At 53.8% G+C, this 138,524-nt stretch overlaps 6 protein-coding genes across 8 annotated transcripts; 1 reads left to right on the top strand and 5 right to left on the bottom strand.

Annotated features, from left to right (window-relative positions):
• Positions 1–24,879: 24,879 nt before the first annotated feature.
• LOC130018892 (gamma-interferon-inducible protein 16-like) lies at positions 24,880–55,590 on the bottom strand. The gene is made up of 23 exons (XM_056109571.1): positions 55,423–55,590; positions 51,176–51,457; positions 49,353–49,492; positions 49,074–49,235; positions 48,584–48,700; positions 48,019–48,327; positions 47,560–47,749; positions 47,407–47,508; positions 47,050–47,304; positions 46,897–46,947; positions 45,439–45,812; positions 43,939–44,121; positions 40,860–40,925; positions 38,689–38,738; positions 36,641–36,921; positions 33,498–33,622; positions 31,867–32,283; positions 31,601–31,789; positions 30,557–30,673; positions 30,129–30,308; positions 28,372–28,776; positions 26,428–26,610; positions 24,880–25,201 (listed from the first exon to the last, which is right to left on the bottom strand). Exons 2-23 carry the CDS (start codon positions 51,438–51,440, stop codon positions 25,193–25,195), a joined length of 4,170 nt encoding a protein of 1,389 aa, XP_055965546.1. The 5' UTR covers positions 51,441–51,457; positions 55,423–55,590; the 3' UTR covers positions 24,880–25,192.
• Positions 41,771–48,096, bottom strand: LOC130018905 (interferon-activable protein 203-like). Of its 2 annotated transcripts, XM_056109586.1 has the most exons (4): positions 46,897–48,096; positions 45,439–45,843; positions 43,939–44,121; positions 41,794–42,522 (listed from the first exon to the last, which is right to left on the bottom strand). In XM_056109586.1, exons 1-4 carry the CDS (start codon positions 47,980–47,982, stop codon positions 42,514–42,516), a joined length of 1,683 nt encoding a protein of 560 aa, XP_055965561.1. In that variant the 5' UTR covers positions 47,983–48,096; the 3' UTR covers positions 41,794–42,513. The 2 variants fall into 2 exon arrangements, with proteins under 2 accessions (XP_055965562.1, XP_055965561.1); XM_056109587.1 differs by lacking the exon at positions 46,897–48,096 and having other exon boundaries at positions 41,771–42,522; positions 45,439–46,226.
• Positions 55,591–56,763: 1,173 nt separating the features above from the next.
• Positions 56,764–66,377, bottom strand: MNDA (myeloid cell nuclear differentiation antigen). 2 transcript variants are annotated; one of them, XM_056109568.1, is made up of 7 exons: positions 66,210–66,377; positions 63,713–63,991; positions 63,205–63,338; positions 61,770–62,012; positions 60,863–61,267; positions 58,924–59,112; positions 56,764–57,157 (listed from the first exon to the last, which is right to left on the bottom strand). In XM_056109568.1, exons 2-7 carry the CDS (start codon positions 63,975–63,977, stop codon positions 57,140–57,142), a joined length of 1,254 nt encoding a protein of 417 aa, XP_055965543.1. In that variant the 5' UTR covers positions 63,978–63,991; positions 66,210–66,377; the 3' UTR covers positions 56,764–57,139. The 2 variants fall into 2 exon arrangements, with proteins under 2 accessions (XP_055965543.1, XP_055965544.1); XM_056109569.1 differs by lacking the exon at positions 66,210–66,377 and adding an exon at positions 64,855–64,946.
• Positions 66,378–76,312: 9,935 nt separating this feature from the next.
• LOC130018891 (uncharacterized) lies at positions 76,313–100,248 on the bottom strand. The gene is made up of 22 exons (XM_056109570.1): positions 100,078–100,248; positions 97,396–97,674; positions 96,888–97,021; positions 95,442–95,684; positions 94,530–94,940; positions 92,591–92,779; positions 90,828–90,837; positions 85,664–85,945; positions 82,487–82,588; positions 82,334–82,435; positions 82,130–82,231; positions 81,926–82,027; positions 81,773–81,874; positions 81,569–81,670; positions 81,365–81,466; positions 81,161–81,262; positions 81,008–81,109; positions 80,855–80,905; positions 79,396–80,000; positions 78,320–78,481; positions 77,890–78,072; positions 76,313–76,469 (listed from the first exon to the last, which is right to left on the bottom strand). Exons 2-22 carry the CDS (start codon positions 97,658–97,660, stop codon positions 76,461–76,463), a joined length of 3,462 nt encoding a protein of 1,153 aa, XP_055965545.1. The 5' UTR covers positions 97,661–97,674; positions 100,078–100,248; the 3' UTR covers positions 76,313–76,460.
• Positions 100,249–110,444: 10,196 nt separating this feature from the next.
• Positions 110,445–111,374, bottom strand: LOC130018884 (olfactory receptor 6K6). The gene has a single exon (XM_056109561.1). The coding sequence runs from the start codon at positions 111,372–111,374 to the stop codon at positions 110,445–110,447; it is 930 nt and encodes a 309-aa protein (XP_055965536.1).
• Positions 111,375–121,599: 10,225 nt separating this feature from the next.
• Positions 121,600–122,355, top strand: LOC130018882 (olfactory receptor 6K3). The gene is given in 5 exon segments (XM_056109558.1): positions 121,600–121,619; positions 121,763–121,973; positions 121,975–122,027; positions 122,029–122,111; positions 122,114–122,355. Coding segments are annotated over 5 exon segments (609 nt in total).
• The last annotated feature ends 16,169 nt before the right edge of the window (positions 122,356–138,524 follow it).

Raw genomic sequence — 138,524 nt, 5'->3', positions numbered from 1 at the left:
GCGCTCAGCCCTTCCTTGGCGCCATGCCCCCTGGCCCATGCATTTGTCCAGCTCACCTGGATGAAACTGTCCTCCTCCGAGAGCAGTACTTTCTTCTTGTTGATGATTCTCAGTCGAACGCCGAAGAGCCTGAGCTTATCTCCCCTGTGGCAGGGCAAGTCGAAGTACCGCCCACTGCACACCAAGTCCATGGTCCCCGTGTTGTCCTCGATTTCATATACTGTCCTGGTCCTCTTGCTTAATTTCTGCAAATGCAGCATGCCCTCAGGACCCGAGCGAGATGTGAGCATGTGGGGTGGGAGAGGCGGAGCGCCGGACTCACCTGGCTTAGCGTGAAGAGGCCACTCAGCACCGTCCCCGACGCCAGCGTGTACAGGGTGCGAATCTCGGGGCATTTCTTGGCTTTTCTCAGAATAGTCCCTGGGATCCTGACTTCTTGCGTAACTTCAGTGACTGAAGACTCTCTTGTCACCTCCAGGAAGCCCATGGCCTTGATGTAGTGGGATATGAGCAGGATCTTATTGCAGACAAATTTGTCCTTCAGCTGGGGGCTGAAGACCTTCACGGGGAAGAACTCGTCTGTTGTGGCCACGGTGCTGTGGAACAGGCGCCTCTCCTCGCCGCTCGGGGCCTTGATCTCAAACAGTTCGGAGACTTGCAGGACCTTCGCCAGTATGGGGGTCTCCTCAAGGATGTGGCTCGAGGCTCTTGCCTGGGGAGGTTCCTGGGGTCTTGCATCCTGGGTGGGTCACAAGAAAGAAGAAGCCTTTGCATTAAGGAGCAAAGACTCAAAGCAATCTGTGAGCAACCGTAGGGGCTTCCTGGGACCCTGGCCAGCAGATGCAGGAGAGGGACAGCAGGCAGGATGTGGACAGGACCAGCAGGAAGACCTGGAGCAGGAGGAATCAGCCTAAAGGGCATCGCCAGATGCGGCCCCAGAAGTCAAAACCAAGAAAAAGAAAAAAGGACAAGGAATGAGAAGCAAGAGCGAGGAAGAGGAACGTGAGACGAGGAGGGGGAGCAAGAAGGAGGGGTGAGGACAAGGAGCTCGAGGGACTGTGCAGGGCCACAAGAAAGTGCAGAGAGCGGGGTCCCCAGAGATACTTAAGGGACAGAGGACAGCGGGGGACACACATGGAGTGGGGACAGAGGGAAGACACACGTGAAGCTGGGCCCAAACCCCTTTCCAAGAGACCCTCAGTTGAAGAGCAGCAGCCCTCCAATCATCTGGAAGGGACGGCCAGGGCAACCAGCACCGTGAGTGTGTCATGCACTGGATGGCTGCCTGTTCCTGCACAGAACCCCAATGCTGGAGGTCCCATGACTGGAGTTGGGGCTGCTAGCTGTGCAGAACGAGGTGAGGTCCTGTCCCCAGGCGCCCTCCCCCAATCTCCTGACATGCCAGAATAAGGGTCTGCATCCCCAGAAGCCCAGAGCACTGGACAAGGAGGTGGGAGCAGGCACTGTGTGTGTGGCAGGGAGAGGGAAGCTCTGGGTCGAAGCTGGGCGTTGGGCTCTGGAGTGATGCCCAGGACGGGGCAGGGGTGCCAAGAGGGCCAGGCTGTGGGCAGACAGGATGGGTGTGCAGACCCTTAGTGGCAGAAGCAGCCTCCGTGGTCCCGGTGCCAATGGTAATGGGGCCCAAGGGCTAGTGTGGAACCCCCTTTGTCCCTCCTAGAACACAGAACAATGACCCTGGGACGGAGAAGCAACCACAGCTGCCGGGTTTCAGGGCAGACCTGAAAGAGGAGCAAGTGACTTCATCGGGGAGAAGAAATGGAGAAGGGATGGGGTATGAGCTCTTGACTGATGAGAGGGACCAGGACGTGGTACCTGGGCTGAGGTCGTGCTCCCAGCCAACGAGGAGGGACCAGGACGTGGTACCTGGGCCGAGGTCGTGCTCCCAGCCGACGAGGAGGGACCAGGACGTGGTACCTGGGCCGAGGTCGTGCTCCCAGCCGACGAGGAGGGACCAGGACGTGGTACCTGGGCCGAGGTCGTGCTCCCGGCTGACGAGGAGGGACCAGGACGTGGTACCTGGGTAGAGGTCGTACTGCCATCGGATGAGGGTTGACAAGTACATGGTACCTGAGCAGAAGTTGCGCTCCTGGCGGACGATTGGGGACCACGACATAATACCTTGGCAGAGGTCGTGTTCCTGGCTGACGAGGAGGAACCAGGACGTGGTACCTTGGCAGGGGTCATGCTCCTGGCTGACGAGGAGGGACTGGGACGTGGTACCTTGGCAGAGGTCGTGCTCCCAGCTGAAGAGGAGGGTCCAGGACTTGGCACCTGGGCTGAGGTCGTGCTCCCAGCCGACGAGGAGGGACCAGGACGTGGTACCTGGGCAGAGGTTGTGCTCCCGGCCGACGAGGAGGGACCAGGACGTGGTACCTGGGCAGAGGTCATTCTTTCGGCTGAAATGATTTTTGCGAGAGGGTTTTGGCCTTTGAATTTAATATTTTATTTGTTTCTCTAACCCAATAACCAGAGGTTTCAAAAAGGATTTCCTCCTACCTGAGAGGAAACAATGTATCATCCAACTGTCTCCTCAATATCTTGGGAGGAAGAGATGATGGACAACAGGTCTTTATTGGGGGGGGCACACCTGGTGATACTCAGGGGTCCTCCTGGCTCTACACTCAGGAATCACTCTTGGTGCTTCTTAGGGAGTCGTATGGGATACCGGGACAAAATCCAGATTGGCCACGTGCAGGGTAAGTGCCTCTCCCACTGTCCCCTCTCTGTGACCCCAGGACAGGCCTTATTAGAGGAGTGAGTCAGCACGTGGGGACACTTCTGGGTGCTGCAGTGGGGGCTCACAAGCAGTGCACCCAGTATCTGCCCTAAACCACGTCAGCACACAAGCAGGTTTTGGGAACTGCCTGATGTGGCCCAGAAAACCAAAAAGGAATTGAAAATAGAAGTATGTAAAGAAAAGAATCAAAATGTGGTTATTTTGTTTTGTTTTCCATTTTTTTAAATGTCCTGGCTCCTGGGCCATTCCTTGACTCTCTTTTTTTTGCTTCCAGGCATCCCCCCGAACCCCTCATTGTGTTTGCAGTGATGGTGGCATCACAGTAGCCCAAGGCCAGGAGCAGGGCTCAGAGGCCACGGGGACGAGGGGGAGAGTTGGGTGGGATTGCGCTTACCTTCCCCCAACTGCCGCCTCAAGGACTCGACAAGACCCTCCAGTTCTCTGTCACCTTCAATAGCCTCGATGAGCTGGTTCACACATTCAGCACCCGGAAACTTGTCAAACATCAGGTATGTAATCTGGATTCGGTCATAATTCTCCTGCATTTCCGGTGTCAGTCTTAGAAGTGTGGCCCAAATGCACTTGACTGTTCGGAACTGGTAGTCATTGAGATTTTCCAGCCCATACTGCAGGAAGATTTTCTTGTACTGCATCTCCATGTGTCTCAGAGAGGAGCCTGGGAGAGGAACGGGTGTCACAGGGACTGGGCCGGCCTGACCCATCCTGCCACCACCTGTTATGGACTCAAGGCCCAGCGTAGCCCTCATGGGAATGAGGGAGCGAGAGCAGTAAGGCTTGTACCCAGGAGACAGGCCTGGCAGAGCACCTATGGGCGTTAGACCCTGCAGCCCACCGCAATGTAGTCAACCTCCACATCCCGGAGTGCCCCGATGGGTGGGAGTGGGGGGTTCATTCTCTGCTCAGTGCCTAGGATGTCCCCAGGTCTTGCCATGCAAAGGTCATCTTGGCTGGCTCTAAAATCCTCCTCTCAAGTGATTCTCCTGCTGGAGAGGCTGGAGACTCCTGGCTAGAAGCCTCGAGGACACCCCAGCTTGGAGTTGCACCAGTGGGAGTCTGGAGGGGCTCTGAGACCCAAAGAGATAGAGTGGGGTGGTGGCCCAGAAACCCGGGGGACTCAGAGATGTGCTGGTGCTTCTGCACAGGCCTAACTGGCAGACCTCGATGTGTGGGTGGACGCCTTCCCCTGCTGTCTGCTGAGGAGTTGGCCCTCATGGGCGGCAAACGAGATTCTGTTTTCTGGTCTCTTGTGCAGAGTCAGTGCAGGGTGGGTGCTCTCATACCCATGTCCCTCTCTCTAGGGACTGAGCCGTGGGGCTCAAAGCTGCTGAGCCTGCATCTCAGGGACTGTGAGAGGTTCCGTTCCCTCCAGGAAACGCCCTGTGAGTCATTCACTCTGCTGCCAGCACTGCCCAGTTCAGGGCCCTCCTCCCAGACTGAGCCCGCCCCACGGGGACCAGATATGACACTTCCTAGGGAGGAGAAGGAGGAGGCTCCCTGGAACTGACTCCTGGCTAACAGGAGAGAGCGGAGCGTGGACAGGCCTCCTTGCCAGGTGGGAGAGGCCCACTGGCCACCATGGGCCAGTGTGGCAGGAATGATCTCTCCTTAGCAGAGGGACCAGGGAAACAAGGGACCAGCCCCAGATTCCTGCAAGTCATTCCCTGATCCCTAAAGAAGTTGGGTCCATATTCAAGTACACCCACGAGAATCTGCAGAAAGTTCGAGAGTTCACATGCTGTAAGTATTGCACCCACGAGAATTTCCAGCAGTGGGGCTGAAGTGACAGCACATTGGGGATGGCATTTGCCTTGCATAGGGCCGACCCGGGTTCGATTCCCAGCATCCCATTTGGTCCCCCCAGCACCGCAAAGAGTAATTCCTGAGTGCCTGAGCCAGGAGAAACCCCTGTGCATCGCCGGGTGTGACCCAAAAAGAAAAATAAAATCTGCAGCAGGTACAAGAGTTAACACAAGTGTAAGATTTGCTTCCCGAACTCCTTGTGACACGCCTGTGCTGAAGGGTATGCTCTAGGGCCTCGGGCTCCGAAAAGTGTCCCCTGGTCTCCTGGAGGATTGATAAGCGGCCCTGTGGGAAGGAGCTTCTGCCAGGTCGAGTCCACTCTGGAACTGCCCTCTGGGCACCCCCCTTCTCTAGTCCTCTGCACTTCGGCCCAGGTGTCCATCCCCTACCTGGGCTATAACAGGACTCCTGGGCTGTCCCGTAACCCCTGAGCAATGGCCCAGGGTCTCCTGTGCCCGCGGAAGGCCCAGCGAAGGCTGCTCTTAGCAGAGTCTCCCTGGGACAGGAGATACTCACTGGGTCTCTCTGGCTCTGCTGTGTTGGGAGAGGGGGGGTTTAGGTGGGGCCCTGGGTGAGGTTGGAGCAGAGACAGCCTTTCTGCCCCTCCCTGAGTGATGCAACCCTTGCCCCTCGCTTCCTGATCCCCCCCCCCCCAGGAGGACAAGTTTAGTTCTTCCCCAGTCCTGGGGTCCGGGAGTTCTGGAGGACTCACCCTCTCGCGTGTTCTGGTGCCTGGTCTGGGGTCTCGCAGCCGAGCGGAACTGAGGTGGCTGTGGCTGAGGATGGCCAAGGAGGCAGGAGCAGAGTGGACCAAGCAGGCCTGGCGCTTCGCTTCAGGGCAGAGGAGAAGGAGAGGGAGCAGCACCAGGCTGGGCTGGGCTGTGAGATCAAGTGTTAGGCTGAGGCTAACTCCTCCGAGCTGGGGCAGGAGTTTCGGTTTCCTGTGGGCTGAGAAACTGAAATGTTTCCCAGAAGCCTGCCTGCCTAGGCCCCTGCCCTTCCTGTCAGCGCTGGCTGGGCTGAGCGCGCCTCTTGGGGCTGCTGCCCGGGTCTCCGTAGGGGACCCTCCCTCCAGGGCCTGTGTGTCCCCCGCCTTTGCTCCGTGCCTCATTCCGGTCTGTTGGGAGAGCGTCCCTGTCTGCGTGGGCCAGAGGATGGGCCTGCGGGACAGTTCTGCTCTCTGCGCACGGGGTAATTCTCCCTCCTCGAGGGCCCCCCCGGGTGTGGTGTGGGCGTCCCCCGAAGCCCCTTCAGGGCTGCAGCCTGCGGGGATCTTTCCTAGTCAGAGAACCCCAGTGCTTATGATTTATGTTCTGAGCCTGAGGTGGCCGCTGGACAGACCTGAACACTCTTATTTGTGCTGCTAGGGTCCCTCACCCTTTGCCTCACCCCTGTGCCCCTTATCCTGTGGTCTCGGCTTGTGCCCCTCACATACCCCTTGCTCTACCCCACTCTCTGGGCACCCTCCCTTGCGTCCGCCCCATCACCTTGTCCCCTCTGCCCTGTGAAACACCCAGAATGTCCCCCTAATTCCCTCTGGGACCACTGCCCCCTCCAGCCACTCTTGTCCAGGAGACCAAACACTTGCCGTTTTATTTATTTATTTATTTATTTAATTTATTTATTTATTGTGCCCCCGCGCCTGGCTGTCCTCATTGGGACCCCTTGGTGGGGGGAGGGTTGAGTTTCTCTCCCCCCCCCCCCCATGCCGAGCAGAGCCCCAGCAGCTGAGGACCTCCAGAGCCAGCCAAGGCCATGCTGGGACCACTCTCTACACGTCCGGATGGGCCTCATGCATGAAAGAACTGGCAGAGGAACCCAGACATGCGGGGCCTGGGGCTGAGGTCTCCAAGACTACTCAGATTGGGACTGGGCTTTCTCCACCTAGACCCTCCATCTTTCAGTAGGTAGGCGTCACACCCACCAGCTGCCGCCAGCACCAGGTTGGTCCCATCAACGGCCAAGACGCAGAGACTATAAAACCCAGCTCCTGGAAGCATGCGGCCGCATTTGCGGCCATGCAACATCTTATTATCTTATTTTTCCTTTGGAGAACCTGGCAGGCTACCAAAAGTATCCTGCCCGTTTGGCAGAGTCTGGTAAACTTCCCGTGTAGTATTCAATATGCCAAATTCTAGTAACAATAATGGGTCTCATTTTCCTAATCCTGAAAGAGCATTGAGATGGCTCGTTTAAAATGTCAGGGCTAGGAAGGCACCAGACGTTACTGGTGCCTCCTTGAAGAAATTGATGAGAAACAGGATGATCGTGATTTACTTATTACTTTTTTTCTTTTTGGACCACACCCGGCGGTGCTCAGGGTTTCCTCCAGGCTCCAGCACTCAGGAATTACTCCTGGCAGTGCTTGAGGGACCCTATGTGAATCGGGGAATCAAACTCGGGTCAGCCCTGTGAACTGCAAACACCTTCTCCACTGTGCTATGGCTCCAGCCCCGAATACTCGCCTTTAGCACAGGAATTTCAGTCCAAGTTACTTCCAGAGGCAGGAGCACGAGCAGGCAGGCAGCAGGCAAGGCCCTTGCCTTGCGGGCAGCTGACCCGAGTTCAATCCCCGGCTCCCCTAATAATCTCCCGAGCTAGGCCAGAAGTGATTCATCATACAGGGTTGGAGCCCCGAGCATCACCCCCAAATTCAACTCACTTCCTGAGCTTGATGGAGGCAAACACAGGAAGCATGGAAAAATACAGACACAAAAGCTTTTATTTGTTAAAACAAACAAACAAACAAAAAATAATGTGATTGAGTACTAGACTGGACTGAGAGGTGCTGAGCTCCAAGCTGTTGGTCGACTCTGTGCTGTGGTCCCTCTGCCCGACATCACGGCCAGTTTCACTACCAGTATCTCGGCTAGTGCCGTGCTTGGCGTTATTGCCAGCATCAAGGTCAGGACCATGGTCAGCATCATGTCAGCGTTGTGTTCAGCATGAGGGTTTGCTGTGGTCAGTGTCCACGTGGTGGTCAGCATCGGGGTCAGCAGAGCGCGTGGGCTCACCATGTCTGTGCTGCTCCTGTCCTAGACCACCTTGGGGAGAAATAGGACACCTAAGTGTCTCCTCCACCGGCCCTGTCCAGGTGTGTCCTTCCCTCTGCGTGTGGCCCCCACGTGGTGCTGTCCTTCCCCGTGTATAGCTGAGGTTCCTGAGCAGGGTAGGGGCAGGGTCCGACTGGGACGAATTTTGGGAGAGGGTCAGGCCTCAGGGGAGCTGGATGGTGCTTGAGGAGAGGGTGGAGTCAGGGCAGGGGTGGTGCCTGGGTCCTCGTGCTCTGTGGTGGAGCACCCGCTGTGTGTTAGGGTACCCCAGGCCCCCACTCGGTGAGTGTGTGGTGGGGACCCCCATCTGCTGTGGGGTCCCGCCCGATGTGGCGCTTAGTGTTCTGGGTGCCCAGGGGACCCGGGGCCATCCTGGAGAGCTATTGGCAGCATCCCGAGAGGGAAGTTTCTCCCCATTTCAGAGGATGGAGACTGAGACCTGGCATCTGCGTTCCTCCGTGAAACTGCAACACGGGTGCCTTGAGACCCCAAGCCTCTGGCCACTGCTGCTGTGATAAATGCCCAAATAGTTGGCATCTATCCGCTGACGGGACCTCAGAGGTTCCTCTCCTCACCAAGATTAAGATTTTCTCAAGTGCCTGCCAAAGAGGCATGCAGTGGGTGGGGGTGGGGGCTGAGAAATGCGCACAGGTGGAGGAAAGGGTGTTAGAACACTGTATGGCTGAAATTCAATCATGAATGGCTTTGGATTGCTCTAAAATAATTAAAAATTTAAAAAATATTAGGAGTGGAGCGATAATACGACAGGCAGTTTGTTTGCCTTGCACACGGCTGACGTGAGCTCCATCCCCAGGATCCCATATGGTCCCAAGCATCCCAAGCACCGCCAGGCTTAATTCCTAAGTGCAGAGCTAGGAAGAACCCCTGAGCATCGCTGGGTGTGACCCAAAAAGAAAAAAAAATTTTTTAAAAATTTGTTTCTCAGGATCCAGGTGGTGGCTCAGCAGGCTGGGTACAGACTTTTGCCTGCAGGAGGCCTGGATTCTGTCGCCCGGATTTCCAGGTCCCCAAGCCCCATCAGAAAGACTCAAGCCCTGAGCCAGGAGTAGCCCCTGACCACGGCCAAGTGTGACCCTTAATGCTAGAAGAAAACCGTTGTGTCCGGAACAGGGAAAGAGCAAGGATGGAGCGGGGCTCTCTGCCCTGACCGAGTGCTACGGTAGCTGCCTCACAATTTAGGAACTGCCAGCAGTACTTGGGGGAACGTGATTCTCCTCATTGGCTCGAGCCTGGCATCGCTGGGCCTGCTGGTGCTTGGGTGTTGCCAGGGACGAAACAAGAGGCCCTGTGCCCAAGGCTGGTGATCAAGCCCTCCGTCCTACTCCCTGGCCCCATCTCAAGGTTTAAAGTCCTTTGGAAGGAACAAGTTCCCCAGCTTCCCACCTTGAGAAAGCTGTGGATCAAAGACCTTATCTCGTTCTGGTCTTCTCCTCGCTCAAAGCAGATGAGTCGGATACTGTTGCCTCTCTCACAGGGGATGCCAGTCAGATGTCCATGCACTACCACCTGCATGGTGCCTGTCTCATCCTGGACCTCGTAATAGACACATGGGTGCTGCACAACTTTCTGCAAGAGAGAATGGACATCCGCCCGCTGAGAAGAAACCCTGGGAGGAACTGATGTCGCCACAGCTGAGGAGGGGCTGCCCAGAGCTTCAATTCTTGAAGCCCCAGTCGTTTCCCTTCTTTCTTGGGTCATGTGGGTGATGCACAGGGGTGAATCCTGGCTCATGCACTCAGGGTTACTCCTGGCGGTGTTCCGGGTACCATATGGGATTTTGGGAATTGACCCAGGTCGACCGCATGCAAGGGCAACACCCTCCCCGCTGTGCTATCACTCCAACCCCCCCCCCCCCAGTTTCCCTTCTTCTAGGTGTGTGTCTGCAAGTTTCTCAAGGACTAGGAAGGAGGCGCTGACATTTGCTAAGGGCAGGAAATGAAGGGCAGTGGGGAGCCCAGAAGAAAGGCAGTTCATGACATCCTGTCTCGGGGAGGGGAGGCTGTGGTGACTTCCTCTGTGTCTCTGCCATCTTCTCTGCTTTACTCCTCATTCTCCAAAACCCCCCCCCCCCCAAAGCCGAGCCTCTCACCTGGGTCCCTTTGGGCTGATCCCAGCTCTCTCCTCACTAATTATGCAGAAGCATTTGTGTTCCTACCCCTCACAGAGGCCATAAAGGAGCGAGCTCACACGGCGAGGGAAGGCCCTCATGGGATAAGGGGGGACAAGGCAGGGGGGCCTGAGGGACTGGCCTGACACGGACTCAGAGGAGAACATGCAAGATGCTTCTCCTGCTCTGAAGCGGGCTCCCACATCTTATTGGACCCATGAGTCCTGTGACTAGGAACTTAGCTGACTGACTACAGGTGCTCCCTTCTCTATATGAGCTGCCTTTGCCCCTACAGTGTGCGGCTGGCTTCTAAGCCATGCAGAGAACAACCTGGTATTTATCGCAGCTGCTCTTGGGTGTTAGTCTCTTATTTTGTTACTTTATGTTATCCAGATGAATGCAATCTTTTTTATGTCTGTCCCTCTCTTTCTGACTCATTTCGCTTAGCATGATAATTTCTATGTAGTACCACTTGTATGTAAATTTCATGACTTCATTTTTTCTAACTGCTACATAGTACTCCATTGTGTAGATGTACCAAGGTTTCTTTAACCAATCATCTGTTCTTGGGCACTCAGGTTTTTTCCATGTTCTAGCTATTGTAAACAGTGCTGCAATGAACAAACAAGTGCAGATGTCACTTCGACTAGTGGGGCAATGAAATGAAAAGAGACTTTCTCAAAGAAGAAATCCGAATGGCTAAAAGGCACATGAGAAAATGCTCTAGATCATTAATCATCAGGGAGATGCAGATCAAAACAACAATGAGACACCATTTTACACCTCAGAGACTGGCCCACATCCACAAGAACAAAAGCAACCGGTTCTGGCGCGGATGTGGCGAGAAAGGGACCCTCCTTCACTACTGGTGGGAATGCCGACTGGTTCAACCCTTTTGGAAAACAGTATGGACGGTTCTCAAAAAATTAGAAATTGACCCAGCAATACCACTCCTGGGAATATACCCCGGAGAGGCAAAAAAGAATAGTCGAAGTGACATCTGCCAAGCCCTTTTTTTAGTACCATGCATGCTCCCACAAAGTTAGCTAATAGGTCATCCCAAAGGCTCTTCAATTCTGGGGCTGCTGAGGAAATATCACAAAACCGTGACGTGCGTTTACCTTTGCCACCCAGAACACCCCATTCACAATGGTGTGTGGGGCTTCCTGGCGCAGGTGACTGATTTTTTGGGTCTCTGTGGCCATCTTGTACAGAGAGTCGGGGACCTCTTCAAACCACAACTTCTCCACCGAGGTGAATTCGTACACTTCTAGGAACCCATCGCTATCAACGTAGTTTGAGAGGACCAAGTTGTTCCCAAGGACAAACATTGTCTTGAAGTCCTCGTGGAAGACCTTCACATGGATGATCTGATCATGTGCCTGGTCCTTTATAGACACAGTGGCATAGAACATAGTGCAGTCCTCGTGGTACCTGAAGGGCTCGGTCACGTCCAGCACCACTATCTCCGTCAACTGATCCTGTTGGCTCTCCTCTTGGAAAGTGCCCACCAACCTGGATGCAGACTGCCAAGGAAGACGTGACAGTGAGGCAGACTCTGACTCCAGGAGCAGAGACGGTCACCCAGGGGAAGTCTGACTTAGGGGATGGAGGCTGAGTTTCTGACACGCGGAAAAGAGCACAGGAAAGCAGAGGAGGTGGTGACAACCCCCTGGACTTTCTTTCCTTGTTTCCAGTGTTCAGGGTTTGTAAAGTGGGATGTTTTGCTTTCACAAGGGTTAAGCCCAGAGGGAGGCTTTTCTCACAGGCTTGGCCTGGCAGGTGTTGGGAAGTGTTGTTTTGGAGATGAGGAGCAAGGATTGCATTTTCAGATCCTCTGAGAAGTGAGCAAAGAGGGGCAGAAGGTGGGAATCAAACCAGATGCTCCGAGGCCCTGGATAGGAGGCATCACATCACCGCCCCAGCACTACAGAGCCGGAGCCCCCAGACCTCTGGCAAACCCCTCCTTCCAAGAGACCCCTGGTTGAACAGCAGCTGTGTGTGTGGCAGGGAGGGGGAAGGCAGCTCTGGGTCGGAGCTGGACATTGGATTCCGGAGCGATGCCCAGGATGGGGCAGGGGTGCCAAGAGAGCCAGGCTGTGGGCAGACAGGATGGGTGTGCAGACCCTGAGTGGCAGAGGCAGCCCTCAGTGGGCCCAGTGCCAATGGATTGGGGGCCCAAGGGCTGGTGTGGGAACCCCCATTTGTCGTTCCCAGGGCACGGGACCATGACCCTGGACAGGAGAAGCATCAGCAGCTGGCGGGGTTTCAGGGAACATGGCAGAGGAGCAAGCGACTTCTTCTAGGAGAAGAAATGGAGAAGGGACGGGGATGAGCTCTGGGCTGATGCGGGGACCAGGATGTGGTACTTGGGCAGAGGTCGTGCTTCCGGCTGACGAGGAGGGACCAGGAGGTGGTACCCAACATAGATCATGCTGCCGGCTGATGAACATGGACAAGGACGTGGTACCTGGGCAGAGGATGAGTTCTGGTCTGATGAGTGGGGACCAGGACATGGTCTCCGGGTGGAGGCTGAGTTCTGGGCTGGTGAGTGGTGAGTAGTGGGTGATAGCTGAGTGGAGGGGCTTCTGATCGCAGGTGATGAGGAAAGGATATGGACCAAGGCTGCTTCCAGGGGAGCTCTGGCTGCCTGAGGAGCTGGACACAGACCCTGCAGAGAACAGAGGAAATTGTTCCCCAAGGGTTCAGGATTCCCACAGGGCCTTGCTGTGCCTAGGACCCACTCATCTCCACCGCCCTGCCCCCACCGTGATGATCCCGTGACCCCGTAGAAATCCAGGTCGCAGATCAGCCCGGAGCTCACCTGCACAGGTGAGTATTTGCTCCCAGAGGGAGGCTGCGTGCAGTGGGGGCTGTCGGGGGTCTTGGCCACAAGTAACCCATCATTCATTCATGGGAGGTAGTACCTCAGTCTGGCCGCTGCTGGTCTGAGCAGGCGTGGGGATCAGATTGGCTGCAGATGTTCCTGGAAGAGTTGGGCTCTGGGAACGCCTCCTTTTTATGACCTGAAAGTGTTATTTTCTTCTTAACATTGGATGAGGCTCGCCATTTCATTTCTGAGAACATCGTGCTTGGAGGCCCTTAGCCCAGGCACGCACACCCTTTGCTGCCTCTGTCCAGTGCCTTCGAGGTCATCTGCCCACCGGCTTAGTTGGATGGGGGCAGGTTCTCTGTTCCCACGGAGGATCCTCTGCTCTCTGGCACCACCGTCCACGAGGAGAGGTGTTTCAGCTCCTTGTCCTGGCCAGCTACAGTGTTTCTCTCTCTACAGATGGTTTTGGAGTCTTCCCCTAGCCCAGAACAGGGCCTACAGCATGGACTTGCCTCAAGGATGGGACCACTGGGGCTGGAGCAATAGTACAGTGGGTAGGGCGTTTGCCTTGCAAGTGGCCGACCCGGATTCGATTCCCAGCAATCCATAGGGTCCATTGAATACTGCCGGGAGGAATTCCTGAGTGCAGAGTCAGGAGTAACCCCTGTGTATCACTGTGTGTTTCCCAGAAAGCAAAAACAAACAAACAAACAAACAAACAAAATCCCAAAAAGCAGTCAAGATGTGACCACATGGAAACTTTGGTTTTTCTTTGTGTGTTTTTTTTTTCTTTTTAGGTCATACCAGCAATGCTCAGGGGTTTCTACTGGCTCTGCACTAAGGAATAAGTCCAGGCAGTGTTCAGAGATCCTATGGGATGCTGGGGATCGAACCCGGGTCTGCTGCATGCAAGGCAAACTCCCTACCTTCTCTGCTACCACTCCAGTGACTTTTCTCAGCTTCTCACTTTTATTTTTGGGGCCACACCTGGTGGTGCTTGGGGACACAGTGGTGTCGGGGACAGGACCTGGACCCCTGCACAGGGGAGCATGCGCTCAGCCCTTCCTTGGCGCCGTGCCCCCTGGCCCATGCATTTGTCCAGCTCACCTGGATGAAACTGTCCTCCTCCGAGAGCAGTACTTTCTTCTTGTTGATGATTCTCAGTCGAACGCCGAAGAGCCTGAGCTTATCTCCCCTGTGGCAGGGCAAGTCGAAGTACCGCCCACTGCACACCAAGTCCATGGTCCCCGTGTTGTCCTCGATTTCATATACTGTCCTGGTCCTCTTGCTTAATTTCTGCAAATGCAGCATGCCCTCAGGACCCGGGCGAGATGTGAGCATGTGGGGTGGGAGAGGCGGAGAACAGGACTCACCTGGCTTAGCGTGAAGAGGCCACTCAGCACCGTCCCCGACGCCAGCATGTATAGGGTGCGAATCTCGGGGCATTTCTTGGCTTTTTCCAGAATAGTCCCTGGGACCCTGACTTCTTGCATAACTTCAGTGACTGAAGACTCTCTTGTCACCTCCAGGAAGCCCATGGCCTTGATGTAGTGGGATATGAGCAGGATCTTATTGCAGACAAATTTGTCCTTCAGCTGGGGGCTGAAGACCTTCACGGGGAAGAACTCGTCTGTTGTGGCCACGGTGCTGTGGAACAGGCGCCTCTCCTCGCCGCTTGGGGCCCTGATCTCAAACAGTTTGGAGACTTGCAGGACCTTCGCCAGTATGGGGGTCTCCTCAAGGATGTGGCTCGAGGCTCTTGCCTGGGGAGGTTCCTGGGGTCTTGCATCCTGGGTGGGTCACAAGAAAGAAGAAGCCTTTGCATTAAGGAGCAAAGACTCAAAGCAATCTGTGAGCAACCGTAGGGGCTTCCTGGGACCCTGGCCAGCAGATGCAGGAGAGGGACAGCAGGCAGGATGTGGACAGGACCAGCAGGAAGACCTGGAGCAGGAGGAATCAGCCTAAAGGGCATCGCCAGATGCGGCCCCAGAAGTCAAAACCAGGAAAAAGAAAAAAGGACAAGGAATGAGAAGCAAGAGCGAGGAACAGGAACGTGAGACGAGGAGGGGGAGCAAGAAGGAGGGGTGAGGACAAGGAGCTCGAGGGACTGTGCAGGGCCACAAGAAAGTGCAGAGAGCGGGGTCCCCAGAGATACTTAAGGGACAGAGGACAGCGGGGGACACACATGGAGTGGGGACAGAGGGGAGACACACGTGTAGCATGGCCCAACCCACTTTCCAAGAGACCCTCAGTTGAAGAGCAGCAGCCCTCCAATCATCTGGAAGGGATGGCCAGGGCAACCAGCACCATGAGTGTGTCACGCACTGGACAGCGGCCCGTTCCTCACAGAACCCCAATGCTGGAGGTCCCACGACAAGAATCGGGCTGCCAGCCATGCAAGAGGGGGTGAGGTCCTGTCTCCAAGCCCCCTCCCCCAAGTCTCCTGACATGCCAGGATAAGGGTCTACATCCCTGGGGCACAGGACAAGGAGGCTGGAGCAGGCGCTGTTACACGACCGTGTGTGCGGCAGGGAGGGGGAAGGCGGCTCTGGGTTGAAGCTGGGCGTTGGATTCCAGAGCGATGTCCCACCCCAGGACGGGGCTGGGGTGCCAAGAGAGCCAGGATGTGGGCAGACAGGATGTCTGTGCAGACCCTGAGTGGCAGAAGCAGCCCGCAGTGGGCCTAGTGCCAATGGCATGGGGGCCCAAGAGTTGGTGAGGGAACCCTCAGTTTTTGCTCCCAAGAGCAGAGGATGATGACCCCGAGACAGGAGAAGCATCCACAGCAGTTGAGGTTTCAGGGCACACATGGCAGAGGTGCAAGCGACTTCATCGGGGAGAAGAAATGGAGAAGGGACGGGCATGAGCTCTGGGCTGATGAAGGGGACCAGGACGTGGTACCTGGGCAGAGGTTGCGTTCCTGGCTGATGAGGAAGGACCAGGATGTTGTAGCTGGGCCAAGATTGTACTCCCAGCTGATGAGGAGGGATCTGGATGTGGTACCTGGGCAGAGATCGCCCTCCTGACTGACGAGAGTCCAGGTTGTGGTACCTGGGCAGGGCTCGTGCTCCCAGCTGACGAGAGGGGACAAGGACATGGTACCCTGGCATAGGTCATGCTGCCGGTTGATGAACATGGACAAGGATGTGTACCTGGGCCGAGGTCGTGCTCCCAGCTGAAGAGGAGGGTCCAGGACTTGGCACCTGGGCAGAGGTCCTTCTTTGGGCTGAAATGATGAGCTCTTGACTGATGAGGGGACGTGGTACCTGGGCCGAGGTCGTGCTCCCAGCTGACGAGGAGGGACCAGGACGTGGTACCTGGGCTAAGGTCGTGCTCCCAGTCGACGAGGAGGGACCAGGACGTGGTACCTGGGCTGAGGTCCTTCTTCGGACTGAAATGATTTTTGAGAGAAGGTTTTGGCCTTTGAATTTAATATTTTATTTGTTTCTCTAACTCAACACCAGAAGTTTCAAAAACAATTTCCTCCTACCTCAAAGGAAACAATGTATCATCCAACTATCTCCTCAGTATCTTGGGAGGAAAAGATGATGGAGAACAGGTTTTTATTGGGAGCCACACCCGGTGATACTCAGGGGTGCTCCTGGCTCTGCACTCAGGACCACTCTTGTTGCTTCTTGGGGAGCCACATGGGATACCAGGACAGAATCCATACTGGCCATGTGCAGGGCAAGTGCCTCCCCCACTGTCCCCTCCCTGTGGCCCAAGACCGATGTTACTAGAGGAGTTAGCCAGGACCTGGGACCGTTCTGGGTGCTGAGTGGGGGCTTATATGCAGGTGCCCAGGATCTTCCCTAGACCACGTCAGCACACACCCACAACAATGTCCAGAAGCAGGTTTTGCGAACTACCTGATGTGGCTCCCACACCAAAAAAAAAAAATTGATAAAGTACAAGTATGTAAAGAATATCAAAATGTGGTTATTTTGTTTTGTTGTTTTCATTTTTTTTAATGCCCTGGCACCTGGGCCACTCCCTTGACCCTCTTCCTTTTGCTTCCAGGCAGCCCTCCCGGATCCCTCATTGTGTTTGCAGTGATGGTGGCATCACAGTAGCCCAAGGCCAGGAGCAGGGTTCAGAGGCCACGGGGACGAAGAGGAGAGTTGGGTGGGATTGCGCTTACCTTCCCCCAATTGCCACTTCAAGGACTTGACAAGACCCTCCAGTTCTCTGTCGCCTTTTATAGCCTCGATGAGCTGGTTCACACATTCAGCACCCGAGAACTTGTCAAACATCAGGTATGTAATCTGGATTCGGTCATAATTCTCCTGCATTTCCGGTGTCAGTCTTAGAGGTATGGCCAAAAAGTACTTGACTGTTTGGAACTGGTTATCACTGAGCATCGCCAGCCCATTCTGCAGGAAGATTCTCTTGTACTGCTTCTCCATGTGTCTCAGAGAGGAGCCTGGGAGAGGAACGGGTGTCACAGGGACTGGGCTGGCCTGACCCGTCCTGCCACCACCTGTTATGGGCTCAAGGCCCAGCGTAGCCCTCATGGGAATGAGGGAGCGAGAGCAGTAAGGCTTGTACCCAGGAAACAGGCCTGGCAGAGCACCCATGGGCGTTAGACCCTGCTGCTCACCACAATGTAGTCAACCTCCACCTCCAAGGGTGTCCTGAGGGTGGGAGTGGGGGCTTCATACTCTGCTCAGTGCCCAGCATGTCCCTAGGTCTTGCCATGCAAAGGTCATCTTGGCTGGCTCTAAAATCCTCCTCTCAAGTGATTCTCCTGCTGGAGAGACTGGAGGCTCCTGGCTGGAAGCCTCGGGGACACCCCAGCTTGGAGTTGCACCAGTGGGAGGCTGGAGGGGCTCTGAGACCCAAAGAGATAGAGTGGGGTGGGGGCCCAGAAACCCGGGGGACTCAGAGATGTGCTGGTGCTTCTGCACAGGCCTAACTGGCAGACCTCGAGGTGTGGGTGGACGCCTGCCCCTGCTGTCTGCTGAGGAGTTGGCCCTCACGGGCGGCAAACGAGATTCTGTTTTCTGGTCTCTTGTGCAGGGTCAGTGCAGGGTGGGCGCTGTCATGGGTGCCCCCTCTCTCAGGACAGGGCCGTGGGGCTCAGTGCTGTTGCGCCTGCATTTCAGGGACTGTCAGAGGTTCTGGTTCCCTCCAGGAAACGCCCTGTGGGTCCTTCACTCTGCTGCCAGCACTGCCAGCGGGGAGCTCAAGGCCCTCCACCGAGACTGAGCCCGTCCCCACGGGGACCAGATATGACACTTCCTAGAGAGGAGGTGGAGGAGGCTCCCTTGAACTGGCTCCTGGCTAAGAGAAGAGAGCGGAGAGTGGACAGGCCTCCTGGCCAGGTGGGAGAGGCCCACTGGCCACCATGGGGCAATGTAGCAGGAACAATCTCTCCTTAGCAGAGGGACCAGGGAAACAAGGGACCAGCCCCAGATTCCTGCAAGTCATTCCCTGATCCCTAAAGAAGTCGGGTCCATATTCAAGTGCACCCACGAGAATCTGCAGAAAGTTCGAGAGTTCACATGATTGTAAGTATTGCACCCACGAGAATTTCCAGAAGTGGGGCTGGAGTGACAGCACAATGGGGACAGCATTTGCCTTGCACAGGGCCGACCCAGTTCTCTTCCCACCATCCCATTTGTTCCCCCCAGCACCACCAGGAGTAATTCCTGAGTGCAAGAGCCATTGGTAACCTCTGTGCATCGCCGGGTGTGACCCAGAAAGAAAAGAAAAAATCTGCAGCAGGTACAAGAGTTAACACAAGTGTAAGATTTGCTTCCCGAACTCCCTGTGACATGCCGTGCCGAGGGGCATGACCCAGCATTTCTGGCTCAGGAAAGTGTCCTCTGGTCTTCTGGAGAATTGACAAGTGGCCCTGTGGGAAGGAGCTTCTGCCAGGTCGAGTCCACTCTGGAACTGCCCTCGGCACTCTGGGCCAGCTGTCCAGCACCTACCTGGGCTATAACAGACTCCTGGGCTGTCCCCTAGCCCCTCAGCAATGTCCAAGGGTCTCCTGTGCCGCCGGAAGGCCCAGCACAGGCTGCTCTGAACAGAGTCTCCCTGCACAGGAGATACTCACTGGGTCTCTCTGACTCTGCTGTGTTGGGAGAGGGGTGGTCTATGGGGGACCTTGGCTGAGGTGGGGGTAGTGACAGCCCCTCCGCCCCTCCCTGAGTGATGCAGCCCTTGCCCCTCACTTCCTGGTAAGCCCCTCTCCCCCCAGGAGGACAAGGTTAGTTCTTCCCCAGTCCTGGGGTCCAGGAGTTCTGGAGGACTCACCCTCTCGTGTGTTCTGGTGCCTGGGTCTGGAGTCTCCCGGCCAAGGGGAACTGAGGCGGAGGTGGCTGAGTATGGCCAGGGAAGCAGGAGCAGAGTGGACCTAGCAGGCCTGGGGCTTCACTTCAGGAGAGGAGAGGGAGAGAGAGAGCAGGACCAGGCTGTGCCGTGCTGTGAGACCAAGTGCTGGCCTCCCCCTCTGAGGCTGACTCCTCCCTGCCGGGGCAGGAGTTTCGATTTCCTGGGGGCTGAGAAACTGAAGTGTTTCCCAGAAGCCTACCTGGCCCAGGCCCCCGCCCTTCCTGTCAGCGCTGGGTGGGTTGAGGGCGTCTCTTGGTGCTGGTGCCCAGGTCCTTGTGGGGGACCCTCCCTCCCAGGGCCTGTGTCCCCCCCGCCTCTGCTCTGTGCCTCATTCTGGTTGGTTTGGGAAGTGCCTGTGTCTGCGTGGGTCAGAGGACGGGCCTGCGGGACGGTTCTGCTCTCTGCACACAGGGTAGTTCTCCCTCTGCGAGGGACCCGGGCGTGGCATGGGCGTCCCCGAAGCCCCTTCAGGGCTGCAGCCCGCAGGGGGTATTTTCTAGTCAGGGAACTCCAGGGCTTATGATTTATGCTCTGACCCTGAGGTGGCCGCTGGACAGACCTGAATACTCTTATTTGTGCTATAGGGTCCCTCACCCTTTGCCTCATCCCTGTGCCGCTTATCCCGTGGTCTCAGCTTGTGTCCCTCACATACCCCTTGCTCTGTCCCACTCTCTGGGTACCCTACCTGTGTCCCACCCCATCACCTTGTCCCCTCTGCCCTGCGAAACACCCAGAAGGCCCCCTTAATTCCCCCTGTGACTACTGGGGTCATCAGCTGCCTCCTCCAGCCAGTCTTGTCCAGGAGACCAAACACTTGCTCATGTATTTATTTATTTATTCATTTATTTATTATTTTTTGCTTTTTGGACCACACCTGGCGATGCTCAGGGGTTCCTTCAGGCTCAAGCACTCAGTAATTACTCCTGGCGGTGCTCAAGGGACCCTATGTGAATTGGGGAATCGAACCCTGGTCGGCCCTGTGAATTGCAAACACCTTCTCCACTGTGGTATGACTCCAGCCTCAAACACTCGCCTTTAGCACAGGAATTTCAGTCCAAGTTACTTCCTGAAGCAGGAGCGCGAGCAGGCAGGCAGCACGCAAGACCCTTGCCTTGCAGGCAGCTGACCCGAGTTCAATCCCCGGCTTCCCTAATAGTCTCCCAAGCTGGGCCAGAAGTGACTCATCACACAGCGTCGGAACCCCGAGCATCGCCCCCAAATTCAACTCACTTCCTGAGCTTGATGGAAGCAAACCCAGGAAGCATGGAAAAATACAGACACAAAGGCTTTTATTTGTTAAAACAAACAAACAAACAAACAAAAACAATGTGATTAAGTACTAGGCTGGACTGAGAGGTGCTGAGCTCCAAGCTGTTGGTCGACTCTGCTGTGGTCCCTCTGCCCGGCATCGCGGCCAGCGCCACTGTCAGCATCTCGGCCAGTGCCGTGGTTGGCATTACTGTCAGCATCAAGGTCAGGACCATGGTCAGCGTCACGTCAGCGTTGTGTTCAACATGAGGGTCTGCTGTGGTCAGTGTCCACATGGTGGTCAGCATCGAGGTCAGCAGAGCGCATGGACTCGCTGTGTCTGTGCTGCTCCTGTCCTAGACCACCTTGGGGAGGGGAAGGACACCTGAGCGTCTCTTCCCCAGCCCTGTCCAGGTGTGTCCTTCCCTCTGAGCGTGGCCCCTCTGCTGTGTTAGGGCCCCCACGCGGAGTGTGGTGTGTGGTGGGGACCCCCATCTGCTGTGGGGTGGTGCTTAGTGTTCTGGGTGCCCAGGGAACCTGGGGCCATCCTGGGGAGCTCTTGTCAGCATCCTGAGAGGGAAGTTTCTCCCCATTTCAGACGATGGAGACTGAGGCCTCGCATCTGCGTTCCTCCGTGAGACTGCATCACGGGTGCCTTGAGACCCCAAGCCTCTGGCCACTGCTGCTGTGATAAATGCCCAAATAGTTGGCATCTATCCGCTGAAGGGACCTCAGAGGTTCCTCTCCTCACCAAGATTAAGATTTTCTCAAGTGTCTTCCAAAGAGGCAGGCAGGGTGTGGGGGTGGGGGCTGGGAAATGCGCACAGGTGGAGGAAAGGGTGTTAGAACACTGTATGGCTGAAATTTAATCACGAATGGCTTTGGGATGCTCCAAAAAAATAAGTCAAAAGTTTTAAAAAATTAGAATTGGGTAGGACTGCACTTACCTTCCCCCAACTGCCTGATGTGGCCCAAAAAAACAAAAAGGAATTGACAATCAAGTATGTAAAGAAAAGGATCAAAGTGTGGTTATTTTGTTTTCCTGTTTTCAATTTTTTTTAATGTCCTGGCATCTGGGCCTCTCTTTGACACTCCTCCTTTTGCTGCCATGCAGCCCCGGACCCATAATTGGGGTTTTCAATGAGGGTGGCATCACAGTGGCCAAGGCCAGGAGCAGGGTTCAGAGGCCACGGGGACGAGGGAGAAGGTTGGGTGGGATTGCACTTACCTTCCTGCAACTGCTGCAGCAAGGACTTTAGAAGACCATCCAGTTCTCTGTTGCCTTTAATAGCCTCAATGAGCCTGATGACACATTCATAACCTGAGAACTGGTCAAACATCTGGTTTGTAATCTGGATTGTAAAGTCCCTAAGGACCCTGAGAAAAAAATCCAGAGCTAAACTCTGCTAATTAGTAACTCTCCCTTTCCTGCCCCCTCCCTAGTAGAACTTTAGAGTGAAACCATTAGGCCCTTCCTTATTGGGATGTAAATTCGGAAACCATTTGTTGGCCCTTCCTTATCTGTTACCTCTGTTAGGAACTTCTCCCTTATCTGCCTCCACAGGAATGCAGGAGCCATGAGCTGAGAATCAAAGGGAACAAAGAAGATAACCAAATGTCTGAGTTACCAGATACCCACTAGCCACAATGCCTATGTTCGTAAATGCTGATCTTTGAATCTATAGGCTAAGGAGTGATGTACTTTTAAATCAATTGGTTAAGAAAGTATGGAGCGATAGCACAGCGGTAGGGCATTTGCCTTGCACGCAGCCAACATGGCCGACCCGAGTTCGATTCCTCCGCCTCTCTCGGAGAGCCCGGCAAGCTACCAAGAGTATCTCGCCTGCACAGCAGAGCCTGGCAAGTTACCCGTGACGTATTCGATATGCCAAACACAGTAACAACAAGTCTCATGATGGAGATGTTACTGGGCCCGCTTGAGCAAATCGATGAACAACGGGAGGACCGTGATGATGATGGATGATGTTGTTACAAATCTATTGGCTATGAAATGCGCGTGCTTTGCTGTGATGGCCAGTGAAGGCCTATATAAGATCCCCTTTGAAGAAGTTCGGGGCCTTGCCTGATGGCTTGACCCTGGCTAGCCAGCTCAATAAACTACCTGCTTGCTAATTTCATTCCTGCGTGATCCTTGCTTGTGGTCAGAGATCCAGAGCGGTGCCCTAACAGGATTTGGGTGTCAGACTTAGAGGTGTGGCCAAAAAGCACTTGACTGTTTAGGACTGGTAGTCACTGAGATTTTCCAGCCCTTTCTGCAGGAAGATTCTCTTGTACTGCATCTCCCTGTGTCTCAGAGAGAAGCCTGGGAGAGGGACGGGTGTCACAGGGACAGGGCCGGCCTGACCCGTCCTGCCACCACCTTTTATGGACTCAAGGCCCAGGATAGCTCTCAAGGGAATGAGGGAGCCACAGCAGTTGGGCTTGTTCCCAGGAGACAGGCCTGGCAGAGCACCCGTGGTGCCAGACCCTGCCGCCCACATCAGTGTAGTCAACCTCCACCTCCCAGGGTGCCCTGTGGGGTGGGAGTGGGGGGTTCATTCTCTGCTCAGTGCCCAGGATGTCCCCAGGTCTTGCCATGCAAATGTCATCTTGTCTGGCTCTAAAATCCCCCTCTCAAGTGATTCTCCTGCTAGAGAGGCTGAAGGGTCCTGGCTGGAGGCCTCGGGGACACCTCAGTTCTGGAGTTGCAACTGTTGGGGGCTGGAGGGGCTTCGGGACCCAGAGAGAGAGGCCGGGGGGTGGGAGCTCAGAAGCCTGGGGGAGTCAGAGAAGTGCTAGTGCTTCTGCGCAGGCCTCATAGACACACCTGGAGGTGTGGGTGGACGCCTGCCCCTGCTGTCTGCTGAGGAGTTGGCCCTCCCGGGAAGCAAACTAGATCCTTTTTTCCGGTGTCTTGTGCATTGTCAGTGCAGGGTGGGCACTGTCATGGGTGCCCCCTCTCTCGGGACTGGGCCGTGGGGCTCAGTGCTGCTGCATCTGCATCTCAGGGACTGTCAGAGGTTCTGGTTCCTTTGGGAGAGGGGGGCCTAGGTGGGGCCCTGGGTGAGGTGGGGGCAGAGACAGCCCTTCTGCCCCTCCCTGAGTGATGCAACCCTTGCCCCTCGCTTCCTGGTAAAGCCCTCCCCCACTCCACCCCACCAGGAGGACAAGGTTAGTTCTTCCCCAGTCCTGGGGTCCGGGAGTTCTGGAGGACTCAGCCTCTCACGTGTTCTGGTGCCTGGTCTGGGGTCTCGCAGCCGAGTGGAACTAAGGTGGCTGTGGCTGAGGATGGCCAAGGAGGCAGGATCAGAGTGGACCAAGCAGGCCTGGCACTTCACTTCAGGGCAGAGGAGAAGGAGAGAGAGCAGGACAGGCTGGGCCGAGCTGTGAGACCAAGTGCTGGCCTCCCTCTCTGAGGCTGACTCCTCCTATCCAGAGCAGGAGTTTCAGTTTCCGGGAAGCTGAGGAACAGAAGCGTTTCCCACAAACCTGCCTGACCCAGACCCCTGCCCTTCCTGTCAGCGCTGGCTGCTGAGTGCGCCTCCTTGGTTCTGGTGCCTGGGTCCTCGTGGGGGACCCTCTTCCTAGGGCCTGTGTATCCCCCGCCTCTGTTCTGCGCCTCCTTCCCATCTGTGGGGAAAGGGTCTTTGTCTGCGTGGTGCATGGGTGACCAGCCTGCAGGATGGTTCTGCTATCCGCACACAGGGTGTTCTCCCTCTGTGAGGGACCCCGGGAGGGAGGACATCCCCCGAAGCCCCTTCATCGCTGCAGCCAGCAGGGGGCCTTTCCTGGTCAGAGAACCCCAGGGCTTATGATTTATGCTCTGAGCCTGAGGTGTCCGCTGGACAGATCTGAACACTCTTATTTGTGCTACTAGGGTCCCTCATCCTTTGCCTCACCCCTGTGCCCCTTATCCCGTGGTCTCAGCTTGTGCCCCTCACATACCCCTTACTCTGTCCTGCTCCCTGGGTACCCCACCTTGTGTCCCACCCCCTCACCGTGTCCCCTCTGCCCTGTGCAACACCCAGTATGCCACCACTTTTTTCCCCAGTAACCAGTGGGGGCAAGAGCTGCCTCCCCCAGCCAGTGACTCTAGTCCAGGAGAGCAAACACCGGTCTTTTTATTTATTTATTTACTTACTTACTTGTTTATTTTTTGCCTTTTGGGTCACACCCAGCGATGCTCAGGTTACTCCTGGCTCATGCACTCAGGAATTACTCTTTGCGGTGCTCGAGGGACCATGTGGAATGCTCAGGATTGAACCCAGTTCAGCCGCGTGCAGGGCAAACACCCTCGCCGCTGTGGTATGGCTCCATCCCCAAACACTCACCTTTAGCACTGGAATTTCAGTCCAAGTTACTTCCTGAGGCTGGAGCGGGAGCAGGAAGGCAGTGGGTCAGGACCCTTGCCTTCCAGGCCGCCGACCCTAGTTCAATCCCAGGTTCTCTGTATGGTCTCCAGAACCCTACCAGAAGTGATTCCTTGCACAGAGTCGGGGTCCTGAGCATCGCTGGGATGACCCCCCCGCCCCCAAATTCAACTCACTTCCCGAGCTTGATGAAAGCAAACGCAGAATGCATAGTAAAATACAGACACAAAGAAAAAAGGCTTTCTTTTTAAAAAAAGAATGTTTTTTAAATTTTTTAAAACTATGTTTTTTAAATGGTTTAAAAAACAATTATTGAAAAACAACTAGACTGAGAAGTGCTGAGCTCCAAGCTGATGGTTGACTCCTGTGCTGTGGTCCCTGGGCCTGGAATCACGACCAGTGTTGTGGTCAGTGCCACAGTCAGCACTTGTGCTGTGGTCCCTCTGCATCGCGGCCAGTGTCACTCTCAGAATCTCAGCCAGTGCTGTGGTCGGTGTTACTGTAGCATCAGGTCAGGACCATGGTCAGCTTCATGTCAGCATTGTGTTCAGCATGAGGATCTGCTGTGGTCAGTGTCCACGGGGTGGTCAGCATCACGGTCAGCAGAGCGCGTGGGCTTGCGGTGTCTGTGCTGCTCCTGTCCTAGACCACCTTGGGGAGGGGAAGGACACATGAGTGTCTCTTCACGCTGTTCAGGGCCTGCCTCCTCCAGCCCCTGTCTAGGAGTGTCCTTCCCTCTGAGTGAGGCCCCCAATGTGTGTGCGCTCAGGTCTATGAGCAGGGTGGTGGCAGGGGTCCTATTGGAAGGAAGGTGGGGAAGGGTCAGGCCTCAGGGTCAGGCGGGGCAGGGAAGGGTCACTCCTGGGTCATCTGTGCTCTGTGGTGGGCACCCTTGCACTGAGCACTCTCTGCTGTGTTAGGGCACCCCTGGCCCCCACCTGCTGAATCTGTGGCGGTGACTCCCACCAGAGGAGGTGCTGGGTGTTCTGGGTGCCCAGGGACCTCGGGGACCATCCTGGGGGAGCTCTTGGCAGCATCCTGAGAGAGAAGTTTCTCCCCACTTCAGAGGAAGGAGACTTAGGCCTGGCATCTGCATTCCTCAGTGAGACTGGAACATGGGTGCCTTGAGACCCCAAGCCTCTGGCCACTGCTGCTGTGATAAATGCCCAAATAGTTGGCGTCTATTTGCCGAAGGGCCCTCAGAGGTCCCTCTCCTCACCAAGACTAAGATTTTCTCAAGTACCTTCCAAAGAGGCAGGCAGGGGGTGGGGATGGGGGTGATGGGAGGGAGCTGGGAATTGCGTACAGGTGGAGAAACGGGTGTTGGAACACCGTATGACTGAAATTCAATCACGAATGGCTTTGGAATGCTCTGAAAATAATTTAAAAATTTTAAAAAAGTCCTTTTGTCAAGGCCAGGGTGGCAGCTTGGCAGGCTGGGCATAAACTTTGCCTGCAGGAGGCCTGATTCTGTTCCCAGGACTTCCAGGTCCCCACGCCCCATCAGCAAGTCTCAAGCTCTGAGCCAAGAGGGGCACCCGAGCACGGCCAGGTTTGACCCTCAATGCTAGAAAGAAAACCGTCCTTTCCGGAACAGGGAAATTGCAAGGGTGGGGGGGCGGTTCTCTCCTCCCTGACCTAGTGCTGTTGTAGGTGCCTCACAGTTTGGGGACGGCCAAACAGTACTTCGGGGAACGTGATTCTCGGCACTGGCTTGAGCCTGGCATTGCTGGGCCTGCTGGTGCTTGGGTGTTGCCAGGGATCAAAGTCAAGACCCTGTGCCCAAGGGTTGTGATCAAGCCCTCAGTCCTGCTCCCTGGCCCCATCTAGAATTTTAAAGTTCTACTTTGGAAAGGTAAAGTTCCCCAACTTACCACCTTGAGAAAACTGTGCATCAGAGATCTTATCTCGTCCTGGTCTTCTCCTCGCTCAAAGCAGATGAGTTGGATTCTATTGCCTCTCTCACAGGGGATGGCGGTCAGATGTCCGTATACCACCACCTGCATGGTGCCTGTCTCATCCTGGACCTCGTAATAGACACATGGGTACCGCACAACTTTCTGCAAGACAGAATGGGCATCCGCCTGCTGGGAGGGGCCTCTGAGAGGAACCGAAGTCTCCTCAGTTGAGGAGGGGCCGCCCAGAGGTTCAACTCTTTTATGGAGCAGAAACCCCCCTTTTTGAACCCCCAATAGTTTCTCTTCTTTTTTATTTTGGGTAGGGTGGGATGTCACGCCGCCCATGCACAGGGGTTACTCCTGGCTCTGCACTCAGGAATTACTCCTGGCAGTGCTTGGGGGACCATATGGGATGCTGGCAATCGAACCCGGGTTGGCCGCGTGCAAGGCCAACGCCCTCCCTGCTGTGCTATTGCTCCAAGCCCCAGTTTCTCCTCTTCTAGGTGTCTGTCAGCAATTTCCTGGAAGACTAGGGAGGAGGGGCTGATATTTGCTGAGGGGCTGGGCGGGAAGGGCTGAGGGGAGCTCAGTAGAAAGGCAGTTCACACCCATCCTGTCTTTGGAGGGGAGGCTGTGGATACCTCCCCTGTGCCTCTGCCATCTTCTCTGCTTTACTCCTTGTTCTCCAAGCCCCCCCCAAAGCCAAGCCTCTCTCCTTGGTTTCTTTTACTGATCCCAACTCTCTCCTCACTAGTTATGCAAAAGCTTGTGTGTTCCTGCCCTTCACAGAGGCTAGAAAGGAGCAAACTCACACAAGGGGACAGGCCCTCTTGGGATATGGGAAGACAAGGCAGGGGGTTGAGGGACTGGCCTGACATATTCTCAGAGGAGAACACACAACATGCTCTGAAGTAGGCTCCCCAAACCTCAGAGGACCCCATGAGTCCTGTAACTAGGAAGTTAGTTGACTGACTACAGGTTAAAACTTGTGATTCTGGAGAATGCTCCAGGTCCCAAACAGAGCCGAGATCACCGGGAAGTCCCAGATGGGGTAAGTACAGCATCCTGCCTTCTCCAGATGGAACCCCGGTGACCAAGCATAGCTCAGGCATGCGGGAACAAGGAGTTTTATTCCAAACTGCGCGGCTGCATGACATCTCCTTATATACAAAGTGATCAATGGAAAGTAAATCATCCAACGTTTCTCCCTGAAAATCAGGCTTAACTCTTTTACAAACCACAACAACCAAGAGGAGAGAGAGAACAAAAGGTAATGCCCTGCCACAGAGGCAGGGTGGTATGGGGGAGGGGGTAAGCGGGGTGGGAGGGATACTGGGATCCGTGGTGGTGGGAAATGGTCACTGGTGGAGTGATGGGTATTCAAAGTAAATAAATAAATAAAAAAAACAACTTGTGATTCTGGGGCTGGAACAATATAACAGTGGAGTGGGCATTTACCTTACACGTGGCCAACCTGGGCTCAATCCCCAGAATCCCAAGTGGTTTCCTGAGAACCACCAGGAAAAAATTCTGGAGTGCAGAACCAGGAGTAACTGCTGATCATTGCTGGGTGTGACCCAAAAAGGAAAAACCACAACAACTAGTGATTCTGGCATTGGGGGCGATATAGTGGTTTTGCAAAACTCTTGGTTTGCTGTGTGGGAGTCCGACTCTGGTCTTGGTAGTACCCAGATTTCTGAGTAGAATCCAGGGTCCTGTGGTTAGGACTTGGACCTAACTAGCCCACTGTGGCCAAGCGAGTGTGTGACCCTTAGTCATCAAAATGACCAAGAGGGATGAGGATTCAAAGTCCTTGGGTTAGCACCATGCATGCTGCCATGAAGTGAGCTAACAGACCATCCCAAAGGCTCTTCAATTCTGGGACTGCATTGGAAATATTACAAAACTGTGACATGGGTTTACCTTTGACACCAGGAACACCCCGTTCACAACGGTGTTTGGGGCTTCCTGGCGCAGGTGACTGATTTTTGGAGTCTCAGTGACCATGTTGATCAGCCACTCAGGGACCTCTTCGTACCCCACCTTCTCCACCGAGGTGTATTTGTACACTTCCACGAACCCCCAGCGTCCGAAGTAGTGTGAGAGGACCAGAATGTTCCCAAGGACAAACTTTGTCTTGAAGCCCTCGTGGAAGATCTTCACACGGACGATCAGATTCTGTGCCTGGTTCTTTATGGCCACGATGGCATGGAACATAGTGCGGTCCTCACGGTACCTGAAGGACTCGGTCACGTCCAGCACCACCATCTCCTTACACTGATACTGTTGACCCTCCTCGGGGAAAGTGTCCACCAACCTGGATGCAGACTGCAAAGGAAGGCCAGACAGTGAGGCTGACTCTGACTCCAGGAGCAGAGACAGGCATCCTGGGGATGGAGGCTGAGATGGTGACGCACGGGAAAGAGCCGAGGAAAGCAGAGGAGATGGTGAGAACCCTGAGGCCTGTGGGCTTTCTTTCCTTGTTTCCCATGTTCTGGGTTTGGAAGGTGGGATGGGATGTTTTGCTTTCTCAAGGGTTAGGCCCAGAGGGAGGCAATTTTCACAGAGTCTGTATGGCCTGGCAAGTGTTGGAAAGTGGTTGTTATGGAGATGAGGAGCAAGAATTGCATTTTCAGATCCTTTGAGAAGTGAGCAAAGAGGGGCAAGACGATGGGGGAATCCAACCAGATGCTCCGAGGCCCTGGATAGGAGGCATCACATCACCGCCCCAGCACTGCAGAGCTGGAGCCCCCAGACCTCTGGCAAACCCCTTTTTCCAAGAGACCCTCGATTGAAGAGCAGCGGCAGCCCCCCAATCATCTTGAGGGGACGACCAGGGCAACCAGCACCATGAGTGTGTCATGCACTGGACGGCTGCCCATTCTTCCACAGAACCCCAATGCTGGAGGTCCCCATGACAGGAATTGGTGCTGCCAGCTGTGCAGGAGGGGGTGAGGTCCTGTCCTCAAGCCCCCTCCCGCAGACTTCTGACATGTCAGGATAAGGGTCTACATTTCTGGGGCACAGAACAAGGAGGCCGGAGCAGGCCCTGTGGACCCGGCTGTGTGTGCAGCAGGGAGGAGGAAGGTGGCTCTGGGTCGCAGCTGGGCAATGGATTCTGGAGCGATGTTCAGGACAGGGCAGAGAGCCAGGCTGTGGGCAGACAGGATGGGTGTGCAGAACCTGAGTGGCAGAGGCAGCCCGCAGTGGGCCCAGTGCCAATGGCATGGGGCTCAAGGGCTGGTGTGGGAACCCCCATTTGTCGCTCCCAGGGCACAGGACCATGACCCTGGGACAGGAGAAGCATCCACAGCTGGCGGGGTTTCAGGCAGACATGGCAGAGGCGCAAGCGACTTCATTGGGGTGAAGAAATGGAGAAGGGACGGGGATGAGCTCTGGGCTGATATAGGGTCCAGGACATGGTACCTGGGCAGAGGTCATAGTTCCGACTGATTAGGCGGGACTAGGACATAGTACTTGGGCCGAGGTTGTGGTCCCCACTGAAAAAGGGGAACCAGAACGCGGTACCTGGGTGGAGCTCGACCTCTGCGATGATAAAGGGGGAGTAGGATGTGATTTCTGGGAGGAGGACGAGCTCTGAACTGAGGATGGGGGGCCTGTACGTGTACCTGGGCAGAGGATGACCTCTGGGATGATGATGGGTGAGTAGGATGTGGTACCTGGGTGGAGGATGAGCTCTGGTCTGATGAGTGGGGACCTGGACATGGTCTCCGGGCGGAGGCTGAGCTCTGGGCTGGTGAATGGTGAGTAGTGGGTGATAGTTGGGTGGAGGGGCTGCTGATGGCAGGAGATGAAGAAAGGGGATGGAGCGAGGCTGCCTGAGGAGCTGGACACGGACCCTGCAGAGAACAGAGGAAATTCTTCCCCAAGGGCTCAGGATTCCCACAGGGCCTTGCTGTGACTAGGACCCACTCATTTCCACCCCTCACCCCTGCCATGATGATCTCGTGACCCCGTAGAAGTGCAGATCAGCCCGGAGCTCACCTGCACAGGTGAGTATTTGCTCCCAGAGGGAGGCTGCATGCAGTGGGGGCTGTCGGGGGTCTTGGCCACAAGTAACCCATCATTCATTCATGGGAGGTGGTACCTCAGTCTGGCCGCTGCTGGACAGGGACTCCTGAGGAGTCTGAACAGGCGTGGGGGTCAGGTTGGCTGCAGATGTTTCTGGAAAAGCTGAGCTCCGGGAACGACGCCTTTTCATGACCTGAAAGCATTATTTTCTTCTTAACATTGGATGAGACTCACCGTTCATTTCTGAGAACATCATGCTTGGAGGCCCTTAGCCCAGGCACGCACTCCCCTTTCTGCCTCTGTCCGGTGCCTTCAAGGGCAGGTTCTCTGTTCGCATGGAGGATCCTCCTGCTCTCTGGCACCACCGTCCACGAGGACAGGTGTTTTAGTTCCTTGTCCTTGCCCAGATACAGTGTTTTTCTCTCTACAGATGGGTTTGAGTCTTCCCCTATCCCACAACAGGGCCTACAGCATGGGCTTGATCAAGAAATGGACCACTGGGGCTGGAGCTATAGTACAGTGGGTAGGACATTTGCCTTGCAAGTGGCCGACCTGCGTTAGATTCCCAGCAACCCATAGGATCCCCTGAACACCGACAGGAGTAATTCCTGAGTGCAGAGTCAGGAGTAACCCCTGTGCATCGCTGTTTGTTTCCCAGAAAACAAAATAAATAAATAAATAAAAACCAAAAAACAAACAAAAACCCCAAAAAACTGTCAAGGGTGTGGCCACATGGAAACTTTGGTTTTTCTTTGTGTGTGTGTGTATGTGTGTGTGTGTGTGTGTGTGTGTGTGTGTGTGTTTGCTTTTTAGGTCACACTAACAATTCTCAGTGGTTCGTCCTTGCTCTGCACTCAGGGATTCAGGAACAACTCCTGGCAGTGCTCAATGATCCTATGGGATCTGGGGATTGAACCCGGGTTGGCTACGTGTAAGGCAAACTCCCTTCCTGCTGTGCTACCGCTCCAGCGACTTGTCTCAGCTTCTTACTTTTGGGACCAGACCTGGCAGTGCTTGGGGACACAGTGGTGTCAGGGACAGGCCCTGGGCCCCTGCACAAGGGAGCATGCACTCAGCCCTTGGTGCCGTGCCCCCTGGCCCATGCATTTGTCCAGCTCACCTGGATAAAACTGTCCTCCTCCGAGTACAGCGCTCTCTTCTGGTTGTGGATTTTCAGTCGAACGCCGAAGAGCCTGAGCTTATCTCCCTCGTGGCAGGGCAGGTTGCGGTACCGCCCTCTGCACATCACGTCCATGGTCCCTGTCTTGTCTTCGATTTCATACACTGTCTTGGTCTTCTCATTTGATATCTGCAAATCCAGCATGCCCTCAGCACCTGGGCGGAGATGTGAGCAGGTGGGTGGGAGAGGCGGAGCGCAGGACTCACCTTGCTTAGCGTGAAGAGGCCACTCAGCACTGTCCCCGACGCCAGCGTGTGCAGGGTGCGGATCTGGGGGCTTTTCTTGGCTTTTTCCAGAACAGTCCCTGGGACCCTGACTTCTTGCTTTACTTCAGTGACTGAAGACTCTCCTGTCACCTCCAGGAAGCCCTTGGCCCTGATGTAGTGGGATATGCACAGGACCTTCTTGCAGGCAAATCTGTCCTTTAGCTGGGGGTTGTAGACCTTCACAGGGAAGAACTTGGTTGTTGTGGCCACGGTGCTGTGGAACAGGCGCCTCTCCTCGCCACTCCGGGCTTTGATCACAAACAGCTTGGATACTTGCAGGACCTTCGCCAGTATTGGGGTCTCCTGGAGGATGTGGTTGCAGGGTTTTGCCTTGGGGGGTGCCTGGGGTCTTGCATCCTGGAGGGGGGTCATAAAAAAGAGGAAGCCTTTGCATTAAGGAGCAAAGATGCATAAATCTGTGAGCAACAGCAGGGGCCACCCCGGGACCCTGGCCAGCAGATGCAGGAGAGGGATAGCAGACAGGACATGGACAGGACCAGCAGGAGGACCTGGAGCATGAGGAATCAGCCTAAAGGGCTCGCCAGATGCGGCCCCAGAAGTCAAAACCAAGAAAAAGAAAAAAGGACAAGGAATGAGAAGCAAGAGCGAGGAAGAGGAACGTGAGACGAGGAGGGGGAGCAAGAAGGAGGGGTGAGGACAAGGAGCTCGAGGGACTGTGCAGGGCCACAAGAAAGTGCAGAAAGCAGGGTCCCCAGAGGTACTTAAGGGACAGAGGACAGCGGGGAACACATATGTAGTGGGGACAGAGGAGAGACGTGTAGCAGGGCCAGCGGGGAGACACAAGTGTAGCTGGGCCCAAACCCCTCTTCCAAGAGACCCTCAGTTGAAAAGAAGCAGGCCTCCAATCCTCTGGAGGGGACAGCTAGGGCAAACAGCACCGTAAGTGTGTCATGCACTGGACGGCTGCCCGTTCCTCACAGAACCCCAATGCTGGAGGTCCCATGACAAGAGTCGGGGCTGCCACCGATGCAGGAGGGGGTGAGGTCCTATCCCCAAACCCCTCCCCCATCTTCTGACATGCCAGGATAAGGGTCTACATTTCTGGGGCACAGGACAAGGCGGCGGGAGCAGGCACTCTGGACCTGGCTGTGTGTGCGGCAGGGAGGGGGAAGGCAGCTCTGGGTCGAAGCTGGGCGTTGGACTCTGGCGCGATGCCCAAGATGGGGCAGGGGTGCCAAGAGAGCCAGGCTGTGGGCAGACAGGATGGGTGTGCAGACCCTGAGTGGCAGAGGCACCCCCCAGTGGGCCCAGTGCCAATGTTATGGGGGCTCAAGGGCTGGTGTGGAAGCCCCATTTGTCACTCCCAGAGCACAGGACAGGAGAAGCATCCAAAGCTGCCGAGTTTCGAAGCAGACGTGGCAGAGAGCAAGCGACTTCATCAGGGAGAAGAAATGGAGAAGGGATGGGGGATGAGCTCTTGACTGATGAGGGGGACCAGGACGTGGTACCTGGGCAGAGGTTGTGCTCCCGTCCGACGAAGATGGACAAGGACTTTGTACCTGGGCAGGGGTCGTACTGCCATCTGATGAGGGTTGACAAGTACGTGGTACCTGAGCAGAAGTTGCGCTCCTGGCTGACGAGGGGGAACCAGGACGTGGTACCTGGGCCGAGGTCGTGCTCCCAGCCGATGAGGAGGGACCAGGACGTGGTACCTGGGCAGAGGTCCTTCTTCGGACTGAAATGATTTTTGAGAGAAGGTTTTGGCCTTTGAATTTAATATTTTATTTGTTTCTCTAATGCAACACCAGAAGTTTTAAAAAGAATTTCTTGGGGGTATGGTGCTGCCACCAGGTCAATCTGGACCTGTGAGGCGAGTGCATCAGCAGCCTGATGGCACTGTCAGGCTTCAGATACCCCAAAATTGCTGCTGTGCCTTTGGACAGACCCCAAAAACTTGGGGAAAAGTTTACCAAGAAAGTAAAAGGCCAAAAGTTAGGTATGTGGGAGACACACCCACAAACCACCTCCGGCTCAGCTATATAATTGGAGGCCTGGCCTCTCTGGTTCCTGATTGAACTGCTTAACGGCCATGATCCCAGAGACTCATAAATCAATCTTGTAACCCAAAAGCTTTTGGCAGAAATGCGTCCCGTTCCTGCAGTAGGTTACTGAGGCTGGGCCACTCCAGGTGGGAATAGGTTTCGTACCTTGACCTGTTCCCCTTGGTGGCCTGGAGACTGTCATCCTCCAGAGGCCACAAGATAGTCAGGTTTGGGCCTTCAGTGATGAGACACGCAGGGCCTCACCAGATGGGGGTGGAACCGGCCCTTTCCTCCCCATCCCAGCCAGACCTTGAGTCGCCGCCTACAAACGGCCTCTCTGGCTCCTGATCAAGCTGATTAATGGCCACGATCCCAGAGACTCAGAAACAAATCTCGAAACCCAGCAGCTTTTGGCAGAAATGCATCTGGACCACGTATACAGCCATGGCCCCAGAGGCAAAAGGACTTAATCCAGAGCCCAACAGCTTGTGGCAGAAAAGAAAATGGAGTATGCTTTAAACTACGGCACCATGCCTCCCCGGGAGGGAAAGGGTGTTGCTCTCTTCTGCCTTTCTCCCCCCTGGCAGCAAGGTGGCCGCCTCCTCAGAGCTTATTGGAAAGCCAGGTATGAGCTGGCAGTGACGGGGCAACTGCAGTCTCATGGGAAGAGGGGCGGTACTGGCTCGTCCTCCATGCCCTACCGAAGTCCTGAGTTGCCCCCCATGAGTGGCTCTCTGGCACAGCCATAACACCAGATGCACAGAAACCAATCTCTAAATTATCTGGCTCTTTGCAGAAATCCAAAATTGCGTGGCCACAATAGCGGTTGCACAGCATTATATGATTCTCATAACCATGCATGAAAGAACTGGCAGAGGAACCCAGGCATGCGGGTCCTGGGGATGAGGTCTCCAAGCCTACTCAGACTGGGACTGGGCCTTCTCCAACCAGACCCCCCATCTTGCAGTAGGTAGGCATCACACCCACCAGATACCGCCAGCTCCAAGCTGGTCCCATCAACGGCCAAGACGCAGAGACTATAAAACCCAGCTCCCGGAGGAGAACAGCGCAGAGTCTCCTGCCCCCCGCGCCCGCTGTCCTCACCGGGTCCCCTTGGAGGGGGGAGGGTTGAGTTTCTCTCCCCCCACCCCGCCCCGAGCAGAGCCCCAGCAGCTGAGGACCTCTGGAGCCAGCCACGGCCATGCTGGGACCACTCTCCACATGTCCGGACGGGCCTCATGCATTAAAGAACTGGCAGAGGAACCCAGGCATGCGGGTCCCCTGGCTGAGGTCTCCAAGCCTACTCAGATTGGGACTGGGCCCTCTCCACCCAGATCCCCCCCCATCTGCCAGTAGGTAGGCATCACACCCACCAGCTGCCACCAGCGCCAGGTTGGTCCCATCAATGGCCAAGACGTAGAGACTATAAAACCCAGCTCCTGGAAGCATGCAGCCGCATTTGCGGCTGCACGACATCTTATTATCTTATTTTTCCTTTGGAGAACCTGGCAGGCTACCAAAAGTATCCTGCCCACACGGTAGAGTCTGGTAAACTTCCCGTGTTGTACTCAATATGCCAAATACCAGTAACAATGATGGGTCTCATTCTCCTAATCCTGAAAGAGCATTGAAATGGCTCTTTTAAAATCTCAGGGCTAGCAAGAAGTAGACGTTACTGGTGCCTCCTCGAGGAAATTGACGAACAACAGGATGATTGTGATCGTGATCATAACCAACTATAGAAAATAAAGTATCTCACAATGCCTTTTCAGAAATTCCGATTGTTGGGGGGGGGGGAATTCTAAACAATAATGGTGCATCTTTTGTCGAAATGATGAATGTAATCAATGTAGAGAAGAGTTAAGTAGAAATCATCTGCCTCACAGGCATTGGGTGGGGTGGGAGGGGGGATATATTGGGGTTAATAAATAAAACTATGAAAAAAAAGTAAGGTGGAGTTCATGCCCAATTCAATCAGCTAATCAGTGGCTGAATAAATAGCAGTACTCCTACATTAAAAAAAAAAAAGAATTTCCTCCTACCTCAGAGGAAACAATGTATCATCCAACTATCTCCTGCAAACAATCATCCAACTATCTCCTCAATATCTTGGGAGGAAGAGATTATGGACAACAAGTCTTTATGGGGGTGCACACCTGGTGATACTCAGGGGTCCTCCTGGCTCTACACTCAGGAATCGCCCTTGGTGCTTCTTAGAGAGCCATAAGGGATACCGGGACAGAATCCAGATTGGTAAGTGCCTCTCCCACTGTCCCCTCTCTGTGGCCCAAGACTGGCCTTACTAGAGGAGTGAGTCAGGATTTGGGGAGAGTTCCGGGTGCTGCAGTGGGGGCTCACATGCAGGATGCCCAGGATATTTTCTAGATCACGTCAGCACACACCCACAACCATGTCCAGAAGGAGGTTTTGCGAACTACCAGATGTTTCTCCCACACCAAAAAAAAAAAAAAGATAAAATACAAGTATGTAAAGAAAAGAATCAAAATGTGGTTATTTAGTTTTGTTGTTTTCATTTCTTTTAATGTCCTGGCACCTGGGCCACCCCTTGACTCTCTTCCTTTTGTTTCCAGGCACCCCCCCGGACTCCTCATTGTGTTTACAGCGATGGTGGCATCACAGTAGCCCAAGGCCAGGAGCAGGGTTCAGAGGCCACGGGGACGAGGGGAAGAGTTGGGTGGGATTGCGCTTACCTTTCCGCAACTGCTGCTTCAAGGACTTGGCAAGATCTTCCAGTTCTCTGTCACCTTTAATAGCCTTGATGAGCTGGTTCACACATTCAGCTCCCGAGAACTGGTCAAAGATCCGGTTTGTAATCTGGATTCGGTCATAATCCTCCTGCATTTCCGGTGTCAGTCTTAGAGGTATGGCCAGTAAGCACTTGACTGCTTGGAACTGGTAATCACTGAGCTTCTCCAGCCCTTTCTTCAGGAAAATTTTCTTGTACTGCATCTCCATGTGTCTCAGAGAGAGCCTGGGAGAGGGACAGGTGTCACAGGGACTGGGCTGGCCTGACCCTTTCTGCCACCACCTGTTATGGACTCAGGGCCCAGCGCAGCCCTCACGTGAATGTGGGAGCGACAGGAGTGAGGTTTGTACCTAAGAGACAGGCCTTGCAGAGCACCCATGGGCGTTAGACCCTGCAGCCCACCGCCATGTAGTCAGCCTCACATCCTGGGGTGCCCTGTTGGGTGGGAGTAGGGGGTCATACTCTGCTCCATGCCCAGCATGTCCCCAGGTCTTGCCATTCAAAGGTTATCTTGGCTGGCTCTAAATTGTTTCTCTCAAGTGATTTTCCTGCTAGAAAGGCTGGTGGCTCCTGGCTGGAAGCCTCATGGACACCCCAACTTGGAGTTGCACCAGTGGGAGGCAACTGAGACCCAAAGAGATAGAGTGGGGCAGAGGCCCAGAGACCCGGGGGACTTAGAGATGTGTTGGAGCTTTTGCACAGGCCTCACTGGCAGACCTCAAGGTGTGGGTGGACGCCTGCCCCTGCTGTTTGCTGAGGAGTTGGCCCTCGCAGGTGGCAAACTAGATCCTGTTTTCTGGTTTCTTATGCAGGGTTATGATGGGCCGGGCGCTGTCATGGGTGCCCCCTCTCTCGGGACGGAACCATGGGGCTCAGTGCTGCAGTGTCTGCATATCAAGGACTGTCAGAGGTTTCAGTTCCCTCTGGGAAATGCCCTGTGGGTCCTTCACTGTGCTGCCAGCAGTGCCCAGCGGGGAGCTCATGGCCATCCTCCCAGACTGAGTCCATCCCCATGAGGCCAGAAAAGACACTTCCTGAGGAGGTGGAGGAGGCTCCCTGGAACTGGCTCCTGGTTAACAGGAGAGAGCGGAGAGTGGACAGGCCTCCTGGCTAGGTGGGAGATGCCCACTGGCCACCATGGAGGAATGTGGCGGGAGTGATCTCTCCTTAGCAGAGGGACCAGGGAAACAAGTGTCCCACCCCAGATTCCTGCCAGTCAGCCTTATGAAGGCAGGTCCCTGCTCAAATATACCCACGAATATCTGCAGAACAGGGGCTAGAGTGATAGCACAGCAGGGAGGGCTTTTGCCTTGCACACGGCCGACCCAGGTTTGATTCCCAGCATCCCCTTTGTTCCCCCCAGCACTGCCAGGAGTAATTCCTGTGTGCATGCGTCATCAGTGAACCCTGTGCATCCACGGGTGTTACAAAGGAAAAATAAATAAAGAAATAAATGACTGCATAAGTTTCAAGAGTTAACACAATTGTAAGATTTGCATCCTGAACTCCCTGTGACATGCCCATGCTGAAAGGCATGCCCAGCCCCTCAGACTCAGAAAAGTGTCCCCTGATTTCCTGGAGGATTAAGTGACCCTGTGGGAAGTAGCTTCTGCCAGGCCGAGTCCACTCTGGAACTGTGTTCTGGGTACGCAGCACCTTTTTTCCGGCCCTCTGCAATCCGCACCAGCTGTCCAGCCCTGCCTGTGCTATGACAGGACTCCTGGATCCTCCCCAATCCCAGAGCAATGCCCCAGTGTCTCCTGTGCCCCCGGAAGACCTAGCCCAGGCTGTTCTGAGCAGAGTCGCTCTTGGGAACAAGAGATGCTCACTGGGTTTCTCTGGCCTTGCTGTGTTGGGAGAGGGGGTGTCTGTGTGGGGCCCTGGGTGAGGCATGGACAGAGACAGCCCCTCTGCCCCTCCCTCACTGATGCAGCCCTTGCCCCTCCCTTCCTGCTCCCTCCCCCTGGTTTTGGGAGTTCTGGCAGGACTCACACTCTGTTGCTTGGTTCTTGGGTCTCCCAGCCCGAGGGGAACTGATGCATCTGAAGATGGCCAGAGAGGCAGGAGCAGAGTGGGTCAAGCAGGCCTGGGGCTTTGCTTCTGGGAGAGGAGACCAACCCCACCATGGTTTAGAATAAGCTCTGGGGTGGAGTGGGGGGGTGGCTCGTGTCTGCTCATGCCCAGAGTGTCCCCAGGGACCTCCGCAGCCCTCAGGGGCTGACTGGGCACTAGCTCCCCTGGGCCCTCTCCTTAGGACAGACTGCTCCTTGACATTCCCCCTTGGTGGCACGGAGGCCTGTCCACTCTCTGCCTCTCTCCTGTTTGCATGGAGCTAGTTCGAGTGAGCCTCCTTGTCTTCGTCAAAAGTGTCATCTCTGCCGCCAACCTGAGTCCATTCATCAGGACCATGGACTCAGGCTCGATGGCCCAGCCCTGGCCGCTTTGGGCACCTCGCCACGTCCCCACTGTATAGAACATTTTTGTGCCATGGGACTTCTTTCCAGAACCCTCCCTTCCCCCCATGATGCAGGATATGGCCTTCAGAGCGAAGAACTTAGCATTTGGACTAAGGGCCAGACCCAGACTAACATTTGAGTAAGCAGAATGTCTGGAAATCAAACGGAAAACCAGGTTCACTGACCGGGAACCAGGAGGGATTAGGAAAGAGAAAATGCTACCCAAACAGAGGGGCTTTACCTGGAAGGAACCAGAACCTCTGACAGTCCCTGAGATGCAGATGCAGCAGCACTGAACCCCACAGCCCAGTCCCGGGAGAGGGGCAACCTTGACAGTGCCCGCCCTGCACTGACCCTGAACAAGACACCAGGAAACAGGATCTTGTTTGCCGCCTTCGAGGGCCAACTCCTCAGCAGACAGCGGGGGCCACACCTCGAGGTCTTCCTGCCCACACCTTGAGGTCTTCCTGTGAGACCTGTGCAGAAGCACCAGCACTTTTCTGAGTCCTCCCGGGCCTCTGGGCCCCTGCCCCACTCTCTCTTTCTCTGGGCTTCAGAGCCCCTCCAGCCTCTTACAGGCGCAACGCTGGAACTGGGGTGTCCCTGAGACTTCCAGCCAGGAGCCTGCAACCTCTCCAGCAGGAGAATCACTTGAGAGGAGGATTTTAGAGCCAGCCAAGAGGACCTTTGCATGGCAAGAGCAGAAATAATTGGTGAAAAGGCAGAAGATTTGCAAAGCCTGCAATGGGAGACTCTTTGCTACGGCGTTATTATTATGCATTTTTTTTCCTTTTTAGGTCACATCTAGCGATGCACAGGGGTTCCTCCTGGCTCATGCACTCAAGAATTACTCCTGGCGGTGCTTGGGGGATGCTGGAATGCTGGAAATTGAATCAGGGCAAGGCAAATGCCCTACCCGCTGGCTATTGCTCCACTAATATGTATTTTTTAAAGGCAAACAAGGTCAAAGTCATTTTTAAAGGCAAACCGGGTCAAGGTCATCAGGAAGAGAGGGGCTGAGTTCATATGGCTAGTGTGCCAGTCCTGCTCGGAGAGAAAGAACGGGATGTGAGCCTCTGTGAAAGAGAAAGTTTTGAGACACCTTTGCAGAGAAAGAAAGTTGAAGTCCAGATGAAGTTTTGCAAATGGCGACAGAGAGACAGAGAGTGGAGAATCTGGATGGACCCAGGGGAGAATCCTACTTAGCTGAGTCCCTGTTCAAATGCACCCACAAGAATCTGCAGGAGGTTTAAGGGTTGACACGACCGTAAGATTTGCTTCCTGCAAGCAGAAATGAAACTGAACTATCTGAATGTGTGGCTCAAAGTGGATCCTGGGCAGGACCCAGAAATCTGCCCATTACTGAGGTGACCCTCACCCCGTGCTCAGGAAAGGGTCCCCTGGTCTCCCGGAGGATCGACAAGCGGCCCTGTGGGAAGGAGCTTCTGGTCTTCCGAAAGGCCCAGCTCAGGCTGCTCCAAGCAGAGTCTCCCCCTGGGGACAGGAGATGCTCACTTGGTCTCTCTGGCTCTGCTCTGGGTGGAGAGCAAGGGTCTAGTGAGACCCTAGGCGGGGTGGGGCAGAGACAGCCCCTCTGCCCCTCCCTTGGTGATGCAACCCCTGCCCCTCCCTCTGCCCGCCTCCTCCAGGAGGACAAGGGTCAGTTCCCCCCAAGTTCTATCTTCCGTGACTTCTGGCAGGACTCACCCTCTCCTGTGTTCTGGTGCCTGGGGCCCGGGTCTCCCAGCCTGAGGGGAACTGAGGTGGCGGTGGCTGAGGATGGCCAAAGTGGCAGGAGCAGAGTGGGCTCAGCAGGCCTGGGTGTTTGCTTCAGGGCGGAGGAGAGGGAGAGGGAGCTGGACCAGGCTGGGCCTAGCTGTGAGACCAAGTGCTGGCCTCCCCCTCTGAGGCTGACTCCTCCCAGTTGGGGCAGGAGTTTCGGTTTCCTGGGGCAGAGGAACTGAAGCGTTTCCCAAAATCCTGCCTGGCCCCATCCCCCGCCCTTCCTGTCAGCGCTTGCTGGGCTGAGGACACCTCCTTGGTTCTGGTGCCCGGGTCCTCGTGAGGGACCCTCCCTCCAGGGCCTGTGTGTCCCCCACCTCTGCTCATTCCTGTCTATTGGGGGAGACTCTGTGTCTGCGTGGGGCGGGAGGACAGGTCTGCTCGATGGTTCTGCTCCCTGCACATGGGGTTGTTCTCCCTCCCGAGGGTCCCTGGGAACAAGGGCGTCCCCCAAAACCTCTTCAGGGCTGCAACCTGCAGGAGGACTTTCCTAGTCAGAGAACCCCAGGACTTATGATTTATGCGCTGACCCTGAGGTGGCTGCTGGACTGACCTGAACACTCTTATTGGTGCTATAGTGTTCCTCACCCTTTGCCTCAACACTGTGCCGCTTATGCTGTGGTCTCAGCTTGTGCCCCTCACAAACCCCTTACTCTGCCCCCTTCCCTGGGTACCGCACCCTGTGCACCACCCCCTCACCATGTCCCCCTCTGCCCTGTACAACACCGAGTATGCCCCCGTCTATTCCCCCCTGTAACCACTGGGGGCATCAGCTACCTCCTCCAGACTCTCTTGTCCAGGAGACCAAACACTTGTTTATTTACTTATTTATTTACTTATTATTTTTTGCTTTTTGGACCACACCTGGTGATGATCAGGGGTTCTTCCAGGCTCATGCACGCAGGAATTACTCCTGGCAGTGCTCAAGGGACCCTATGTAATTCTTGAAATCAAACCCGGGTCTGCTGCGTGCAGGGCAAAGGTCGTTCCCGCTATGCTATTGCTCCAGCCCAAAATACTCGCCTTTAGCACAGGAATTTCAGTCCAAGTTACTTCCTGAGGCAGGAGCGCGAGCAGGCAGGTAGCAGGCAAGGCCCTTCCCTTGCGGACAGATGACCCAAGTTCAATCCCCGGCTCCCCTAATAGTCTCCCAAGCTGAGCCAGAAGTGATTCATCACACAGAGTCGGAGACCTGAGCATCGCCCCCAAATTCAACTCACTTCCTGAGCTTGATGGAAGCAAACGCAGGATGGAGAGAAAAATACAGGCACAAAGGGAAAAGGCTTTCATTTGTAAAAAAACAATGGCATTCAGTACTAGACTGAGGGGTGCTGAGCTCCAAGCTTATGGTCGACTCTGTGCTGTGGTCCCTCTGCCCGGGCGTCGCGGCCAGTGTCACTGTCAGCAACTCGGTCAGTGCCGAGGCCGGTGTTACTGTCAGCATCAAGGTCAAGACCATGGTCAGCGTCATGTCAGCGTTGTGTTCAGCATGAGGGGCTGCTGTGGTCAGTGTCCACGTGGTGGTCAGCATCGCGGTCAGCAGAGTACGTGGGCTCGCCATGTCTGTGCTGCTCCTGTCCTAGATCACCTTGGGGAGGGGAAGGACACCTGAGCGTCTCCTCCTCCGCCCCTGTCCACGTGTGTCCTTCCCTCAGAGCCTGGCCCCCACGTGGTGCTGTCCCTCCCTGTGTATTGTTGAGGTCCCTGAGCAGGGTGGAGGCGGGGTCCGACTGGGAGGAAAGGTGGGAGAGGGTCAGGCCTCAGGGGAGCTGGATGGTGCTTGAGGAGAGGGCGGGGGCGGGGCAAGGGTGGTGCCTGCGTCCTAGTGCTCTGTGGTGGGTCTCCTTGCGCTGAATATACTCTGCTGTGTTAGGTCATCCCCGGCCCTCACCCGGTGAGTGTGTGCTGGGGACCCCCATCTGCTGTGGGTCCCACCAGAGGTGGCGCTTGGTGATCTGGGTGCCCAGGGACCCTGGAGCTCTTGTCAGCATCCTGAGAGGGAAGTTTCTCCTCATTTCAGAGACAGGAGACTGAGGCCTGGCATCTGCTTTCCTCAGTGACACTGGAATACGGGTGCCTTGAGACCCCAAACTTCTGCCACTGTTGCTGTGATAAATGCCCAAATAGTTGGCATCTCGCTGCCAAAGGGCCCTCAGAGGTCCCTCTCCTCACCAAGATTAAGATTTTCTCAAGTGCCTTCACAAGAGGCAGGCAGAGAGTGGGGGTGGGGGTGATGGGAGGGGGCTGGGGAAAGCACACAGGTGGAGGAATGGGTGTTAGAACTCTGTGTGGCTGAAATTCAATCACGAATGTCTTTCGAATGCTCTAAAAATAATTTAAAAATTTAAAAAATTTAGGAGTTATCGTACAACAGGCAGGGTGTTTGCCTGTGTACAGCCGATGCGAGCTCCATCCCCAGCATCCCATATGGTCCCAAGACCTCAGGCATCCCAAGCACTGCCAGAAGTAATTCCTGACGGTAGAGCTAGGAAGAACCCCTGATCCAAAGAGTCAAAAAATATTTTTTAAAATCCTTTACTCCGGGCCCGGGTGGTGGCCCAGCAGGCTGGGCACAAACTTTGCCTGCGGGAGGCTTGGATTCTGTCCCCTGGATTTCCAGGTCCCAAAGCCCCATCAGCAAGTCTCAAGCTCTGAGACAGGAGGGGCTCCCGAGCACTGCCAGGTGTGACACTTAGGGCTAGAAGGAAAACCGTTCTGTCTGGAATAGGAAAAGAGCAAGGATGGAGCGGGGCTCTCCGCCCTGATGGAGTGCTGTAGTAGCTGCCTCACAGTTTAGGGACGGCCAAGCAGTACTCAGGGGAATGTGATTCTCGGCACTGGCTCGAGCCGGGCATTGCTGGGCCTGCTGGTGCTTGGGTGTTTCCAGGGATCAAACTTGAGATCTGTGCCCAAGGCTTGTGATCCAGCCCTTGGCCCTTCTCCCTGTCCCCATATCAAGATTCAAAGTTCTACTTTGGAAGGATAAAGTTCCCCAACTTCCCACCTTGAGAAAGCTGTGGATCGAAGATCTTAACTGGTGCTGCTCTTCTCCTCGCTCAAAGCAGATGAGTTGGATTCTGTTGCCTCTCTCACAGGGGATGCCGGTCAGATGTCCGTACACCACCACCTGCATGGTGCCTGTCTCATCCTGGACCTCGTAATAGACACATGGGTGCCGCACAACTTTCTGAAAGACAGAGTGGGCATCCGCCCGATGACAGGGAACCCTGGGAAGAACCGATGTCTCCACAACTGAGGAGGGGCCACCCCGAGCTTCAACTATTTTATGGAGGAGAACCCCCCCATTTTTAACCCCTAGTGGTTTCCCTTCTTTTTGGGTCATGCGGGTGATGCACAGGAGTTAATCCTGGCTCATGCACTCAGGGATTACTCCTGGCGGTGCTCGAGGGACCATATGGAATTTTGAGTATTGACCTGGGTCGGCCGCATGCAAGGCCAATGCCCTCCCTGCTGTGCTACTGCTCCAACTCCCAGTTTATCTTCTTCAGGTGTGTGTCTGCAAGTTCCTGAAGGACTATGGGTGAGGGGCTGACATTTGCTGAGGGGCTGGGCACAAATGGCTGTGGGGAGCCCAGAAGAAAGTCAATTCACGCCATCCTGTCCTGGGGAAAGGAGGCTGTGGTGACTTCCTGTTTCTCTGTCATCTTCTCTGCTTTACTCCTTGTTCTCCAAGGACCCCCAAAGCCAAGCCTTTCACCTCGGTCCCTTTGTGCTGATCTCAGTTCTCTCCTCACTAATTATGCAAAAGCATGTGTGTTCGTTCCCTTCCAGAGGCCAGAAAGAAGCGATCTCACACGGCAAGGGACAGGTCCTCATGGGATATGGGAAGACAAGGCTGGGGGTTGAGGACTGGCCTGACACGTCCTCAGAGGAGAACATGCAAGACGCTTCTCCTGCTCTGAAGAAGGCTCCCCCATTTTATTGGACCCATGAGTCCTATGACTAGGAACTTAGTTGACTGACTACAAGTTAAACTTGTGATTCTGGGGCTGGAGTGATAGAACAGTGGAGTGGCAACATTTACCTTGCATTTGGCCAACTTGTGCTCAATCTCCAAAATCCCATTTGGCTTCCTGAGCACCACCAGGAAAAAATTCTTGAGTGCAGAACCAGGAGTAATTGCTGATCATTGCTGGGTGTGACCCAAAAAGGAAAAACCACAACAACTTGTGGTTCTGGCAGTGGGGGTGATGGAGTGGTTTTGCAAAACTCTTGCTTTGCTGCATAGGAGTCTGACTCTGGTCTTGGTGATGCCCAGATTTCTGATTAAAGTCCAGGGTCCTGTGGACTTGGGCCCAATTAGCCCTGTGTGGCCAAGCGAGTGCATGACCCTTAATCATCAAAACAACAATGAGGGATGAGGATTCAAAGTCCTTGGGTTAGCACCATGCATGCTCCCATGAAGTGAGCTAACAGACCATCCCAAGGCTCTTCAATTCTGGGACTGCATTGGAAATATTACAAAACTGTGACATGGGTTTACCTTTGACACCAGGAACACCCCGTTCACAATGGTGTTTGGGGCTTCCTGGCGCAGGTGACTGATTTTTGGATTCTCTGTGACCATGTTGATCAGCCACACAGGGACATCTTCGTACCCCACTTTCTCCACCGAGGTGCATTTGTACACTTCCACAAAACCCCCGTGGCCGATGTAGTTTGAGAGGACCAGAATGTTCAAGGGGAGAAAGTTTGTCTTGAAGCTCTCATGGAAGACCTTCACACGGACGATCTGATTCTGTGTCTGGTTCTTTATGGCTACGATGGCATGGAACATAGTGCGGTCCTCGTGGTACCTGAAGGGCTCGGTCACGTCCAGCACCTGCATCTCCTTGCGCTGATCCTGTTGGCCCTCCTCTTGGAAAGTGCCCACCAACCTGGATGCAGACTGTGAAGGAAGGCCAGACAGTGAGACCGACTCTGACTCCAGGAGTAGAGATGGGCATCCCGGGGCCTGAGGCTGAGATGGTGACGCGCGGAAAAAGCCAAGGAAAGCAGAGGAAATGGTGAGAACCCCGAGGCCCATGGGATTTCTTTCCTTGTTTCCCATGTTCTGAGTTTGGAAAGTGGAGTGTTTTGCTTTCACAAGGGTTCAGCCTAGAGGGAGGCATTTCTCACAGACCCTGGTTGGCCTGGCATGTGTTGTGAAGTGATTGTTGCGTGATGAGGAGCAAGAATTGCATTTTCAGATCCTTTGAGAAGTGAGTAAAGAGGGTCAGAAGGTGGGAGTCAAACCAGATGTTCCAAGGCCCTGCATATCAGCACATCACCTCCCTCCGCACTGCAGAGCTGGAGTCCCCAGACCTCAGGCAAACCCCTGTATCCAGGAGACCCTGGGTTGAAGAGCAGCGGCAGCCCCCCAATCCTCTGGAGGGGACGGCCAGGGAAAGCAACACCGTGAGTGTCATGCACGGAACGGCTGCCCGTTCCTCCACAGAACCCCAATGCTGACATGCCAGGACATGCCACAGAACCCCAAGACTCCTGACATGCCAGGATAAGGTCTTCCTCCCCAGTAGCCCGGGCACGGGACAAGGAGGTGGGAGCAGGCACTGTGGACACGGCTGTGTGTGTGGCAGGGCGGGGAAGGCAGGTCTGGGTCAGAGCTGGACATTGGATTCCAGAGCGATGCCTAGGTCGGGGCAGGGATGCCAAGATATCTAGGCTGTGGGCAGACAGAATTTGTGTTCAGACCCTGAGTGGCAGAGGCAGCCCCTGTGGTCCCAGTGCCAATGGTATGGAGGCCCAAGGGCTGTAGTTGGAACCCCAATTTTTTGCTCCCAGAGCACAGAACAATGACCCTGGGACAGGAGAAGCATCCCCCGCTGGCGGGGTTTCAGGGCTGACATGGTAGAGGAGCAAGCGACGTCATCGGGGAGAAGAAATGGAGAAGGGATGGGGTATGAGCCCTGGACTGATGAGGGGGACCAGGACTTGGTACCTGGGCAGAGGTCGATCTCCCAGTTGACGAGGACGGACCAGGACGTGGTACCTGGGAAGAGGTCGTGCTCCCGGCTGATGAGAGGGGGCCAGGATATAGTATTTTGGCTGAGGTCTTGCTCATGGCTGTTGAGGGGAGACCAGGACCTGGTACCTGAGCCGAGGTCTTGCTTCCGGCTGATGAGGTGGGACCAGGACATGGTACTTGGGCAGCGGTCATTTTTCTGGGTGATGATGGGGGACCCGGATGCAGTACCTGGGCTGGAGTCATGCTTATGGCTGTCAAGGTGGGACCAGGACATGGTACCTGGGCAGAGGTCAATATCCCAGTTGACGAGAATGAACCAGGACGTGGTACCTGGGCAGAGGTCGTGCTTCCGGTGGATGAGGAGGGACCAGGACGTGGTACCTGGGAAGAGGTCATGCTCCCGGCTGATGAGAGGGGGCCGGGATATAGTATTTTGGCCGAGGTCTTGCTCCTGGCTGATGAGGGGAGACCAGGACCTGGTACCTGAGCCGAGGTCTTGCTTCTGGCTGATGAGGCGGGACCAGGACATGGTACTTGGGCAGAGGTCATTCTCCTGGCTGATGATGGGGACCCCGGACGCAGTAACTGGGCCAAGGTCGTGTTTATGGTTGTCAAGGTGGGACCAGGACATGGTACCTGGGCCGAAGTTGCACTTCCGGCTGATGATGGGGGACCTGGACGTGGTACTTTGGCCGAGGTCGTGCTCCCGACTGATGAAGGAGTACCAGGATGTGGTAGCTGGATTAAGTTTGTGCTCCCAGTTGATGAGGGGGGACCAGGATTTGGTAGTGGGATAAAGATTGTGCTCCCAGCTGATGAGGGGGGACTAGGATTTGGTAGTGGGATAAAGATCGTGCTCCCAGTTGATGAGAGGGGACCAGGATTTGGTAGTGGGATAAGGATGGTACTCCCAGCTGATGAGGGGGGACCTGGACATGGTACTTTGGCCGAGGTCGTGCTCCCGACTGATGAAGGGGTACCAGGATGTGGTAGCTGGATTAAGTTCGTGCTCCCAGTTGATGAGGGGGGACCAGGACACAGTAGCTGGTTGGAGGTCATACATCTGGCTGATGAGGGGTCACCAAGACGCGGTACCTGGGTGGAGCTCGACCTCTTGGATGATGAGGGGGGAACAGAATGTGGTTTCTGGGGAGTGGATGAGCTCTGGACTGACGAGTGGGGGCCTGTACGTGGTACCTGGGCAGAAGATGACCTCTGGGATGATGATGGGGCACCAGAACCTGTTTGCCGGGTGGAGGCTGAGCTCTGGGCTGGTGAGTGGTGGGTCACAGGTGGTGACTGGGTGGAGGGGCTGCTAGTGGCAGCTGCAGGAGCTGGAGGAGGGAGATGGAGCAAGGCTGCCTCCAGGGGAGTCCTGGCTGCCTGAGGAGCTGAACGCGGACCCTGCAGAGAACAGAGGAGATTATTCCCCAGGGGTGCAGGATTCGCACAGGGCCTTGCTGAGACTAGGATCCACAGATCTCCGCCCCCCACCCCCACCGTATGGATGCCATGACCCCGAAGAAGCCAGGGTTGCAGATCAGCCCGGAGCTCACCTGCATAGGTGAGTGTTTCCTCCCAGAGGGAAGCTGTGTGCAGTGGGGACTGCCGGGGTTCTTGGCCTTGGGTAACCCCATATATCAGACATGGGAGACGGTACCTCAGTCTGGCCGCAGATGGACAGGGGCTTCTGAGGGTTCTGAACAGGCGTGGGAGGCAGGTTGGCTGCAGATGTTTCTGGAAGAGCTGAGCTCTGGGAACGCCGCCTTCTCTTGGCCTGAAAGTGTCATTTTCTTCTTAACATTGGATAAGACTCATCATTTCATTTCTGAGAACATCGTGCTCGGAGGCCCGTAGCCCAAGCACGGACTCCCCTTGCTGCCTCTGTCCAGTGCCTTCCAACAGAGGAGAGACACACGTGTAACAGGGGACAGAGAGGAGACATACATGTAGGGAAGACACACATGTAGCAGGAGAGAGGGGAGACACACGTGTAGCGAGGCAGAGGGGGAAATTCTGGCATGCTGGGCCCTGCTGGAGGAACTCTCATGGCCGAGAATCTCATTTGGAGAACGGCTTCACTTCAGTTCAAGGCCATGGGCCAGACTTTCCCGCCATGACTCCAGGATCTGGGCAGGGGCCTAACGCACCTGGGCTGAGGCTACCGAGGATGGATCCGGGGCAGAGGTTGGTGACGGGGGGTTCCTGGGGGCGCACGGCTGTGCTCCAGCTGCAGCAGGGGGGTCCTTGGGGGCACCATATGCTGTGCTTCTGTGGGGCTCGCTTTGTTCTTGAGCCCATGTATTCTCTTCCTGGAAGGAGAGAGATGTGAGTGGCTTTTGTACCAGAAGGAGTTGGCTTCCTCTGGATCGAGCTTTCTCTGGACCCAGGTCGCGGCTCTGCAGGTACCCACAGTCCTCACTGCTGACCTGGGCCCTCGGAGGCTCTGCTGCTCTTTGGGCTTCTCCTGGGCCACTTGAGCTGCACTCAGATGCTGAGGGGCCCACCCTGGGCACCTGCTTCTTTCTCTTTGGTGCTGCTGCTGCTCTCTCTGCGAATCTCTTTCTCACTGAGAAATAGGAGAACGTGTAAGTATGCGTGGTCAGGCCTCGATGGCCTCAGTATCAGGTCAGCCCAGGGAGACCACCTTGCTCCACACAAACCCTGGCCCGTAGGACTTTCTGCGAGTGAACACCACACCCGTCCATGTGTTCATCTGCCACCCGTCTGTCCATCCCTCCCTTCTTTCATCTGTCCATGCATCTGTCATCTATCCTTCTGCTCATCCATCCATCCATCCATCCATTTGTCCATGTGTCCATCTGCCCATCCACCCTTCCACCTGTCCATCTGTCAAGTGTCCATCTGTCTCTGCAGCCCTAGTCCAGCAACACCCACTCCTGCCCGCTGGCATGCCCTACAGACTCAGGCCCTTGGGTGTCACTCTGGGTATAGTGTTAAAAATGTATAAGTAGAAGTGATTTCTGAGAGAAGTTTTGGCCTTTGAATTGAATATTTTGTTTGTTTCTCTAACCCTGTGGGCTGGAGCGATAGCACAGCAGTAGGGCATTTGCCTTGCACGCAGCCAACATGGCCCACCCGAGTTCGATTCCTCCGCCCCTCTCGGAGAGCCTGGCAAGCTACCGAGAGTATCTCGCCCGCATGGCAGAGCCTGGCAAGCTACCCGTGATGTGCTTGATATGCCAAACACAGTAACAACAAAGTCTCCAATGGAGATGTTACTGGGCCCGCTCGAGCAAAACGATGAACAACGGGAGGACCGTGACCGTGACCATTTCTCTAACCCAAACCCAAGGTTTCAAAGACAATTTCCTCACCTCGGAGGAAACAATCTATCACCCAACTATCTCCTCCAAATGATCATCCAACGATCTCCTCAACATTTTGGGAGGAGGAGATGGTGGGGAATAGGTCTTTATTGCAGGCCACGCTGGGTGATGCTCAGGGGTTTCTCTTGGCTCTGCACTCAGGAATCACTCTTGGTGGTTCTTAGGGAGCCATATGGGATAGCAGGACAGAATCCAGACTGGCCACGTGCAGACCATGCGCTTCTCCCACTGTCCACTCTCTGTGACCCCAGAACAGGCCTTACTAGAGGAGTGAGTCAGGACCTGGGGACAATTCTGGGTGCTGCAGTGGGGGCTCGAATGCAGGCTGCCCAGGATCTGCCCTAGACCACGTCAGCACACACCCACAACCATGTCCAGAAGCAGGTTTTGCGAACTACCTGATGTGGCCCCGGAAAACAAAGAGGAATTGACAAAATGCAAGTATGTAAAGAAAGAATCAAAGTGTGGCTATTTTTTTCTGTTTTGAGTGTTTCTTCTTCTTCTTTTTTTTTAATGTCCTGGTTTTGGCATATTGAATACACAACGGATATGCCAAAACCAGGACATTAAAAAAAATGGTCAGACTTCTTTATCAAGATCGTGAACAATTGGTTTAAGGCTCTTCGTGTTCCTAGAATGAACAGACGCCATTGGGCTACACGACAGGGACAAGTGGAGACGTTACTGGCGTCTGCTCGAGCAAATCGACGATTAACGGGAAGTCAAGTGATCAATGTCCTGGTGTCTGGGCCATTCCTTGACACTCTTCCTTTTGTTGCCACGCAACCCCCTGGACCCATAGTTGTGTTTGCAATGACGGTGGCATCACAGTGGCCAAAGCCAGGAGCAGGGCTCATGGGGCCATGGGGACGAGGGGGAGAGTTGGGTGGACCTGCGCTTACCTTCCCCCAACTGCCGCTTCAAGGACTTGACAAGACCCTCCAGTTCTCTGTCGCCTTTAATAGCCTCGATGAGCTGCATCACACATGTAGCACCCAGGAACCGGGCAAACATCTGGGTTGTAATCTGAATTCTGTCATAATCCTCCTGCATGTGGGGTGTCAGTCTTAGAGGACTGGCCAGTAAGCACTTGACTGCTCGGAACTGGTAATCACTGAGCATCGCCAGCCCATTCTGGAGGAAGATTGTCTTGTACTGCGTCTCCATGTGTCTCAGAGAGGAGCCTGGGAGAGGGACAGGTGTCACAGGGACTGTGGGCCGGCCTGACCCTTTCTGCCACCACCTGTTATGGACTCAGGGCCTAGTGTAGCCGTCACTGGAATGAGGGGGTGACAGCAGTGAGGTTTGGCCCAGGAGACATGCCTGGTAGAACACCCGTGGGTGCCAGACCCTGCCGCCCACATCAGTGTAGTTAGCCTCCACCTCCCAGGGTGCCCTGTTGGGTGGGAGTGGGGGGTTCATTCTCTGCTCAGTGCCCAAGATGTCCCCACGTCTTGCCATGCAAAGGTCATCTTAGCTGGCTCTAAAATCCTCCTCTCAAGTGATTCTCCTGCTGGAGAGGTTGCAGGCTCCTGGCTAGAAGCCTTGGGGACACCCCAAATCTGGAACTGAGCCTGTGGGAACTGGAGGGGCCCTGGGGACTCAGAGAGAGAGAGAGAGAGAATGAAGTGGGGGGCCCAGAGGCCCAGGGGACTCAGAGAAGTGCTGGTGCTTCTGCTCAGGCCTCACAGGCAGACCTCGAGGTGTGGGTGGACGCTTGCCCCTGCTGTTTGCTGAGGAGTTGGCCCTCGCAGGTGGCAAACTAGATCCTGTTTTCTGGTTTCTTATGCAGGGTTATGATGGGCCGGGCGCTGTCATGGGTGCCCCCTCTCTCGGGACGGAACCATGGGGCTCAGTGCTGCAGTGTCTGCATATCAAGGACTGTCAGAGGTTTCAGTTCCCTCTGGGAAATGCCCTGTGGGTCCTTCACTGTGCTACCAGCAGTGCCCAGCGGGGAGCTCATGGCCATCATCCCAGACTGAGCCCATCCCCATGAGGCCAGAGATGACACTTCCTGAGGAGGAGGAGGAGGCTCCCTGGAACTGGCTCCTGGCTAACAGGAGAGAGCGGAGAGTGGACAGGCCTCCTGGCTAGGTGGGAGAGGCCCACTGGCCACCATGGGGGAATGTGGTGGGAGCGATCTCTCCTTAGCAGAGGGACAAGGGAAACAAGTGTCCCACCCCAGATTCCTGCCAGTCAGCCCTATGAAGACAGGTCCCTGCTCAAATATACCCACGAATATCTGCAGAACGGGGGCTAGAGTGATAGCACAGCAGGGAGGGCTTTTGCCTTGCACACGGCCGACCCAGGTTTGATTCCCAGCATCCCCTTTGTTCCCCCCAGCACTGCCAGGAGTAATTCCTGTGTGCATGTACCATCAGTAAATCCTGTGCATCGATGGGTGTTACAAAGGAAAAATAAATAAATAAATAAATAAATAAATAACTGCAAAAGGTTCAAGACTTAACACAATTGTAAGATTTGCATCCTGAACTCCCTGTGACATGCCCATGCCGAAAGGCATGCCCAGCCCCTCAGACTCAGAAAAGTGTCCCCTGATTTCCTGGAGGATTGAGAAGTGACTCTGTGGGAAGTAGCTTCTGCCAGGCCGAGTCCACTCTGGAACTGTGTTCTGGGTACGCAGCACCCTTTCTCAGCCCTCTGCACTCTGCACCAGCTGTCCAGCCCTGCCTGTGCTATGACAGGACTCCTGGACCCTCCCCAATCCCAGAGCAATGCCCCAGGGTCTCCTGTGCCCCCGGAAGACCTAGCCCAGGCTGTTCTGAGCAGAGTTGCTCTTGGGAACAAGAGATGGTCACTGGGTTTCTCTGGCCTTGCTGTGTTGGGAGAGGGGGTGTCTGTGTGGGGCCCTGGGTGAGGCATGGACAGAGACAGCCCCTCTGCCCTTCCCTCACTGATGCAGCCCTTGCCCCTCCCTTCCTGCTCCCTCCCCCTGATTTTGGGAGTTCTGGCAGGACTCACACTCTGTTGCTTGGTTCTTGGGTCTCCCAGCCAGAAGGGAACTGAGGCGTCTGAAGATGGCCAGAGAGGCAGGAGCAGAGTGGGTCAAGCAGGCCTGGGGCTTTGCTTCTGGGAGAGGAGACCAACCCCACCATGGTTCAGAATGAGCTCTGTGGTGGAGTGGGGGGCTCGTCTCAGCTCATGCCCAGAGTGTCCCCAGGGACCTGCGCAGCCCTCAGGAGCTGACTAGGCACTAGCTCCCCTGGGCCCTCTCCAAGGAGAGATTGCTCATTCCCCCTTGGTGGCACGGAGGCCTGTCCACTCTCTGCCTCTCTCCTGTTTGCATGGAGCTAGTTCGAGTGAGCCTCCTTGTCTTCGCCAAAAGTGTCATCTCTGCTGCCAACCTGAGTCCATTCATCAGGACCATCAACTCGGGTTCGACGACCCAGCCCTGGCCGCTTTGGGCACCTCGCCACGTCCCCACTGTATAGAACATTTTTGTGCCATCGGGCTTCTTCCCAGAACCCTCCCTTCCCGCCATGATGCAGGATATGGCCTTCAGACCGAAGAACTTAGCATTTGGACTAAGGGCTGGACCCAGACTAACATTTGAGTAAGCAGAATGTCTGGAAATCAAACGGAAAACCAGGTTCACTGACCGGGAACCAGGAGGGATTAGGAAAGAGAAAATGCTACCCACACAGAGGGACTTTACCTGGAAGGAACCAGAACCTCTGACAGTCCCTGAGATGCAGATGCAGCAGCACTGAGCCCCACAGCCCAGTCCCGGGAGAGGGGGCACCCATGACAGCGCCCGCCCTGCACTGACCCTGAAGAGGACACCAGGAAACAGGATCTTGTTTGTTGCCTGTGAGGGCCAATTCCTCAGCAGACAGCAGGGGCCACACCTCAAGGTCTTCCTGCCCACACCTCGAGGTCTTCCTGTGAGGCCTGTGCAGAAGCACCAGCACTTTTCTGAGTCCTCCCGGGCCTCTGGGCCCCCACCCCACTCTCTTGTTCTCTGGGCTTCAGAGCCCCTCCAGCCTCTAACAGGCGCAACGCTGGAACTGGGGTGTCCCTGAGACTTCCAGCCAGGAGCCTGCAACCTCTCCAGCAGGAGAATCACTTGAGAGGAGGATTTTAGAGCCAGCCAAGAGGACCTTTGCATGGCAAGAGCAGAAATAATTGGTGAAAAGGCAGAAGATTTGCAAAGCCTGCAATGGGAGACTCTTTGCTACGGCGTTATTATTATGCATTTTTTTTCCCTTTTAGGTCACATCCAGCGATGCACAGGGGTTCCTCCTGGCTCATGCACTCAAGAATTACTCCTGGTGGTGCTTGGGGGATGCTGGAATGCTGGAAATTGAATCGGGCAAGGCAAATGCCCTACCCGCTGGCTATTGCTCCACTAATATGTATTTTTTAAAGGCAAACAAGGTCAAAGTCATTTTTAAAGGCAAACAGGGTCAAGGTCATCAGGAAGAGAGGGGCTGAGTTCATATGGCTAGTGTGCAAGTCCTGCTCGGAGAGAAAGAACGGGTGTGAGCCTCTGTGAAAGAGAAAGTTTTGAGACACCTTTGCAGAGAAAGAAAGTTGAAGTCCAGATGAAGTTTTGCAAATGGCGACAGAGAGACAGAGAGTGGAGAATCTGGATGGACCCAGGGGAGAATCCTACTTAGCTGAGTCCCTGTTCAAATGCACCCACAAGAATCTGCAGGAGGTTTAAGGGTTGACACGACCGTAAGATTTGCTTCCTGCAAGCAGAAATGAAACTGAACTATCCGAATGTGTGGCTCAAAGTGGATTCTGGAAAGAGCCCAGAAATCTGCCCATTTGCCCATTACTGGGGTGACGCTCATCCCGTGCTCAGGAAAAGATCCCCTGGTCTCCTGGAGGATCAACAAGCAGCCCTGTGGGAATGAGCTTCTGGTCTCCTGAAAGGCCCAGCTCAGGCTGCTCCAAGCAGAGTCTCCCCCTGGGGACGGGAGATGCTCACTGGGTCTCTCTGGCTCTGCTCTGGTTGGAGAGGGAGGGTCTAGTGAGACCCTAGGCGGGGTGGGGCAGAGATAGCCCCTCTGCCCCTCCCTGAGTGATGCACCCCTGCCCCTCCCTTCTGCCCTCCTCCTCCAGAAGGACAAGGGTAAGTTCCCCCCAAGTTATGGCTTCCGTGACTTCTGGCAGGACTCACCGTCTCATGTGTTCTGGTGCCTGGGTCCTGGGTCTCCCAGCCTGAGGGGAACTGAGGTGGTGGTGGCTGAGGATGGCCAAAGTGGCAGGAGCAGAGTGGGCTCAGCAGGCCTGGGTCTTTGCTTCAGGGCGGAGGAGAGGGAGAGGGAGCTGGACCAGGCTGGGCCTAGCTGTGAGACCAAGTGCAGGCCTCCCCCTCTGAGGCTGACTCCTCCCAGCTGGGGCAGGAGTTTCGGTTTCCTGGGGCAGAGGAACTGAAGCGTTTCCCAAAATCCTGCCTGGCCCCGTCCCCCACCCTTCGTGTCAGCACTGGCTGGGCTGAGGACACCTCCTTGGTTCTGGTGCCCGGGACCTCGTGAGGGACCCTCCCTCCAGGGACTGTGTGTCCCCCACCTCTGCTCATTCCTGTCTATTGGGGGAGAGTCTGTGTCTGCGTGGGGCGGGAGGACAGGCCTGCTCATTGGTTCTGCTCCCTGCACATGGGGTTGTTCTCCCTCCCCAGGGTCCTTGGGAATGAAGGCGTCCCCCAAAGCCTCTTCAGGGCTGCAACCTGTAGGAGGTCTTTCCTAGTCAGAGAACCCCAGGACTTATGATTTATGCTCTGACCCTGAGGTGGCCGCTGGACAGACCTGAACACTCTTATTGGAGCTATAGGGTCCCTCACTCTTTGCCTCAACCCTGTGCTGCTTATCCCGTGGTCTCAGCTTGTGCCCCTCACAAAGCCCTTACTCTGCCACCTTCCCTGGGCACCCCACCCTGTGCACCACCCCCTCACCATGTCCCCCTCTGCCCTGTGCAACACCCAGTATGCCCCCGTCTATTTCCCCCTGTGACCACTGGGGGCATCAGCTCCCTCCTCCAGTCACTCTAGTCCAGGAGACCAAACATTTGTTTTTCCTTTATTTATTTATTATTTTTGCTTTTTGGAACACACCTGGTGATGATCAGGGGTTCTTCCAGGCTCATGCACACAGGAATTACTCCTGGAAGTGCTCAGGGGACCCTATGTGATTCTGGGAATCAAACCCGGTCTGCTGCGTGCACGGCAAACGCCCTCCCCGCTGTGCTATGGGTCCAGCCCCAAACACTCGCTTTAAGCACAGGAATTTCAGTCCAAGTTACTTCCTGAGGCTGGAGCGCGAGCAGGCAGGCAGCGGGTCAGGACCCTTGCCTTCCGCGCAGCTGATGCGAATTCTGTCTCCTGAGCCCTGCCAGAAGTGATTCCTCACACAGAGTCGGGGACCTGAACACCGCTGGGGTGACCCCCGGCCCCAAATTCAACTCACTTCCCGGGCTCAATGGAAGCAAACACAGAAAGCATAGAAAAATACAGACACACAGAGAAAGGCTTTTATTTTTAAAAAAAAGTGTGATCAGGAGGCAGACTGCCCAGAGCATTGGCTGTCTCCTGGGACACACAGGGAGGCTCTGGTCTTTCAGGGACCATGGTGGCCCTAGTGGGGTGACATCATCAGCTGGACCTGCATGTTGACTTTATCGTGGAACCCTGGGTTCTTTTTTTTCTTGTTTTTTTTTTTTTTTTTGCTTTTTAGTCATATTTGGCGATGATCAGGGTTTCCTCCTGGCTTTGCACAGAGTAATCACTCCTGGCGGTGCTCAGGGGATCATATGAGAATAGAACCCGGGTGAGCCCCTTGCAAGACAAACGCCCTCTCCGCTGGAGTATTGCGCTTGGTCCCGCACCCTGGGCTCTTGGTTTACAAACTCTGGACCACCTGAGGAGAAATGAGAAGACCAATGAGACTTTGTTGCTGCCTGGGCTCTGGTGACCCCCGTCCCCCTACCAAAGTCTCCTTCCCCAGCTGATCCCCTTCTCCTCTCTCCCCATGCCCTTGGAAGCCTCTGCCCCTCTCTCTCCATTCCTTCTAGTTGGAATCCTTCACTCCATCGTCTGGAACCTGGTGTGCGTGTCCCGGGTCCAGCTCAGGAAGGTGGTGGCTGCCTCCAGGGCTGACCACTGGGAAGACTCTAAGGCTGACCTCAGCAGCTCCCTCCTGGTGGGTCTCCTGGGGGAGGGTCACAAAGTCTGCGTGTTGAGCCCACGGCCCCTGTCGCTGTGCCATGCGTGCCCGTGGCAGGTTCTAGTGGAGGGACTGTTGGACTCTTTTCTTGGATTCACGGCTTGAGCCCTTGCCGGGCACCTGGCTGGGTCTGCACGTCCTCCCTGCCCACGTGCCTCCCTCTCTATGGCAGCAGGTGGGCAAGCAGAGGAGCTGCTCGGTGTGTCACTACCGGTCTGCAACCGGACCCGAGCTGCGTGTTGGCCTCAGTGCTCAGACCCTTTCCCACAGATGACTTTTTTCCTGAGCTCGTCATATCCTTCTCCTTTACCTTGGTCTCTCTGCATTTTCTGAAATACCCAGAGACTCACCGCTCACTGTGTGTGTGTGTGTCTGTGTGTCTGTGTGTCTGTGTGTGTGTGTGTGTGTGTGCGCATGTGTGTGATTAAGGCATGACAGGCAAGGATGTGTACAGATTGAAGCATCCCTGGAAGAGCCTTACCTGGTCATATACTATTTTCCTGATTTGTTGCTGCATTTGATTTGCCCAATTTTGGGGAGATTTTGCATTGATGTTTATAAGAACCATTGATTTGTTTTTCTTATGTGTGTTTGGTTAGCAGACCGTGTCTGGCTAACAGTGTGAGGAAGTGTTCTTCAGTGTGTGTAATCTCCCACGGAGTACTCTTCACACACGCTTACGTGTGACAAAGCCAGGGTACATGGTCCCACCTCCCCTCCTGGCCCCTGACCCCTGCAGGCAGAGCACCACATACTGCTGGACACCCTTTGCCTCCCAAAGGTCTCGCGAGAGCCTTCACCTGCTGGGAAAACAGTCCTTACAGCAGGTGATGCCGCCTCTCTAAGGGGGTGTGCTGGGGGTAAAGATGAGTGCGCGGCCCCCCAGTAGCGCTGACATGCTCCTGGACTGTGAAGGCCCCAGGAAGCCAGTTCCTGACTCGGGGCGGCGGGAGGGAGCTGACCCTGCTCTGATCAGCCGTCCAAGCTGAGCTTCACTCCTCAATGATGAGGTGAGTGGACGGCACATGTTTGATGTCTTCTTATGTTTTCTTTTCTCATGTCTCTATCTCTATCTCTCTCTCTCTTTTGAAAGATCTTAAAATGGAATCACTGTGAGATAGATCCTTAGGAAGCTGTTCATGATCGGTTTCATTCGTACAGCGTTCCAACACCCATCCCCCTAGCACTGTACATTTCCCTGCACCAGTGTCCCAAGTTCCCTCCCTTCACCCCCATCCCCCAGAGCCTGCCTCAATGGCAGGCACTTTTTCTCTCTTTCTCTTTCTCTCTTCCTTCCCCTCTCCCTCTCCCTCCTTTTGGGCACTGTGGTTCTGCAGAAGCTCTTTAAAGCTCTCTGCAAGATGGGCACCAGGGCACTACTCTGGCGGTGTGTGGACAGAATTCCCGATACCTCAATACTGCCATTGACCCCCATGGAGAGCCCCCCAAAGCATCCCCACCTGGATGAGGCTGTGTTTCTCGCACATCAGGCTCGTCTTCTTTTTGACAGTGCTCACTCGGAGGCAGAAGAGCTGCAGCTGGTCCCCAGGCTCACAGGGAAGCCCGCACCACTGTCCACTCCCTACCACTTCAATGCTCCCTGTCTTATCCTTAATCTCGTAGATGGTGTTCTTCATGTCCTGTGTTTTCTGCAACAGAAGCGGGACATTTAGTTTCTAGAGGGTAGTGACCTCCCTGTGTGTGAGGAAGAGGTCATGTGAGCAGCAGGAAGAGGAACTGTGTGATGCGGGGACTCAGGCAGTCCCCATGACACCTGCACACCTTGATTTTCTCTGCTGCCATTCTAGTGCTTCTATGTGCTTTTTGAGTCACACCTGGGAATGCACAGGGGTTCCTCCTGGCTCAGGCACTCAGGAATTACTCCTGGCAGGACCGTATGGGATGCTGGGAATCGAACCCGGGTCGGCCACATCCAAGGCGAATGCCCTACCCACTGTGCTATTGCTCCAGTCCCGATCTGCTAATTCTTAATTTTCCTCCTTCCTGACTTCTACCCTAGGGGAGATTGGTTCCTTAAAACCAATCAGGGGAATTGGAAAGTCATGGAGGTATCTTTGGTGCCTGCCTGTTTGCAGAGATTATTGGGCTACCACTGTTCACTCCACAGACTGATTGCGAGAGTTTCTAGAACAAAGAAGGCCCACGGAGGTTTTTCCCTCTCCTCCCTCTTTCCTCTCTTCTCTGCCCTTTTTTCTCTGATATCTTATCCCCTTGGCCTCGGACCGGTGGGTCACATTTATACCTTTCTGAGGCTATCCCTGATCAAGTCCATGAGAGAGTGTGGGTGGGAGTGAATGGCAGCTAAGGGCAGTGTCGGAAAGCAGTGGAGAGCGACAGCCTCTTGGGACACAGAATGAGGCTCGATGCAGCAGGTCCTCTGGGAATGAGTCGTGATGTGTCTGCTAGGGAGGATTAAATAGATCCCAGCATCCTGTACCTTGAGTTGGCAAGTGAGCAAGTCAGTAACACTCTTGGCCTCTTTTTCTTTTTTGTGGGGGCTAGGGTGGGGTTTGGCCACTCCTGATGGTGCCCAGGGCTTACTCTGTACACGGGGATCACTTTTGGTGGTGCTCGGGCGTCAAACCGGGTGGGCTGCATGCAGTGCAAGTGCTTTACCCACTGTGCTGTCTCGCCAGCCTCCATCCCTTTGCCTTTTTATTTTGTTAGCACTATAGCACTGTCCACCCGTTCTTCGATTTGCTCGAGCGGGCACCAATAACGTCTCCACTGTGAGACTTGTTACTGTTTTTGGCATATCGAATGCGCCATGGGGAGCTTGCCAGGCTCTGCCATTTGGGCGGGATACTCTCGGTAGCTTACCGGGCTCTTCGAGAGGAGAGGAATTGAACCCGGTTCGGCCGCATGCAACGCAAATGCCCCAACCTCTGTGCTATGGCTCCAGCGCATATTTTGGTAAACAAGAGAATTTGCCAACCAGAGATCTTAACTCTCATGAATTTCTCTACTTTTCAGTACTCAAGAACCTGTTCGTGAAGAATCGGTGAATGAGTGTGTAAAGGAGGCAGCATCAAAAAGCTGCACGCTGTGCGTCCCTGTGAGAGCACAGCCCAGTCTGGCCAGAGTCCCACCCTAGTGGTGACTGGGACTGGTCATTTAAACACTGCACCCCCAGCCTGGCACGTGCTCTCAGGAGCAAGCTCTGTCCTGGCTGTGCAAGTAGAGACGGATCACAAGAGCAGGACATGACCCAGTCGACCTTTTGCAATAAATTCTCAGGGAGGCAGTCCCTGTGCCCCATGAGAAGTCTTCCTCTAGTCAGGAGGGAATGGAGGGTCTCTGTGAGTAGCACGTGGCCTGGGAGACAGGCAAGCAAGCACAGGTGCTGCTGGAGGTGGGGCAGAACCGTCACGCACATACCTTGACCACCTTGTACCGTCCATATACGGGTGTCCCTGACACAGCTTTGCACAGGTCGTCGATCTTGGGAGGCTCGCATGCCCTCTTCATGACGCTCTTTGGGACCTTGAGCCGGGCAATAGTGGGAGACACTATGGAGGTCTTACTGACCTCCAGGGTCCCTCTGCGCATAGAGTGACCAGAGATGGTGAGAACCGCGTTCTCTGTGAATAGGTGCCACGGAGTGTCGTCGAAGACCTTCACCCAGTAGAACTGACTTGCTGTGGCCACTGTGGCGTGGAACATTAAGGCCTGACCCTGTTCCATAAAATTGAAGACTTCGCTGCGTTCCAGCACCAGGACGGTCACGGGGCCCTGGGATGGGGTTTTTCTGCCTTCAGCGACCTTAGCTGTAGCTGACGGGCTCTGAATTTGGGATAGACAGAAACGGAGCAATAAACCTCCTGGCTGGAGCAGAGATGCAAGCTTGCGTTTCTACTTGGGCGATTTGCAGCTGGAGTAGGTAGCAGGGCTGGGAAAGGCTGCCAGGTGGGGGCTCAGAGTCTGATCTGAGAGTCCCAGTTGCAACAGAATCATCCCTGAATTAACATGGTACCAGTTAGAGCCTGTAAAGAATGGGTAGGTCCACCAAGTACTCAAAAGAAGAGTCAGGCGTACTGAGATGCCAGGGTTGAGCAGACGCCCTGCCTTAGTCCCCGCCCCGGCAGGGCACCCCAATGCTGCAGGGAGTGACCTCTGGGACTGGCCCAGGATGGTCAGGGAGAATCTGATTAGCAGCGTTGTTTGGAGGTGGCCAAGCCAAGTGACCAATGTCCCTGACTTGGGGGCCCCATTCCCAAGCAGGCTCATTTACACATGGGGAGTCAGGCCTGTATCACTGTCACTGGGTCACTGGGTCTGAGTATACCTCGGTCAAGGATGTGGAGGATGCCATGGACACTGAGCTTGGCATGGTTGGCAGGATACTTGGCTTGTCAAGTTGGAAGATCGGGGTGGCTGTTGGGTAGTTTTTGGTGTCTGGTGAGAAGCTCCCGGTGGCCGTTTGGGTTCTGGAAGGGCTGGCACCAACAGGATAGGGGGCCTTGCTGGACATCTGGGCCCCCTTGTTCTTTTTCACACCTTTTTCTCCTTCCGTGTTGTGTTTTCTTTTCTGGAAGTGATTACGTTTTCTCATGAATAGTCCCCAGCTCTCAAAGCACAGAAGTGGGGCTGGAGCAATAGCACAGGGGGGAAGGCGTTTGCCTTGCATACAGCCAACCTGGGTTCAATCCCCAGCATCCCATAGGGCCCTCCGAGCAAAGCCAGGGCTAATTCCTGAGTGCAGAACCAGGAGGAACCCCTGAGCATCGCCAGGTATGACCCCCACCAAAAATAAATAAAACCTCAGAACTTTGATTTCACTTGGTGACTTTTGTCTTGGAGAAACTTGAGGTCCACTATGGGGAACCCTAACCCATCCCGGAGGGAACCCCAGGAAGGAGCCCGAGAAACAATTGGGAAAGCTGCCCCTAGAGGGCACCTGGTGCCCCCACCTGTCTGCCACACAGAAGACACCGAGCTAAGACAGTGTGTATGTGTGTGAGCAGGGCTCAGTACACAGCTGTGTCCTGTGGGTCCCCCCCACCAGCCTCGACTCAGATCCATCCCGAAATAATACGGCTGTCTCTGTGCTCTGTGGGCCCGTTGGTCTGTCTGTCTTGTCTAGTCTCTCTATCTCTGTGACCCTGTCTGTCTCCCTATCTATCTGTCTCTCCCTTTCTCTGTCTACCCATCTGTCTCTGTTTCTCTGTCTCTCTCTATGTCTCTCTGTATCTCTCTGTCTCTATCTCTCTCTATGGCCCTATGTATCTCTCTCTGTCTTTGTCTCTCTCTATGTCTCTGTGTATCTCTCTGTCTCTGTCTATGTCTCTATGTCTGTCTCATCTGTACCATCAGTTCACGTTTGTCTGTTTCTGTATCTGTCTCTGTCTCCTTGTCTCTGTCTGTCTCTCTCTGTCTCTCTATCTCTTTCTCTCTCTGTCTCTTTGTCTGTCTATCTCTGTGTGTCTGTCTCTGTCTATTGCTGTTTGTCTCTGTGTCTCTCTGTGTCTGTGTCTGTCTGTCTCTGTTTCTCTGTCTTTCACTGTCTCTGTCTTTCTCTGTCTCTTTTGCTGTTTCTCTGTCTTTCTCTCTGTCTCTCTCTGTCTCTGGGGTTGTGTGTGCAAGGAGGGGATGCACAGCTGAGGTGCCCCTAGCCCCGAGTCTCTCTTGCCAGGTATGGGGAACTGAGCCCCTGTTCCTCTGCTTGGTGTTCTGTGCCGTGACTGTCCTTCCTGGGGACACAGGGCTACCCCCGGGCTGACCTGGGCCACAGAGTCTTCCGCTGCTCCTTGGGGTCGCCTTGGGCCATCCGGGCTGCTCAGAGGTGCCGAGGGCCCCGCTCCGTCCTGCTGCCTGCTCCTTGCCCTCTCTCCTGCGGTCCTGAGTCTCCTTTTCACTGACAACAAGGGGGCAGGTGAGCGTGGAAGGGGGTCAGGCCTCGGTGCTCTGTCTACCCCGTAGTTCCTGTCTGGACCCCAGGCCTACCTGCCCTGCCCTCTGCCCTGCCCCTTCGCACTCATCCCCCCCTTGGGGCCAGAGACCCCACAGGAAAATCTACTCATTGCGGGAACCAGTGGGCAGACCCTGCTGCTGATGCTCGGGGACCCCTGGGGCCCCTGGTTCAAGCATGCAGCCAGATCTCATGCACAGCTGCCTTCCCTTCACCCCAAACACCCCCAAAGCATCCCGACACACCTGACCCCCAAGTCATTGCACGTCCCGCCCCTACTCCCACCCTAGTATGAGCTGGGTGCAGGAGGGCTCCACTACCGTTTTGCTTCTCCTTTCTCAAGGAGTCCACAAATTCCTTGAGCTCTGGATCGTCTTTGAGGGTGTCGATGAGCTTGTCCACAGATGCGGCACCTGGGAACTTGGAGAACATTCGTTCTGCGATCATGATTCTGTCCGAGTCTTCCCTCATTTTGGAGGTCAGCTGTAACTCATCCGCCAGTAAGCACCTGACTGTTCGGAACTGGTAATCAGTGAGCATCTTCAGTCCCTTGTGCAGGAGGATTTTCTTGTACTCCATCGCCATCTGTCACAGGGAGCCTGGGAGAGGGATGGGGTGTCACAGGGACTGGGACAGCCTGAGCCTGCCTGGTGCCATCTGCCCTGGACTCACAGGGCCCAGCACAGCCCTTTGCAATGATGCTGGAAGAGGCGGCAGAGAGGCTTGTGCAAAGAAGGGCCCCGTGAGCACCCGTGAGCGCAGGGCTTGCACCCCACCAGGGTTCAGAATGAGCTCTGGGGTGGAGTGGGGCGCTCGGTGTGAGCTCATGCCCAGAATGTCCCCAGGGACCTCCGCAGCCCTCAGGGGCTGACTGGGCACTAGCTCCCCTCGGCCCTCTCCTTAGGACAGACTGCTCCTCGACATTCCCCCTTGGTGGCACGGAGGCCAGTCCACTCTCTGCCTCTCTCCTGTTTGCATGGAGCTAGTTCGAGTGAGCCTCCTTGTCTTCGCCAAAAGTGTCATCTCTGCCGCCAATCTGAGTCCATTCCTCAGGACCATGGATTTGGGGCTCGACGGGCCAGCCCTGGCCGCTTTGGGCACCTTGCCACGTCCCCAGTGTGAAGGACATTTTTGTGCCATGGGGCTTCTTCCCAGAACCCTCCCTTCCCGCCATGATGCAGGATATGGCCCTCAGAGCAAAGAACTTAGCATTTGGACTAAGGGCCGGACCCAGACTAACATTTGAGTAAGCAGAATGTCTGGAAATCAAACGGAAAACCAGGTTCACTGACCGGGAACCAGGAGGGATTAGGAAAGAGAAAATGCTACCCAAACAGAGGGGCTTTACCTGGAAGGAACCAGAACCTCTGACAGTCCCTGAGATGCAGATGCAGCAGCACTGAGCCCCACAGCCCAGTCCCGGGAGAGGGGGCACCCATGACAGCACGCGCCCTGCACTGACCCTGAACAAGACACCAGGAAACAGGATCTTGTTTGCCGCCTTCGAGGGCCAACTCCTCAGCAGACAGCGGGGGCCACACCTCGAGGTCTTCCTGCCCACACCTTGAGGTCTTCCTGTGAGACCTGTGCAGAAGCACCAGCACTTTTCTGAGTCCTCCCGGGCCTCTGGGCCCCTGCCCCACTCTCTCTTTCTCTGGGCTTCAGAGCCCCTCCAGCCTCTTACAGGCGCAACGCTGGAACTGGGGTGTCCCTGAGACTTCCAGCCAGGAGCCTGCAACCTCTCCAGCTGAAGAATCACTTGAGAGGAGGATTTTAGAGCCAGCCAAGAGGACCTTTGCATGGCAAGAGCAGAAATAATTGGTGAAAAGGCAGAAGATTTGCAAAACCTGCAATGGGAGACTCTTTGCTACGGCGTTATTATTATGCGTTTTTTTTCCTTTTTGGGTCACATCCAGCGATGCACAGGGGTTCCTCCTGGCTCATGCACTCAAGAATTACTCCTGGTGGTGCTTGGGGGATGCTGGAATGCTGGAAATTGAATCAGGGCAAGGCATATGCCCTACCTGCTGGGCTATTGCTCCATTATTATATATTTTTAAAAGGCAAACAAGGTCAAAGTCATTTTTAAAGGCAAACAGGGTCAAGGTTATCAGGAAGAGAGGGGCTGAATTCAGATGGCTTGTGTGCTAATCCTGCTCGGAGAGAAAGAACGGGATGTGAGCCTCTGTGAAAGAGAAAGTTTTGAGACACTTTTGCAGAGAAAGAAAGTTGAAGTCCAAATGAAGTTTTGCAAATGGCGACAGAGAGACAGAGAGTGGAGAATCTGGATGGACCCAGGGGAGAATCCTACTTAGCTGAGTCCCTGTTCAAATGCACCCACAAGAATCTGCAGGAGGTTTAAGGGTTGACACGACCATAAGATTTGCTTCCTGCAAGCAGAAATGAAACTGAACTATCTGAATGTGTGACTCAAAGTGGATCCTGGGCAGAGCCCAGAAAACTGCCAATTACTGGGGTGAGCCTCACCCCGTGCTCAGGAATGGGTCCCCTGGTCTCCCGGAGGATCGACAAGCGGCCCTGTGGGAAGGAGCTTCTGGTCTTCTGAAAGGCCCAGCTCAGGCTGTTCCAAGCAGAGTCTCCCCCTGGGGACAGGAGATGCTCACTGGGTCTCTCTGGCTCTGCTCTGGGTGGAGAGCGAGGGTCTAGTGAGACCCTAGGCGGGGTGGGGCAGAGACAGCCCCTCTGCCCCTCCCTGGGTGATGCAACCCCTGCCCCTCCCTTCTGCCCTCCTCCTCCAGGAGGACAAGGGTCAGTTCCCCCCAAGTTCTATCTTCCGGGACTTCTGGCAGGACTCACCCTCTCGTGTGTTCTGGTGCCTGGGTCCTGGATCTCCCAGCCTGAGGGGAACTGAGGTGGTGGTGGCTGAGGATGGCCAAAGTGGCAGGAGCAGAGTGAGCTCAGCAGGCCTGGGTCTTTGCTTCAGGGCGGAGGAGAGGGAGAGAGAACTGGACCAGGCTGGGCCAAGATGTGAGACCAAGTGCAGGCCTCCCCCTCTGAGGCTGACTCCTCCCAGCTGGGGCAGGAGTTTCAGTTGCAGGAGTTTCAGTTTCCCGGAAGCTGAGGCACTGATGTGTTTCCCACAAAAGCCCGCCTAGCCCTGTCCCCCGCCCTTCCTGTCAGTGCTGGCTGGGCTGAGGGCACCTCCTCTGTTCTAGTGCCCAGGTCCTCGAGGGGAACCCTCCTCCCAGGGCCTGTGTGTCCTCTGCCTCTGCTCTGGGCCTCCTTCCCATCTATCGGATGAGGGTCCGAGTCTTCGTGGGGAGGGAGGAAAGGCCTGCCAAATGGTTCTGCTCTCTGTACCCGGGGTTGTTCTCTCTCCGCGAGTGCCCCTGGGAGAGAGCCCGAAGCCCCTTCAGGGCTGCAGCCTGCACGGGGACTTTCACAGACAGAGAACCCCAGGACTTATGATTTATGCTCTGACCCTGAGGTGGCCGCTGGACAGACCTGAACACTCTTATTGGAGCTATAGGGTCCCTCACTCTTTGCCTCAACCCTGTGCTGCTTATCCCGTGGTCTCAGCTTGTGCCCCTCACAAAGCCCTTACTCTGCCACCTTCCCTGGGCACCCCACCCTGTGCACCACCCCCTGACCATGTCCCCCTCTGCCCTGTGCAACACCCAGTATGCCCCCGTCTATTTCCCCCTGTGACCACTGGGGGCATCAGCTCCCTCCTCCAGTCACTCTAGTCCAGGAGACCAAACATTTGTTTTTCATTTATTTATTTATTATTTTTGCTTTTTGGACCACACCTGGTGATGATCAGGGGTTCTTCCAGGCTCATGCACGCAGGAATTACTCCTGGAAGTGCTCAGGGGACCTTATGTGATTCTGGGAATCAAACCCGTTCTGCTGCGTGCACGGCAAACGCCCTCCCCGCTGTGCTATGGGTCCAGCCCCAAACACTCACTTTAAGCACAGGAATTTCAGTCCAAGTTACTTCCTGAGGCTGGAGCGCGAGCAGGCAGGCAGCGGGTCAGGACCCTTGCCTTCCGCGCAGCTGATGCGAATTCTGTCTCCTGAGCCCTGCCAGAAGTGATTCCTCACACAGAGTCGGGGACCTGAACACCGCTGGGGTGACCCCCGGCCCCAAATTCAACTCACTTCCCGGGCTCAATGGAAGCAAACACAGAAAGCATAGAAAAATACAGACACACAGAGAAAGGCTTTTATTTTTAAAAAAAAGTGTGATCAGGAGGCAGACTGCCCAGAGCATTGGCTGTCTCCTGGGACACACAGGGAGGCTCTGGTCTTTCAGGGACCATGGTGGCCCTAGTGGGGTGACATCATCAGCTGGACCTGCATGTTGACTTTATCGTGGAACCCTGGGTTCTTTTTTTTCTTGTTTTTTTTTTTTTTTTTGCTTTTTAGTCATATTTGGCGATGATCAGGGTTTCCTCCTGGCTTTGCACAGAGTAATCACTCCTGGCGGTGCTCAGGGGATCATATGAGAATAGAACCCGGGTGAGCCCCTTGCAAGACAAACGCCCTCTCCGCTGGAGTATTGCGCTTGGTCCCGCACCCTGGGCTCTTGGTTTACAAACTCTGGACCACCTGAGGAGAAATGAGAAGACCAATGAGACTTTGTTGCTGCCTGGGCTCTGGTGACCCCCGTCCCCCTACCAAAGTCTCCTTCCCCAGCTGATCCCCTTCTCCTCTCTCCCCATGCCCTTGGAAGCCTCTGCCCCTCTCTCTCCATTCCTTCTAGTTGGAATCCTTCACTCCATCGTCTGGAACCTGGTGTGCGTGTCCCGGGTCCAGCTCAGGAAGGTGGCGGCTGCCTCCAGGGCTGAGCACTGGGAAGACCCTAAGGCTGACCTCAGCAGCTCCCTCCTGGTGGGTCTCCTGGGGGAGGGTCACAAAGTCTGCGTGTTGAGCCCACGGCCCCTGTCGCTGTGCCATGCGTGCCCGTGGCAGGTTCTAGTGGAGGGACTGTTGGACTCTTTTCTTGGATTCACAGCTTGAGCCCTTGCCGGGCACCTGGCTGGGTCTGCGCATCCTCCCTGCCCACGTGCCTCCCTCTCTCTGGCAGCAGGTGTGCAAGCAGAGGAGCTGCTCGGTGTGTCACTACCGGTCTGCAACTGGACCCGAGCTGCGTGTTGGCCTCAGTGCTCAGACCCTTTCCCACAGATGACTTTTTTCCTGAGCTCGTCATATCCTTCTCCTTTACCTTGGTCTCTGCATTTTCTGAAATACCCAGAGACTCACCGCTCACTGTGTGTGTGTGTGTGTGTGTGTGTGTGTGTGTGTGTGTGTGTGTGATTAAGGCATGACAGGCAAGGATGTGTACAGATTGAAGCATCCCTGAAAGAGCCTTACCTGGTCATATACTATTTTCCTGATATGCTGCTGCATTTGATTTGCCCAATTTTGGGGAGTTTTTGCATTGATGTTTATAAGAACCATTGATTTGTTTTTCTTATGTGTGTTTGGTTAGCAGACCGTGTCTGGCTAACAGTGTGAGGAAGTGTTCTTCAGTGTGTGTAATCTCCCACGGAGTACTCTTCGCACACGCTTACTTGTGACAAAGCCAGGGTACATGGTCCCACCTCCCCTCCTGGCCCCTGACCCCTGCAGGCAGAGCACCACATACTGCTGGACACCCTTTGCCTCCCAAAGGTCTCGTGAGAGTCTTCACCTGCTGGGAAAATAGTCCTTACAGCAGGTGATGCCGCCTCTCTAAGAGGGTGTATTGGGGGTAAAGATGAGTGCGCGGCCCCCCAGTAGCGCTGACATGCTCCTGGACTGTGAAGGCCCCAGGAAGCCAGTTCCTAACTTGGGGCGGCGGGAGGCAGCGACCCTGCTCTGATCAGCCGTCCAAGCTGAGCTTCACTTCTCAATGATGAGGTGAGTGGACGGCACATGTTTGATGTCTTCTTATGTTTTCTTTTCTCATCTCTCTCTCTCTATCTCTCTCTCTCTTTTGAAATATCTTAAAATGGAATCACTGTGAGATAGATCCTTAGGAAGCTGTTCAAGGTTTCATTTGTACAGCGTTCCAACACCCATCCCCCTAGCACTGTACGTTTCCCTGCACCAGTGTCCCAAGTTCCCTCCCTTCACCCCCATCCCCCAGGGACTGCCTCAATGGCAAGCACTTTTTCTCTCTTTCTCTTTCTCTCTTCCTTCCCCTCTCTCTCTCTCTCCTTTTGGGCACGGTGGTTCTGCAGAACCTCTTTAAAGCTCTCTGTCAGATGGGCACCAGGGCACTACTCTGGCGGTGTGTGGACAGAATTCCCGATACCTCAATACTGCCATTGACCCCCTTGGAGAGCCCCCCAAAGCATCCCCACCTGGATGAGGCTGTGTTTCTCGCACATCAGGATCGTCTTCTTTTTGACGGTGCTCACTCGGAGGCAGAAGAGCTGCAGCTGGTCTCCTGGCTCACAGGGAAGCCCGCACCACTGTCCACTCCCTACCACTTCTATGCTCCCTGTCTTATCCTTAATCTCGTAGATGGAGTTCTTCATGATCTGTGTTTTCTGCAACAGAAGCGGGACATTTAGTTTCTAGAGGGTAGTGACCTCCCTGTGTGTGAGGAAGAGGTCATGTGAGCAGCAGGAAGAGGAACTGTGTGATGCGGGGACTCAGGCAGTCCCCATGACACCTGCACACCTTGATTTTCTCTGCTGCCATTCTAGTGCTTCTATGTGCTTTTTGAGTCACACCTGGAAATGCACAGGGGTTCCTCCTGGCTCAGGCGCTCAGGAATTACTCCTGGCAGGACCGTATGGGATGCTGGGAATCGAACCCGGGTCGGCCACATCCAAGGCGAATGCCCTACCCACTGTGCTATTGCTCCAGTCCCGATGTGCTAATTCTTAATTTTCCTCCTTCCTGACTTCTACCCTAGGGGAGATTGGTTCCTTAAAACCAATCAGGGGAATTGGAAAGTCATGGAGGTATCTTTGGTGCCTGCCTGTTTGCAGAGATTATTGGGCTACCGCTGTTCACTCCACAGACTGATTGCGAGAGTTTCTAGAACAAAGAAGGCCCACAGAGATTCTTCCCTCTCCTCCCTCTTTCCTCTCTTCTCTGCCCTTTTTTCTCTGATATCTTATCCCCTTGGCCTCGGACCGGTGGGTCACATTTATACCTTACTGAGGCTATCCCTGATCAAGTCCTTGAGAGAGTGTGGGTGGGAGTGGATGGCAGCTAAGGGCAGTGTCGGAAAGCAGTGGAGAGCGACAGCCTCTTGGGACACAGAATGAGGCTCGATACAGCACGTCCTCTGGGAATGAGTCGTGGTGTGTCTGCTAGGGAGGATTAAATAGATCCCAGCATCCTGTACCTTGAGTTGGCAAGTGAGCAAGTCAGTAACACTCTTGGCCTCTTTTTCTTTTTTGTGGGGGCTAGGTGTGGGGTTTGGCCACTCCTGATGGTGCCCAGGGCTTACTCTGTACACGGGGATCACTTTTGGTGGTGCTCGGGCGTCAAACCGGGTGGGCTGCGTGCAGTGCAAGTGCTTTACGCACTGTGCTGTCTCGCCAGCCTCCATCCCTTTGCCTTTTTATTTTGTTAGCACTATAGCAATGTCCACCCGTTCTTCGATTTGCTCGAGTGGGTACCAATAACATCTCCACTGTAAGATTTGTTACTGTTTTTGGCATATCGAATGCTCCACGGGGAGCTTGCCAGGCTCTGCCATTTGGGTGGGATACTCTCGGTAGCTTGCCGGGCTCTTCGAGAGGAGAGGAATTGAACCCGGTTCGGCCGCATGCAACACAAATGCCCCAACCACTGTGCTATGGCTCCAGCGCATATTTGGGTAAACAAGAGAATTTGCAGAGCAGAGATCTTAATTCCCATGAAGTACCCTGCTTTTCAGTACTCAAGAACCTGTTCGTGAAGAATCGGTGAATGAGTGTGTAAAGGAGGCAGCATCAAAAAGCTGCATGCTTAGCGTCCCTGTGAGAGCACAGCCCAGTCTGGCCAGAGTCCCACCCTAGTGGTGACTGGGACTGGTCATTTAAACACTGCGCCCCAGCCTGGCACGTGCTCTCAGGAGCAAGCTCTGTCCTGTCTGTGCAAGTAGAGACGGATCACAAGAGCAGGACATGACCCAGTCGACCTTTTGCAATAAATCCTCAGGGAGGCAGTTTCTGTGCCCCATGAGAAGTCTTCCTCTAGTCAGGAGGGAGCGGAGGGTCTCTGTGAGCAGCACATGGCCTGGGAGACAGGCAAGCAAGCACAGGTGCTGCTGGAGGTGGGGCAGAACCGTCTCACACGTACCTTGACCACCTTGTACCGCCCATATACGGGTGTCCCTGACACAGCTTTGCACAGGTCGTCGATCTTGGGAGGCTCGCATGCCCTCTTCATGACGCTCTTTGGGACCTTGAGCCGGGCAATAGTGGGAGACACTATGGAGGTCTTACTGACCTCCAGGGTCCCTCTGCGCATAGAGTGACCAGAGATGGTGAGAACCGCGTTCTCTGTGAATAGGTGCCACGGAGTGTCGTCGAAGACCTTCACCCAGTAGAACTGACTTGCTGTGGCCACTGTGGCGTGGAACATTAAGGCCTGACCCTGTTCCATAAGATTGAAGACTTCGCTGCGTTCCAGCACCAGGACGGTCACGGGGCCCTGGGATGGGGTTTTTCTGTCTTCAGCGACCTTAGCTGCAGCTGACGGGCTCTGAATTTGGGATAGACAGAAACAGAGCAATAAACCTCCTGGCTGGAGCAGAGATGCAAGCTTGCATTTCTACTCGAGCGATTTGGAGCTGGAGTAGGTAGCGGGACTGGGAAAGGCTGCCAGGTGGGGGCTCAGGGTCTGATCTGAGAGTCCCAGTTGCAACAGAATCAGCCCTGAATTAACATGGTACCAGTTAGAGCCTGTAAAGAATGGGTAGGTCCACCAAGTACTCAAAAGAAGAGTCAGGCATATTGAGATGCCAGGGTTGAGCAGACGCCCTGCCTTAGTCCCCGCCCCGGCAGGGCACCCCAATGCTGCAGGGAGTGACCTCTGGGACTGGTCCAGGATGGTCAGGGAGAATCTGATTAGCAGCATTGTTTGGAGGTGGCCAAGCCAAGTGACCAATGTCCCTGACTTGGGGGCCCCATTCCCAAGCAGGCTGATTTACACATGGGGAGTCAGGCCTGTATCACTGTCACTGGGTCACTGGGTCACTTGAGTATACCTCCGTCAAGGATGTGGAGGATGCCATGGACACTGAGCTTGGCATGGTTGGCAGGATACTTGCTGTGTCACGTTGGAAGATCGGGGTGGCTGTTGAGAAGTTTTTGGTGTCTGGTGAGAAGCTCCCGGTGGCCGTTTGGGTTCTGGAAGGGCTGGCACCAACAGGATAGGGGGCCTTGCTGGACATCCGGGCCCCCTTGTTCTTTTTCACACCTTTTTCTCCTTCCGTGTTGTGTTTTCTTTTCTGGAAGTGATTACGTTTTCTCATGAATAGTCCCCAGCTCTCAAAGCACAGAAGTGGGGCTGGAGCAATAGCACAGGGGGGAAGGCGTTTGCCTTGCATACAGCCAACCTGGGTTCAATCCCCAGCATGGTTCAGAATGAGCTCTGGGGTGGAGTGGGGCGCTCGGTGTCAGCTCATGCCCAGAATGTCCCCAGGGACCTCCGCAGCCCTCAGGGGATGACTGGGCACTAGCTCCCCTGGGCCCTCTCCTTAGGACAGACTGCTCCTCGACATTCCCCCTTGGTGGCACGGAGGCCTGTCCACTCTCTGCCTCTCTCCTGTTTGCATGGAGCTAGTTTGAGTGAGCCTCCTTGTCTTCGCCAAAAGTGTCATCTCTGCCACTAACCTGAGTCCATTCCTCAGGACCATGGACTCAGGGCTCGACGGGCCAGCCCTGGCCGCTTTGGGCACCTCGCCACGTCCCCAGTGTGAAGGACATTTTTGTGCCATGGGGCTTCTTCCCAGAACCCTCCCTTCCCGCCATGATGCAGGATATGGCCCTCAGAGCGAAGAGGTTAGCATTTGGACTAAGGGCTGGACCCAGACTAACATTTGAGTAAGCAGAATGCCTGGAAATCAAACGGAAAACCAGGTTCACTGACTGGGAACCAGGAGGGATTAGGAAAGAGAAAATGCTACCCAAACAGAGGGGCTTTACCTGGAAGGAACCAGAACCTCTGACAGTCCCTGAGATGCAGATGCAGCAGCACTAACCCCCACAGCCCAGTTCCAGGTGAGGGGGCATCCATGACAGCGCCCGCCCTGCACTGACCCTGAACAAGGCACCAGGAAACAGGATCTTGTTTGCCGCCTGCGAGGGCCAACTCCTCAGCAGACAGCAGGGGCCACACCTTGAGGCCTTCCTGCCCACACCTCGAGGTCTTCCTGTGAGGACTGTGCAGAAGCACCAGCACTTTTCTGAGTCCTCCCGAGCCTCTGGGCCCCCGCCCCACTCTCTCTCTCTCTCTGGGCTTCAGAGCCCCTCCAGCCTCTCACAGGTGCAGCGCTGGAACTGGGGTGTCCCTGAGACTTCCAGCCTGGAGCCTGCAACCTCTCCAGCAGGAGAACCACTTGAGAGGAGGATTTTAGAGCCAGCCAAGAGGACCTTAGCATGGCAAGAGCAGAAATACTTTTCTGGTGTTCACAAACATGGTGAAAAGGCAAAAGATTTGCAAAGTCTGCAATGGGAGACTCTTTGCTAGGGTGTTATTATTATGGTTTATTTTTTCCTTTTTGGGTCACATCCAGCCATGCCCAGGGTTTCCTCCTGGCTCATGCACTCAAGAATTATTCCTGGTGGTGCTCGGCGGATGCTGGAATGCTGGAAATTGAATGCCCTACCCGCTGTACTATTGCTCCAGCCCCATTATTATATATTTTTTAAAGGCAAACAAGGTCAAAGTCATTTTTAAAGGCAAACAAGGTCAAGGTCATCAGGAAGAGAGTAAAAGGCTAAGTTCAGATGGCTAGTGTGCTAATTCTGCTCGGAGAGAAAGAACAGGATGTGAGCCTCTATGAAAAAGAAAGTTTCGATATACTTTGGCAGAGAAAGAAAGTTGAAGCCCAGATGAAGTTTTGCAAATGGCGACAGAGAGACGGAGAGTAGAGAATCTGGATGGACCCAGAGGAGAATCCTACTTAGCTGAGTCTCTGTTCAATTGCACCCACAAGAATCTGCAGGGTTGACACGACCGTAAGATTTGCATCCTGCAAGCAGAAATGAAACTGAACTTTCTGAATGTGTGACTCAAAGTGGATCCTGGGCAGATCCCAGAAAACTGCCCATTACTGGGGTGACCCTCATCCCCTGCTCAGGAAAGGGTCCCCTGGTCTTCCGGAGGATCGACAAGCGGCCCTGTGGGAAGGAGCTTCTGGTCTCCCAAAAGGCACAGCTCAGGCTGCTCTGAGCAGAGTCTCCCCCTGGGGACAGTTCCCCCCAAGTTCTGGCTTCCGGGACTTCTGTCAGGACTCACCCTCTCATGTGTTCTGGTGCCTGGGTCCCAGGTCTCCCAGCCTGAGGGGAACTGAGGTGGCGGTGGCTGAGGATGGCCAAAGTGGCAGGAGCAGAGTGGGCTCAGCAGGCCTGGGTCTTCGTTTCAGGATGGAGGAGAGGGAGAGAGAGCTGGACCAGGCTGGACCCAGCTGTGAGACCAAGTGCTGGCCTCCCCCTCTGAGGCTGACTCCTCCCAGATGGGGCAGGAGTTTCAGTTTCCTGGGGCAGAGGAACTGAAGCGTTTCCCAAAATCCTGCCTGGCCCCGTCCCCCGCCCTTCGTATCAGTTCTGGCTGGGCTGAGGATACCTCCTTGGTTCTGGTGCCCGGGTCCTCGTGAGGGACCTTACCTCCAGGGCCTGTGTGTCCCCCGCTTCTCTCATTCCTGTCTATTGGGGGAGACTCTGTGTCTGCGTGGGGCGGGAGGACAAGCCTGTTGGATGGTTCTGCTCCCTGCACATGGGGTTGTTCTCCCTCCCCAGGGTCCCTGGGAACGAGGGCGTCCCCCAAAACCTCTTCAGGGCTGTAACCTGCAGGAGGTCTTTCCTAGTCAGAGAACCCCAGGACTTATGATTTATGCGCTGACCCTGAGGTGGCCGCTGGACAGACGTGAACACTCTTATTGGTGCTATAGTGTCCCTCACCCTTTGCCTGAGCCCTGTGCCGCTTATGCGTGGTCTCAGCTTGTGCCCCTCACAAACCCCTTACTCTGCCCCCTTCCCTGGGTACCGCACCCTGTGCACCACCCCTGACCATGTCCCCCTCTGCCCTGTGCAACACCCAGTATGCCCCCGTCTATTTGCCCCTGTGACCACTGGGCGCATCAGCTGCCTCCTCCAGCCACTCTTGTCCAGGAGACCAAACACTTGTTTATTTATTTATTTATTTACTTATTATGTTTTGCTTTTTGGATCACACCTGGCAATGCTCAGAGGTTCCTCCAGGCTCATTCCCTAAGGAATTACTCTTGGCAGTGCTCAAGGTATCCTATGTAATTCTTGAAATCAAACCCGGGTCTGCTGCGTGCAGTGCAATGGTCGTTCCCACTATGCTATGGGTCCAGCCCAAAATACTCGCCTTTAGCACAGGAATTTCAGTCCAAGTTACTTCCTGAGGCAGGAGCGCGAGCAGGCAGGTAGCAGGCAAGGCCCTTGCCTTGCGGGCAGCTGACCCAAGTTCAATTCCCGGCTCCCCTAATAGTCTCCCAAGCTGAGACAGAGGTGATTCATCACACAGAGTTGGAGCCCTGACCATCGCCCCCAAATTCAACTCACTTCCTGAGCTTGATGGAAGCAAACGCAGGATGCAGAGAAAAATATAAACACAAAGGGAAAAGGCTTTCATTTGTAAAAAAAAACAATGGGATTCAGTACTAGACTGAGGGATGCTGAGCTCCAAGCTGATGGTCGACTGTGTGCTGTGGTCCCTCTGCCCAGGCGTCGCGGCCAGTGTCACTGTCAGCATCTCGGTCAGTGCCGAGGCCGGTGTTGCTGTCAGCATCAAGGTCAAGACCATGGTCAGCGTCATGTCAGCGTTGTGTTCAGCATGAGGGGCTGCTGTGGTCAGTGTCCACGTGGTGGTCAGCATCGCGGTCAGCAGAGTACGTGGGCTCGCCATGTCTGTGCCGCTCCTGTCCTAGATCACCTTGGGGAGGGGAGGGACACTTGAGCGTCTCCTCCTCTGCCCCTGTCCACGTGTGTCTTTCCCTCAGAGCCTGGCCCCCACGTGGTGCTGACCCTCCCTGTGTATTGTTGAGGTCCCTGAGCAGGGTGGGGGCGGGTTCCGACTGGGAGGAAAGGTGGGAGAGGGTCAGGCCTCAGGAGAGCTGGATGGTGCTTGAGGAGAGTGCGGGGGCGGGGCAGGGGTTGTGCCTGCGTCCTAGTGCTCTGTGGTGGGTCTCCTTGTGCTGAATACCCTCTGCTGTGTTAGGTCATCCCCGGCCCTCACCCGGTGAGTGTGTGCTGGGGACCTCCATCTGCTGTGGGTCCCACCAGAGGTGGCACTTGGTGATCTGGGTGCCCAGGGACCCTGGAGCTCTTGTCAGCATCCTGAGAGGGAAGTTTCTCCTCATTTCAGAGACAGGAGACTGAGGCCTGGCATCTGCGTTCCTCAGTGACACTGGAATACGGGTGCCTTGAGACCCCAAGCTTCTGCCACTGTTGCTGTGATAAATGCCCAAATAGTTGGCATCTCGTTGCCAAAGGGCCCTCAGAGGTCCCTCTCCTCACCAAGATTAAGATTTTCTCAAGTGCCTTCACAAGAGGCAGGCAGAGGGTGGGGGTGGGGGTGATGGGAGGGGGCTGGGGAAAGCACACAGGTGGAGGAACGTGTGTTAGAACTCTGTGTGGCTGAAATTCAATCACGAATGTCTTTTGAATGCTCTAAAAATAATTTAAAAATTTAAAAAATTTAGGACTGGAGTTATCGTACAACAGGCAGGGTGTTTGCCTGTGTACAGCCGATGCGAGCTCCATCCCCAGCATCCCATATGGTCCCAAGACCTCAGGCATCCCAAGCACTGCCAGAAGTAATTCCTGACGGTAGAGCTAGGAAGAACCCCTGATCCAAAGAGACAAAAAATATTTTTTTAAATTCTTTACCCCGGGCCCGGGTGGTGGCTCAGCAGGCTGGGCACAAACTTTGCCTGCGGGAGGCTTGGATTCTGTCCCCAGGACTTTCAGGTCCCAAAGCCCCATCAGCAAGTCTCAAGCTCTGAGACAGGAGGGGCCCCCCAGCACTGCCAGGTGTGACACTTAGGGCTAGAAGGAAAACCGTTCTGTCTGGAATAGGAAAAGAGCAAGGATGGAGCGGGCTCTCCGCCCTGATGGAGTGCTGTAGTAGCTGCCTCACAGTTTAGGGACGGCCAAGCAGTACTCAGGGGAACGTGATTCTCGGCACTGGCTCGAGCCGGGCATTGCTGGGGCTGCTGGTGCTTGGGTGTTTCCAGGGATCAAACTTGAGATCTGTGCCCAAGGCTTGTGATCCAGCTCTTGGCCCTTCTCCCTGGCCCCATATCAAGATTCAAAGTTCTACTTTGGAAGGATAAAGTTCCCTAACTTCCCACCTTGAGAAAGCTTTGGATCGAAGATCTTATCTGGTGCTGCTCTTCTCCTCGCTCAAAACAGATGAGTTGGATTCTGTTGCCTCTCTCACAGGGGATGCCGGTCAGATGTCCGTACACCACCACCTGCATGGTGCCTGTCTCATCCTGGACCTCGTAATAGACACATGGGTGCCGCACAACTTTCTGAAAGACAGAGTGGGCATCCGCCCGATGACAGGGAACCCTGGGAGGAACCAATGTCTCCACAGCTGAGGAGGGGCCACCCCGAGCTTCAACTATTTTATGGAGGAGACCCTCCCATTTTGAACCCCTAGTGGTTTCCCTTCTTTTTGGGTCATGCGGGTGATGCACAGGAGTTAATCCTGGCTCATGCACTCAGGGATTACTCCTGGCGGTGCTCGAGGGACCATATGGGATTTTGGGTATTGACCTGGGTCAGCCGTATGCAGGGCCAATGCCCTCCCTGCTGTGCTACTGCTCCAACTCCCAGTTTATCTTCTTCAGGTGTGTGTCTGCAAGTTCCTGAAGGACTATGGGTGAGGGGCTGACATTTGCTGAGGGGCTGGGCACAAATGGCTGTGGGGAGCCCAGAAGAAAGTCAATTCACGCCATCCTGTCCTGGGGAAAGGAGGCTGTGGTGACTTCCTGTTTCTCTGTCATCTTCTCTGCTTTACTCCTCATTCTCCAAGGCCCCCCAAAGTCAAGTCTCTCACCTCGGTCCCTTTGTGCTGATCCCAGCTCTCTCCTCACTAATTATTCAAAAGCATGTGTGTTCGTGCCCTTCCAGAGGCCAGAAAGAAGCGATCTCAAACCGCAAGGGATAAGTCCTCATGGGATATGGGAAAACAAGGCTGGGGGTTGAGGGACTGGCCTGAGACTTCCTCAGAGGAGAACATGCAAGACGCTTCTCCTGCTCTGAAGAGGTTTCCCCCATCTTATTGGACCCCATGAGTCCTGTGACAAGGAACTTAGTTGACTGACTACAAGTTAAACTTGTGATTCTGGGGCTGGAGTGATAGAACAGTGGAGTGGCAACATTTACGTTGCATTTGGCCAACCTCTGCTCAATCTCCAAAATCCCATTTGGCTTCCTGAGCACCACCAGGAAAAAATTCTTGAGTGCAGAACCAGGAGTAACTGCTGATCATTGCTGGGTGTGACCCAAAAAGGAAAAACCACAACAACTTGTGGTTCTTGCAGTGGGGCTGATGGAGTGGTTTTGCAAAACTCTTGCTTTGCTGCATAGGAGTCTGACTCTGGTCTTGGTGATGCCCAGATTTCTGATTAAAGTCCAGGGTCCTGTGGTTAGGACTTGGGCCCAAGTAGCCCTGTGTGACCAAGCGAGTGCATGACCCATAATCACCAAAACAACAATGAGGGATGAGGATTCAAAGTCCTTGGGTTAGCGCCATGTATGCTCCCATGAAGTGAGCTAACAGACCATCCCAAGGCTCTTCAATTCTGGGACTGCATTGGAAATATTGCAAAACTGTGACATGGGTTTACCTTTGACACCAGGAACACCCCGTTCACAACGGTGTTTGGGGCTTCCTGGCGCAGGTGACTGATTTTTGGAGTCTCAGTGACCATGTTGATCAACCACTCAGGGACCTCTGCGTACCCCACTGTCTCCACCGAGGTGCATTTGTACACTTCCACAAAACCCCTGTGGCCGATGTAGTTTGAGAGGACCAGAATGTTCCCACGGAGAAAGTTTGTCTTGAAGCCCTCGTGGAAGACCTTCACACGGACGATCTGATTCTGTGTCTGGTTCTTTATGGCTACGATGGCATGGAACATAGTGCGGTCCTCGCGGTACCTGAAGGGCTCGGTCACGTCCAGCACCTGCATCTCCTTGCGCTGATCCTGTTGGCCCTCCTCTTGGAAAGTGCCCACCAACCTGGATGCAGACTGTGAAGGAAGGCCAGACAGTGAGACCGACTCTGACTCCAGGAGTAGAGATGGGCATCCCGGGGCCTGAGGCTGAGATGGTGACGCGCGGAAAAAGCCAAGGAAAGCAGAGGAAATGGTGAGAACCCCGAGGCCCATGGGATTTCTTTCCTTGTTTCCCATGTTCTGAGTTTGGAAAGTGGAGTGTTTTGCTTTCACAAGGGTTCAGCCTAGAGGGAGGCATTTCTCACAGACCCTGGTTGGCCTGGCATGTGTTGTGAAGTGATTGTTGCGTGATGAGGAGCAAGAATTGCATTTTCAGATCCTTTGAGAAGTTTGTAAAGAGGGTCAGAAGGTGGGAGTCAAACCAGATGTTCCAAGGCCCTGCATATCAGCACATCACCTCCCTCGCACTGCAGAGCTGTAGTCCCCAGACCTCAGGCAAACCCCTGTATCCAGGAGACCCTGGGTTGAAGAGCAGCGGCAGCCCCCCAATCCTCTGGAGGGGACGGCCCGGGCAAGCAGCACCGTGAGTGTGTCATGCACGGAACGGCTGCCAGTTCCTCCCCAGAACCCCAATGCTGACATGCCAGGACATGCCACAGAACCCCAAGACTCCTGACATGCCAGGATAAGGTCTTCATCCCCAGTAGCCCGGGCACGGGACAAGGAGGTGGGAGCAGGCACTGTGGACACGGCTGTGTGTGTGGTAGGGCGGGGAAGGCAGCTCTGGGTCAGAGCTGGACATTGGATTCCAGAGCAATGCCCAGGTCGGGGCAGGGATGCCAAGATATCTAGACTGTGGGCAGACAGAATTTGTGTTCAGACCCTGAGTGGCAGAGGCAGCCCCTGTGGTCCCAGTGCCAATGGTATGGAGGCCCAAGGGCTGTAGTTGGAACCCCAATTTTTTGCTCCCAGAGCACAGAACAATGACCCTGGGACAGGAGAAGCATCCCCCGCTGGCGGGGTTTCAGGGCTGACATGGCAGAGCAGCAATCGACGTCATCGGGGAGAAGAAATGGAGAAGGGATGGGGTAAGAGCCCTGGACTGATGAGGGGGACCAGGACTTGGTACCTGGGTAGAGGTCGATCTCCCAGTTGACGAGGACGGACCAGGACGTGTTACCTGGGAAGAGGTCGTGTTCCCGGCTGATGAGAGGGGGCCAGGATATAGTATTTTGGCTGAGGTCTTGCTCCTGGCTGTTGAGGGGAGACCAGGACCTGGTACCTGAGCCGAGGTCTTGCTTCCGGCTGATGAGGCGGAACCAGGACATGGTACTTGGGCAGAGGTCATTTTTCTGGCTGATGATGGGGGCCCCGGATGCGGTACCTGGGCCGGAGTCATGCTTATGGCTGTGAAGGTGGGACCAGGACATGGTACCTGGGCAGAGGTCAATATCCCAGTTGATGAGAAGGAACCAGGACGTGGTACCTGGGCAGAGGTCATGCTTCCGGTGGATGAGGAGGGACCAGGACGTGGTACCTGGAAAGAGGTCATGCTCCCGGCTGATGAGAGTGGGCCAGGATATAGTATTTTGGCCGAGGTCTTGCTCCTGGCTGATGAGGTGAGACCAGGACCTGGTACCTGAGCCGAGGTCTTGCTTCCGGTTGATGAGATGGGACCAGGACATGGTACTTGGGTAGAGATCATTTTTCTGGCTGATGATGGGGGCCCTGGATGCAGTACCTGGGCCGGAGTCATGCTTATGTCTGTGAAGGTGGGACCAGGACATGGTACATGGGTAGAGGTCAATATCCCAGTTGACGAGAAGTCACCAGGTGATGGTACCTGTGCAGAGGTCGTGCTTCCGGTGGATGAGGAGGGACCAGGACGTGGTACCTGGGCAGAGGTCGTCCTCCCGGTGGATGAGGAGGGACCAGGACGTGGTACCTGGGAAGAGGTCGTGCTCCCGGCTGATGAGCGGGGGCCGGGATATAGTATTTTGGCCGAGGTCTTGCTCCTGGCTGTTGAGGGGAGACCAGGACCTGGTACCTGAGCCGAGGTCTTGCTTCCGGCTGATGAGGCGGAACCAGGACATGGTACTTGGGCAGAGGTCATTTTTCTGGCTGATGATGGGGTCCCCGGACGCGGTACCTGGGCCGGAGTCATGCTTATGGCTGTGAAGGTGGGACCAGGACATGGTACCTGGGCAGAGGTCAATATCCCAGTTGATGAGAAGGAACCAGGACGTGGTACCTGGGCAGAGGTCATGCTTCCGGTGGATGAGGAGGGACCAGGACGTGGTACCTGGGAAGAGGTCATGCTCCCGGCTGATGAGCGGGGGCCGGGATATAGTATTTTGGCCAAGGTCTTGCTCCTGGCTGATGAGGGGAGACCAGGACCTGGTACCTGAGCTGAGGTCTTGCTTCCGGCTAATGAGGCGGGACCAGGACATGGTACTTGGGCAGAGGTCATTCTCCTGGCTGATGATGGGGGCCCCGGACGCAGTACCTGGGCCGAGGTTGTGTTTATGGCTGTCAAGGTGGGACCAGGACATGGTACCGGGGCAGAGGTTTCACTTCCGGCTGATGATGGGGCACCTGGACATGGTACTTTGGCCGAGGTCATGCTCCCGACTGATGAAGGGGTACCAGGATGTGGTAGCTGGATTAAGTTCGTGCTCCCAGTTGATGAGGGGGGACCAGGACACAGTATCTGGGTGGAGGTCATACTTCTGACTGATGAGGGGTCACCAAGACGCGGTACCTGGGTGGAGCTCGACCTCTTGGATGATGAGGAGGGAGCAGAATGTGGTTTCTGGGGAGTGGATGAGCTCTGGACTGACGAGTGGGGGCCTGTACGTGGTACCTGGGCAGAAGATGACCTCTGGGATGATGATGGGGGACCAGAACCTGTTTGCCGGGTGGAGGCTGAGCTCTGGGCTGGTGAGTGGTGGGTCACAGGTGGTGACTGGGTGGAGGGGCTGCTAGTGGCAGCTGCAGGAGCTGGAGGAGGGAGATGGAGCAAGGCTGCCTCCAGGGGAGTCCTGGCTGCCTGAGGAGCTGAACGCGGACCCTGCAGAGAACAGAGGAGATTATTCCCCAGGGGTGCAGGATTCTCACAGGGCCTTGCTGAGACTAGGATCCACTGATCTCCGCCCCCCACCCCCACCATATTGATGCCATGACCCCGAAGAAGCCGAGGTTGCAGATCAGCCCGGAGCTCACCTGCATAGGTGAGTGTTTCCTCCCAGAGGGAAGCTGTGTGCAGTGGGGACTGTCGGGGTTCTTGGCCTTGGGTAACCCCATATATCAGACATGGGAGACGGTACCTCAGTCTGGCCGCAGATGGACAGGGGCTTCTGAGGGTTCTGAGCAGGCGTGGGAGTCAGGTTGGCTGCAGATGTTTCTGGAAGAGCTGAGCTCTGGGAACGCCGCCTTCTCTTGGCCTGAAAGTGTCATTTTCTTCTTAACATTGGATAAGACTCATCATTTCATTTCTGAGAACATCGTGCTCGGAGGCCCGTAGCCCAAGCACGGACTCCCCTTGCTGCCTCTGTCCAGTGCCTTCCAACAGAGGAGAGACACACGTGTAACAGGGGACAGAGAGGAGACATACATGTAGGGAAGACACACATGTAGCAGGAGAGAGGGGAGACACACGTGTAGCGAGGCAGAGGGAGAAATTCTGGCATGCTGGGCCCTGCTGGAGGAACTCTCATGGCCGAGAATCTCATTTGGAGAACGACTTCACTTCAGTTCAAGGCCATGGGCCAGACTTTCCCGCCATGACTCCAGGATCTGGGCAGGGGCCTAACGCACCTGGGCTGAGGCTACCGAGGATGGATCCGGGGCAGAGGTTGGTGACGGGGGGTTCCTGGGAGCGCACGGCTGTGCTCCAGCTGCAGCAGGGGGGTCCTTGGGGGCACCATATGCTGTGCTTCTGTGGGGCTCGCTTTGTTCTTGAGCCCAGGTATTCTCTTCCTGAAAGGAGAGAGATGTGAGTGGCTTTTGTACCAGAAGGAGTTGGCTTCCTCTGGATCGAGCTTTCTCTGGACCCAGGTCGCGGCTCTGCAGGTACCCACAGTCCTCACTGCTGACCTGGGCCCTCGGAGGCTCTGCTGCTCTTTGGGCTTCTCCTGGGCCACTTGAGCTGCACTCAGATGCTGAGGGGCCCACCCTGGGCACCTGCTTCTTTCTCTTTGGTGCTGCTGCTGCTCTCTCTGCGAATCTCTTTCTCACTGAGAAATAGGAGAACGTGTAAGTATGCGTGGTCAGGCCTCGATGGCCTCAGTATCAGGTCAGCCCAGGGAGACCACCTTGCTCCACACAAACCCTGGCCCGTAGGACTTTCTGCGAGTGAACACCACACCCGTCCATGTGTTCATCCTGCCACCCGTCTGTCCATCCCTCCCTTCTTTCATCTGTCCATGCATGCATCCATCTGTCATCTATCCTTCTGCTCATCCATCCATCCATCCATTTGTCCATGTGTCCATCTTCCCATCCACCCTTCCACCTGTCCATCTGTCAAGTGTCCATCTGTCTCTGCAGCCCTAGTCCAGCAACACCCACTCCTGCCCGCTGGCATGCCCTACAGACTCAGGCCCTTGGGTGTCTCTCTGGGTATAGTGTTAAAAATGTATAAGTAGAAGTGATTTCTGAGAGAAGTTTTGGCCTTTGAATTGAATATTTTGTTTGTTTCTCTAACCCTGTGGACTGGAGCAATAGCACAGCGGTAGGGCATTTGCCTTGCACGCAGCCAACATGGCCCACCCGAGTTCGATTCCTCCGCCCCTCTCGGAGAGCCTGGCAAGCTACCGAGAGTATCTCGCCCGCATGGCAGAGCCTGGCAAGCTACCCGTGATGTGTTCGGTATGCCAAATACAGTAACAACAAAGTCTCCAATGGAGATGTTACAGGGCCCGCTCGAGCAAATCGATGAACAACGGGAGGACTGTGACTGTGACCGTGACTGATTCTCTAACCCAATCCCAAGGTTTCAAAGAAAATTTCCTCACCTCGGAGGAAACAATCTATCACCCAACTACTTCCTCCAAATGATCATCCAACGATCTCCTCAACATTTTGGGAGGAGGAGATGGTTGAGAAAAGGTCTTTATTGCAGGCCACGCTGGGTGATGCTCAGGGGTTTCTCTTGGCTCTGCACTCAGGAATCACTCTTGGTGGTTCTTAGGGAGCCATATGGGATAGCAGGACAGAATCCAGACTGGCCACGTGCAGAGCATGCGCTTCTCCCACTGTCCACTCTCTGTGACCCCAGAACAGGCCTTACTAGAGGAGTGAGTCAGGACCTGGGGACAATTCTGGGTGCTGCAGTGGGGGCTCGAATGCAGGCTGCCCAGGATCTGCCCTAGACCACGTCAGCACACACCCACAACCATGTCCAGAAGCAGGTTTTGCGAACTACCTGATGTGTCCCCGAAAAACAAAGAGGAATTGACAATATGCAAGTACGTAAAGAAAGAATCAAAGTGTGGCTATTTTTTTTCTGTTCTGAGTGTTTCTTCTTTTTTTTTTTTTTTAATGTCCTGGTTTTGGCATATCGAATACACAACGGATATGCCAAAACCAGGACATTAAAAAAAAGGTCAGACTTCTTCATCAAGATCATGAATGATCGGTTTGAGGCTCTTCGTGTTCCTAGAATGAACAAACGCCATTGGGCTACACTAGCACGCGACAGGGACAAATGGAGACGTTACTGGCGCCCGCTTGAGCAAATCGACGATTAATGGGAAGTCCAGTGATCAATGTCCTGGTGTCTGGGCCATTCCTTGACACTCTTCCTTTTGTTGCCACGCAACCCCCCCGGACCCATAGTTGTGTTTGCAATGATGGTGGCATCACAGTGGCCAAAGCCAGGAGCAGGGCTCATGGGGCCATGGGGACGAGGGGGAGAGTTGGGTGGGACTGCGCTTACCTTTCCCCAACTGTTGCTTCAAGGACTTGACAAGACCCTCCAGTTCTCTGTCGCCTTTTATAGCCTCGATGAGCTGCATCACACATGTAGCACCCCGGAACCGGGCAAACATCTGGGTTGTAATCTGAATTCTGTCATAATCCTCCTGCATGTGGGGTGTCAGTCTTAGAGGACTGGCCAGTAAGCACTTGACTGCTCGGAACTGGTAATCACTGAGCATCTCCAGCCCATTCTTCAGGAAGATTGCCTTGTACTCCGTATCCATGTGTCTCAGAGAGGAGCCTGGGAGAGGGACGGGTGTCACAGGGACTGTGAGCCGGCCTGACCCTTTCTGCCACCACCTGTTATGGACTCAGGGCCTAGTGTAGCCGTCACTGGAATGAGGCGGTGACAGCAGTGAGGTTTGACCCAGGAGACATGCCTGGTAGAACACCCGTGAGTGCCAGACTCTGCCGCCCACATCAATGTAGCTAGCCTCCACCTCCCAGGGTACCCTGTGGGGTGGGAGTGGGGGGTTAATTCTCTGCTCAGTGCCCAGGATGTCCCCACGTCTTGACATGCAAAGGTCATCTTAGCTGGCTCTAAAATCCTCCTCTCAAGTGATTCTCTTGCTGGAGAGGTTGCAGGCCCTGGCTAGAAGCCTTGGGGACACCCCAAATCTGGAATTGAGCCTGTGGGAGACTGGAGGGGCCTGGGGGCCCAGAGAGATAGAGAGAATGAAGTGGGGGACCCAGAGGCCCAAGGGACTCAGAGAAGTGCTGGTGCTTCTGCCCAGGCCTCACAGGCAGACCTCGAGGTGTGGGTGGACGCTTGCCCCTGCTGTTCGCTGAGGAGTTTGGCCCTCGCAGGTGGCAAACTAGATCCTGTTTTCTGGTTTCTTATGCAGGGTTATGATGGGCCGGGCGCTGTCATGGGTGCCTCCTCTCTCGGGACTGAGCCATGGGACTCAGTGCTGCAGTGTCTGCATATCAAGGACTGTCAGAGGTTTCAGTTCCCTCTGGGAAACGCCCTGTGGGTCCTTCACTGTGCTGCCAGCAGTGCCCAGCGGGGAGCTCATGGCCATCCTCCCAGACTGAGTCCATCCCCATGAGGCCAGAGATGACACTTCCTGAGGAGGAGGAGGAGGCTCCCTGGAACTGGCTCCTGGCTAACAGGAGAGAGCGGAGAGTGGACAGGCCTCCTGGCTAGGTGGGAGAGGCCCACTGGCCACCATGGGGGAATGTGGTGGGAGCGATCTCTCCTTAGCAGAGGGACCAGGGAAACAAGTGTCCCACCCCAGATTCCTGCCAGTCAGCCCTATGAAGGCAGGTCCCTGCTCAAATATACCCACGAATATCTGCAGAACAGGGGCTAGAGTGATAGCACAGCAGGGAGGGCTTTTGCCTTGCACACGGCCGACCCAGGTTTGATTCCCAGCATCCCCTTTGTTCCCCCCAGCACTGCCAGGAGTAATTCCTGTGTGCATGTACCATCAGTAAATCCTGTGCATCCACGGGTGTTACAAAGGCAAAATAAATAAATAAATAAATAACTGCATAAGGTTCAAGAGTTAACAAAATTGTAAGATTTGCATCCTGAACTCCCTGTGACATGCCCATGCTGAAAGGCATGCCCAGCCCCTCGGACTCAGAAAAGTGTCCCCTGATTTCCTGGAGGATTGAGAAGTGACCCTGTGGGTCACCATGAACTCAGGGCTCGACCACCCAGCCCTGGCCGCTTTGGGCACCTCGCCACATCCCCAGTGTAAAGAACATTTTTGTGCCATGGGGCTTCTTCCCAGAACCCTCCCTTGCCGCCATGCTGCAGGATATAGCCTTCAGAGCGAAGAACTTAGCATTTGGACTAAGGGACGGACCAAGACTAACATTTGAATAAGCAGAATGTCTGGAAATCAAACGGAAAACCAGGTTCACGAACCAGGAACCAGGAGGGATTAGGAAAGAGAAAATGCTACCCAAACAGAGGGGCTTTACCTGGAAGGAACCAGAACCTCTGACAGTCCCTGAGATGCAGATACAGCAGCACTGAGCCCCACAGCCCAGTCCCGGGAGAGGGGGCACCCATGACTGCGCCCCCCCCCCCCCCGCCCCCGGCACTGACCCTGAACAGGACACCAGGAAACAGGATCTTGTTTGCCGCCTGCGAGGGCCAACTCCTCAGCAGACAGCAGGGGCCACACCTTGAGGTCTTCCTGCCGACACCTCGAGGTCTTCCTGTGAGGCCTGTGCAGAAGCACCAGCACTTTTCTGAGTCCTCCCGGGCCTCTGGGCCTCCGCCCCACTCTCTCTTTCTCTGGGCTTCAGAGCCCCTCCAGCCTCTCACAGGCGCAACGCTGGAACTGGGGTGTCCCTGAGACTTCCAGCCAGGAGCCTGCAACCTCTCCAGCAGGAGAATCACTTGAGAGGAGTATTTTAGAGCCAGCCAAGAGGACCTTTGCATGGCAAGAGCAGAAATAATTGGTGAAAAGGCAGAAGATTTGCAAAACCTGCAATGGGAGACTCTTTGCTACGGTGTTATTATTATGCGTTTTTTTTTCCTTTTTGGGTCACATCCAGCGATGCACAGGGGATCCTCCTGGCTCGTGCACTCAAGAATTACTCCTGGTGGTGCTTGTGGGATGCTTGAATCCTGGAAATTGAATCGGGCAAGGCAAATGCCCTACCCACTGGGCTATTGCTCCATTATTATATATTTTTTAAAGGCAAACAAGGTCAAAGTCATTTTTAAAGGCAAACAAGGTCAAGGTCATCAGGAAGAGAGGGGCTGAGTTCATATGGCTAGTGTGCTAATCCTGCTCGGAGAGAAAGAACGGGATGTGAGCCTCTGTGAAAGAGAAAGTTTTGAGACACTTTTGCAGAGAAAGAAAGTTGAAGTCCAAATGAAGTTTTGCAAATGGCGACAGAGAGACAGAGAGTGGAGAATCTGGATGGACCCAGGGGAGAATCCTACTTAGCTGAGTCCCTGTTCAAATGCACCCACAAGAATCTTCAGGAGGTTTAAGGGTTGACACGACCGTAAGATTTGCTTCCTGCAAGCAGAAATGAAACGGAATTATCTGAATGTGTGACTCAAAGTGGATCCTGGGCAGAGCCCAGAAAACTGCCCATTACTGGGGTGACCCTCACCCCGTCCTCAGGAAAGGGTCCCCTGGTCTCCCGGAGGATCGACAAGCGGCCCTGTGGGAAGGAGCTTCTGGTCTCCCGAAAGGCCCAGCTCAGGCTGTTCCAAGCAGAGTCTCCCCCTGGGGACAGGAGATGCTCACTGGGTCTCTCTGGCTCTGCTCTGGTTGGAGAGGGAGGGTCTAGTGAGACCCAAGGCGGGGTGGGGCAGAGACAGCCCCTCTGCCCCTCCCTGGGTGATGCAACCGCTGCCCCTCCCTTCTGCCCTCCTCCTCCAGGAGGACAAGGGTCAGTTCCCCCCAAGTTCTATCTTCCAGGACTTCTGGCAGGACTCACCCTCTCGTGTGTTCTGGTGCCTTGGGCCCGGGTCTCCCAGCCTGAGGGGAACTGAGGTGGCGGTGACTGAGGATGGCCAAAGTGGCAGGAGCAGAGTGGGCTCAGCAGGCCTGGGTCTTTGCTTCAGGGCGGAGGAGAGGGAGAGAGAGCTGGACCAGGCTGGGCTAAGATGTGAGACCAAGTGCTGGCCTCCCCCTCTGAGGCTGACTCCTCCCAGCTGGGGCAGGAGTTTCAGTTTCCGGGAAGCTGAGGTACTGATGTGTTTCCCACAGAAGCCTGCCTGGCCCCGTCCCCTGCCTTTCCTGTCAGTGCTGGCTGGGCTGAGGGCACCTCCTCTGTTCTAGCGCCCAGGTCCTCGAGGGGAACCCTCCTCCCAGGGCCTGTGTGTCCTCTGCCTCTGCTCTGGGCCTCCTCCCTGTCTGTCGGGAGAGGGTGTGAGTCTTCGTGGGGAGGGAGGATAGGCCAGTCAAATGGTTCTGCTCTCTGTACCCGGGGTTGTTATCTCTCTGTGAGTGCCCCTGGGAGAGAGCCCGAAGCCCCTTCAGGGCTGCAGCCTGCAGGGGGACTTTCACAGACAGAGAACCCCAGGGCTTATGATTTATGCTCTGACCCTGAGGTGGCCGCTGGACAGACCTGAACACTCTTATTGGAGCTATAGGGTCCCTCACCCTTTGCCTCAACCCTGTGCTGCTTATCCCGTGGTCTCAGCTTCTGGCCCTCTCAAACCCTTTAATCTGCCCCCTTCCCTGGGTACCCCACCCTGTGCACCACCCCCTCACCATGTCCCCCTCTGCCCTGTGCCCAGTATGCCCCTGTCTATTTGCCCCTGTGACCACTGGGGGCATCAGCTGCCTCCTCCAGCCACTCTAGTCCAGGAGACCAAACACTTGCCTTTGATTTATTTATTTATTATTTTTGCTTTTCGGACCACACCTGGTGATGATCAGGGGTTCTTCCAGCTCATGACCGCAGGAATTTCTCCTGGCAGTGCTCATGGGACCCTATGTGATTCTGGGAATCAAACCCGGTCGGCTGCGTGCACGGCAAACGCCCTCCCCGCTGTGCTATGGCTCCAGCCCCAAACACTTGCTTTAAGCACAGGAATTTCAGTCCAAGTTACTTCCTGAGGCTGGAGCGCGAGCAGGCAGGCAGTGGTTCAGGACCCTTGCCTTCCGGGCAGCTGATGCGAGTTCAGTCCTCCGCTACCAGTATGGTCTCCTGAGCCCTGCCAGAAGTGATTCCTCACACAGAGTCGGGGACCTGAACACCGCTGGGGTGACCCCATGGCCCCAAATTCAACTCACTTCCCGGGCTCAATGGAAGCAAACACAGAAAGCATAGAAAAATACAGACACACAGAGAAAGGCTTTTATTTTTTAAAAAAAGTGTGATCAGGAGGCAGACTGCCCAGAGCATTGGCTGTCTCCGGGGACACACAGGGAGGCTCTGGTCTTTCAGGGACCCTGATGGCCCTAGTGGGGTGACATTATCAGCTGGACCTGCATGTTGACTTTATCCTGGAACCCTGGGTTCATTTTTTTCTTGTTTTTTTTTTTTTTTGCATTTTAGTCATATTTGGTGATGATCAGGGGTTCCTCCTGGCTTTGCACAGAATAATCACTCCTGGTGGTGCTCAGGGGATCATATGAGAATCGAACCCGCTGTAATATTGCTGTTGTCCCCGCACCCTGGGCTCTTGGTTTTCTTACTCTCGACCACCTGAGGAGAAACGAGAAGACCAATGAGACCTTGTTGCTGCCTGGGCTCTGGTGACCCCCGTCCCCCTACCAAAGTCTCCTTCCCCAGCTGATCCCCTTCTCCTCTCTCCCCATGCCCTTGGAAGCCTCTGCCCCTCTCTCTCCATTCCTTCTAGTTGGAATCCTTCACTCCATCGTCTGGAACCTGGTGTGCGTGTCCCGGGTCCAGCTCAGGAAGGTGGTGGCTGCCTCCAGGGCTGACCACTGGGAAGACTCTAAGGCTGACCTCAGCAGCTCCCTCCTGGTGGGTCTCCTGGGGGAGGGTCACAAAGTCTGCGTGTTGAGCCCACGGCCCCTGTCGCTGTGCCATGCGTGCCCGTGGCAGGTTCTAGTGGAGGGACTGTTGGACTCTTTTCTTAGATTCACGGCTTGAGCCCTTGCCGGGCACCTGGCTGAGTCTGCGCGTCCTCCCTGCCCACGTGCCTCCCTCTCTCTGGCAGCAGGTGTGCAAGCAGAGGAGCTGCTCGGTGTGTCACTACCGGTCTGCAACCGGACCCGAGCTGCGTGTTGGCCTCAGTACTCAGACCCTTTCCCACAGATGACTTTTTTCCTGAGCTCGTCATATCCTTCTCCTTTACCTTGGTCTCTCTGCATTTTCTGAAATACCCAGAGACTCACCGCTCACTGTGTGTGTGTGTGTGTGTGTGTGTGTGTGTGTGTGTGTGTGTGTGTGTGATTAAGGCATGACAGGCAAGGATGTGTACAGATTGAAGCATCCCTGAAAGAGCCTTACCTGGTCATATACTATTTTCCTGATTTGTTGCTGCATTTGATTTGCCCAATTTTGGGGAGTTTTTGCATTGATGTTTATAAGAACCATTGATTTGTTTTTCTTATGTGTGTTTGGTTAGCAGACCGTGTCTGGCTAACAGTGTGAGGAAGTGTTCTTCAGTGTGTGTAATCTCCCAGGGAGTACTCTTCGCACACGCTTACGTGTGACAAAGCCAGGGTACATGGTCCCACCTCCCCTCCTGGTCCCTGACCCCTACAGGCAGAGAACCACATACTGCTGGACACCCTTTGCCTCCCAAAGGTCTCGCGAGAGCCTTCACCTGCTGGGAACATAGTCCTTACAGCAGGTGATGCCGCCTCTCTAAGGGGGTGTGCTGGGGGTAAAGATGAGTGCGTGGCCCCCCAGTAGCGCTGACATGCTCCTGGACTGTGAAGGCCCCAGGAAGCCAGTTCCTGACTCGGGGCGGCGGGAGGGAGCAACCCTGCTCTGATCAGCCGTCCAAGCTGAGCTTCACTCCTCAATGATGAGGTGAGTGGACGGCACATGTTTGATGTCTTCTTATGTTTTCTTTTCTCATCTCTCTCTCTCTCTCTCTATCTCTCTCTCTCTTTTGAAAGATCTTAAAATGGAATCACTGTGAGATAGATCCTTAGGAAGCTGTTCATGATCGGTTTCATTCGTACAGCGTTCCAACACCCATCTCCCTAGCACTGTACGTTTCCCTGCACCAGTGTCCCAAGTTCCCTCCCTTCACCCCCATCCCCAAGGGCCTGCCTCAATGGCAGGCACTTTTTCTCTTTCTCTTTCTCTCTCCCTTCCCCTCTGCCTCTCCCTCCTTTTGGGCACTGTGGTTCAGCAGAAGCTCTTTAAATCTCTCTGCAAGATGGGTCCCAGGGCACTACTCTGGCGGTGTGTGGACAGAATTCCCGATACCTCAATACTGCCGTTGACCCCCATGGAGAGCCCCCCAAAGCATCCCCACCTGGATGAGGCTGTGTTTCTCGCACATCAGGATCGTCTTCTTTTTGACGGTCCTCACTCGGAGGCAGAAGAGCTGCAGCTGGTCCCCTGGCTCACAGGGAAGCCCGTACCACTGTCCGCTCCCCACCACTTCTATGCTCCCTGTCTTATCCTTAATCTCATAGATGGTGTTCTTCTTATTCTCTATTTTCTGCAAAAGAAGCGGAACATTTAGTTTCTAGAGGGTAGTGACCTCCCTGTGTGTGAGGAAGAGGTCATGTGAGCAGCAGGAAGAGGAACTGTGTGATGCGGGGACTCAGGCAGTCCCCCTCACACCTGCACACCTTGATTATCTCTGCTGCCATTCTAGTGCTTCTATGTACTTTTTGAGTCACACCTGGAAATGCACAGGGGTTCCTCCTGGCTCAGGCGCTCAGGAATTACTCCTGGCAGGACCGTATGGGATGCTGGGAATCGAACCCGGGTCGGCCACATCCAAGGCGAATGCCCTACCCACTGTGCTATTGCTCCAGTCCCGATGTGCTAATTCTTAATTTTCCTCCTTCCTGACTTCTACCCTAGGGGAGATTGGTTCCTTAAAACCAATCAGGGGAATTGGAAAGTCATGGAGGTATCTTTGGTGCCTGCCTGTTTGCAGAGATTATTGGGCTACCGCTGTTCACTCCACAGACTGATTGCGAGTTTCTAGAACAAAGAAGGCCCACGGAGATTCTTCCCTCTCCTCCCTCTTTCCTCTCTTCTCTGCCCTTTTTTCTCTGATATCTTATCCCTTTGGCCTCGGACCGGTGGGTCACATTTCACACCTTACTGAAGCTATCCCTGATCAAGTCCATGAGAGAGTGTGGGTGGGAGTGGATGGCAGCTAAGGGCAGTGTCGGAAAGCAGTGGAGAGCGACAGCCTCTTGGGACACAGAATGAGGCTCGATGCAGCACGTCCTCTGGGAATGAGTCGTGGTGTGTCTGCTAGGGAGGATTAAATAGATCCCAGCATCCTGTACCTTGAGTTGGCAAGTGAGCAAGTCAGTAACACTCTTGGCCTCTTTTTCTTTTTTGTAGGGGCTAGGTGTGGGGTTTGGCCACTCCTGATGGTGCCCAGGGCTTACTCTGTACTCGGGGATCACTTTTGGTGGTGCTCGGGTGTCAAACCGGGTGGGCTGCATGCAGTGCAAGTGCTTTACCCACTGTGCTGTCTCGCCAGCCTCCAACCTTTTGCCTTTTTATTTTGTTAGCACTATAGCACTGTCCACCCGTTCTTCGATTTGCTCGAGCGGGCACCAATAACGTCTTCACTGTGAGACTTGTTACTGTTTTTGGCATATCGAATGCGCCACGGGGAGCTTGCCAGGCTCTGCCATTTGGGCGGGATACTCTCGGTAGCTTGCCGGGCTCTTCGAGAGGAGAGGAATTGAACCCGGTTCGGCCGCATGCAACGCAAATGCCCCAACCTCTGTGCTATGGCCCCAGCGCATATTTTGGTAAACAAGAGAATTTGCCAACCAGAGATCTTAACTCTCATGAATTTCTCTACTTTTCAGTACTCAAGAACCTGTTCGTGAAGAATCGGTGAATGAGTGTGTAAAGGAGGCAGCATCAAAAAGCTGCACGCTGTGCGTCCCTGTGAGAGCACAGCCCAGTCTGGCCAGAGTCCCACCCTAGTGGTGACTGGGACTGGTCATTTAAACACTGCGCCCCCGGCCTGGCACGTGCTCTCAGGAGCAAGCTCTGTCCTGTCTGTGCAAGTAGAGACGGATCACAAGAGCAGGACATGACCCAGTCGACCTTTTGCAATAAATTCTCAGGGAGGCAGTCCCTGTGCCCCATGAGAAGTCTTCCTCTAGTCAGGAGGGAGTGGAGGGTCTCTGTGAGCAGTACATGACCTGGGAGACAGGCAAGCAAACACAGGTGCTGCTGGAGGTGCGGCAGAACCGTCTCACACGTACCTTGACCACCTTGTACCGCCCATATACGGGTGTCCCTGACACAGCTTTGCACAGGTCGTCGATCTTGGGAGGCTCGCATGCCCTCTTCATGACGCTCTTTGGGACCTGGAGCAGGGCAGTAGTGGGAGACACTACGGAGGCCTCACTGACCTCCAGGGTCCCTCTGCAGATAGAGTGACCAGAGATGGTGAGAACCGCGTTCTCTGTGAATAGGTACCACAGAGTGTCGTGAAAGACCTTCACCCAGAAGAACTGACTCTCCGTGGCCACTGTGGCGTAGAACATGAAGGCGTGGCCCTGTCCCATAAACTCATAATTGAATCGCTGGCTGCGTTCCAGCACCAGGACGGTCACGGGGCCCTGGGATAGGGTTTTTCTGTCTTCAGCGACCTTAGCTGCAGCTGACGGGCTCTGAATTTGGGATAGACAGAAACAGAGCAATAAACCTCCTGGCTGGAGCAGAGATGCAAGCTTGCATTTCTACTCGAGCGATTTGGAGCTGGAGTAGGTAGCGGGGCTGGGAAAGTCTGCCAGGTGGGGGCTCAGGGTCTGATCTGAGAGTCCCAGTTGCAACAGAATCAGCCCTGAATTAACATGGTACCAGTTAGAGCCTGTAAAGAATGGGTAGGTTCACCAAGTACTCAAAAGAAGAGTCAGGCATACTGAGATGCCAGGGTTGAGCAGACGCCCTGCCTTAGTCCCCGCCCCGGCAGGGCACCCCAATGCTGCAGGGAGTGACCTCTGGGACTGGCCCAGGATGGTCAGGGAGAATCTGATTAGCAGCGTTTTTGGAGGTGGCCAAGCCAAGTGAACAATGTCCCTGACTTGGGGGCCCCATTCCCAAGCAGGCTGATTTACACATGGGGAGTCAGGCCTGTATCACTGTCACTGGGTCACTGGGTCTGAGTATACCTCGGTCAAGGATGTGGAGGATGCCATGGACACTGAGCTTGGCATGGTTGGCAGGATACTTGGCTTGTCAAGTTGGAAGATCGGGGTGGCTGTTGGGTAGTTTTTGGTGTCTGGTGAGAAGCTCCTGGTGGCCGTTTGGGTTCTGGAAGGGCTGGCACCAACAGGATAGGGGGCCTTGCTGGACATCTGGGCCCCCTTGTTCTTTTTCACACCTTTTTCTCCTTCCGTGTTGTGTTTTCTTTTCTGGAAGTGAATACGTTTTCTCATGAATAGTCCCCAGCTCTCAAAGCACAGAAGTAAGGCTGGAGCAATAGCACAGGGGGGAAGGCGTTTGCCTTGCATACAGCCAACCTGGGTTCAATCCCCAGCATCCGATAGGGCCCCCCAAGCAAAGCCAGGGCTAATTCCTGAGTGCAGAACCAGGAGGAACCCCTGAGCATCGCCAGGTATGACCCCCACCAAGAATAAATAAAACCTCGGAACTTTGATTTCACTTGGTGACTTTTGTCTTGGAGAAACTTGAGGTCCACTGTGGGGAACCCTAACCCGTCCCAGAGGGAACCCCAGGAAGGAGCCCGAGAAACAATTGGGAAAGGTGCCCCTAGAGGGCACCTGGTGCCCCCACCCGCCTGCCACTCAGAAGGCACCGAGCTAAGACAGTGTGTAGGTGTGTGAGCAGGGCTCAGTACACAGCTGTGTCCTGCGGGCCCCACCCCAGCCTCGACTCAGACCCAGGCTCTAAATGTTACGGCTGTCTCTATGCTCTCTGGGCCGTTCGTCTGTCTGTCTCCTCTAGCCTCTCTATCTCTCTGACCCTGTCTCTCTCCTGTCTATCTCTCTCCCTTTCTCTGTCTATCCATCTGTCTCTGTTTCTCTGTCTGTCTCTGTGTCTCTATATATCTCTGGTTCTCTGTCTCTCTCTATATCTCTATATCTCTCTGAATCTGTCTGTCTCTATGTCTTGTGTATCTCTCTGCCTCTGTATGTCTCTGTGTATCTATGTATCTCTCTGTCTGTCTCTGTCTCTATGTCTATCTCATCTGTATCATCGGTTCACGTATGTTTGTTTCTGTACCTGTCTCTGTCTCCCTGTTTCTGTCTGTCTCTGTCTCTCTATCTCTTTCTCTCTCTGTCTCTTTGTCTGTCTATCTCTGTCTGTCTATTGCTGTTTGTTTCTATGTTTCTCTGCGTCTGTGTCTGTCTGTTTCTGTCTCTCTGTCTCTTACTGTTTCTGACTTTCTGTTTGTCTCCTTTGATATTTCTCTGTCTTTCTCTCTGTCTCTGTCTGTCTCTGGGGTTGTGTGTGCGAGGAGGGAATGCACAGCTGAGGTGCCCCTAGCCCCGAGCCTCTCTTGCCAGGTATGGGGAACTGAGCCCCTGTTCCTCTGCTTGGTATCCTGTGCCTGACTTCCCTTCCTGGGGACACAGGGCTACCCCCGGGCTGACCTGGGCCACAGAGTCTTCTGCTGCTCCTTGGGGTGGCTTTGGGCCATCCGGGCTGCTCAGAGGTGCCGAGGGCCCCGCTCCGTCCTGCTGCCTGCTCCTTGCCTTCTCTCCTGTGGTCTTGAGTCTCCTTTTCACTGACAACAAGAGGGCAGGTGAGCATGGAAGGGGGCCAGGCCTCGGTGCTCTGTCTACCCCATACTTCCTGTCTGGACCCCAGGCCTACCTGCCCCGCCCTCTGCCTTGCCCCTCCGCACTCAGGCCCCCTGAGGGGCCAGAGACCCCACAGCAAAATCTACTAGTGCGGGAACCAGTAGGGAAACCCTGCTGCTGATGCACGGGGACCCCTGAGGTCCCCGGTTCAAGCATGCAGCCAGATCTCATGCGCAGCTGCCTTCCCTTCACCCCAAACACCCCCACAGCATCCCGATACAGCTGACCCCCAAGTCATCGCACGTCCCGCCCCTACTCCCACCCCTGGCATGAGCCGGGCGCAGGAGGTCTCCATTACCATTTTGCTTCTCCTTTCTCAAGGAGTCCACAAATTCCTTGAGCTCTGGATCATCTTTGAGGGTGTCGATGAGCTTGTCCACAGATGCAGCACCTGGGAACTTGGAGAATATCCGGTCTGCGATCTTAATTCTGTCCGAGTCTTCCCTCATTTGGGGGGTCAGCTGTAACTCATCCGCCAGTAAGCACCTGACTGTTCGGAACTGGTAATCAGTGAGCATCTTCAGCCCCTTGTGCAGGAGGATTTTCTTATACTCCATCGCCATCTGTCACAGGGAGCCTGGGAGAGGGATGGGGTGTCATAGGGACTGGGACAGCCTGAGCCGGCCTGGTGCCATCTGCCCTGGACTCACAGGGCCCAGCATGCTGGAAGAGGCGGCAGAGAGGCTTGTGCAAGGAGAAGGGCCCCGTGAGCACCCGTGAGCTCAGGGCCTTGCACCCCACCAGGGTTCAGAATGAGCTCTGGGGTGGAGTGGGGGGCTCGGTGTCAGTTCATGCCCAGAATGTCCCCAGGGACCTCCGCAGCCCTCAGGGGCTGACTGGGCATTAGCTCCCCTGGGCCCTCTCCTAAGGACAGACTGCTCCTCGACATTCCCCCTTGGTGAAACGGAGGCCTGTCCACTCTCTGCCTCTCTCCTGTTTGCATGGAGCTAGTTCGAGTGAGCCTCCTTGTCTTCGCCAAAAGTGTCATCTCTGCCGCCAATCTGAGTCCATTCCTCAGGACCATGGATTTGGGGCTCGACGGGCCAGCCCTGGCCGCTTTGGGCACCTTGCCACGTCCCCAGTGTGAAGGACATTTTTGTGCCATGGGGCTTCTTCCCAGAACCCTCCCTTCCCGCCATGATGCAGGATATGGCCCTCAGAGCGAAGAGGTTAGCATTTGGACTAAGGACTGGACCCAGACTAACATTTGACTAAGCGGAATGCCTGTAAATCAAACGGAAAACCAGGTTCACTGACCGCTAACCAGGAGGGATTAGGAAAGAGAAAATGCTACCCAAACAGAGGGGTTCAGCAGTCGGTCCAGTGCAGGGTAGAAGCTGCCCTGTGTTTGCAAAAGGAGATAAAAGTACCTAATGGGAGGGAAAGAGGGCCAGAGGAAAAGGGGGCGGGCTCAGTCTCAGGAGGCCCTGAGCTCCCTGCTGGGCACTGCTGGCAGCATGTGAAGGACCCACAGGGGGTTTCCCAGAGGGAACTGAAACCTCTGACAGTCCCTGAGATGCAGGTGCTGCAGCACTGAGCCCCACGGCCCTGTCCTGAGAGAGGCGGCACCCATGGCAGCGCCTGGCCTATCATAACTCTGCATAAGAGAACAGAAAACAGGATCTAGTTTGCCACCTGCGAGGGCCAACTCCTCAGCAGACAGCAGGGGCAGGCGTCCACCCACACCTCGAGGTCTTCCTGTGAGGCCTGTGCAGAAGCACCAGCACTTCCCTGAGTCCTCCCAGGCCTCTGGGCCCCCGTCCCACTCTCCCTCCTGGGCCCCAGAGCCCCTCCAGCCTTCCATAGGCACAACTCCAGAACTGAGGTGTCCCGGAGGCTTCCAGACAGGAGCCTGCAACCTCTCCAGCAGGAGAATCACTTGAGAGGAGGATTTTAGAGCCAGCCAAGATGACCTTTCCATGGCAAGAGCAGAAATTCTCTTCTGGTGTTCACCAACATGGTGAAAAGGCAGAAGAGTTGCAAAGCCTGCAATGGGAGACTGTTTGGTACGGTGTTACTATTGTGGGTTTTTTTTTCCTTTTAGGGTCATACCCAGCGATGCACAGGGGTTCCTCCTGGCTCACACACTCAAGAATTACTCCTGGCGGTGCTCGGGGGACCATATGGGATGCTGTAAATTGAACCAGGGCAAGACAAATGCCCTACCCGTTGTGCTATTGCTCCAGCCCCATTATTTTATTTTTTAAAAGGCAAACAAGGTAAAAGTCGTTTAATGCATCAGGAAGAGAGTAAGGGGCTGAGTTCAGTTGGCTAGTGGGCCAATCCCTCCCTGAGAGAAAGAACAGGATGTGAGCCTCTGTGAAAAAGAAAGTTTCGATATACTTTGGCAGAGAAAGAAAGTTGAAGCCCAGATGAAGTTTTGCAAATGGCGACAGAGAGATGGAGAGTGGAGAATCTGGATGGACCCAGGGGAGAATCCTACTTAGCTGAGTCCCTGTTCAAATGCACCCACAAGAATTTGCAGGGTTGACACGACCGTAAGATTTGCTTCCTGCAAGAAGAAATGAAACTGAATGATCTGAATGTGTGGCTCAAAGTGGACCCTGGGCAGAACCCAGAAAACTGCCCATTAGTGAGGCAACCCTCACCCCGTGCTCAGGAAAGTGTCCCCTGGTCTCCTGGAGGATTGACAAGCAGCCCTGTGGGAAGGAGCTTCTAGCCTCTGGAAGGGCTCAGCTCAGGCTGCTCCAAGCAGAGTCTCCCCCTGGGGACGGGAGATGCTCACTGGGTCTCTCTGGCTCTTTTCTGGTTGGAGAGGGAGGGTCTAGTGAGACCCTAGGCGGGGTGGGGCAGAGACAGTCCCTCTGCCCCTCCCTGAGTGATGCAACCCCTGCTCCTCCCTTCCTGCCCCCTCTCATGCCCCCCTCCCCCCCAGCCCCCCCCCCCCCCCCCCTTGCTCAGGAGGACAAGGGTCAGTCCTTCCTCAGTCCTGGGGTCCGGGAGTTCTGGCAGGACTCACCCTCTCCTGTGTTCTGGTGCTTGGGTCTCGGGTCTCCCAGCCGAGGGGAACTGAGGCAGTGGTGGCTGAGGATGGCAGGGGAGGCAGGAGCAGAGTGGGCCAAGCAGGCCTGGGGCTTTGCTTCCGGGCAGAGGAGAGGGAGGGAGAGAGAGAGGGACCAGGCTGAATGGAACTGTGAGACCAAGTGCTGGCCTGCCCCTCTGAGGCTGACTCCTCCCAGCTGGGGCAGGAGTTTTGGTTTCCTGGGGGCAGAGGAACTGAAGCGTTTTCCAAAATCCTGCCTGGCCCCATCCCCCGCCCTTCCTGTCAGCGCTGGCTGGGCTGAGGGCGCCTCCTCAGTGCTGGTGCCCTGGTCTTCGTGGGCCTGCGTGTCCCCTGCCTCTGCTCTGCGCCTCCTTCCCGTCGGTTGGGGAAGGGTCCGTGTCTTTGTGAGGCAGGGGACTCTTTTGCTCTCTGCACATGGGGTTGTTCTCCCTCCGCGGAGTTCCCTGGGAGCGAGGGCGCACCCTGAAACCCCTGCAGGGCTGCAGCCAGCAAGGGGGCTTTCCTGGTCAGAGAACCCCCATGAAGCTGTGCTCAGCTGTTTGGATTTGCTCATTTGTCTGTTTCTTCTTCTGTCTCTAAACCGTGGGTGGGTTTCTGCACTGTACCGCAAAGCGCCAGAGCCCCGCCCCCCACTCCATCACCCGTGTTTCGTCCCTCCTTTCCTCTGGGTCCCCTTTTCAGGCATTTTCCAACTAGGGTCACAGCCTGAGGAGCTTCTCTGGGAAGCTCAGGGCCATTGGTGTCACCCCCTTCCCTGGCCCCCTTGGCAGTGGGTGGAGACCCCCGGGATGCAGTAAGTGGGAAACTGGCATCATGCTCACCCCTGGGGCTGCAGGGAGAGCAGGAAGTGCAAGGACAGGGTGTCAGCAGCGGGTGAGGGAAACCCTGACTTTGCAGAGGGACTCCCACGGGGGCCCCTGCTGGGCCTGCACCCAGCCCCCACCTACCTTCAGGGGCCTCTCCGTCCACCTAGGCTTCCAGGAAGATCCAGACTTGCGCCTTAGGGAAAACGTAGCAGATTCTTCTGCACTGTTTTGTTATTTTGGATTTTTTTTTCTTTTTGGGTCACATCTGGTGATGGTCAGGGGTTACTCCTGGTTCTGCACTCAGGAATCACTCCTGGTGGTGCTCAGGGGACCATATGGGATGCTGGGAATCGAACCCAGGTCGGCCACCTACAAGGCAAACGCCCTCCCCGCTGTGCTATCACTCTCGTCCCGTTATTTTGGATTTTTGGCCACACCTGGTGGTGCCCAGGGCTTACTCTTGACTGTTTTTGTTTTCTTTTTTTTTTTTTTTTTGGTGGGGGGAGCGCTCCGACGTCCTGATGGATCCATCACATCCTCCAGAACGGCAATGGAGAAGATTATCCATGACTTCTACTCAAATCTCTTCTATAGCCATGTCCACTTGCCGACATACCAAATTCCACAGGATGGATATGTCGTTCCCAACGTTCTCCCTTCCGAAATCCGACACGCCATTTCGTCAGTAAAGAAACAAACAGCACCCGGCCCAGACAAGGTCAGACCTGAACACCTGAAGAACCTGCCGTCAGTACTCATCAACACACTGGCTCGGCTCTTCACTCGCTACCTGTCTGAATGCAAGGTTCCGTCCCAGTGGAAAACCAGCAGGACCGTACTACTGTTCAAGAAGGGAGACATCCATGACATTGGCAACTATCGCCCGATCTGCCTATTGTCTGTCATCTACAAGTTGTTTACTCGAGTCATCCTAAATAGGATTGGCAGAACACTAGATGAAGGACAACCATGCGAGCAAGCCGGGTTCCGCAAAGGATTCAGCACCATCAACCATATCCACACGATAACCAAGCTCATTGAGGTTTCTCGGGAGTTCAAGATGTCACTCTGTTTAACGTTCATTGATTTAAAGAAGGCCTTTGATTCTGTTGAGACGGAAGCGGTCATTGAAGCCCTAGCCAATCAGGGCATTCAAGCCCAATACATCAGGATCCTCCGTGAGCTGTATTGCGGATTCACTACCAGGATCTCACCATTCTACAAAGAAGTGATCGTTGATGTCAAGAGAGGGGTGCGGCAGGGTGATACCATTTCACCGAAACTCTTCAGTGCCACCCTCCAGAGCATTATGCGATGACTGGAATGGGAAGGAATGGGAGTGAAGATAGATGGTCGGCAACTGCACCACCTCCGCTTTGCTGATGACATTGTTTTAATAACACCAAACATCAGCCAAGCGGCACAAATGCTGGCCGACTTTGACCGTGAGTGTGGAAAGGTAGGACTACAGCTGAATCTTACGAAGACAATGTTTATGAGAAACAGCTTCGTTCCTGATGCCCCATTCGCTCTCAACGGAACGACCATCTCCGAATGCAACAGCTATGTGTACCTAGGTAGAGAGGTCAACATGACAAATGACCTGGCACCCGAGCTGCGCAGGAGGAAGAGAGCGGCTTGGAACGCCTTCAAGAACGTCGAAGAAATAGCTAAGAGGACGAAGAACCTCCGGCTCCGGGCACATCTCTTTGATTCCACTGTTCTTCCCTTATTAACATATGCCTCAGAGACCTGGGCCCTACGCAAACAAGATGAGAACGCTATTCAGGTCTCCCAAAGAAGAATAGAAAGAGCTATGCTTGGAATATCATGTTTCACTCAAATGAGAGAAAGAATCCGGAGTTCTGACATCCATCGACGATCAAGGATCAGGGATGCTGTCTCATTTGCCAAGTTGTCGAAAATCAGATGGGCTGGTCACGTAATGAGATTTAAAGACGACCGTTGGACTAGAGCTGTTACTGACTGGATTCCACAGGATGTCAAAAGACCGCGTGGCCGCCCACCTACCAGATGGTCAGACTTATTCTTGAAGATCATGAACGATCGGTTTGAGGCCCTTCATGTTCCCAGAGCGAACAGATGCCATTGGGCTACACTAGCTCGCGACAGGGACAAATGGAGACTTACTGGCGCCTGCTCGAGCAAATCGACGACTAACGGGAACTTAAGTGATTAAGTGATTAAGTGGGGGGAGCGCGGAGTTGGGGTCACACCTGACAATGCTCAGGGGTTATTCCTGGCTCTGCATTCTGGAATTACTCCTGGTAGTGCTGGGGAACCACATGGGGTGTGGGGGATCGAACCTGGGTTGACTGTGTGCAAGGTATTTATGCCCTATTCCCTGAACTGTTGCTCTGGCCCCTCCCAAAGTATTTTCTAATTTATTTTGTGAATGATTCTTTTTCCCATTTAAAAAATTTTTTTATTAATTCACCATGAGATACAGTAACAAAAATTTCAGGTTTGAACTTCGATCATACGGTCATCAAACACCCATCCCTTCATCAGTGCATATTTTCCACCACCCAAATCTCCAATATTTCCCCCCCTCCCCATTCCACATCTCCTCCTGCCTGTTTGGCAGACAATTTGCAAAATATTCTTTGTCTTCTTTAGTTACCTTCGATATTTTGAGACCAGTCCTACCACCCCTCATCACTGTCCTCCCATTGTTCATCGATTTGCTCGAGCGGGCCCAGTAACATTGTGAGACTTGTTACTGTGTTTGGAATATCAAATATGTCACGGATAGCTTGCCAGGCTTTGCCGTGCGGGCGAGATACTCTCGGTAGCTTGCCGGGCTCTCCGGGAGGGGCGGGGGAATCGAACTCGGGTTGGCCAGTGTCGGCCACGTGCAAGGCAAACACCCTACCTGCTGCGCTATTGCTCCAGCCCACGACCCCTCATACCTGCCGAAAATACAATTGCTAGACAATGTGTTTTGTATTGCTTGTTATGGATTTAATATAATGTCGCACGGCCGCGAGGAATTCTAATAATTAGGGTCTGAAGAAATCACTGCCGCAAGTTGCTCGGGTCCAAGATTCCTGTGTGTGTGTGTCTCTGGATTGTGGCCAAGTGGGAGCTGGTGCTTCTTGCTGGCTTCTAGAAAATGGTGACCGCTGGAGCTCTTAGAGGGCAGGCAGTGGGACGGCACCGGCACCAGCGGCCCAGCGGAGAAGGCCTATTTCAAAGTCCCGGGCCATCTCTGCCACAAGTTGCTCGGGTCCGAGATTCCTGTGTGTGACATTGTGAATGATTCTTATTTATTTACTCTTTAAAAGTATACTGTGGGGCTGGAGAAAAATTTGACAGGCCAGAACTGCTTTCCATGCAGGGGGCCTGGCTTTTATCCTTGGCACGCTGTATGTTCCCAGACATATACCCCACCTGGGTTCGATCTCCAGCTGTAGGGACCAGCCCCGGGTGAACAGACCTGAAGCAGGGGCACTGTGAAGATCAAGAGAAGAGCCAGAAATAAGAGAGAAAATCAGGGGGTCGGGGGCTGACAGCTCTAAGGACTGAGAGACTTTCTATTGGCTCTGCACTCCTCGTGGAGTGCTGGGGGTTAGCCCAGGTTGGCAGCTTGCAAGCCAAGTGTCTTTCCCACTGTACAGACTCTCTGGCCTCTCCTGTGTATCTTAAAACGTGCTTTCTCACCGAGAAGAGAAGCACTGTAGCACTGTCCTCCTGTTGTTCATCGATTTGCTCGAGCAGGCCCAGTAACATCTCATGGATTTGCTCAAGTGGGCACCAGTAACATCGCCATTGTGAGACTTGTTGTGACTGTTTTTGGCATATCGAATACGCCACAGGGAGCTTGCCAGGCTCTGCCATGTGGGTGGGATACTCTCGGTGGCTTGCCGGGCTCTCTGAGAGGGACGGAGGAATCGAACCTGGGCCGGCTGTGTGCAAGGCTGGGCCCTCCCCTCTGTGTTACCACTCCGGCCCTAGAAGTGTAGCACTCTAGTACTGTAGCACTGTCCTCCCATTGTTCATCAATTTGCTAGAGCCGGCCCAGTAACGTCTCCATTGTGAGACTTGTTGTTACTGTGTTTGGCATATCGAATATGTCACGGGGAGCTTGCCAGGCTCTGCCGTGTGGGAGAGAGACTCTTGGTGGCTTGCTGGGCTCTCCAAGAGGGGCGGAGGAATCGAACCTGGCTCAGCTGGGCCGGCCGTGCGCAAGGCAATTGCCCTACCTCTGTGCTATCGCTCCAGCCCTTAGAAGAGTAGAGGGAATGAAAATAGGGGGAGGCGCAGCTGACCCCTGACCAGCAGAGCCTCTGTCCCCCAGGCTCCCAAGGCAGGACGGCAGAAACCAGGCGGGCACACAGCGTTGTTCTGTCGCTCTTCCGAAGGCAGGGACGTGCAGGTGGTGACTGCTGGGATGGGACATGGGGACACAGGGCAGAGCAGACGTCCAGGGTGACGTGTGCAAGCGGGACGTGGTGTTTCCCAAGAGCCTCCACTATCTTCACTGAGAGAAGCGCTCTTCTGGGCAGAGGTGGCAGGTTGAAGGTGGTCTACTGCCCAACTCGCAGAGCAGAAGAAGGCCGGGAGTGGACTCGGGTTTACTGACCTGCCTGGGTCCCCCTTTCGGATTAGCTCAGGGGCTTGGAGTCGCTGTTTCTTAGGGGATTTGGGAAAGATAGTGACTGTCTGCACCGGAAGGAAGAGTAGCCCCCTGTGCTGGCCGGCCCTGCGAAGTGCAGCCGCTCCCAGACACCTGGGGACTGAGATGAGCTTTGCCAAATCCCTGGACCTTCCCAGGCAGCTCTGCTCCTGGTGGTGGGGCTGTGTCTTCGTTGAAATGGTTAATATCAGTCATCCTACGGTCCCATCCACAGGCCCCACTGTGAGCGGCCGCAGCAGAGCCAGCGTCAGCTCCCACAGCCTGGCTCTGCACTCAGGGTCACTCCTGGTGGTGCTCGGGGCACCCTATGGGACCCGGGGACCAACCCTGGGTCGGCCGTGTACAAGGCTAATGCCCTTCCCGCTGTACTATCGCTCTGGCCCCTCATGACAGAGTTTGTCCACGACTGTGCTCTTATTGTAAGTTTTATGACACTTGGTCTGTCCCTTTTCAATGCCAGGGTAGCTTACCGCTTGCTCTGCATCCATCCAGTCTCTCTGTTGGGACCTTGCTTTTGGGGTGCTAGGAACCAAGGGCAAATGGGGCTTAAGTCAAGTAATTGTGACATTACAGGAGTGAATATTATTTGGAGTCAATTAACCCCAAGTGACAAAAGCATAGCATTTACTGTCTTCTTGTGTCTCTACAAAAAGGACATTGCTCTAAAGTAAACTCTGCAAAGGACATAAGGGAAAGAGAAAAGCAATATCTTACTCACAAATACAAAATCCAGAGTCCTTGGAAGGACCTGACCCTACAGGTCACAGGGTCTGATTTGGGGCTGTAGGTGATTAGCAGATGGGGAAGCAGAGCACAGAGGAGAAGTTAAGGATAAACGCAGAGGAATGGGAGTGCCTCGGGAGCACGGTGACGGGTGTGACTCAGTCACCCTAAGCTCCCTTGAGGAAGGACACACCAGTGTTCTCGCACAGCCCTGAGAGCGGTGCCATGGCTCAGTTGTGGGGAGCCTGGACAATGGCTGGCATAGCAGACTCTGTTTCTGCAGGAGATGTCGGTTTTCCCTGAAATAAACAGAGGGTTGCGAGGTTCGAATGGTGAGAGAAGGGTGGTACTGCTTCCTGTGTGTGCTTTGTGAGCACTGTGTCTGAGTACATGAGCACCAGGTGAGTGAGCCGGACGAGCACTGTGTCAGGGCATCTGAGCACACTGTGTGAGTGGGAGGAGCACTGTGTCTGAGTACTTGAGCACCCTCTGAACTGGGAGGAGCACTATGTCTGGAGCATCAGTGCTCCCTCTCCTGGGGCAGGTGATCCCTCCCTCCCTCTCACTGCCTGGGAGGTCTCCTGGCACCTTTTCAGCAGAGTCTAGCTCCGCTCTTCCCCCTGCTCTTCCGGGTGTGGACGGGCCCCTCACAGCCCACGAAGGGCCTTTAGAGCGGGCGGCCATCAGGAAGCCCACCCAAGTGAGCACAGGTGGGCCCTCACCCTAGCCCCAGCCCCAGGTGCTTCCTGAGGAGGAGGAGCACTCCCCAGGAGGAGGCTAGGGGCTGCTGGGGCCCCGGCCTGGTAATCCAGCCTGGCTAGGGGCTACCCCAGAGCTGCTTTTTTTTTCGGTGGTGGGGAGGGCTTTTTGAGTCACACCCAGCCGTGCTTAGGGGTTCCTCCTGGCTCTGCACCCACTCAGGGAGCACTCCTGGTGGTGCTCAGGACACCATATAGGATACTGGGTATCGAACCTGGGTCAGCCACATGCAAGGTGAACGCCCTCCCGCTGACCTGACATGGCTCTGGTCCCCAGTTAGTACTCATCAGAGAATGGAGGAAAAAACAGCCTCCCCCAGGCCTGCTCCCAGCCTGCACTCTGCCAGACCTGCAATTACTGAGACCTCATTAGGGGCAGCCCCAGGAGGCAGCTCCTGCCTCAGCCCCAGCCTTCCTGCCCCATTAGTGGCTTGTTTCCTTCTCATTAGTAGGCTCGGTTCCCGGCTCCCTCCCGGGAGCTCCTGAGAAAGTCTCCTGACCCCATGGGATGGGCGGAGTGGGTCACGGGGCCATGGGGGTGGCAGGGGTGGTAAGCTAACCCCCAGGGGCCTGCAGCTGGGCCTGGGCACTCGGACAAGGAGGGTGGCTGGACTCGACTGAGCAGACACTGTCCCAGCAGTCGGAGACTCAGGAGCTTCGGGGAGGAGTCTGAGGGTACAGCACACATCGCTGTAGGAATGACACACTCGCAAACGGTGCCCACCTCAGAGTCACCCCATGGGCCCAGCAGTGAGGGTGGGAGCAGGCGTGAGGTCTGAGCCCACCTTGGGTGCCGTAGCAGACCCGCTCACGGAACCCAGGATGAGCACCCACAGTGTCCGGTGACAGACGGTTCCAGTGACACCCTCACTGTTGGCTACAAGACTGAAGGCTGAGGAAAATTCCCAAAGCAGAGCTTTGCACACAGTCCAAGAATTGCGTGATGGTCAGAGGTCGGTGGGGAGGATGGCAGCTGCTCTGTCCTGGGTGCTTGGCTTAATGATTTACTGGTGCTGTTGCTGGGACTGTCACTGGGACTGTGGGTGCCATCTGGAACCATGGGTGCCATCACTGGGACCATGGGTACTGTCTGGGACTGTGGGTGCTGTCACCAGAACAGTGGGTGCCGTCTGGGATCATAGGTGCCATCACTGGGACTGTGGGTGCCGTCACCAGAATGGTGGGTGTTTTCTGGGACCATGGGTTCCAGTGACCCACAGAGTTTGCTGTGGAAACGCACCTCAGACTTTGCCTAGTAAGCGGTGCAATTTTCTCTTTCTGCAAAACAACAACATCAACAACACACACACACTCACACACACATACACACAAAAAGAAAGAAAACCTTCTATTCCAGGCAGCTTTCTAATAAGGTTTATTCATAGCATTTATTCAAAGCACTTCTATCCCTACCGTCTAGCATATCTGCCCACTGTCTGTGCAATTCCCGGGAGCACCAGATGCTGGACGGACCCTGACACAGACAATGAGTAAGTGTAGTGCCCAGTCCCTGGGTGCTGGACATGGGAAGAGAGTGGAGATTCCAGGTTTTAGAATTACAGATGATATAGTCCCTCACTGTTCCTGCCTCTGTTATAAGCAGACCTATTCTCTGTTTGGGCTCATCAGACCTTCTTTAGGTCCAACCGCAGGTATTAATTATCCTTGGTGTCATACTGGAGCGATAGCAGAGAAGGAAGTGCGTTTGCCTTGTACATGGCCGACCCGGGTTCAATTCATCCATCCCTCTTGGAGAGCCTGGCAAGCTACCGAGAGTATCCCACCCGCACAGCAGAGCCTGGCAAGCTCCCTGTGGTGTATTGGATATGCCAAGAACAGTAACAAGTCTCACAATGGAGATGTTACTGGTGCCCTCTCGAGGAAATCGAAGAACAACGGGAGGACAGTGCTACAGTGCATGGTATTTTGAAACATGGTATTTTGACTCGTGATTCGTGAATGATCTAAAATCATGGTCATTAGTAAAAGTGCGTGCACTCTTCCTAAGGAAGCTACACCTAAGCTTAAAGCCAAAGGATAAACCAGAACTGGCTGTTATTATGAAGCGACCATTGCCATAATTTGATATCTATTTTACAAAGTTGGAAATTAAGACCCAGAAGATGGGGCGGCTTTCCAGAACCACAAAGTTAGTTGGAGCCTCTTCAGCCTCCAGGTGGACCCTTTGGTCCTCGAAAGGCCCAAGTGGAGCACACAGACAGACAGCCCTACTCACTGGCGTCATCCCCAAGAGGCAGCCTCGTGTGCCGGGGTTCACCCCAGACGAGGATTGGTCCCACAGGAACCCCATGCAGGTCTCACAGAGCAGGAAGATCTGCGAAGCACGGGGTATCTACAACTATAGCACTGTCCTCCCGACATTCATAGATTTTGGCATATCGAATATGCCACGGGGAGCTTGCCAGGCTTTGCTCTGTGGGTGAGATACTCTCGGTAACTTGCTGGGTTCGCTGAGAGGGACAGAGGAATTGAACCTGGGTCAGCCGCATGCAAGGCAAACGTCCTACCCACTGTGCTATTGCTCCAGCCCGGGACATCTACAAAATCCAGATAATCTGCCAGAAAACCACAGACTTACAGATCTTACTAATGTCTCTGTACATGGGAATCTGAGGTGACAAAAGGGTGATTTGGGAAGAGGCTGCTGAAAAGAGATTTGCATCAACAGTGCATTTTCTTGCCTTGGTTATTTTTGTTTTACCCACCACAGAAACAGATTCATCCAAATCTATGATTCACAAGGACAGAGTTTAGTGCAGCTGAGTAAATAATAGAATTTTCAGAGACCACTAAATCAACGATGGTTGGAGGGCTCTCTTGGAATGGGAGATGTGTGCTGAAAGTAGACAAAGGACCAAACATGACGGCCTCTCAGTATCTGTATTGCAAACCATAATACCCCAAAGTAGAGAGAGTGAGGAGGAAAGTATCTGCTATAGAGGCAGGGAGTGGGGTGGGGTGGGGGTGGCGGGAGAGATACTGGGGACATTGGTGGTGAGGAATGGGCACTGGTGGAGGGATGGGTGTTTGATCATTGTATGACTGAAACCCAAACATGAAAGCTTTGTACCTGTATCTCACGGTGATTCGATAAAAAAAAAATAATCAAATGTTCTGAGTACACCCAGCAGTGCTCAGGGGCTGTTCCTGGCTCTGTGCTCGGGGCTACTGGGGTCCAGCAGGAGAGTATGGGGCTGTGTGGGAGGGTTGATGTGGGTCTCGCCCATCACCGGGAGCTCAGGCTTACTTCAGCAGAGCCAGAATTGTGGCCACTGAGCCTGGAAGCTGATGGGGCCGGCGGGAGGCTGAGCTCCCTGGTCCCAGGGGTCTCTAGTGCCGTTTCCCAAGCCCGCCCTACCTGGGCTGTGAGCAGAAGACCCTCCGGATGGCGTCCTTCATGTCCTGGTTTCTCAGGCTGTAGATGATGGGGTTCAGGAAGGGGGCCAGGATGACGAAGGCGACTGCTGTGACCACGTCCCAGAACACGGAGTAGGTGGCCGAGAAGCGCAGGTACATGACAGCCACGCTGCCGAAGAACAGCAGGAAGACGGCGAGGTGTGCGGTGCAGGTGGAGAAGGCTCTGTGCCGGCCCTCGGCCGAGGGCATGCGCAGGATGACCACGATGATGCGGGCGTAGGACAGGGCGATGACCAGGAAGGAGGCCAGGATCTCTGCCGCGTGCACAGCGTCCACGATGACCACCAGCGACGTGTCCGCACAGGCCAGGCGCAGCAGGGGCGTGAAGTCACAGAAGATCTGCTGGATGCGGTTGGAACCGCAGAAGGGCAGCGTGGCCATCCACGCGATCTCGGGGAGCACCAGGAGGAAGCCACAGAGGCAGGAGCCGGCGGTGAGTTGGGCGCAGAGCCGCGGCGTCACGATGGTGGGGTAGCGCAGCGGGTGGCAGATGGCCACGTACCGGTCTATGGCCATGGCGGTCAGCACGCAGCCCTCGCTGATGCCCAGCGAGTGGAAGAAGTACATTTGCAGCAGGCAGCCCGCCAGGGAGATGCCTCTGTGCCCGCCGGCCAGGCTGGCCAGCATCTTGGGGATGGTGGTGGTGGTGTAGCACACCTCCAGGAAGGACAGCACACTGATGAAAAAGTACATGGGCGTGTGCAGGGCCGCGTCCCGCTGCACCGCCAGGAAGATGGCCAGGTTCCCGGCCACGATGAAGACGTAGACCAGCAGCAGGGGCACGAAGAAGTAGAGGCTGCCTTCGTGCGGGCGCGGGAACACCGAGAAGAGGAACTCAGTCACCAGGGTCCAGTTCCTGCTGGCCATCTGCCAGGTTGGCTGTGAGGAGGGAGGGACACCGGTCACTGCCGGGGAGCGACCCATTCCCGATGTCGGGTCGGAGTGGACCGGTCCACTAGGACTCAGGGATCAAAACCTGCCTGGGTGGGGGATCAGGGGAGCCTGCAGCCCCTCAGCCCATGTCCACGGTGCTGCCTCGGTCCCAGGGGCACCTCACTCAGCTGCTCCTTGAGTCTGAGAGCGGCAGGAGTCTGCCACCCCCCACTCCTGTTTGCAGACAAGGGAGCAAACTGCCTTTGTGCTGGCCTGCTCCCAGCAAGCCTCCCTCCTCTCCTGGTTCTGGTCGGGGGCGAGGAGGTCGCACCGCTGGAAACTTGTTGGGGAGCACGGAGCATGGAGGGATCACACAGGGAGAATGAAGGGAGCAGAGGGAACGAGCACAGGGAGCAGGGAGGGAGTAGGGAGGGAGCACGGAGGGAGCACAGGGGAGCATGGAGGGAGCGTGGAGGGAGCACAGGGGAACAGGGAGCAGGGAGGGAGCATAGGGGAGCATGGAGGAAGCATGGAGGGAGTGTGGAGGGAGCACAGGGGAACAGGGAGCAGGGAGGGAGCACGGAGGGAGCACAGGGGAGCATGGAGGGAGTGTGGAGGGAGCACAGGGGAACAGGGAGCAGGGAGGGAGCACGGAGGGAGCACAGGGGAGCATGGAGGGAGCGTGGAGGGAGCACAGGGGAACAGGGAGCAGGGAGGGAGCATAGGGGAGCATGGAGGAAGCATGGAGGGAGTGTGGAGGGAGCACAGGGGAACAGGGAGCAGGGAGGGAGCACGGAGGGAGCACAGGGGAGCATGGAGGGAGTGTGGAGGGAGCACAGGGGAACAGGGAGCAGGGAGGGAGCACGGAGGGAGCACAGGGGAGCATGGAGGGAGTGTGGAGGGAGCACAGGGGAACAGGGAGCAGGGAGGGAGCACGGAGGGAGCACAGGGGAACAGGGAGCAGGGAAGGAGCACAGAGGGAGCATGGAGGGAACACAGGGGAACAGGGAGCATGGAGGGAGCACAGGGGAACACGGAGGGAGCACAGGGGAGAACGGAGGGAGCATGGAGGGAGCACAGGGAAGCACCGCAGGAACACGGAGGAAGCACAGAGGGAGCAGAGGGAGCACGGGGGAGCATGGAGGGAGCATGAAGGGAGTCCAGGGGAGCACAGCTAAGAGCTCTCCCTTTAAGTTGACAGCTGGGTCTGAGCACTTCTCAGAAGGGAGCTGTGAGCCCTCCCCCTAGTTCACAGGATCCAGGGCCCACCTCTGCCACCTAGGCTGAGCTACCACTTCCTCTTCTCACTGAGGGGAAGTCGCTGCCCCTGTGTCTCTGAGGGAGGGAGCAAACCAAAGGAGGAGGATGCGCAGCCAATGCTCCCTCCCCCCCACCCGCCACCTCGGCACCAGCTCCCCAGCCCTGGAAGGGAGGGAGGATGGAGAGAAGTCTGTCACAGGATCCAGCCTCCGCACAGCAGGGCAGGGCCTGTGGGCAGGGGAACCAGTGGGGTCTCCTCCCTTGAAGGAGGGTGGGAAAAAGGGATGTAAGCAGGAAGGTAGACAGGGAAGCCCCCGCCCCCCACCCAAGCAAAGGCAGTAAATATCCTAGGAAATAGTAATATCAATAGCCCTGAAGTTGCAGAAAGCCAACTTTGCCGAAAACAGGAACTAAGGCCTAATAAGACTTTCACTGGACCTGCAACAGACCCAGAGGAGCCCAGCCCGAACTCCCGCCCTCAGACAGAAGCTCCAGCAGGAACAAAAGGCCAGGAAAGGAATTTCAGAGACCACTGATGATTCCCAAGCTACCCCCTTGACAACCTCCCTAGCAAAGGACTCTTACCTACGTAGAAGCCCCACCTGGGGGCAAGTGGGAAAAACTTGCTGCCTGAGCCCATGTGCTGCTTGTGCCCACGTGGCCGAGCACATGTGTCGCCCGCATCTCCCCTCTTGAGGAGTGGACTTTCCTATCTAATGCTGGGATTTGTGTCGGGGCTCTCGCTGCCCTCAGAAACCCTGGGTTCTCTCTGGACCACGTTGCTCCCTCACTTTCTCTCCCCTTCCTAAAAACCTCCAAACAAAATCTGCTTTACTTCACTCCTTGTCTACTCCTGAAATTCTTTTCTGGGAGCTGCGACAAGAACTCTGACACCCTGGGTCCCGGGTGGCAGAGGCAGATTGGAAGAAAGTGACGGTTTCTCTCCTCCCTGCCTCACATAAGACACCTGTGGGGCCCAACAAGTCCCCTCTTGGGACCCACCGACAAAGTGATGTAGGCAGGTAGATAGGGAAAGGCCCTCGGCAACAAATTTTAGGTCAACAGAACTTCTGGGAGGAAAATCCTAAGTCTGATCCACCCTGTGGATACAGAAAACAAACCTGATAAGACTTCAGCAGACCCTGAGGAGGTTGGACCCCTCCCCATGAAGTTCCTCAAACTCTCAGACCTTTCCCTTAATCTGATTAAAATGTGACCCAGCCCCGAGAAGAGTCCAGAATTTCTGGATCAAGACAACCAATCAAGACAACCCGAGAAGAACCTATAAAAGACACCTTGAACAAAGGAAGGACACGCATATGTTGCCTGAGCCCATGTGTTGCTTGTGCCCACATGGCCAAGCACCTGTGTCGCCTACATCTCCCCTCTTGAGATGTGGACTTTCATGCTTTCGTGTCTAATGCTGGAGTGTGTGTAGAGCTCCCTCCGCCCTTGGAGAATCCCGTGCTCTCTCTTGAGTGAGTTACACACACACTCTCTCTCTCTCTCTCTTTCTCTCTCTCCTCCTCCACACCTTAAAAACCCTCCAAGTAAAATCTACTTATTTCACTGCTTGTCTACTCCTGAAATTCCTTTCTGCAGGGTGAGACAAGAACCCAGTAGCCCTGGGTCCCGGATGGCGGAGGTGGATGGGGAGATAGTAATGGTCTTTGGTCTTTCTCCTCCTTGCTTCACATAAGTCACCCGTGGGGCCCACCGGCAGACATCAAAAGGAAGCAGGATGTGGGGTGGGCAACAGGAAAGGCAGGAAGCGCAGGGTGAGTGCTTGCAGGGCTGAGGCTGACAGCTCCCCCAGTGGGAGTGTCTTCACTCCTGCCTTGGCTCAGGGACTGAGGGATTCAGAGTCCTGTTGACTCACCGTCTGCAGGCACACACTGCCCTTGGGAGGTGTGGACAGTTGGGGTCAGCCTCAGTTGCAGATCAGAGTGTGTCTCTGGCTCTGCCCAGAAATCAGGATGATTTCACAATACATTGAACTCCAGAAAGACCTTTCTCCGCCTCTGTGGCTTCCAGTGAAGGGGATTCAAGCAGATCTGAATTCTTCTCAAGCCTAAAGCTCAGCTACTTCTGCTACTTCGTGTTATTATTATTCATTTAGAAGTTCTAAGGATTTGGGATTCTTCCCCCTCTGCCCAAAGGAAATTGTTCCCTAGCTGTGGGAAGCCCCGCAGGGTGCAGAGAGGTGAGAAACCCAGCCTAGTCCTCCTGGCAGGCTCTGAATCCTCCCGACAGCCACCCTCTCTGCCTTTGTGGACTGTTGATCCGAACAGCTGGGTCCCCAGAAAAAGGCACTTCTCCATCTCTCCAAGGGACAAATTAAGGGGAGCAGGTCCCATTCCAATTACAAGATCCCTCGGGGTTATTTCCTGGGGCTCTAGAGGTTTCCCTCCACATTAGGAATCTTGCCTACCTAGAGGGTGGAGAGCCTGGTTAGCACCCCCAGGAGCTAATCAGTCTGTGCCCAGAGCGCTCAGGGCATGGCTTTGGGGACATGTTGTCCTTTGTCCTCTGCTCTCCCCTGCTGAGAACATAAAACTTTCTATGCACATTCTCTCTCACTTGGTTTTTGTAAACATGATTTTTTGGGGGGAGGGGTCACACCCAGCGATGCTCAGGGGTTACTCCTGGTTCTGCATGCAGACATTACTCCTGGCAGTGCTTGGGGGACTCTATGGGATGCCTGGGATCAAACCCAGGTCAGCCGTGTGCAAGGCAATTGCCCTCCCCCCTGTGCTATCGATCCAGCTCTGTAAATATGATATTTCTAAAGCAAGAAAGAGATTAGTTTGCTGGGACCCGCTTCTCAACTCTGGTGAAAAGCACCTCTGGTGTGACAAGACCCCTTTCTGGTTTGTTGCACGCTGAGGGCTTCCTCCGAGGACTAACCTTCAACATGCAGAGTTCAGGCTTTGTCCCTAAGCTCCAGACCAACTTGAACTGTCCTTTGATTCTGCCTCCATGGGTGTCCTTATGAAAGCTGTCATTTCCCAACTTCTGGCCAGTGTAGGAGAAAGAGAGAAAGGAGGAGAGAACAAGACATTCAGAACTTCACTCCTCCCTCACCCTTCTGCCCACCCCCTCTCCTGTGGTCTCAGCGTCCACACAGCTAGCTGCTCCACCATCCTTTGGTCATCATCCTGGTCTTGCCTTCTTAGAACTCCAGTGTTGCCTTTACACACACACACACACACACACACACACACACACACACACACGGTTTTTCTCCAAGAATTCCTCTTCTCCAGCCTCAGACTAGCTTGGGTCTCTTGTCCTCCCAGATTTCAGCTGTTGGAATGACCCTGTGACACATCTGGCTCTCAGAAATTGGCTCATTATCTCCTTTTCTCAACCTTTGGTCCTGCTGGATCTTCTCTGGGCTGAATCACTAAAATTAACTGGACTAAGGGAGAGGTTTGAGGGTATTCCAGAAGTACCCTCATGGGGAGGGGCCCAATTTCCTCAGGGTCTGGGGCTGGAGTGATAGCACAGCAGGTAGGGCGTAGGGCGTTTGCCTGGCACCTGGCCCCAACCCGGGTTTGATTCCCAGAATTCCATATGGTCCCCTGATCATGGCCAGGAGTAATTCCTGAGTGCATGAACCAGGAGTAACCCCTGTGCATCGCTGGGTGTGACCCAAAAAGCAAAAAACAGAAACAAAAACAATCTCCTCAGGGTCTGCAGAAGTTCTTATCAGGTCTTTGTTTTCCCTATTTTGTTGGCCTAAATTTCATTGCCTAGGGCCTTTCCCTGTCTGCCTGCCTAATCAAAGGCAACCCCAAGAATGTGCATATAAAAACTGGCCTTCAAGACTTCTGGGCCTTTGGGAAAGTCGCATTCAACCTCTCTCTCTGTCTGTCTCTCTCTCCCTCCCTCCCTCCTCTCTGTCTCTCTCTCTCTCCCCCCTCTCTCTGCCTCTCTCTTTCTCCCTGGGTGAGCTGGGGTGCACCAGTGTGCAGGCAGGAGGTGAGAGCAAGGGGATCACTGGGGACCCCATGTGGGCTGCAATACAAGGAAACTTCTCTTTATTCTAATTGAATCATCATGAGATAAAGCATTACAAAGCTTTCATGAGTCATACTGTGTTCCAACACCCATCCTTCCACCAGCATAATTTCCCAGAACCAGTGTCCCTAATTTCCCTCCTGCCCCTCCAAGCCATCCCCTACCCCACCCCCCAGCCTTTTATGGCAGGCAACTCTCCTCTCTTTTTCTCCCTCTCTCTCTCCCTCTTTCCCTTCTTTCCTCCCTCCTCCCTTTCTCCCTCCCTCTCCATCTGTCTCTCCCTTCTCTCTCTCTCTCTCCCTCCCTCCCTCCCGCCCTCTCTTCAAAACCTTCAAATAAAATGTTTTACTTCTTGCTCCAACCTGAGTCCGTGGTTCCCTGAGAAATTGGGTGGTGGGAATCAACTTCTGTGCCTGGCAGACCAAGCAAATTTCAGGTGTGGCCTGACGGCCACCTAGAGGGGCTGGTGGACTCAGGCTGTTAGAGCGGGGATCGTGATCTCCCTTTAACGACAAAGAGACTCCAGAGACTGCAAGCAGCAAGCAAGGTTTATTGTAAGACTGGCTAGCCAGGGTCAAGCCACCAACACTGACACGCAGGTCAGTTAGGTGAGGCAAGACCCCGAACTTTTTCAAAGGGGATCTTAGGCCTTCACTGGCCGTTACAGCAAAGCCCGCACATTTCATAGCCAATAGATTTGTAACAACATATACTTTCTTAACCAATCCATTTAAAAGTACATCACTCCTTAGCCTATAGATTCAAAGATCAGCATCTACGTACATAGGCATTGTGGCTAGTGGGCATCTGGTAACTCGGACATTTGGTTATCACCTGGCTTCCTTTGATTCTCAGCCCTGCATTCCTGTGGAGGTGGATAAGGGAAAAGTTCCTAACAGAGGTAATAGATAAGGAAGGGCCAACAAATGGTTCCCGAATTTACATCCCAACAGGGAAGAGTCAACAAATGGTTTCATAATTTGCATTCCAATAAGGAATGGTTTCACTCTAAAGCTCTGCTAGGGAGGGGGCAGAAAAGGGAGAGTTACTAATTTGTAGAGTTTTAACTCTGGAATCTCCCTCAGGGTCCCTAGGGACCTAACAAGGCCCGTGCTGAGCAGGGGCTCATCACAGACTTTACCAGTCCTAGTCTTCCAGGACCCGGGAGGTGGAGGTGGATGAGGAGGAAATGACCGTCTTTCTCCTCCCTGCTTCACATAAGTCGCCAGTGGAGCCCACCCATCCATCACTTATAGGTTCAAAAATAAAATCCCTGCTCATATGAGGTGAGACTAGCCAAAGTCCTGGCCTTTTGTTCCTGCTGGAGCTTCTCTCGGAGGGGGAGGGTCCAGGCTTCTCTGGGTCTGTTGCTGGTTCCAGGCCTTCCTTCCTGTTCTCTGCCAAATGGGCTTTTTGAAACTTCAGAGCTATTGATATTATTATGATGTCGGTGGGCCCCACGGGTGACTTATGTGAAGCGGGGAGGAGAAAGACGGTCACGTTCTCCCCAGCTACTCCTGCCACCCGAGACCCAGGGCTACTGGGTTCTTGTCTTGCCTTGCAGAAAGAAATTTCAGGAGTAGACAAGCAGTGAAGTAACAGATTTTATTTGGATGATTTTTAGGGTTGTGGAAGGGGAGAGAGTGAGAGAGTAACATACTCAAAAGAGAGCACGGGCTTCTCCAAGGGCAGAGAGAGCCCCTACGCACATCCTAGCATTAGACACAAAAGCATGAAAGTCCCCATCTCAAGAGGGGAGATGTGGGCAACACATGTGCTCAGCCCACATGTGCTCAGCCACATGGGCGCAAGCAACACATGAGCTCAGGCAGCGTATGCGTGCCCTTCCTTTGTTCAAGGTGGCCTTTATAGGGTTTCTCCAGCCTGCCCAGGTGAAGCTTCTTCCCAGGTAAAAGTCCGTTGCTAAGGAGGTTACCAGGGAGGTTGGGAGCTGCGATGGTCTTCTTTGGGCTGAATCGGATTAAAAGGGAGGTCCAAAAAGAGGAACTTCCTGGGGAGGAGGGTTATATCCTCAGGATCTGCAGATGGTCTTATCAGGTCTTTGTTTTCTGTATCCACAAGGTGGGTCAGTCCTAGAATTCTTCTTCCATGAAACTTTGTTAATTTTTCATTGCCAAGGGCCTTTCCCTCTCTACCTGCCTACAACAATTAGTTCCTAGGAAATTCATTGCCATTGCCTTGGGGTGAGGGATGGGGGGTGTCTTCCCTCCCTGCAGCCAGGTCAGGGAAGGGTGTGTTTGTTTTTTTGGGTCACGCTTGGCAATGCACAGGGGTTCCTCCTGGCCCTGGCTCTGCACTCAGGAATTACTCCTGGTGGTGCTCAGGGGACCATATGGGACGCTGGGAATTGAACCCGGAACCCAGGTTGGCCAAGTGCAAGGCAAACCCCCTACCTGCTGTGATATCGTTCCAGCCCCAGGGTGTGTTTGATTTAGGGGTTCAGAGCTTCCTGCTACTGAGTGAGGAATGGTTCTTACTGGGCCCTCGGGGAGCTATTGCATCACCCAGGGGTGCTGAGGGGCTCAGATCTGGAGGCAGTGCAGAGACAGGATGCAGCCCCCATCCTGAGAGAACCTGAGCCCCAGGAGATCCCTGACTGAAAATGGCAGGTGAGCAGGAATGAAACTCCTTATTGGGGGCTTCTCAGGCTTTGGGGATGCTTCTGTCTGGCAAAAGAGGAAGTAAAGCCCTGGCCCCATGGAAAGCTGCTCTCCCTGAGATCAGGTCCAGGAGCCTTGCTGCTCTACCGGAGGCCCTTGCCATACTTTTCCACCCTCTCCCAGGAGGCCCTATCAGTGAGAGACCTGGAAGCAGCCCCAGGGAGGCCGTAATTGATCTGGGAGGCTGAATTCTGGCTGGTGCTGTGGAGTCAGGGGGATGGTCCTTAAGGGATCTGGAGGGATGGGCAAATACGAGGTCTCCTGCAGGGATGGATTCAGATCCAGGAAGGCAGCACAGCCTCCCAGGTAGAGGGGAGGCGGGTGGCAGGACTCAGAGAGAGCAAACGTGGGGATGTGGGGGACGCGGGCAGAGTCCCAGAGTCTCTGGGCTCTTGGTGACAGCCTTCAGGTGGCACTGAGCAGCCTGGGCCAGAGGGGGTGGGGGCTCAGCCATTAGGGGCTCCACGCATGGGAGTGAGGGATGAGGGTGTTAGGACGCGGATCTTGATCTCCCCTTAACGACAAAGAGACTGGTTTTCTGTTTAAGGAGTCCAATAGATTTTCATGGATGAGAACAATTAACAAGTCCTAAATCGCTATGGACTTGACTTGGCTTTTGCAAAGCTACCGGAGCTGCTATTTAACAGCCACGTTTAAGAGTTCGTAATAGATTTACATTTTCTTTTTTGGTTTCTTAGCCATACCCAGTGGAGGGATCACTCATGTGGTGCCGAGGGACAGAACCGGGGGTTTCTGCATGCAGAGCTTGGGGTCCAGCACTTGGAGTCATCGCCTTGGTCCTATTCATATTATTTTCCCCAAGATTTATACTTTGTTCTGTAATGAGAGCTCTGAAAATAGATTAAAATGAGCCAATATAAAATGCTAAGAAGATCCACATGAGTTTTGTTTGTGAGTAACTTCTTTGTGAATGCCTCAGCTCAGGTGAAAAGTTGGCCCTTTGCCCAGGAGTTCAAATGGTTAAATCTCCAATCCCCAGAGAACCCCTCCTATGCTACCCCTTGGGTCTCTAGCAGCCCTGTGGTTTTAAACATTTTTTTTTCTTTTTTGGGTCACACCCGGCAATGCACAAGGGTTTCTCCTGGCTCTGCACTCAGGAATCACTCCTAGCGGTGCTCAGGGGACCATATGGGATGCTGGGAATCGAACCTGGGTCAGCTGTGTGCAGGGAAAATACTCTACCCCCTACCCACTGTGCTATCGCTTCAACCCCAATTTTTTTTTTTTAGTTTTTAATTTTTTATTAGGCTGGGTTCACTGGGTTCATTGCCTGGGGAGCACATGGGGACATGGATGCATCTGCTCATTTCCTGGCTGCTGTCCTGGGGTGTGCCGCAGAGTTCTGGATGGCTCTTAACCCCGGGCCTGGCTCTCATCACTCTGCATTCCTTTCTCAGGACGTGAACCCTCTTTGGATTTAGAGTCTGCTCCTGCCCCCCACTCTTCCTGCCCTGCCAGCTTCTCTGAGGACCTGCCACAAGGTGCCAGGCTGGAGAGACCCATGGGGGACTATCCAAGGGGACTTTCTCCTGTCTCCAGTTCTGCTTCTCTGCTGGCCAGCATCTGGAAGCTTCATGTCTTTCCAGGGCTTCACTTGCTGTTTCTGCAGAGGCCTTTCTTTTTCTTTCTTTCTTTCTTTTTTTTTTTTAATTAGTGAATCACTGTGAGGTACAGTTGCAAACTTACAAAGTTTTTTGCTTGCGTTTCAATTATACAATGACGGAGTACCCATCCCTCCCACCACCCCCACCCCATCTCCCCCACTCCACCTGCCTCTGGCAGGGCATTCCCTTTTGCTCTCTCTCTCTCTCTCTCTCTCTCTCTCTCTCTCTCTCTCTCTCTCTCTCCTTTTGGGTGTTGTGGTTTGCAATAGAGGTATTAAGAGGACATCATGTTTGGTCTATCGTCTACTTTCAGCCTGCATCTCCCATCCCGAGTGGGTTCTCCTAGCACTCTTTACTTGGTGATCCCTTCTCTATCTGAGCTGTGCAAAGGCCTTTCTTGAACCACACCCAAAGAGGCTTAGTGGTCTGAAAAATAGGTAGAATCCAGAGGAAACTGGGTATCTTCCAGAAAATGCAGAGTTCATCCTTCCCCTAACTCTGGAGAGAGCACAGAGTGAGTGAGAGCTTTGAGGGCCCTGGGGCAGACACTTGCTCTGGTAGGTGACTTGGGAAGACGTGGCACCTGCTTTTCTGTAAGCCAGTAGAGGTGGCATCCACTTACTCATCAGGATGAGCTGTGCCCCCCTGGGGTACTTGGAGTGGAGGCCATGCTGAGACGGAAGCTCTCAGCCACAGTCACGGAGCTAGATTTTCTCCTCTGGAATCTTGTAGTGGCAAGGGAGAAGCCTTCTGTTCTTCACCCCACTGCTGGTCAACTACGTGTTCATTGCAGGTGGGAATCTGACTGCCTCTGCTATGTGGACCACTGTCTACACAAGCCCATGTAAAACTTCACCAGCATCTTTTTCTTCCTGGAGATCTGACACACCATGGCCACCATCGACCACCATCCCCAAGATGCTCACACGCCTGGTCAGGGAGCAGAGAGCCTCTCCTTTCTCGGCTTCTCCCCAGGTGAAATGGACTTCTTCCACTCATTGGGAGAACTCAGAGGGGGTCTTGCTGACTACGATGGCCACGGACAAGTACATGACCTTTCTTGGCACTACCCAGCCATCACGACCCGACGACTCTGGCCCATCTCTCTGCCAGATCCTGTGTCTTAGTGCTGCTCCCTGAGTTACGTGGCTCTCCATGCTGCCCTTCTGTGACCTCTGCCAGATCCACCAGCTATTCTGTGACTTTGAGCCTTTGACCTGCACAGACATGTCCACGATGCTGGTGGAAGACATCATCCACGCCATCGCCATCAACTTCTCGGTGCTGGTCATAGCCATTGGCTACATCAGGGTCGTGGCTGTGATCCAGAGCATCCCCTCCACCGACAGCTGCCAGAAGGATCTCCATCCTGTTCTGTGGCAGTGACTCACGCATCGACCTGTGCTCCTGTGCTTCTCTGCCACAGTGCTGGCTTTCTTCTTCTTCTTCTTCTTCTTCTTCTTCTTCTTCTTCTTCTTCTTCTTCTTCTTCTTCTTCTTCTTCTTCTTCTTCTTCTTCTTTTTCTTCTTTTCCTTCTCCTTCTCCTTCTCCTCCTCCTCCTCCTTCTCCTCCTTCTCCTTCTCCTTCTCCTTCTCCTTCTCCTTCTCCTTCTCCTTCTCCTCCTCCTCCTCCTTCTCCTCCTTCTCCTTCTCCTTCTCCTTCTCCTTCTCCTTCTCCTCCTTCTCCTCCTTCTCCTTCTCCTTCTCCTTCTCCTTCTCCTCCTCCTCCTCCTCCTCATTCTCCTTCTCTTCCTCCCCCCCCCGTGGGATAGTTATAGATTTACCCACTTTTGTGCTTGCATTTCAGTCATACAGTGGTCAGGTATCCATCCCTTCACCAGTGCCCGTTTTACACCAGCATCCCTCCCACCACCCCCACCCTGTCCCCTCCACCCCATCCCCACCTTAGTGGCAGGGCATTCCCTTTTACTCTCTTTCTCCTTTTGGGTGTTGTGGTTTGCAATAGAGGTGTTAAGTGGCCATCGTGTTTGATCTATCGGCTACTTTAAGCCTGCATCTCCCATCCCAAGCGGGCCTTCCTAGCACCCTTTACTTGGTGGTCCCTTCTCTATCTGAGCTGCCTTTTACCCCAGCATACGAAGCTGGCTTCTAAGCTGTGGAGTAATCCTCCTGGTCATTATCTCTACTCTTCTTGGGTGTTAGTCTCCTATTATGCTACTTTATATTCCACAAATGAGTGCAATCTTTCTATGTCTGTCCCTCTCTTTCTGACACATTTCACTTAGCATGATACTCTCCATGTTGATCCACCTATATGCAAATTTCATGACTTCATCTTTTCTAACAGCTGCATAGTATTCCGTTGTGGCTGGCTCCCTTCTTCAACCCCATCATTTGCGACTTGAGGAAAAAGGATGTAAAGACTGCGATGAAGAGGCTCCTGTGCTGTCGGAAGGTGCTGAACACATCTGCAGGTCAGTGATTGCGCAGGTCCCTGCATCCCAACAGGAACAGAGAAGCACTTGGTGCTTCCAGTCACACAGAGTTTCTTCTGCTTCCTTTCCCCACGGGCCTGAGCATGGCCTTTGCACACACCTCCTTAGCATATCAGTCAGCACCAGGGAGACTTGCACAGACCAATAAATGAGACAAAGGAAACATGAAGTCTAAGCTTTTAACACACATTTAATGAGCATTGGTTATAACTGTGTAACTATTTTTCATTTTATTTCATTTCATCATCCTCTTATTCGTCGATTGCCTCGAGCAGGCCCCAGTAACGTCTCTTTCATCCTAGCCCTGAGATTATATTCACGGCTCTTTAGGAGAATGAGACCCATCATTGTTACTGGTATTTGGCATATTTGGTACGCCACGGGGAGTTTGCCAGACTCTGCCCTGTGGGCAGGCTACATTCAATAGCCTGCAAGTTTGTCCAAAGTAGGAATGAGATAATAAGATGGCATAAAAAAAAGTTCTAATAAGATGTCGCGCGGCCGCAAATGCCGCAAATGCCGCAAACAAACAAAAAAAGAAAATAAAGCGATGGACATAATCGGATGGAAAGAAGGAAGAGGAGGAAAAAAAAAGCAATGGGCATATCGCGTTAACTAAGCCCTGGGTGCCTTGCATTGTAACTATTATTACTAAAATCAAAGTTTCCACAGATTAGAAAACACAGTGCTGGGGCTGGAGCGATAGCATAGCGGGTAGACCATGTTTGCCTTGCATGTGGTCGACCTAGGTTCAATTCCCAGCATCCCATAAGGTCCCCCGAGGACTTCCAGGAGTGATTACTGAGTGCATGAGTTAGGAGTAACCCTTGAGCATCACCGGGTGTGACCCAGAAAGAAAAAGAAAAAGAAAAAGACAATATGGTGGTTCAGAATATATAGGGTCTGGGCCAGGGAGATGGCTCCAAGGGCTGGGGCCAGGCTCTATGTGTGAAAGTCATGGGTGTGACCCTCAGCATGGGATAGTTCCCAGACTACTGCCAGAAGCAACACCTGAGCACAGACAGCCCTGGGAGAAACTTCTGAGTAGCAATAGCAGAGGTGAAAAAACCCAAAGACAAAACAAAAGAAAAACTGAAAAAGAATACAGGATTCGTGGGCAAGGAGGTTCCCCTTCCAATGGAAATTGACACTGTCACTGTCCTCCCGTTGTTTATCAATTTGCTCTAGCGGGCCCAGTAACAACTCCGTTTTGAGACTTATTGTTACTATGTTTGGCATATTAAATACGTCACGGATAGCTTGCCAGGCTTTGCTGTGTGGGCGAGATACTCTCCGTAGCTTGCAGAGCTCTCTGAGAGGGGCAGAGGAATCGGACCCGGCCCGGCCGGGCTGGCTGCGTACAAGGCAAACGCCCTACCACTGTGCTATCATTGGAAACACACACTGCTTTTGTGAACTTAAAAAGTGTAAGGGACAGAGTGGTAGTACTGTGGGTAGGGCACTTGCCTTGCATGTGGCCAACCTGGGTTCAATTCGTGGAACCCCACACGGACCCCTGAGCACAGCCAGGAGTAATCCTTGAGCACAGATCCAGGAGTAAACCCTGAGTGCCACCGGGTGTGAACTGCCTCCCAAAAAATAATAACAATAATTTATGGGGCTAGAGAGTTAGTACAGTATGGAGGGCGTTTGTCTTGAATGAGACCGAGCTGGGTTCAATCTCTAGCATCCCATTGGGTCCCCTAAGCACTGCTAGCATATCTCTGTTCTCAAGTCCATCTCAAGTCAAGCAGGTGCAAAGTCATGTTTTAAAATCAGAATCCTGATGCTGGTAGGGTGTTGGGTGACTTGTGTCCCAGAGACGGGAAACTCAGGCTTTGAGGGCTTATTTATTTATTTATTTATTTGCTTTTTGGGTCATACCCGGCATTTCACAGGAGTTACTCCTGGTTCATGCACTCAGGAATTACTCCTGGCAGTGCTCAGGGGACCATATGGGATGCTGGGAACTGAAGCCGGGTCGGCTGCGTGTGAGGCAAACACCCTACTGCTGTGCTATTGCTCCAGTCCCAGGCTTTGAGGACTTTGGGGACAGGGCAACGGCCACCAGCTTACCTTTTTCTCAGGAGGGCAACGCTCTGCTGAGGACTGGGGCATTCAGCCCAGGAGGGGCACCACAGGCTCTGCCTCCAGATCTCCCCGATGGAAAGGGAGTTGGCTCAGGTGAATTTGACGAACAGCACAGCGGGTTTCCTAAATAGGGAAGGTAAAGGAATATTTTTTTTTTGGCTTTTTGGGTCACACCCAGAGATGCACAGGGACTAGTCCTGGCTTTGTACTCAGGAATCACTCCTGGCGGTGCTCAGGGGACCCTATGGGATGCCGGGAATTGAACCTGGGTTGGCCGCGTGCAAGGCAAACGCCCTACCCGCTGTGCTATTGCTCCAGCCCCAGGTAAAGGAATTTTTGATCTTTGATCCCATCACTCATGGAAAGCACTTAGAGGCTCAGAGACAAAAGGTTGAATCCAGGGAACAAGGAGCTATTCTGTGTGTGGGATTTGTGGAATTGAGCTCTGCACTCAGTGGGAGTCAGGTCTTGGGCCAGAACAAAAGTGAGGAACTGGGCTGGAGTGATAGCACAGTGGGTAGGGCATTTGCCTTGTATGTGGCCGACCTGGGTTTGATTCCCAGCATCCCATAGGGTCCCCTGAGCACTACCAGGAGTAATTCATGAGTGCAGAGCCAGGAGTTACCCCTGTGCATCACCAGGTGTGACCCAAAAAGAAAAAAAAAGAAAAAAAAAGAAAGTGAGGAACTTTGACATCAAACAGTTGTGTTGATTGGCAAGTTTGCACAGGCAAACTAAACAGAACTTTGTTTAAAGGGGTTGTACTGCCCAGGGACCCCCTCAGTCAGGTCAAGTGCAGGAAGCCTTCCCAGTCACTGGTCTTGATTCCCGAGATCACTTGCCAGGAACTCGATCCAGACAACAACTCATCTCAGGCTTTTTCTCAGAACCTAAGGTGATGCACTGGGCCCAGGGAAGGTCATTCAAAGGGTCAGGCTGGTACAGTTTTATTTCTGGGGAAATGAGCTTCTGCTCCTAGTTCATGAGATGGTGGCTCTGGAAAAACGGCCCAGGGCCAGTGAGAACCTGATTATTCTCCCTCTCGGCAATTGCTTATTGATCCAGGAGGCACAGAGATACCTCATTCATGAATGCTCACCCACTCAGCCATTCCGGTGCTGAATCTGAAAAGGGGTGGAAGGCATCGTCACCAGGATACTTCTGCTTGTGTGTGTGAACAGTATGTGTGAATTTCAACTATTGGGAAGGAGCTTCTTATGCAGGTTGTGAGTCCCAGGCCTAACCAGATGAAATATTAAAGTTGTCTTACTAGAGAGCACTGGAAAAGGAGCAAAGGACCCTAAGGTGTACCATGAAAAGCTGACCTTTCAGTTATATCTCTGAGGAACTGTTCAGACATCTCTGACTTGGCTTGGGTAATTTCATAGCGAAGGTGTTGCTATGCTTACCAGGATGGCGATTTCTCTGTGATGCACACTCTAGTCTGGATATGCCTTGGTGATCCCCACTACTATAGTGAAAAGTGACGCCTTGCCTGTGGAATGTCAGTGCAGCTAGCTGATGTCATAGCTTTGGTCAGAGCCCTAGAGTCAAGTCAAGGGAGGGCAGATCAATCCATGTAAACATAGACGTCAGGTATGCTTTCTTGGATACTGCATGTACATGCAGCCATTTGGAAGGAAAGGGGATTTGTGACTGCCAAGGACAGTCCCATTAAGTACGACAGTCTGGTAAGGAAATTGTGAGTTCACAAAGTGAAAAACAGGCCTCCCCAACAGACACAGAGAGATGGTGAGCAGGGGGGCAGAGGGACCATAGCCTGATGGTGAAAATGGTCCGTTTAACTCAGAGCTGCTTGCATACTTACAGAACACCTGAGGGGACTTGAGATAAAGACATAGGTGTGATTGATCATTTATATAAATATTTGTTTTTATTTATTTCATTTTAACGACTAATCATAAGACACATTTACAGACTTAGAGACTTTCATGGTTGTGTTTTAGTCAAACAATGTTCAATACCTACCCCTCCACCAGTGCCCATTCCCCACCCACTGTGTTCCCAGTGTCCCTCCTCCCACCCCTTCCCACCTCCTGCCTCTGTGGCAGGCACAATCCCTTACTCTCTCTGTCCTTTTGGGTGTTATGGTTTGCAATAGAGGCAACAAGCAGCCGTCATGTTTGGTCCATAATCTACTGTCAACATGCATCTACTATTCCGAGCGATCCCTCCAACTATCATTTATTTAAGTGCTACTCTCTCCATCCCAGCTACCTTTCCCCCTAGGGCATGAGAGCCATGAAGAATAATTTCTCTCACATTCCTTGTCTCAGTGAGTATCCACACAACAGGTTATCAAGTGTGGGGTAGTCCTCCTGACCCTTATTTTAACTATCCTTCAGTTAAAAAGGGAGATTAAGTCAACGAGACACTCTGTTTCCCAGGGACATCTACATTACTTTTATCTTTTCCTCTAGTTGTATATGTTATCAATACTTGCAGCTATTTGGATAACACAGTAAGAGACTAGGATCCCAACACTTAGTTCTTGGGGTTCTGAGAGCAAGCAAGGCTTTAAAAATTTTTTTTATTAGTGGAACACCTTGAAGTACAGTTGTAGACTTACAAATTTTTGTGCTTTGGGTTCAATTATACAATGATCGAGTACCCATCCCTCCACCAGTGGCCATTCTCCACCACCACTGATCGCAGTATCCCTCCCACCCCTCCATCCCGCCCATCCCACCCTGCCTCTGTGGCAGGGCATTCCCTTTTGTTCTCTCTCTCCTTTTGGGTGTTGTGGTTTGCAAAAGAGGCAATGAGTGGCAATCATGTTTGGTTTATATTCTACTTTCAGCATGCATCTCCCATCCTGGGACGATCTTCCCAACACCCTTTATTTGGTGCTCTCTTCTCTATCTGAGCTGCCTTTACCCTATCATGTGTGGCTGGACTCCAAGACATGGAGTAGACCTCCTGGTACTTATCTCGGCTATTCTTGGGTGTTAGTCTCCTATTTTTTTGCTTTATGTTCCCCGGATGAATGCGATCTTTCTATGTCTGTCCCTCTCTTTCTGACTCGTTTCATTTAGCATGATACTTTCCATGTAGTACTACTTGTATGTAAATTTCATGACTTCATCTTTTCTGAAAGCTACATAGTACTCCATTGTGTAGATGTACCAAAGTTTCTTTAACCAGTCAGCCTCCCTAACTTCAAACTCTACTACAAAGCAGTAATAATTAAAACGGCATGGTACTGGAACAAAGGCAGAGCTGCAGACCAATGGAACAGGGTTGAATATGCTGACATCTCCCCCCAAACATATGATCTAATCTTTGACAAGGGAGCAAGAAATGTGAAGTGGAGCAAGGAAAGCCTCTTTAACAAATTGTGCTGGCAAAACTGGATAGCTACATGCAAAAAATGGGCTCAGATCTCTGCCTAACACCATGTAAAAAAGTAAGATCAAAATGGATTAAAGACCTCAACATCAGACCGGAATCCATAAGGTACATTGAAGACAAAGTTGGAAAAACCCTCCATGACATTGAAGCTAATGTTATCTTCAAAGATGTCACACCACTGGCCAAGCAAGTGAAAACAGAGATAGACAAATGGGACTATCTTAAACTAAGAAGCTTCTTCACCTCAAAAGAAACAGTGACCAAAATACAAAGACAGTCTACAGAATGGGAAAGGATATTTGTCCAATACCCATCCGACAAGGGGTTGGTATCAAGGACATACAAAGTACTGGTAGAATTCCACAAGAAGAAAACATCCAACCCCATCAAAAAAATGGGGCAATAAAATGAACAGAAACTTTCTCAAAGAAGAAATCCAAATGGCAAAAAGGCACACAAGAAAATTCTCTACATCATTAATCATCAGGGAGATGCAGATCAAAACAATAATGAGATATCATCCCACACCACAGAGACTGGCCCACATTCAAAAGAACAAAAGCACCCAGTGTTGGCATGGATGTGGCGAGAAAGGGAACCTCCTTCACCATTGTTGGGAATACCTACTGGTTCAGCCCCTTTGAAAAACAGTATGGACAATTCTCAAAAAATTAGAAATTGAGCTCACATTTGACCCAGCAATACGATTCCTGGGAATATATTCCAGAGAGGCAAAAATGTATAGTCTGAGTGACATCTGCACTTGTTTGTTCATTGCAGAACTGTTTACAGTTTTCTTTCATGGAAAAAACCTGAGTTTTTTTCTGTTTTTTTTTTTTTTTCTGGGAAAAACCAGTTTTTTCTGGAAAAAACCTAAGTGCCTTTTGGAAAACAGTATGGAAAATTCTCAAAAAATTAGAAATTGAACTCCCATTTGACCCATCAATACCACTCCTGGGAATATATCCCAGAGAGGCAAAAAAAGTATACTTGAAGTGACATCTGCACTTGTTTGTTCATTGCAGCACTGTTGACAGTTTTTCTGGAAAAAACCTGAGTGCCCGAGAGCAAGCAAGACTTTTACCGTAAATCCCAGACTAAGTCCTCAGGCCTGTTCAGCTTGTCCTTCCCCGTGGGGATCCTGTTTTTTAAGTCATAACAGCTTGCATCAAGACCACGCATTTATGCCTTCAGGAATGTCCCTTTTCAATACCAGCTAGCTTTGCCACTCACTCCGTGTTCATCCCAGTTCTACCATGGGCCCTCCCTTTTGGGGTGTTAGGAATTACAGCAACTGAAGCCTGAGTTAAGTAATTGATCACTTGATCACTTTATATCCCGTTACTCATTGATTTGCTCGAGCGGGTGCCAGTAACGTCTCCATTCATCCCTGTTGCTTGCTAGCGTAGCCCAATGGCATCTGCTCGTTCTATGAACATGAAGAGCCTCAACTGATTGTTCAGGGTCTTGAAGAAGAAGTCTGACCATCTCATAGGTGGGCGTCCACGTGATCTTTTGACATCCCGTGTAATCCAGTCAGTAATGGCTCTAGTCCATTGGTTGTCTCTAAATCTCATTACGTGTCCAGCCCATCTGATTTTCGATGCCTTGGCAAACGAGACTGCGTTCCTGATTCTTGAGCATTGATGGAGGTCGGAACTCCGGATTCTTTCTCTCATTTGTCTGAAGCATGATACTCCAAGCATAGCTTTTTTAAAAATTCCTCTTTGAGTGACCCGAATAGCATTCTCATCCTGTTTTCGTAGGGCCCAGGTCTCTGAGGTGTATGTTAATGCAGGAAGAACAGTGGAATCGAAGAGGTGTGCTTGGAGCTGGAGGTTCTTCGTCCTCTTAGTTATTTCTTCGACGTTTTTGAAGGCGTTCAAAGCTGCTCCTCCTGCGTAACTCAGGTGCCAGGTCATTCGTTATGTTGACTTCTCGACCTAGGTACACATAAATGTTGCATTTGGAGATGGTCGTTCCGTTGAGAGTGAATGGAACATCAGGAACAAGACTGTTTCTCATGAACATTGTCTTTGTGAGATTCAGCCGTAATCCAACCTTTCCACACTCACGATTGAAGTTGGTCAGCATTTGTGCTGCTTGGCTGATGTTTGATGACGATGCCATCAGCAAAGTGGAGGTGGTGTAGTTGCCGACAAACTATCTTCACACCCATTCCTTCCCATTCCAGTCGTCGTATGACGTTCTTGAGGGTGGCACTGAAGAGTTTCGGTGAAATAGTATCACCCTGCCGAACCCCTCTCTTGACATGAATGATCACTTCTTTATAGAATGGTGAGATCCTGGTAGTGAACCCATAATACAGCTCACGGAGGATCCTGATGTATTGAGTTTGAACGCCCTGATTGGCTAGGGCTTCGATGACGCTTCTGTCTCAACAGAATCAAAGGCCTTCTTTAAATCAATGAACGTTAGACAGAGCGGCATCTTGAACTCCCGAGAAACCTCAATGTGCTTGGTTATCATGTAGATATGGTCGATGGTGCTGAATCCTTTTCAGAACCCGGCTTGCTCGCATGGTTATCCTTCATCTAGTGTTCTGCCAATCCTATTCAGGGTAACTCGAGTGAACAGCTTGTAAATGACAGGCAGATTGGGCAATAGTTGCCAATGTCGTGGATGTCTCCCTTCTTGTATAGTAGTACAGTCCTGCTGTTTTTCCATTGGGACAGAACCTTGCATTCATACAGGTAGCATGTGAAGAGCTGAGCCAGTGTATTAATGAGTACTGATGGTAGGTTTTTCAGGTGTTCAGGTCTGACCTTGTCTGGTCCAGGTGCTCTTTGTCTCTTTACTAACAAGATGGCATGTTGGATTTCAGAAGGGAGAACATTGGGAATGACATATCCATCCTGTGGAATTTGGTATGTGGGTAAGTGGACGTGGCTATTAAAGAGATCTGAATAGAAGTCATGAATAATCTTCTCCATTGTCCTTCTGGAAGATGTGATAGATCCATCAGGACGTTGGAGGACAGTCATCTTGGTTTTGTAGTTGGTGAAGGACAGGTGGGCGTTACGAATGCATTTCCCGGCTTCTGCCGCATCTACCAGCACTGCTGCTCTTCTGTCTTTGAGATCTTCCTTGATCGCTTCTCTGCACTGTTTTGCGAGCTTGAACGTTCGCTTGTGGTTGCCTGAGGCATGCACCAAGCGACGTTGGCAAATAAGCTCAAGAGTGTTCGAAAACAGGCTTTTTTTTTTGGTGGTTATCTCTCTCTTGGCATTCCTCGCACAATCATGGAGGTGCTTAACCAGTCGATCATATTCTTCGTCAATGTTTTCAATGACAGCATCTTCCCCTGTCGCTGCAACAGAGTCAAAGAGCTCCCAGTTGGTGGTCGTTCTGGGAGTTCTCTTCTTTAACTTTGCATCCTTTCTCCCCACTCTGTGAAGTAGAATTTTGCATGAAGGAGATGGTGTCCGATCCCATTTGGAATTTTGGGATAACAGCAACATCAGTCAGGCAAAACCATTGATTGAACATGATGTGGTCAATTTCTTTGTGGAACCGTCCACCTGGAGACTCTCATGTCCAACGTTTAGATTTGGCCTTCTGGAACTGTGAGTTACCATGGATGGTCTTGGTCGACACGATGAACTCAGACAGTCACCCTGTTCGTTCCATTCTAGGCCATGGGTCCCATTGTGGAGTTCTTCGGCTGATCTTCTCGGTCCTATCTTGACATTAAAATCACCGACAGTGATCTTGTAGAAGGTGTGGTCTTCTTTATAGAACTTCTCCAGCTCCATGTAGAACTTCTCAATTTCTCAGTCGATGTAGGGTGGCATTGCTTTGTCCTTCCACAAGAAGCTTAGATTTATGTGGTTACACCCATTAATCTGGTTACACCCATCACAGTGCTCCAGGCACTTCCACTTCCATTGTGTTTACATGTAAACAGTCTTCCCTATGCTCTCCTTCCCACCCAGTTAATCAGCTTTCCCCTTAATCAGACTTTGTTAATTTGTAAGATCATTTATATGTATGAATGAAATATTGCCTTTCTCCTTTCCTTATGCCTTATGAACATTTACCTTAAAGTAATATCCTTTTTGTATAGATACAGGAAGACCGTTAACATCATGCTTTGTAACTTAGGATTTGATTCACAAATCACAAATCATCCTGTTATTCGTCGATTGCCTCGAGCAGGCCCCAGTAATGTTTCTTTCATCCTAGCCCTGAGATTATATTCAAGGCTCTTTAGGAGAATGAGACCCATCATTGTTACTGGTATTTGGCATATTGGGTACACCGCGGGGAGTTTGCCAGACTCTGCCCTGTGGGCAGGCTACATTCGGTAGCCTGCCAGTTTGTCCAAAGTAGGAATGAGATAATAAGATGTCATAATAAGATGTTGCGCGGCCGCATTTGCGGCCGCACGGTTCTGGGAGCTGGTTTTTATAGTCTTTGGGTCTTGGCCATTGATGGGATTACACAGCGCCAGGGGGCCAGTTGGTGGGTGTGACCCCTGCCTACTGGAGTTTGGAGGATCTGGGTGGAGGATGCCCAGCCCCAATCCGAGTAGGCTTGGAGATCTCGGCCCTGGAACCCGCGTGACTTTGTCCCTCTGCCAGTACCTTCATGTGTGCGAAGAGTGGTCTCAGCATGGAGTGATAGCACAGTGGGGAGGGCGTTTGCCTTGCATGCGGCCGACCCAGGTTCAATTCCCAGCATCCCATATGGCCCCCTGGGTACCACCAGGAGTAATTACTGAGGATTTGATTGGCTTTGAATATTATTCACTCCCGGGCATCTGCTTTCTTGACTTAAGCCTCGGTTGCCCTTAGTTCCTAACACCTCAAAAGCAGGGTCCCCACGAGGGACTGAATGGACCCAGGGCAAGCGGTGAGCTACCCTGGCAGCGAAATGGGCCAGGCCAAAGTGCCACGATTCTTAACTATAAGTTAAGAGTTTGATCATAGACAAATGCTGTCATGATCCAAAGGTAACGACGAGACTAGGATCCTGCTAGGGGTGGGGAAGACTATCTGGCCTGAGCACTGTAGTCTGAGATCGAGATGGCCCTAGGAGAGCAATTCTATAAGTTTTCCGCCCCTCTCGGAGAGCCCGGGAAGCTACCGAGAGTATCTCGCCCGCACAGCAGAGCCTGGCAAGTTCCCCGTGACGTATTCGATATGCCAAACACAGTAACAACAAAGTCTCCAATGGAGACATTACTGGGCCCGCTCGAGCAAAGATATTTCTTACTGTATCCATACAAAATGATTTATATTATATATGCTTATACACTTGTCGGACAAGGAGAGGAGAGGCACACCCATGGGATTCTGCTCTAGGGTGGGTCCTCCTGCTGAGAAAGGATCTGTCCTAGGAGCGGCCTTCCCTGAGGCTAAGAGTTCTACCCTTATTGATTGTGACTGCACCTATGTGTAATTGTTTCCCCAATTCCTCTTGGAGAGAGATATAATGAGACTGTAGATTGGGTAGAGGAGAGCAGAGACAGAGCAGAGACAGAAACAGAGACAGACAAGAGAGACTGGTGTAGATGGAGAGAGAAATGAAATAAACTGCTACTAATGCCAACCAGCCTGGCCCTCGTTCCTTCCTCTGCCTGACCATTGCCATCGACCTCCTCGGGTGGGAGAAGGGTGAGGTTATCGAACGCGGGCGGCGGGAGAGATAGAGCCACCGCCGCTGTGTGTGTGCTGCGCCTCTTTGGGTGAGTTTACACATGTCACCATAATTGGATGTTGGTGCATAGACAACGAAGATAGAAACTGCTGGCAGTGAGCCACATCTATTCAAGTGTAATCGTCCAATTCGGGTTGTCAGGCATTCGAATGAATCAATGCTCATGGCTAAGTTCGTGTTGATAAGGACACCGACACCACCGACGCCTCTTTTGTCGCATGTTCCAAGGAACAGTTCTTCTCCAGTGTTGAAAACATGATGTGATTGATGCCTTCTCATCTCGATCAGACCAATGATGTTGTACTTGATCTTTTGCGCTTGTACCATCAGGTCCTCAATGGATGCATGAGATGCCAGCGTATGTGCATTGAAAGCACAGAAAGTCATTTTTGTCTTTCTTCTTTTTGGCAGCCTAGTTCGGCCTTCAGTTTTTATCAGCCTCTATTTCCACATCCTTCTCAACGCTGCCATATTCAGGGTCAGGGGTATGAGACTCACTATATTTCCTGGATTTGGCATATCGAATACACCATGGATAGCTTGCCAGGCTCTGCCGTGTGGGTGGGATATTCTGAGTAGCCTGAAAACACAAATGAACTTTACAGGTGTTCCTATTCAGGCATATGTGCTGGTATGATACTCTCGGTAGCCTCCTGGGTTCTCTGAGAGTGAGAATTAGAGAATAAGAAGTCTCTAATAAGAAGTGGGCACGAGCTTCCGGGAGCTTGGTATTGTGGTCTCTGGATCCTGGCCATTGATGGGGTTACATGGCAGTTGGTGTGTGTAACTGTCTAGCTACTGGAAGGCCCAGTCCCAAACTGTGCAGGCTTGGAGATCTCAGCCCTGGGTCCCGCACATCTGTGTTCCTCTGCCGGTTCCTTTATGCGTGAGGCTTATCCAAGTGTGTGGAGGGTAGTCTCAGCATGACTTTGGCTGGGTCCTGGAGGTCTTCAGCTGTCGGGCCCTGGTGAGAACAGTTAGGCACGAGGGTAGGAGACTCTGCTTTGTTCTCTTCCAGGAGCTTGGTGTTATAATCTCTGGATCCTGGCCGTTGTTGGGGTTACACGGCAGTTGGTGGGTATAACTGTCTAGCTACTGGAAGGCCCAGTTCCAAACCGTGCAGGCTTGGAGATCTCCACCCCGGGTCCCGCACATCTGGGTTCCTCTCCCAGTTTTTTATGCGTGAGGCTCATCCAAGAGTGTGGAGAGTGGTCAAGTAATTACGACCAAATAATTATGCCCAGAAGCAGATATATTTCAGAGTCAGTCAACTCCCAAATATTAGGAGCATTATTGATCTTTCTGTTTTAACCAGAGAACATTGCTCTATAGTAAAATATACAAAGATTATAGGGGAAATAGAAAAGCAGGTACAAATACACAGCACTTCAAATACAAAGCAGTACAAATACAAAGTTCAGAATTACTGGAAAGTTTGGGCTATAAGTAATCAAGATTGACTTGGGGAACTGAGGCAATGAGAGGTAAAATACAAAGGAAAGGTTAAAGATAAACTTTAACTAAATGAGGGATGCTAGCAAGGGCACAATAAATTTCTCTGGGAGGAGGAAAAGGGGCAATTCACTGATGAAGCCTAAAACAGTTAGGGGTAATATCCAACAGAAAGGAAGGATGGCTTTGGGAGGTGACACTCTGCATTTACCCAGTCTCCCCAGTGGAAGGCCATAAAGGAGTCAAATGATTCTTGTCATTTAGGAAGAGACAAGCACCATCTCCTGAGTGGGCCTGTCTCTAGGTGGCACAAATTAAAGGCATTAAAAAATAAGGACTAACTCTGAAGAAACGAGTGCATTTTTAAAAAATCGATTAAACAATAATGCACCTTGATTCCATTGGTGGGGTAAATGAGTTTAAGTTTAAAGTTAAGAAAATTTTTTAAGCACAAAAATATGTAAGTCTACAACTGTACCTCATGGTGTTTCATTAATAAAAATTAAAAAAAAGGCAATGTTCAATAAATTTTGCCTTCCATCAAAAAAATGTTATCTCTGACCACTGAAATAAAGAAAATAAAATAAGAAAAAAAATAAAGTTAAGAAAATTTTCTTTGTTGGCAAAAGAGCTGAGGAAGTTGGATACTGAGGTTTTGGGTATCCCCAGAAATGTTGGGGGCAGTTTAAGCCATACCCAGTAGCACCCAGGGGTTACTCTTGGTTCTGCACTCAGGAATCACTCTTCATCCTTGAGGACTATGTGGAATGCTGGGGATTGAGTCCAGATGGAAGGAAGCATATCAAGCGCCTTACTTGCTATACTCTCTCTGGCCCCAATCCAAAATTTATTTTTTTTTGTGAATTTTTTATTTCTTTTTTTTTGGGGGGGTCAAACCCAGCAATGCACAGACTCCTAGCTTATGCACTCAGAAATTACCCCTGGCGGTGCTCAGGGGACTATATGGGATGCTGGGAATCGAACCTGGGTCAGTCGAGTGCAAGACAAACACCTTACCTGCTGTGCTATTGCTTATAATTTTTTTTGGGGGGGAGGCGGTTCTGAGAGCAAGCAAGGCTTTTACCGTAAATCCCAGACTAAGTCCTCAGGCCAGTTCAGCTTGTCCTTCCCCATGGGGGTCCTGTCCCCTTATAATATATATATATACATATATATGTATGTATACATATATATTTAATTAAAAGCATTTATTGGAGTTTTCAAGTCCAGGAGAAGATATGATGATTGAGCTGAGGCAAAGTGAGCAGTGTTTCTGGGGCCGGTGTCTGAAGTAGCTCTGTTTTGAGCTGATAACCAGAGCCGCAGGCAACGCCTCCAACCCCTCCCCCCGCGACAGTCCCAGCACAAGACCCAGCAAGCAGAGCAGCTGGCAGAAAGGACCTCTGACACCCTGTGGCTTACTCAGCCTGGCCGATTGACATGCAGTACACCCACTGCACAGGCTCCACAGCTGAGGGGGACACCCTGTACCTCGGCATCACTCTGTCCTGTGCCTTCATACACGCCTTCCCTTTTCCGATTAGGACCTGGGCATGACTAAGAACGAAGAGCAATGCTGGAAATGAGGACTGGGCAAGAAATCTTGTGCCAGGCTGCACTGAGCAGGAGTGTGTGCTGAGTCCTCCGGGGCCGCAGAGTCGGACAGAGGCTGGAAGGCCCAGAACCCCTTCTTGGTGTGTGATTCTCGGACATAAGAGATCAAACTTAGCATGGCCTTTTTTGTTCACCCACCACAGGGCTTTTTTGCTCTGATTTAGTGTTTAGAAAACTTGCTTTCATTGTTGGGCTGGAGTGATAGCACAGCGGGTAAGGCATTTGCCTTGCATGCGGCCAACTTGGGTTTGATTCCTCTGTCCCTCTTGGAGAGCCCGGCAGGCTACCCAGAGTATCCCGCCTGCACGACAGAGCCTGGCAAGCTGCCCATGGCGTACTTGATATGCCAAAAACAGTAACAACAAGTCTCACCATGGAGACGTTACTGTTGTCCGCTCGAGCAAATCGATGAACAATAGGAGGACAGTACTACAGTGCTACAGTGCTTCCATTGTTAGTGAGAAGTCAGATGGAGAACAGCGGAACTTCCCTCTAACCCCCCTCCATGGAGTCCGCTAATGATGAGGACCAAGTGTGTTTCTGGAGATAAGGTGCCTGCAGCTGGCGGGCCCCTGGCCTCAGAGGAGGCTTTTGGCTGGGCTGACACTGGAACAGTCTTCTCGTCTCTCTGAACCCAGCGAGACAGTTCCACCTGAATTCTCTCTTGTGTCCTTGTCTCTGACCCATCTCCTCCTGCCAGCCTCTCAGCTTCTCCGGAAGGTGCTTGATTCTGCAGGAAACCGTGAGTCCAGCCTTGGTGTTTGTCCTCCTACTCTCTGGGCAGCCAGGCAGGACCATGAGGGACAGCTCCCTGGCTTCTGAGAATCAGAGAAGTTTTACTTTAACTCTTTTTTCCCCAAGTGTCTCCCTTTCAGCTCTGACCCTCCAA

This window comes from Sorex fumeus, unplaced genomic scaffold, assembly GCF_029834395.1.
Source record: "Sorex fumeus unplaced genomic scaffold, SorFum_2.1 ptg000316l, whole genome shotgun sequence".
Taxonomy (NCBI): Eukaryota; Metazoa; Chordata; class Mammalia; order Eulipotyphla; family Soricidae; genus Sorex; species Sorex fumeus.
The sequence above is the reverse complement of the archived record's forward strand: the minus strand, read 5'-3'. Positions and strand labels throughout refer to the sequence as shown.

Excerpts from the sequence above, each read along its gene's own strand:
- LOC130018892 (XM_056109571.1), bottom strand. The coding sequence starts at position 51,440 with ATGGAGACGCAGTACAAGACAATCTTCCTCCAGAATGGGCTGGCGATG. Across the intron at positions 48,701-49,073 it reads CCTCGGTAGCCTCAGCCCAG|GCCAAGAGAAGGCGGCGTTC; the intron begins GTGCGTTAGGCC and ends TGACACTTTCAG. Across the intron at positions 30,309-30,556 it reads CCAGCAGCGGCCAGACTGAG|GGTCCGTGTCCAGCTCCTCA; the intron begins GTACCACCTCCC and ends TGTTCTCTGCAG.
- LOC130018905 (XM_056109586.1), bottom strand. The coding sequence starts at position 47,982 with ATGACCTCCAACCAGCTACTGTGTCCTGGTCCCCCCTCATCAACTGGG. Across the intron at positions 45,844-46,896 it reads GGAGATCGACCTCTGCCCAG|TCTGCATCCAGGTTGGTGGG; the intron begins GTACCAAGTCCT and ends CTTCCTTCACAG. Across the intron at positions 44,122-45,438 it reads GGGTGTTCCTGGTGTCAAAG|AAAGTTGTGCGGCACCCATG; the intron begins GTAAACCCATGT and ends TCTGTCTTTCAG.
- MNDA (XM_056109568.1), bottom strand. The coding sequence starts at position 63,977 with ATGGCGATGGAGTACAAGAAAATCCTCCTGCACAAGGGACTGAAGATG. Across the intron at positions 63,339-63,712 it reads GAGAAAGGAGAAGCAAAACG|TGAAAAGGAGACTCAGGACC; the intron begins GTAGTGGAGCCC and ends CCTTGTTGTCAG. Across the intron at positions 59,113-60,862 it reads GACGGTACAAGGTGGTCAAG|AAAACACAGGACATGAAGAA; the intron begins GTATGTGCGTGA and ends CTTCTGTTGCAG.
- LOC130018891 (XM_056109570.1), bottom strand. The coding sequence starts at position 97,660 with ATGGCGATGGAGTATAAGAAAATCCTCCTGCACAAGGGGCTGAAGATG. Across the intron at positions 82,436-82,486 it reads AGAGGTCGAGCTCCACCCAG|ATACTGTGTCCTGGTCCCCC; the intron begins GTACCGCGTCTT and ends ACCTCCACCCAG. Across the intron at positions 81,467-81,568 it reads GAAGCACGACCTCTGCACAG|GTACTGCATCCAGGGCCCCC; the intron begins GTACCATCACCT and ends ACTCCGGCCCAG.
- LOC130018884 (XM_056109561.1), bottom strand. The coding sequence starts at position 111,374 with ATGGCCAGCAGGAACTGGACCCTGGTGACTGAGTTCCTCTTCTCGGTG.